The 118,531-nt window shown below is 41.4% G+C and overlaps 4 protein-coding genes across 8 annotated transcripts; all 4 read right to left on the bottom strand.

The window, feature by feature from the left end:
• Positions 1-963: 963 nt before the first annotated feature.
• On the bottom strand, positions 964-28,497 carry LOC118223333 (MORC family CW-type zinc finger protein 3-like). Of its 2 annotated transcripts, XR_004764426.1 has the most exons (19): positions 27,914-28,497; positions 23,831-23,903; positions 20,927-21,059; positions 19,626-19,852; positions 19,254-19,410; positions 17,756-17,885; positions 14,709-14,837; positions 13,095-13,214; positions 12,886-12,983; positions 12,465-12,572; positions 12,092-12,220; positions 11,572-11,640; positions 9,769-9,784; positions 8,921-9,065; positions 8,608-8,674; positions 6,431-7,868; positions 3,935-4,098; positions 2,378-3,523; positions 964-1,476 (listed from the first exon to the last, which is right to left on the bottom strand). XR_004764426.1 is itself a non-coding variant. In XM_035409716.1 (18 exons), the coding sequence occupies exons 1-18, from the start codon at positions 27,950-27,952 to the stop codon at positions 3,376-3,378; spliced, it is 3,390 nt and encodes a 1,129-aa protein (XP_035265607.1). In that variant the 5' UTR covers positions 27,953-28,497; the 3' UTR covers positions 964-3,375. The 2 variants fall into 2 exon arrangements, 1 of the variants encoding a protein (XP_035265607.1); XM_035409716.1 differs by having other exon boundaries at positions 964-3,523.
• Positions 28,498-29,008: 511 nt separating this feature from the next.
• On the bottom strand, positions 29,009-47,949 carry LOC118223335 (MORC family CW-type zinc finger protein 3-like). 4 transcript variants are annotated; one of them, XM_035409722.1, is made up of 18 exons: positions 47,708-47,949; positions 47,446-47,518; positions 45,400-45,532; positions 44,039-44,263; positions 42,869-43,006; positions 42,533-42,665; positions 42,052-42,180; positions 41,504-41,623; positions 39,132-39,229; positions 37,852-37,959; positions 37,234-37,362; positions 36,661-36,735; positions 33,537-33,582; positions 32,484-32,637; positions 31,808-31,874; positions 31,054-31,573; positions 30,220-30,365; positions 29,009-29,222 (listed from the first exon to the last, which is right to left on the bottom strand). In XM_035409722.1, the coding sequence occupies exons 1-18, from the start codon at positions 47,744-47,746 to the stop codon at positions 29,090-29,092; spliced, it is 2,466 nt and encodes an 821-aa protein (XP_035265613.1). In that variant the 5' UTR covers positions 47,747-47,949; the 3' UTR covers positions 29,009-29,089. The 4 variants fall into 4 exon arrangements, with proteins under 4 accessions (XP_035265613.1, XP_035265610.1, XP_035265611.1 ...); XM_035409719.1 differs by having other exon boundaries at positions 42,869-43,024; XM_035409720.1 differs by having other exon boundaries at positions 32,499-32,637; positions 42,869-43,024; positions 47,708-47,947.
• Positions 47,950-55,306: 7,357 nt separating this feature from the next.
• dop1b (DOP1 leucine zipper like protein B) lies at positions 55,307-106,334 on the bottom strand. The gene is made up of 38 exons (XM_035409715.1): positions 105,828-106,334; positions 99,403-99,578; positions 97,963-98,144; positions 96,376-96,546; positions 95,571-95,760; positions 95,344-95,442; positions 93,744-93,867; positions 93,190-93,299; positions 90,627-90,738; positions 89,864-89,984; positions 89,441-89,560; positions 88,750-88,861; positions 88,236-88,451; positions 87,237-87,574; positions 85,605-86,044; positions 84,163-84,434; positions 83,751-83,903; positions 83,379-83,479; positions 82,652-82,842; positions 79,741-81,313; positions 79,027-79,126; positions 78,385-78,576; positions 77,836-77,961; positions 77,412-77,546; positions 73,212-73,267; positions 72,791-72,895; positions 72,286-72,352; positions 70,845-70,992; positions 70,508-70,590; positions 69,134-69,243; positions 67,374-67,523; positions 66,831-66,892; positions 66,267-66,395; positions 64,215-64,351; positions 62,772-62,827; positions 62,115-62,267; positions 60,382-60,514; positions 55,307-57,055 (listed from the first exon to the last, which is right to left on the bottom strand). Exons 2-38 carry the CDS (start codon positions 99,538-99,540, stop codon positions 56,801-56,803), a joined length of 6,960 nt encoding a protein of 2,319 aa, XP_035265606.1. The 5' UTR covers positions 99,541-99,578; positions 105,828-106,334; the 3' UTR covers positions 55,307-56,800.
• A 5,609-nt stretch (positions 106,335-111,943) lies between these two features.
• cbr1 (carbonyl reductase 1) lies at positions 111,944-113,610 on the bottom strand. Its single transcript, XM_035407895.1, has 4 exons — positions 113,452-113,610; positions 112,909-113,196; positions 112,634-112,741; positions 111,944-112,528 (listed from the first exon to the last, which is right to left on the bottom strand). Exons 2-4 carry the CDS (start codon positions 113,192-113,194, stop codon positions 112,092-112,094), a joined length of 831 nt encoding a protein of 276 aa, XP_035263786.1. The 5' UTR covers positions 113,195-113,196; positions 113,452-113,610; the 3' UTR covers positions 111,944-112,091.
• Positions 113,611-118,531: the final 4,921 nt, after the last annotated feature.

The raw sequence follows: 118,531 nt of genomic DNA on the forward strand, positions 1-118,531 counted from the left end.
GGGACCAAATTTATAACTCCCTAGAAAGGAGAAGAATTCCCCCTTGGGAATCTGATGAAGGACCAATCAAAACCTTTTTTATTGACACATTTAAGTGCTTGGCAGGTCTAGTGTGACTTTTTTTGTATTCACCAGTAACTGTTTAAAAACTGAAGTTTTAAACCTGTAAATGAGCTTTCTGTAGTCAAATGATTGAACTGAAATTAGCAGGCTTTAGTCAATGATTGAGCTGAAATGAGCATGCTGTAATAAAATAATTAAGCTGAAATGGCTTATCAGTACCTGTACTAACACCTCCACTCCAGTCGTAAATGTATTGGGTGCACACAACAGGACAGGTAATATTTTTTAACTTGGTAGCTGAATACAACTGTAAAGCGATCACACTGACGGTAGAAGGTAGAAGGCAGAGCAGTATTTTGGTACATAAACACCAGGGGCACTGCATGCTCATTCCAATGGCAATACTCACGGTTCCATGTGGGCGTATTTTGCAAGCTCTCTTCCCTGCATAATGTACACACATACATAGGCCATACACAGATATTATGAATACTTCTACAGATCTCATAAGTGGTTAGACAAAGCAGTTAATTCTGTAACAGGTAACAAGTAGATACCATCATACCCCAGTAAAGTGTCAGAAATCCAGCAGCAGACTTTGATAAGACAAACACGCAGTGAGCATTTAGGGGATGAGCTGTGCTGTTAAAACACTGGAATAAGCACTAGACCATGCTAGTGCTGACTGTGGCCAGTAGCTCCACAGGGCGATGCCCAGTTGATGGGAGGGTTAAGTTGGTTAGGGGTTCATGTTTCATCGCTATCGAGTGACCCCCACTGTTGACTGGGTGCCTGAAGACTGCAGGGTAAAGCCGCATATGAATGGTCTTCCTCTGACTCCACTTTAAAAGAGCTTAGCTGTAGTCTGTGGTGTGAAAATAAGTGGTGACACAACATGTATTTGGAGGAGAACCACAGTAGTCTTTACTCTCCTGTTTTGGCAGTTGGGACAGAGCATGAATGAGTGCGGTTGCAGACAGTAGGGCATAACAAATCATGGTGGGAACTGTACATGCTCAGCCTCACGTAGGGTACCAAAATAAAAATCTTTTGAATAAAAATTTAAAAAATAAAAAGCAAAAAAATAAATAAATTAAAATAGACATACAGAACAACAACAGAATAAGCACAAACAGCATCAAACTGTGCAGTTCCTTCTGTAATTGAGTTTTGAATTGTGAAGTTTCCTACAGAATGTGATGTCACCACCGGAAGCTTTGATAAAATAATGATTAATTCCCTTGGCTTGGGACCTTGGTCTAGCTCAGTGGATTAACTGTATTGCTCCTTGTTCCACCATTGACACATTTTTTTTGCCCATAACACTTAACACAACACGTGTAAGTGTGTGGGAAGGTTTTGGCATTGACAAGGTTGTTCAAGATATCATATATCCTTATATATACAGTATAACTATTGTGGCGCCCCGATCCCTTATCGGTGCTCCCCACGAGACCACCAGGACGGCCGAGCCCATCGACACCGGCGGCCGCTGGGAAAAGTGGTGAGTGGGCGGTACCTAGCAAACCCCTGTCTAGAGACATTCAGGACCCTGGACAGCCCCCGGCAGACCAACTGAGGCGACAACCGGCAGCACCATGGACAGGGCTGCAGCAGAGGGAAGGTAGGCGGAATTTTCCACTCTACCACACACCTGAAGCTGCTTGCTGGATTGGCTGCCGGCGCCCACCTGAAGCTGCTTGCACTAACGAGCAGGCAGGCTTTTATAGACCAGCACAACCCAAGGAAAGAGAGAGTTGCTGGGGCTTCCGTCGCAGCTACGCCGGACGACTCTCCACCCCGGGAAGAGACTGTAAGCGGCCGTGGGCCAATTCTCTTAACTAAGGAGTACTTGTGATAACCTGTGGTAAAGTGTAAAGGATACAAAGTAATCGTGATTCCTGGAGACCGTGTGGCAGGGGGCAACGACAGGAACAGCGCAGAACTTGAGTGGGAGAAGAGTGGAGTGCTACCACATTGGGAGGGAGGCCTTCTCCCCCACACCCTTGGGACCGGAGGATCACCAGCCGGCGGCCGGAGCAAGGAACCGGACCCGGATCGGACTGACCACGCCCTGTCCCCCCCTTAACCCACTTCTTTTTCGTTTCTCTCCAGAAGAGCGGGTGAAGACCTGGAGCGGAGCACTGATACCCCAACCGGGAAGACTTTTTAGTTGTTTTTGGCTCCCCCTACCCCTACCCCCACTCATTGCAATTATTAAAGACCTTTTTTGTTAACCACTACCTCTGTCTCACCGTGCTGGTTCTTCTGGGCATCCGTCACTCAACCCCCCGTTGGCTGAGAGAGTTCACACTATATATTTGACATGGACAGAATGTTAGCATATTAACTAGTATACATGGCTGACAGGTATTATACAACCCTTGAAAGAACTGATTTTACACAAGTCTTAAAACTACCTGCAGAAGATTTTAATGCTACTTTGCACCACAATATCAACTATAACAAAATATATCTTTCAGAAATTGAGGCATAAGAGGCTGCTGGGTGGCTCATTCAGTTAAGGCACCACTACGCGTAGTCCATGGATGAGCCCCAAGGACTCTGACCGAATCAGGACCATGCCAGTGTCGAGTCTGTCAACTGTAGCTGGCAGCTCCATAGGGAAACATAAAAACTGCCAATTGCATCATCCAGGTTCTTCCAGTCAGGGGCCTTAGTTTCATTGCTATCTAGTGACCCCTGCTGGTCAATCAGGTGTCCACAACCTGCACGTCAAAGCCGCATATGAAAGGTGGTCTTCCGGCTTCCCTCTACGCACTCTTAGCTGTAGTCTGTGATGTGAAAAGAAGCAGCTGGTGACACCGCATGTTTCAACATGTGTCTACGCTCTCCCAAATCTGCAGTGGGGATCATGCATGAACGTGGCTGCGGTAGCAGATGACTGGACATTACAAATTAGGGTGGGAATTAGACATGTTCAGTCCAACGTTGGGTGCCAAATTTAAAAAAAGAAAAGAAAAGGAGGCATAACTGAGGAATGTTTTCAGTTAAGCAACGTGATTTGCAAGATAAAAGATAAAATTTAGAAATAATTGTTATACTAAACAGTTAAAGCTGGAGATTACATGCTCTTGCACAATTATAAAAGACACAGTACAATACAATAAACAAAGAATACAGGATGTATGAAAATAAAGTTACATATTTAACGTTGTAAAGAAAGGCACTTAACAAAAATTAATCAAAATGTTTAAAGATGCGATGTAGGTGGTCACTCCTGGCCAGCTCCCTGTGGTGGTAAGGATCCGGAGTGATAGAGACCTCTCCAAAAAATGTGGGTTGGCACATCTATGTGGCTTCAGAATAAGTGACACCATCTATGTACTGTTCCAGGATCTCTTCGATGACACCACTTTCATAGTTTACCTGTTCCAGGTCCAGCTCTGGTATGAGGATCACCAGGAGACGGCTCACACTGAGTCGCAGGTTCTTCAGCCTTTCCACCGGACAAAGAACACGTATGAGAAAATATACCTGCTATCCAGACTCAAAGTGAACCTCGGTTTCCCAGACTGGGAATACACCTGCAACTCCAGACTGAAGCCCTAGCATATGAAACTACAGTATATTCACAACCAGCTGCTCAAAATATCTTGTTTTTCTGCTGAGTTTGTTCTGAAGAACACCTGATGCACATAAAAATCTAACAGCCATGCTTTGTGCTAAAGTAATATATCACAGACCATGGCAGGTCAGCTGAGAAATGTGAACCTTTTCTCAAAGATCAACATTTATGAATAAAAAAAAGTCAGTTTCAAAAAATCTTTGAAGAGAAGCATTAGCTAAGAACAAAAAAAACAAAAAAGCTTTTGCTCTTGTGCTGTGTGCATTAATGCCAGTCTCTTACCTCTCAGCCCCTGTTGATCCAGGCCTGCTGGGACTGTTCCCAGTCTTTTCTGCACAGCTGGGGCTGAGGGCCCTGCTCCCAGCCTCCCTCAGATCATCCAGCTCTTTCTTCAGCTGCTCGCACTGAGAAAAGACAGCTCCTCTCTCTGCCTCCAAACTCTCCAGCTGAGGAGGAAAGGTTTATTGTCAGGAGGGTGCGGCTATAGGCAGGAGGGAGGGGAAATCATTAGGAGGGTGGGGTTATAGGCAGGAGGGAGGGGTTATTGTGAGGAAGGTGGGGTTATAGGCAGGAAGGCAGGGTTAGAAGAAATAAGGTAGAGACAGAGAAAATTAGAAGCCAGACCCTGACCCTGGAAGATATGTAGACAGCTGTACATACATTATGAATATCTTCACGCAAATCATGCTTTCCCCATGAAATGTAGCTCAAGAGGTCTAATCAAGATGGTATTTGGAAATGTTGAGCCTTAAATTAAAATAAAAAATAGGTACCGCAACTTCAGAACTACATAAATTACACTGGGCAATGGTGTATAAATTTAATTTAACCAGGGAAACTCACTTGGGATTAAAAACCATTGGCAAGAGACACAATTTTTGTTGCTTTGGCTCTGTACTCCAGCAGATTTGAAATAAAACAATGAGTATCAGGTTAAAGTGCAGGCTGTAAGCTTTAAAGCTGCAGTAGGCAACTTTATCAAATTACGTAGTGTTGTAGTAACTTCCTGTCACACTATTGTAATTCTATAATATGCTGCTAAGTCAAACAGTTATGTGGCGGAGCATGTGTTGGGCAACCTTAGACCTGATACAGGACCCGTCAGGAGCCTGATTGTGTGGACAACACCAGATACTGTCTACAGCTAGCAAGCAGGTTTCTAATCGGTTCTAGCTAACGTGATCGGTCCAACAGGTAATGTTAGCTTATCTAGCTAGCCCAGGTAAACTACCTAACCTACCACACAGATAACACAAGCATTTGTGGTGGCTAAATACATTGAACGTAACTCACTTAATCGGGAGGCAAGCAGACAGTCAGGGTAAATTAATGTTTACATTTTGACCTACCGGTCCAGCATTAATAATCCGACCTCTGCTTCCATCTTCCACCCGCTCCCAAAGCACTCGCCACCTTCCTAATTGTGCGCCGATGTTTGTTCTATTTACCGAGCAAGCTTGAGCCGAATCTATTTTCTTATTCTTCTTTGCATTACATAGCACCGGATGAAGCTCTTTCTCTCTTAACACATCTAGCAAGGTACCGTTATGTGAACACGCAAGGTCAATCTCATTGACTGGTTCACGTTGAAAACCACCTTGTTTTGTAAACAATTTTTTTTTGTTTTTGAATGCAGAATTTGAGGGTATAAACACAGTGTATGGTGTTGGATTTCTCTCACAGCAGCTTCTTGTGATTGATACTAATTAAGCATGACCACTCCCCAATATCTTTCTTAAAAAGTTACCTACTGCAGCTTTAATTTGAGGGTATGTAGATCTGCATAGGGTTATCCGCATAGGAATTACAGCCCTTTTTGTACGCAGTTCCCCCATTTTAAGAAAGCAAAAGTAATTTTACAAATTACCATAATCTAAAAAAAGTAATCATATTTAGTACTTGGTGGAAAATCCTTAGCTTTCAATGACTGCCTCAAGTCTGTGACCCATAGAATCATCAGACGCTGGGTATCTTCGCTGGTGATGCTCTACCAGGCCTGTACTACAGCTATCTTCAGTTCCTGTTTGTTTCTGGGATGTTTCGCCTTCACTCTTCAGCATGTGAAACAGCATGTGAAAACTCCTTGGTTGCTTAAGCAGTATGTTTGTGGTCATTGTCCTACTGTAAGGTGAATTGCTGTCCAAAGGGTTTTGAGGCATTTGTTGGATCTAAGCAGACAACATATTTCTGTTCGCTTCAGAATTCATCCTGCTGTTTCCATCAGCAGTTACATCATCAATGAAGACAAGTGAGCCAGTTCTAGCGGCAGCCATACATGCCCAAGCCATAACACTACCTGCTCCATGTTTCACAGATGAGGTGGTGTTGGATCATGAGAATCAACTCTAGATCAGCAACTCTTTTGTTAGCTTTCTAGTGCATTAAGTAATAATACAAAGACACATCTGGCCAAGAAACAGATAAGCAGCTAAGTGTCCAATTATTTGTTCTCCTGTATAAAAGGGCTGTAATTCTTACACGGATCCCTTGATATGGATGTAAATATCCTCAAATTAAAGCTGATGGTCTGCACTTTACCCTCATATTCCAGCACATTGCTTTATTTCAAATCATATGTGCTGGAGCATAGAGCCAAAACGACAAAAACTGTGTCACTGTCCCAATACTTTTGCCATTTAACTGTAGCATCACATGAAAAATTACTCATGAAAAATAACATACAGTACTAATCAAATTTTAGAAAACCCTAATAAAACAGACACAAGTGACAGAATTGACCACGTTGCAATGGTGGTCACTGGGATACTGGACACTCACCTTGCTCTTCAGTTGGTCCCTCTCCTTATTGCAGCAGTCCAGATCTGTAAGGATGGAGTCTATCTGCAGGGCCAGGTCATCTTCTCCCCCGAAGGCCTGGTCACATGGCTCCTGCTTCACGCTGCTTGTCCTCATTTTCTGAAGCTCCTGCATCAGCTCGTCTACCTGCGCCATGTACTGGTCCTTCTCTTGTTTTGCAGTCTCCATCTGGTCTCTGTACCGGTCTCTCTCCTGATTGGCTGTCACCATTTGGTCCCTGTACCGGTCTCTCTCCTGATTGGCTGTCTCCATCTGGTTTCTGTACCGGTCTCTCTCCTGATTGGCTGTCACCATTTGGTCCCTGTACTGGTCTCTCTCCTGATTGGCTGTCTCCATCTGGTCTCTGTACTGGTCTCTCTCCTGATTGGCTGTCACCATTTGGTCCATGTACTGGTCTCTCTCCTGATTGGCTGTCACCATCTGTTCCCTGTACTGGTCTCTCTCTTTATTGGCTGTCTCCACCTGGTCCCTGTACTGGTCTCTCTCCTGATTGGCTGTCACCATCTGCTCCCTGTACTGGTCTCTCTCTTTATTGGCTGTCTCCACCTGGTCCCTGTACTGGTCTCTCTCCTGAATGGCTGTCACCATCTGCTCCTTGTACTGGTCTCTCTCTTTATTGGCCGTCTCCACCTGGTCCCTGTACTGGTCTCTCTTATGATTGGCTGTCACCATCTGCTCCCTGTACTGGTCTCTCTCTTTATTGGCTGTCTCCACCTGGTCCCTGTACTGGTCTCTCCCCTGATTGGCTGTCACCATCTGCTCCTTGTATTGGTCTCTCTCTTTATTGGCTGTCTCCACCTGGTCCCTGTACTGGTCTCTCTCCTGATTGGCTGTCACCATCTGCTCCTTGTACTGGTCTCTCTCCTTACTGGCTATCACCCACTGCTCCAACAGCCCGTCCTGCTGCATATCCAGGAGGGGGTGCATTCCCCCGCTGGAATCCATGAGCTCCCTGGCCTCTCTCTCCAGGAGCTGCATCTGCTCTGAACTCTTGGGCACATCCTCTCTCAAGCTCCATGTCCTCTCCTCCTCTTCCTCCTCCTTCACCTTGGCCACTCCTTCAGTTTGGGTCTCGACAGACACCTGCTGACGCACCGCTGATGGAGCGAAGGCGGCTGTTGCTGTGGTGTTGCTTTCCATGGACTCCTCTGCGAGGGCTCCATCACTGAGTTGTAGGTTGATGCCCCCTCCGCTGGCCCTGAGCTTTGTCTTCATCATAGCAAGATCACACGGTGCAACTGGCGCTCCGGATTCCTCCACAAGTAGGACGGCATCTGGGGTGGCCTGTGTCACCAGTGGGAGCAACTCCGTGCCAGCTGCTGATGATATGCCGTGACCTTGCACCCTTGCCCTTTTTACCGGCTCACTCTCTGGGGTCAACGACAGCAGCCTTTTGCTCCTAAAGGGAGAAAGTGATTTAATATGTCCACCAACATTTGCAAAGGCTGTATTTTCTTCTAAAATTCCTTTACTTATTCAGCAGAAGGAAGGCACTCAATACTCAAGACATCAGATGCCATATTTTTTGTAGCAAGCTGTCCAATACAACATCATTAACATAAGCCTTTATATTTACAGAAAAGTGTGTCGTATTGATGTTTTGCAGGTACAACCATAATAAAAAATGCTCGCAAGAAAATGCTGTTCCCCTGCTCATGAAATAACATGGGAGGATAAATATCGACAGACCTAGAGTTACACTCCCTTATCTGTCTGTTTTCTGCCTAATCATTGTGTTGGACCCAACCCCACTGTTCATTAAAAACAGTTACACAACTGAATTTGTGCATGTCCGTCAGTCCAGCATCTACCGTAGACCACAAAAAGATTTATATCCTGACAAAATCAAAATTCTTTCCTCAACAGAATACTTTTGATCAGTCTGTTGGCATGCAGTAAAATGAAAGTTTATCACCAATAAAAAGAGAATTATTCCATGATTTTGGATAGATTGCGACCCATAGTCCCACATGGTGACACATAATTGGCAGTTCTGGAAGATTCTCCAAATCTTTTCTTCACTGAACCGCCATGTTTGAGGAAACAAAGCAGAAAAACCATTCCTCCCAGAGAAAACCTACATAACCTACCAAAATACATATACAGTATTTTACAGTGCAACCCAGTTCAAGCTCTACCTTGGGTGTGTGGGTGTGGACCACGTGGAAGAGCTGCGAGGTGTGCTTTGTGCAGAGGGCCTGCGGCCTGAAAACAGAAGAGAGAAGACTAAATGTTGTGCTGCTCTATGTTTTGATCATGTTGTACTGCTCTACCATTAGTTTTTCATTTTCCTGTATTTTGCTGCTCTAACTTTGACTGTTGTGCTTCTCTACCATTTTCCTGGGTTTTGCTGCTCAACTGCTTGTAGAATCTTCAGCACTACCTGCACACTCAGCACTTTTCCAGCTCCCAGCCCTGCTCACAGGTTTGTCATCCAGTGGCTGCTCTTACCAGAACTATTGAGAGGAGTGGAGGTGGGAGGGGTGAAGTGGGTCACATTGCCTCCTGATGTTGTACCACTGTGATACCGGCTTGTACCACTGCGTGTTGAGGGTGTAGTCGAAGTGCTCGGTGATGGTACGGCATCTTCTGCATTCTGTGGAGTGTTAGTCATACCGAAGACAGTGTTATTACTCAACTTGTGACTTGCTAATTTTTTATCAAATTTGCAGTAAAATTAAAATCCCTTCATACACAATTTGTCTTAAGTCCCCTAATAAGGGATACTAACACTGTGGTAACACCTGGGTCCAAAAGGCATTATGCTAACATTTATAGATGACGGGACTATGGAACATAAATCTTGAGGGGAGTTTGGGAGAGGTCGCAATCTCATAATATGTTTTCATGCAACCACTGCTTCTGCAAATGCACAGAGCTTAAAGCTCAGAGTCTACAAAAATCTGAACTTGGCAAACTTATTTAGCATAGTTTCCCAAATCAATACAACAGCAACAGATAAATACTTTATACTACCTACAACCCTAGCCAAATGTGTAGCACATTTCTCTGGCCATTTTGCTGCTAGAAAATCTTCACGTGGCTCTTTCGCAACTCGGCCTCAAGGGGGCGGGACCAGCCCATCAAGGCACATGTCAGATTGCTTTTCCTACAGAAAATTCAGCCAAGCAGCACCATCTGCATGTAGTTCCCTCAGAAGAACAGAGCCTGTATGTTTAACTATAGCGTTTATTGTGCTCCCTCACATCCATGCACACACACACACACACACACACACACACACACACTCAAACAGGGACATAAACACACGCACAGACACACACACACGTATAACTCACCTGCCGTTTCTTCTTCCTGCAAGAAACAGGAAATAGGTTTCAAATGTAATTTTTTTTTAATCATGAAACTATAGAAGCTCATCCAAATTCTCTCTGAAGCTATTAAACATGCAGTGTGGCTGATGCATACAGACGAAATAAGTGCTGGGTGAGTATGGGCTATGATGTCACTAGCCATTTTCGATTGGGAGTTGCAGTGGCAGAATATGATTGGCTGTGTTCAACTGGGAGAGGACAGGGCTTACAGCAGGCAGGGTTTCTTGTGTTACTGCTTTATTAGTGTCTCTTAGCAACTCAGATTCCTGTGTGCTCCCTGGTAACACACTTTGTTGGGTATACGCTACATAGGTACTGCATTACGTGGGTTTGGTATTGCCAATTAATAGAGCTGAAACGTTTCTGCCCATTTTTTTAGCGGCCCCGGTTCCGGAAGTAAATTTCCCATTCATGTGTCCATAGACATTTCAGAAAAACGCTAGATAATATAGCTTTCAGCCATGAACCGAACCATCCAGCTACGAGATGAATCATGACATTATAAAAATAATTCAGAGCCAAAACAATCCTTGAAAAACAAAAAAAAAGGCAAAAGTACAAGGCTGTGTACTTTTTTAAAGAGGGAATGAACTACACCATCCCATAAAGCATTGCGATTGTTGTAATCGTATCCCTTTCCCCTCACTTTCAATCGGTTTCAACCACATTTATGATAGGTTAACTACATTTTTCTCTTTAGTGATTTCTTGTTCTTATCATTACATCATAGTTTTTTATATTATATCATTCTATACTGTAGTTCCTGACCTTTTTATCGTTTGTGAGCAAAGCTACACTGTAGTTTCGTTTAAACTAAAGCAACGCTTTAGTCATGGTTAGCATAGGACTTTAACAGGGAATTTGTGATTAAAACACGATTTCTTAAAAACGAAGTTGAAATGGGTCCGTTTTATGGCATATGACATCTTTCCACAATCTTGTAGCTCATGGTAAGTCTATCTTCTACGGTTAATATATAATGTATGACAAATCAAATTCTCTATGGCAAATATGAATGGTATTTCTACTTCCAGAACCAGACGTTTCAGCTCTGTTGTCAATTAAGCCAGATTGTACTAAAAAGAGCAACAACACCTTAAATAACATGTGTGGTATTAAGCACAGCCTTTTTGGAAGGTACCCAGGTGTCACAAATGAGCGTATATTTCACAAACGGATTGTCCAATACAATATATGACCACTCACACTTGAAAGGGACATCGCTACACGTAAACCAATGGTAAGGTTGCATATTTATTCCATGTTTAGTCCCAGATACTGACAATAGAATGACATGGTATACGTTTAGAAAAATTAGTCTTTATTTTGTTATTCAGTGAGCAGTGCTTTCACTGCTATATTGGCATATCTTAGTGCTATTGTTTGGTTTATCCAGTTGCTATGAGAGAATACAAATTTTTAGTGGTGAAAGAAATTTTTCATGAATGCCCAGATAGACACTATTGTCCAGTGTGTCATGGGCGGGGAGTGTAGTTTCAGATGAGACTGCAGGGAAGGAGTGCTTATTAAATGAACGATCGGTGTGACAATGGAGCTCCAAAACTCTGTATTCAACATAGATGTCTTGTAACGTCTACTAATTAAACTAGAACATACAGTTTCTGTTTCCAACTCATAGTTTGGTTGGAGGAGCAATGAATGTTTGAGTTGAGCAATCTAGGCATGCCAGTGTGCAGACCACTAGGGGGCCTGCGCGAAGGGGTTAAGAGTGAGTCGACACGTAAAGAGACAAGGAAATGTCCTCACTGTTTATAGGTCTTTTGGTATGGTTGCTCATCCTCAGAGTCCTCCAGCTCTTCCTCTGCTTGGCAGGTCCTGCATAGACATACACGTTAATACAGGAATGTACAAACCAACAGCTCTTAGAAGAACCCATTAACTAACAGGAAGCCCATAAAAACTGAAGTAATTCTGGTAGTGGGAAAAGAGTGAGGCTGGAACTACAAAGAGTGAAGTTGTAATTAACTGTTAATCATGCTCTTGTTTGAACCAATGAAACCATTTTGCTTTCCATAACAAAATAATTGGTCCAAATCAGAGACTCACTGATAGCATATGGCTGGTTTGGTTTGGTTTCACAAAGTCTTCTACTATTACTAACTTCTAAGGCTTTAAATAAAAACACAAAAGACAAGCTGGGTTAGTGGTGAAAATAAGGACATGGGTTTGATTTCTGGCAGGGAGGCACCTGTATTGTTTCATTAAACAGCCCCAACAAGGACAGAAGGGGAGGCACTACATATAATCAGAGGAGACCGGAAATCACCTGTACTGGGGGTCTGGGTTCAAGTAGCAGAACCACTTGTCAGGCAGCTTGCTGGCATCTATTCCATCTGGCAGCTTCCTCCATCTCTGGCATATGTCACACTGGGCCCAGTTCTGATCCGGAGATTTCCTAGAACCAAACAAGTACACTTGCCTATATACAGTATGTGACCTACATGTTTACGGGGCTTAAAAAGGGGCATGTGCAATCAGTTGGTGGCAAGTTTGAATCTTGTGTTGGCCATTTCTGTTATAACACTGTACAGTCCCCCCAACCCCAAACCCTGAAACTTAAGTAAATGTGCAGAACTGGAAAGTTCAATGTGTGTCAGTTTCTTCAGTATCATGTACAATACAAAATGCAGAACACTCACTCCATGTCCTCTATTGCCAAGTTGCAGCTGGGATCCTTTTTCTGTTTTAAATGGTGCATTTGGTTCCAATATTCCTCCAGCTTCTCCCCCAGGTTATGTTTCACTTTCCTGGAATGACCACAGAGAACTGATGTATAACTGTATGTAATACAAAAAGGGGGACACTGGAAAAACAGGTATGCGTTAGGGGTGCAAGTTGTACTGGATGTTTGCATTGGGTCATCAGGAGTACGGGGTGAAAATCTAAAAAGACAAGCAAGACAAGGCTGCTGTAAGAATCGCCCAGAGTCTGGAATGTTCTGGGAGATACTTCAGACCAAGGGGCAATTTTCAGGGAGAAATGAACATTGTTACTCTGGCTTGAGCATTTCACTCTGGACAAGACCATTAAAATGTGATCAAATCAGGGCTGTTTAATTACCTGTACTCCTCTGTGTCATCAAAATCCTGTTTGTTGTGTGTTGGATTGAGGAAGTTGCACTCTATAATGCCGATTATTCCCACACCCTTTGGGATGGCCTTTGTGGAAACAGAGGAATTCACCAACAAATAAAAAAAGGATCCACTGCACTAACCATGTGTAGTTTTTCCATCAACCCTCTAATTAAATTCAGCAAAACATTTTCTCACCTTGCGCTGGCAGCCAACTCGCTCGTACGCTCGTATCAGTCGGTTTTTGTTGTATATCATTATGCCGTAATGCCCACTGTCTTTGGTGCCGTACCCAAAAGTTATGGGGATAGGCCTCCTCTGAAGAAGTAGTTCAGGGCAACAACATCAAATGACATTTTGGTGGCCATTTAAGTATTTTCTGTACTTATCTGCACATGAAACTTTTGTAAGAGGGCCACTCTCATGCACGCACATCCACAAAACATCAGACATATTAAACAAATTCATTGTGTTGGCAGTTCTGTGGCATTGTTAATGTGGCTGCTATTTAAATGCAACCAAAGTCTGACCACAAGCCCCATTCTGGCACCACGTCACCACCAAAAATATCATCACAATAACTGCAACCAAAAAGAATATAATATTACAGCCAATACCAAAATCTGAAGTCCCATCTATTCTACATTACATTTATTTGGCAGATGCTTTTATCCAAAGCGATGTACAAAAAGTGCATTTCATGGTTATGGACAACTACAAAACACAGGTTCAATAAGATACAATACTTATTTTGTACAGCTATTTCTAGCCAAGAACACAGTTTAGTTCACACAGTGAACACTATTCTGACCTAAACTCTGCAAAGCCAACTAGGCAGAAGAACAAGCTACAGTATTAGGACAAATACAAATTACAAAAAGGGCTGGGATGGGGGAACATGTTCTTTTAAGCACATGATGTCATGAAAGGGGGGGGGGGTGGATTTAGAATGAAATATACAGTGTGGTGGTAGTTAGTCCAGGTATAGTCTGAAGAGATGAGTCTTCTAAAATGAATGTGAAGTTATAGGCTATGTTCAGAAATGAAGTGGGTGATTGCTGACTGCAATGCTGCACAGTGGAGTAGCATTAACAGAAGTTGCTTTGCAGGACTGTTCAGGGAATAGGGACAACATATGATTAGAAGTATTACACTGTGTTACTGTATGGTTCTCATGAAACTAAAAATGCAATAACAGATTATCAGTCCTATCTAGTTTTATTCATATTTGCACAGTTAGGTGTAATACCACCTTGCAAATTCACATCAGAACAGTAACAAAAATATGAGCTCTGCTGCCAACCAACAGAGGGCATTCTAATTTAAAGCAGAGGTCCTACAGTACTGTGCATTAACCTGGTTAAAACTGTATAGGCCTACAAAACTTTTGGGTTGCATTTGGTTGTAGTTTATTGTATTAATTAGCTAATGTTGCAGGACAATGTTGCCGTGAATTTGTCTTGGAGCCCTAAAAAGTGGTATCATACAAACGATTTCAACAGCCTACATCTGAAACCAACTCTGTAACATTGTAAGGGACAACACTGATGATTTTTACTTGAATGGTGGACCATACTTACAAGCTGCTTGGGATGTCAACAAGCTGATCATTGACCCACCAATGACTAACAAGACTAACATTTAGCCAACACTTTCATTTTCACTGGATAACTGTATATGGTGTCACAGCATGCAAAACTTGCCTAAGTTTTCCTGAATCCACCCTAGTCGCACAGTTAAATCACATGTGCACATCCAGTGCAAAGCAGAAATTGAGCCCACTGGGCAGTCTGTATGGCAAAAGAAGGATACCAGAAATTTTGGCGTGTATCGGTCCTTGAGGGTGTGGGCCAGACTCTTGGAGACCAGCTGAGTCCGCACCTTCCGTCCCCTGATGATGATCTGCATTCGGGGCTTCAGGTACAGAATGCTGCAGTACGCCTGAATCCACGCCCAGAGGAGGGAAGAAGAATTAATACCGAGGGTAAAAAGTCACAAAAAGCAATAGAGGGAGATATTCTATGTAATCACAGCAAGTCTGTCACTGGCTTTGGCACTGCCAGTAGAACTCCTTGGGTTAAGGAGAAAAATCCACCCTTGTCTTTTAATAGGAAGCAATCCAGTCAGGACAGGGTTTCCCCCAACCGTTTGGGGGCTCTAAACAAAATAATATTCTTTGTGTGTAAAATCACAGATTGGAGGGGAGGGGGTTGTGATTGCGGACCAGGGTACTGGTCCATATAGAACGGGGTGGCCCAGATGAAAATTGGTGAAAAAAAAGAAAACAGATCAATAGGGGCCACTCTATCGATTGCACGAAACAGCTGTGGGTCAGAAAAATATTTCACACCTGTTCCAATTACAAGAGGATCTAAAGCAAAATTTAGTTTCCCAACTGTGTCTGCTCTGTATTCCCTTATCGCTTTTTGCTCAAGGCTGGTAGGAGTTAAGGATCGGCCCTGACGTGTTATGGCATGTTAGCTGGCATGTTACCCAACACTATTATTTAGCCAGCCACTATCAGACAGGAAATAACAAGCAATGTTAACTAGGACTGAATACATCATCGTATATAACCTGTGAAATAAATGTAATAATAATAATAATATGGATACAAACACTTTAACCCTTCAAACTACAGCCCTTTGTTCTTTCAATAAGGACTCTTGCCAGGGAAGCTTGGCTGAAGCAAAAGACTCCGGAACACCCTGGGATAATCTCGACAAGGGTGGAATCTTGCCCGATCAATCATCAGGGTGGAAACTGAGTAACTGCCGATACGATGCTGCTGCAGCTTCATCAGAGCACTTTGTCATTTGACCTTTGTCAGGTGACAGGCAGAGAACACAATGAATTTCAGACCAAGCCCATATTAAAACAAGTTTCATGTATTCATGTCAATGAAGCTTCATGAGTCTGTCAGGAATAGGCTAAAAGAACAGGTTTATGTGCTGGGGAACATCTATAGGCCGGAATGAAAGGTGCATATACTGAGGAGTAGTAGTAGTAATGAGAATTGAGTATCGAGGGTGAGTCAGAAGTAGGGCTGGGCCGGTTACTTCATAATCATGAGATTGACGGTCATCGACGGTCATTGACACACAAGCAAAAAATCCGTCATAATCGCAATTTGTTAATGTTTTTCTAAAATGTACACTTTTTCATAATGTTGTAGCCAACATAATCTACCTTTCCTATATATATATATATACATACATAAACAATTTAATGTATGCTTAAAAACCACATGATCCCTCTAAAACAAAGCCTACAATACTTCTCCCTGCAACAGTCTTTAAATCGCGGGCTGTCTCTGAAGTGCGCTGTCTTTGAAGTTTACCATGCTCCTCCGCTAATCTGGGAGGGGGTCGGGCAACATTGCAAAGCAAGCATTGTTTTAATCTCCCTTTTGCAGTAGACTATGTTGTAATAATAATAATAATAATAATAATAATATTATTACTGTTGTAATTACGTTAATATAGGCGAATAACATTGCTTAATATAGTCTTATCAATAAAGATTGCACGTGGTTTGACTAAACCGAAGTTCTTACATTTCTGACAGTTGCAGCAATTTACAGCGCTCTGATTGATGGAATGAAATCACCTCTTCCAGTGAATGCACGTGACCTGTCACTCACAATTTCGCTGACAAGAATAGAGACTTGAGGTAAAATCAAGATGGAACTTGTTGGCAAAACCAACGTTACGTCGCCAATTTGGACCCATTTTGGATTTAAACCGAATGAAGATGGAGAACCAGACAATTCAAATAAACTAATTTGCCGAATTTGCAATACAACAATACCGTAAAACAATCTAGCACAACATCTGAGAAACCACCCCAGAACGCACCACCCAAGCGAATCTGCTCAACTTGGACTTACATCCGAAGCTGCTACACCATCTACATCTGGCCAGGGGCAGCTGAGTGTGGCCCAAGCATTTTGCCCGAGGGGTGAAATATAAGCGGGACAATGACAAATGGAAAGCTCTGACCGACAGCGGTAACCAACTTAATTCAACCATTGCAGTCGGAAAGACAGGCAATGCCGGTCTGTTTCATTTCGTTTTAACATAGCCTACTTTGTTTAGCACTGTAAAAATAAACATTTTACTTATTTGATTTATTCCAAAACGTTTGGAAATGTTAAATCCTTGTTCTGTTTAAAGAAATAAGTGTTAATAAAGGGTTCATTCTATTCTACTTATGCTGCCTTTTTGTAAACGAAAAGACCGTCGGTTTGACCAAAATAACTGTTTGACTGTTTGAAAAGCACAAAATATTTTCATCTCTCCTAGCTAACAGGAAATGTCGATCCGTTTAATTTAGTTTAATCTATTAACACTGTCACTACTTAAATATGCTATAGGCCTATTGTTTCATTTCCTATTTAATATCTAAGAATGTTTAGACAATTTAATTTGTTTAAACGAATGTTTAGCACTGTAAAAATAAATATTTTATTTGTTTAAAAAGTTTTAAATATTAAATTAAATATTTGTTGTTGTGTTATGTTGTTAATTATATTCAACTCATGACGCTTATGCCAATCGATTCGATTACCTGGGTGACGATAATCGACAAATTCCATGACCGTCAGAACCCTAGTCTTCTGACTGCTAAGTAGCTTGCGTCAGCAAATGTATTGGATAAAACTGGTCCTGCCAGTGTTGAGAACCAAAAAACTGTCTCAAGTCATTTCATTCAGTTCACACATCTCCAGCTCTTTCCCATGAAGAAACACACATAAAAATTTATTTGAGAAATCATGTACTTAAAATAAGAGAATTCTCAGCTCCATGCAACAGAGCAGTGTGAAACCTGCACATGTGCGTCCCCCCCGTGATACTCACTTGCAGGGAGTACCTGCTCTCTGGTTCTGTGTTCTTGCTGGGATTGTTAACATCACCCGAGTCCATACATGGGATCCGAATGTCGTACCGATCCGTTTTGAAATCAAACTCCGTCTGCCCATCTTTGGAGCTAAGACACATACAAGAAAGTAAAAAAAAAGTGTGAACAACACATACTAGCTACACTTGGGCAATGTAATGTTCTTGACTGAATTAAATACAGTATACACAAGAAAATTAATAAACTGCAAATAATAATGCAGTGTTATTCTATGTAATGGTTATCATTTGTGAAAAATTGAGTTTCTCTCTGTTATATTTTAAAAATTATATCTAAAGAAAAATTGTTTCGTGAAATTTTTCAGTTACCAGAGTGGCCGGTAACTCTGAAATCAACAAGCCACATTGCCTAATGAGCCAAAAAAAAAAAAATTTCAAGCCCTGATCCCAAGACAAACTATGACACTTTCATACACTTCTCACTAGCATTCACACCAGTCAGCAGTGCACTAATGAAATACTAAAAGCCCCAAAAAAATTAAAATGTCCTAATCCTAATGAGATTTGTGGGGCCTGTAGTGCGGCTTAATCTCAAGACATATACGAGTCCCCCCTGTGTGGCTGGTGGTCCAGTCCCTCACTATGGCACCTTCTGAGCAGTTATCCCTTCTCTATCTGTTACCCTCTCTGCTTTCTCCCTGTCTGAATAAAGCCAAAAATAAAAAAGGAGGGCAGATCATTTGGTCTCCTTTAAAAAACAAAAAATTTGAATTCCACATGTGAATACCTATTATGACGATGGAAGGGTTAATGTAAATCATATGGTGTGATTAATTCATGTCATTGCAGTAACAAACTGTCAGCTCATACAGACTTGGCACTGTGTAAACTTTCACCAGACAATGGGCTACACACTCTACACTCAGTGGCACAGTTACTGTTGGTGTTTTGCACAGTGGTAACCAACCCTGTTCTTGAAGATCTAGCATCCTTTAAGTTCTCATTTTGAGTCTAAATTGGCACACCTGCCTCTACTAAATAGCAGATCAACAAGATAGTGGTTGAATGTGTTTTTGTAAAATGAAAAATGGTAGATCTCCAGGAACAGGGTCGGTTACCACTTGCTGTAGTGTGTGTTCTAATAGATATCTAATTTACCTCTAAATTAGTTTAACTACCACTACATCCTAGAAGCATTTGACAACAGCAGGATATGTAGTAAGAGCAATAGATCACTGGAGTTTGGGCCTGAAGATCAAACACTCTGTTACCCAAAGCCATTTTTACACTGTCCAGAAATAAACATGTTTTTAGTCACATATTTACTCATAAGCATGATGGCTGGTTTTAATGAGCAAAAGACTATGTGGTGTTTTTAATAAAATTTCAATATTTATTAATTAACATTTCAATATTAATTAATACTTTTTTTGTATGTATTATGATATAATTCTTCCATTCTTTTAAATTTTTAGAATGTTTAATCATCAGGTCTCACCTGCGCAGATTCCATATGATGATCCTGGTTCCCGTGGAGACCGTGGGGGGCATGGTATTGATGGCCTGCAGCTCCTGGAGTAGCTCCTTCTCTGTTTTAAACAGGGAGTGTTTCAAAATGGCTTCCAGGCTGTCTTCATGGCCAGGCTCAACACTGAGTGAGGTCAGTTGTCAAGGAGAATGGAATCAGACTGCAACTCTCAGACACCTACATTTTTACCTTTACAAAACCAGACAGGTTAACTGGGAACTCAACATGCATTTGCAGTGATGACCTGATCAATCTAAGTACAAAGGGGATGCCAGGAAGCCGTTTTACCAGAAAGCCTCTTAAACCATTTCTGTTACTGTTTTCAATGCTGGCAAAGGATATTCTTGTCTTCTCCATCTTGTTTGATAGTGACAATTGGCACCACAATATTCTCAGCCCGAATGGCTGCCAGGTACGTCTGGGACAGGAGGCCCACGCTCATCATGTCCTTGGTTTTGGAAAAGACGACGACGTCCTTCCCTAGACGCATGGAGCCTGACTTGAACCCGTTTCCATAGAGACCCACAGGGGCATGACCCCGAATTGTCTTCTTGTCACTGTAGCCGAAACTGAGCGGAGATAAAGAGGGATAATGGGATCAGGTTAGTGGCATGGGTACAGGGCACTGAACAAGTTTTCCCTGACTCTCTCCAAAGAATTAAGGTGTGCTTCGGATATATCAGCAATGCCAGTCACAACAAACTGTCACACATACAAAGAGGCATGTGTCTCTCTAGTTCACTCTAGTGTGAACTAAACAAGCAACATTCCCAGATAAAGCACACAAAATTACATTCTTGCATAAAATCTTTTGGGCACAATTTCTTTATTAAATACTTTAACTGAATCTGTCCTCTCGACAATACCTGCACAAATGAGACTTTGTACAAGATATTGGAGCTGCAATGCATGATTTTGTGAGAGAAATTATAAAAGTTATTTTAGGAGCGGAAGAAACAGTGCAGTGTCACTGTCCTCGCTTGACATGGCTTAGTCTATTGTAAGAACAATATTATAAAATCGGCATCAGGAATTGCTTGCGTACTATAAAATACTTCTTCCTGGTAGACATCTGTGTCAGGCTCTTCCAGCTTTATGTTGCTTTTTTCCCAATGTAGCAAGCTGGCTAGAGCCACATATCAGTGGAAATATACAGTAGTTAGCTATTTAACTTGGCGAACAGAATTCATTTTGTTGCATTTTATTGAAAACAACTCGGCATATAAGTGTGGATTTTAAGCTGATGCATCCACTGTTTATATAATGCTAACTATTTAAGATAATATAACTGAGCTAAAGATGTCAGGATTTAAATCCCTGCCAATACTATTATTCAATGAAATATCTGGCTGTGTTAAACACAAACTAATGCAACGTAAATATTTGTCCTGCATTTCTTCAGAGGGTAGACATCCTGCCTTGCCTCCTGTATCCGGAACAGTCATGTCTTGTGTGAACAGATTCAATACAGAATTTTTCTAAAAAGGAGACCTGTGCATGAACAGGGAAAAACACTACCAATCCCGGATAACTGAATCTAGAAATACTGTGGGTTCAATGTGTGAAAGGGGCTATACAGTGGGAGACATATTCCTCTTGTGTTGCTGCAACTTCCTTTGATTACCCTGTTGGCTGTTACTGACCTCAACATCTTGAACATTTTGTTATAGTCCAGCCCAGTCCCATCATCCATGATTATCAGACATTCCTTGTCCTTTATTCGAGTCGAGTCGATCCATAGATGCTTGGCATTGACGTCCGGGTCGTAGGCATTGTCTAAGAACACAGTGATGGGCAATTAGCCTATAAAAAGTTTTTTAAGATTATAAAATGGGCGATGACCCAGACTTGAATCACAACAAAATAATTATCCTACTCCCATTACTTTTAGCCAATCACCTTTCAGTGTCTGACATTTGTGTTGTTGATTGTTCATAATATTTACACTGCCATTGGTAGGATCACAAAATTCAAAGAGAAAGCACTTCATTTTAATGAAAAGTTGGAAATGAGATGTCACACCCTACCTAGCTTGCTAACAGAAATGACTCCTAGAGTTTTTTTTAAATATCATTAGCCTTTGTTCATTTCTATCAGTTTTATCAGAATGCCAAAACATTTTTAGCTTATTTCATCCAGCTCCGGTTACAAGTGTCATAATTAAATTATGAATGGCATACATTTATTATTTATTGTCTTATTATTTTGAGTTGGAGTAGTCTATTATGGCAAAAATAGTTATTTTTATCAGAACGCAAGTGAATTAGTGTAAAACGCAGATTTTTAATTGTTCTGCATAATAAAGACACTGCATTGCAGGGGCTAGCACGACCACTGCAAATCTTTCTGAACCTTCATTACAGCTTTCAGTTTTATACCCCATATATATTTGCATTTAAACTTACTGTGTATACTGAGATAAACTGAAAACATGCAATCTGTTACTGTTACTTATAGACTGCTATTGACAGTCTGAGCATGTAAGCGCACTTTCATGGCTTGTTTTGTATGCACGCATTTGACCGCACCCATGCTGTGGCCCTGCAGCCCAGCAGGGTGACGCATAATTGCCTCTAGCATCACCCAGGAGTGAATTGCACTGCATTAGAAGGGACAGCTGGCATTACAGACTTTAGACTTTAGAGGTTGTGATGAGCAAGAACATGATTGAGCACACCAAATTGGGGTGAAAGGCAGGAAAAAGCAGTAAAAATAAAATGTATGTACAATAATGTAAATCTGTGGTGAATCCTTTTTTTCTTTTTGCTTGTTTTGTCTTTCCAAAGAAAAACAGGAAAGCAGGTAAAAAAAATAACTTAAAAAATTAGCCTCATCTCCTAACCGCCTATGGCTGCATTCATGTGAAACCAGAAGGGCCTCAATCTACATAAAAGTACATGTCCCCTTTCCAATCTCCAACTCCCATGATGAGTGCCTTAATCAACCGCATATTCGAATTCATAAGGTTACATGTCCTTCCCAGCATACTGTTGCACCTGTTCACTATACTATAACTGAGGTTATATCATTTATTTGGCTGCTAAAAGACTAATAAAAGCTGAACAGATTCTAATAATTTCTAACAAAATATGCAGAGGTTTTAAATAACAGGCACTTCAGTTGAATTTGAACTCTGAGTACCCCTTTTGTTGTTTGCTGACCCCCCCCACCACAAACGACCACTCCCACCCCCTGCACTCTGCCCCACTGCCCCTGTGAATGGTGCAAGGTGATGACATCATCTAAAGCAGGTGGTGAGTTTGAACTTTTGCTGACACCTTTGTGCGTCATTTCTCTAGTTATAAAATAGGGGTCTTTATTTGTCTTACTTCATAAATAAAATGTTTTACCTTTCAGCATCATTGAACTACCTATCCTTGGTCATTGCCAAATGTCATATTGTGCCATTATAAACTGTTTTTGCCTTTTCAGTGCATCTAACGTACATGGTTTACATATACGTTGAACCGGGATGTGCACCTCCTGGGCATACTGACAGGTTCACTTGCCGGAAGTGCAGCGGCTCTGAGATAGACATTCGAGTCAGTGTCCAGATAGATCATAGTTTTATTTCATATAAATAATAGAGGGATCATAGTCCAGGATAGTTTCACTAACCAGATAAAGTAACCTTAGATAGGGCTCCCTGGGATCAATGTTAGATTGGATACCTGGACAAACATATTGTCCAGGTTAAAGTCGCTTCGTCATGGCACAGAAACATTTGGCATGGCTACAGGTCACAGAGCACATGGCCTGTCATTCCTCTGTAGAATTTGAAAGTAAAAACATAGAATTTACTGATTTCCTCGTAATAGCAAGGCCACCAGGACCCGAGGCAATCAAGCAGCCCACAAAAATGACACTCCCATCACTGTGCATAATGATAGGTATGGTGTTATAATGGCGGATGAAAATGCAATGACAATGTGAATAAGACACCACTTCAAAATGATTGCTTTTGCCGAAAAATACACCCTTTTTTGATATGCTAGTCCAGAAAATATTCTTCCAGTGGACTACTGAAATAATTTTGAATGGACATGTGAGTCGAAACTTGATAGTTTTGGCCATAATAAGAGGTGTGTTATTCACATTGTCATTGCATTGTCATCCACAATAATAACACCACACCTATCATTATGCATGGTGATGGGAGTGTCATTTTTGGGGGCTGCTTGATTGCCTCTGGTCCTGGTATCCCTGTCATTATGCACCTACTTATGCACACAAGATTATTTCATGTTTAATTATTGTATTTAGTAAATAATCAAATATATTCAAACTATTTGTGTTTTCCTTTAATCGTGTCATGCTTTATCATAAAATGTATCTTGGATGAAGATATAACAAAGATTAATGTGTGAAATATTTGAAAAATAGACTATTCCAAAGTGATTCACACAGCCTACTTTCTAGCGCCACTGTACATATTGTAATCCACTGGTCTGTGTTATTTTTTTATTTATTTTTATGATTCGTCTTTTTTTGCCAAGTTAAATCTTTGCTCTGGAGAAAAATAAATTCAAAAGGACAGAACCACTTACCAATGAGCTCAGCAAAGGCCCCAAAAGCCCAGGTGTGGCTGGTACAATTTGTATGTAAATATTTGGGGTTCATCTGAAAAAAAGAAGAAAGAATTCTGATGGTAAAATAAAAACTGTACATAGATACATCGAATACTTAATTATCCCCATGGGGTCATTTCCCTAGCAGCATACAACAATCACATTTACAAACAGACATGTACACCAAGAAACATGCAATCATTCGCACTGCAGAAAGGCTGGGGGAAATTAATAAATACAGATAAAAATTAAACATTGAATCTTCCAAACCTATCCAGACATATGTTTGACCCATTAATGTCCTGTATGCTTGTACACACAGGGCCAAATTACTTTAAATAAGATAGGAAACATTGGGTAGCATTGCTATGGAATTGAGCTTGTTCAATTTGTGAGAGCTAAGATAGCCAATATTGTTTCTTGTAACTTGGCCTCATTTTGATATCAATACTTTTAACAGCGGCAAATATTTTGCAAATTTGAATTAATGACATATAGACAGCTGCTTTGTATTTGTGAGTAACCTGGCATTTCTGTATGTTGAAAATGGGTTTTTCTTCAGATATCATTTCTTTTTGTACTGTGTTGGTTATGAGTGAGTGATAGGCCTAATAGTAATTAATACAAATGTAAGCTATAAGAGAGACATGCATACACATAAATACATGCAAACATTTACGTTCTAGCTGAAAGAAACATATAGAAATGAATTCAGTAATTTTTCCTTTACCATGAATGACAAATAAATGGTATTTGTCATACTTTTAAATGGAAGTGTTTTTCATGGGGTATTGTGTACACGACAGACCTACTAATTGTGTGTCAGTAGAGGATCTATAGTACTAGTTAATATTAATTTAGAAATGTGCAGTTGCAGGGTAGCTACAGCAGCCTAGTTAAAAAGTAATTCATAGTAGAAACGGCCCAGCAGCCAATTTGAAAATAGATATACCTGCCGAGAAGAAGTCATTATCTTGCGTCGGTTTCCATATGACTGGTAACATTACGTACTGGACCGAATTGCAACCTACATTTTGGCGCTTAATTTAGGAGCCGACTGTACTAACGTTACACCTTCGATCTGTCCAGTTGTTAGCAAGCTAGCAACCGTTAAATTCAATCAAAATGCTGAAAGCAAAACTAACTAAAGTGTGGGTGTATGTTACCCAGAAGCATTCAAACAACAGGCTGTGCCTTTGCAATAAAAAAGCCATTCTTTAATACTGTCGTTTTCTCGTTCATGTAAAGAAGATATACAACCATTTCAGGTTTGAAGAGTGATGTTTTAGCAGAGGTACCTGAGATTTAAACTCCAGCTAAGCACACTGCAACTGACCCAGACTGTTTCTGACCATATTGAGTTTTGTTTATTTGGATTAAGCAGCCGGCATCTAGTATTGTGTCGTTCGCGAACTAATCTTTTGGGTGAACGAACTGAACTGAATCACTTCCTGAAACGATCCGTTCATTTCTCAGTCAGTTCAGTTGAGCTCTCAGTCAGTTGCGAGCGAACGTGATTCATTCACAGGGATACACTGAACATGTTCTGTGATTTGTTCACTGAACGTACACAGTGAACGTGAGCCCTGAGTGATAGACAGTCGCTGAGTCACTCAAGCCCGCCCCTTCCCTCCCTCTCATGTCTTGAAGTCTCGAAATAGGAAGTAGTACCAGATATTTTATTTAATAATTAGGCTGGGTGACACAAAAAAATATGTGCTGTACATAATTGGGTAGGACTTTGTTATAGCAGCTTTCATTTTGCAAACGGTATCTTTATCCAACTAAATTCTCAGCTCACTGGCTTATCCTTAAGGAACGATGGTTCTCAGTTCACTAGTTAGCGAGCTGAACTGAACGTTCAGCCATGTTTTCGTTCAGTGAGCGGGACTATGCAGTCGGAGCTCCGAACGATCTTTTGAACAAATCTTTTTAATGAACTGATTTTAATGATTCAGTACACAGAAAAGAACTGCTTTGCCCATCACTACTGGCATCAGGCAGCTCTAAAGTCTGAGGTGCTGTTTGATGTCCTTGACCAATCAGGGTAGACTTCTGTCCCGATGACACAGACATAATTCCTCCCAATTGGAGCACAAGACCATAAAACTGTGGGTCTGCAACGTTAATTACATAGAGAGCTAGGTCAGGATAAATTACCAGAACTAAGGATCAAATGTCAGTCAGTGGCAAAATAAGATGTCCAATATGAAACATGACAGAAAAAAATGTCACCTCGGAATATCAATAGGGAATTATGAAATGACAACAAAATTTGTGATCATGGCATTACATTAATTTAGCAGATGATCTGATTTAAAATATGAGGAAACAAGTGCATCCCCATGATTAGAGTATACACCTTGTATAGAGAGTGCAGTAACATGTAAAGTGACACTGCTACAATAGGCTACACACTGATGACTTCACTTTCCCCCAAAGATAAATTGTGAGTCTTTAAATTTAAGACTTTGATCCAAAATGGGTTCGGTTCATGAGCATTCAGAAATGATACATATTATACTTTGTATGAGAACTACTCCTTAGTTGAACGTTTCATCCTAAAGACAGCCTATTCAGCAGAACACAGTCCCCTTCACTGCACTGGGGAAGTGGCTGACTGTGTGGTCTACAGGGGAGACTGCATTGCTCAGACATCACATCTCCTGTATTGCCCATTACTTAACAGACTTAGTCCATCTTCCGGTTCAGTCATCTGGCTGGACAAGCCCTATATGGACGGTAAAGCCAAACAGTCTCATTCCTCTCACTAGCCTACGTCATTGATGCCTGCTCAGTAGTAATGACTAACATGTGCATTCAAACCACTAATTGACTGAATGTAGAAATGGGGTCTCTTAGGCACTATAGTGACAACCGAAGTTACCCTCCTCCATTTGCTGAGCTAAAAATGACAGTCGGATAATGCTGTGGAGTCTGGGGACAGCTAAGCTGTCGTCCGCAAACTGAAAAACTGAATTTAATTTCACGTATTTCTAAGGTCATCCTGTATGAGAATGTACGCCAAGAATACCCGCGCGGATGCGGGCAATAGCTATTTTTATCCGAATTGAGCAGCCCCTGATTTGAATGCAACCAAAGCAGGTGCAGTTCAGCTTCGATTATACCAATTTGTATGAGAATTAATCTTTTTCATTGACTTCAGGCGTAATAGGAAACCAAATAGTACATAAGCATACAGTAGGCTGCATCAAAAATGAACTGTGCAATATTCGCGTGAAACGAAAGTGAAACCACGTAGCTGGGAGCGAGCATTCAGGAATTATTTAAATGCGTCCGTCGGTAAACTAAACTCTTCCATTTGGCTAATGGAATTAAATATACGAAAACCCAGGTCCCAAAGCTAACCACCTCTGTTTTAACAGACTTTGGTCACAGCAGGGCTCGAAATTAACTTTACTCGGTAGCACTGGTGCTCCCAACTTCAAAAAGTTAGGAGCACCCACCAAAATGTAAGGAGCACCAACAATATATGCAATAGATTTTTTATGGATAAAAAACGGCAATATAACAGTAAAGGTTTACAAGCAACAGTTAAACTGTCACGCTTGTATTAAATCAAATGCCAGTAAACTGCATCGGAGAAATTAGCCGTTTCAACCGGGTCGCTACACAAAACACTACGTTAACGTTTCTAAAAAAATGCCGTAATCGTTCGCTTCAATTTTTCAGCTTTCGATAACGCTAATAAATTGAACCTAAACTTTTGTCTTCAGGTAACATTAGTTAACGCGTTAGCTCTCTGTGTCGCGTGACAGTGGAGTGCAGCAAAAGGGAGTGATTTAAGGCTAATATTAATTTAAAAAAAAGGTCATCCCAGAACAATTATTTGCACTCGCACAAACGCTCCCAATTATATTTCGAGGTCGCACAGGTGAAATTTCGGGAGCATATGCGACCAGAATGGTCACAATTTCGAGCCCTGGGTCACAGGGTTGTCACAGGATGAAGGTGGGTCGACAGAAGGGCTCGCTAACCTGTCCCCACTGCATGTGATCCGATACAACACATAGATAGAACACGACATTCTGTTCCACTTACCGCGCTCAGGGGTATATTTCCAGCAGATTTCCGTGCCATTTTCACTTAGGTGGGAGAGAAAGCAGCCCAGTAACGATCAAACTACAATACACAAAACTTATTCTCGCCAACTGCCCAGCCGTTTCGGTAGGCTACGTCAATGTTTGTTTCGACCGATGGTTTTGACAACAACCCTGAAGTTGGCTCTCGATGCAGCTCCTGATTCTAGATTTCCGGTCCACCTTTGATAGCATTACGCGATTTTCATGGCGTCAATTTAATGCCTAAAATCAGCGCGAGAAGATATTCACTGCGCGAGTAAAAAAAAGCAGCCACGCGCGCAGATATTCCCTGCCCGAGCACAGCCACTTTCACGCGCGCAAATTTCAACACCGCGAGTAAAACAGTGATCCGCGCGCGAGCTAGTTCTGCTCGCTCGCAACAAAAAAAAAAATCGCTCGCGCTGATTATTGGTATTGAATCGACGCCATAGATTTGATGCTTCCACGGTCGTCCATGCGCTTTTTCAGAGGCTACGACTCGAAAAGTGTCATGTATTTTTTTCTCCCGAAAGCGGTCAAGCCAGCCGCCACTTCGGAAATCAGTCAAGCCAGCCGTCACGCGATTTCCTTCTGCGCGTACACTTGCGTTATTACGGTAATGAACTGAACAATCCGTCGACAAAACGCGTTTTTTTTCGTCGTTTTCATTTACTTTACTGTCGAGTCGACTAATAATATTGCGGTTTGATTCAGAAAATGAAATGAAAAAATACACTAATTATCGTTCTAAACGCCAAATCAATTTCACTGGCTCACCAAGGAGGAGAATTCTCTGTGGAATTTGAATACAGCCTTGACGTCTCTTATACAGAAACAAGGTGTTCTACTCAGAATACTATTAAAAGATTGGAAACTGTGTGTTTCCAATCACTAATTCCACTTCTGACACATTCTAGAGGACCCCAGGTAGTCTCACCGGCTTCCCACCCGTGAATACTGCCCGTTGAGTTCATTGTTGGGAATAATGTGATAAAATCAGGTATAAATTGAAATAAAAATATTCTGCAAAATACTGAATATTGAAACTGAATACAGATGTTAACCACACAAACCATTTTAACTCAAAGGCAAGTTTATTAAACTGTACAGAATAAATGTAGGACAGAAAAAGGTGTGAAGAGTTCTATAAATTCAGCTATGTGACCTCGTACAGGACCTGCTCCAGGATTTTGTCGATGATGTTGCTGTTATAGTCAACCTGGTCCAAGTTCAGCGCGGGCACAAAGGTCACTAGGAGGCGGCCCACACTCTGGCGCAGGCTCCTCAGCCTGAGACAGAGCAAGGTTAAAGGTTAAAGGTTAAAAGATCATCTACTGTACAATCCTGAGTAGTGCCAGCAAAACTTTGTTGTGACACCATACTGAAGCGAATGTACAAATTGCCTTGTCCGTGAAACTATGGTTCATGACGATTCATTATACTGCCACGTGAAGCCTGATTTATACTTCATCACATGACCCTTGTGATAGGTGTTGTACTGCGAAATTGACATATTTTCAACTGAAAAAAGTACATTTTTCTGTCGTGCACCTCTCAAATTTTATTTATTCTATAGTGAAATGTGACCGGACAGATCACCAAAATTCGTTGTTTGCTCCACTTTATTATTATGGTGTGGACCAGTGTTCATAAATATGGAGAGAACAGAGGAGAAACAATCAGAATAAATATCATCTGTGTGATGTAGGGATAGATGTGGTTAATTAAGTCACTGAACTGGTAGAAATGCTTGTCCTTCATACAGCATGTAATACATCAGTTTAACTAGAACATATGTGCCTTGTTTTCCCCAGCTTTTTTTTCTGATCACATCGTGCTTTAAAAAAAATGTCTTCCTCCTCCTATTTCTCAATAATTTCACCAGGTGCCGCCATGTTTTCACAAATGTAAACATCAGCAGTTTGGCATCTCATTACCATAGAGACAACAGAACCCTCCCCGCTGGCCTTCTCTGAAAAAAAAAATTGTGCAATTTTGGTCATACGACACTTGTTAAAAATGTTGTGCGATAAAGTACAAATTAGGCCGAAGACACTTTACCAGCTTCATGTATAGCATGTAACTTTAGTGTGAGCCACAGGGTTAGTCATTGAGGAATAAGAAAGGATTCCTCATCCAGGTGTAGAACCTGGAAACAGCACAACCTTGGATACAGAGGAATGTGCCTGTGTTGTGGTATGGAGCGCTATGAAATGGATGGGATGTGTGTAGCGGAGGTTGCCCCTGACAGGTTCAGTACTTATGCATGAAGGTGTCCTTGCTCACCTGTAGTCTTCACCTGGACTGGGGCTGAAGGCCCTGCTCCCTGCCTCCCTCAGATCCTCCAGCTCTCTCTTAAGGTCCTCCAGCTCTGTCTTCAGCTGCTCACACTGAGAAGAAAGAGCTCCTCTCTCAACCTCCACATTCTCCAGCTGAGCTCAGCCAGCAGGAGGAAGGTGTTATAGTCAGAAGGGTGGGGGTTATCGTCAAGAGGATGGGGTTATAGACAGGAGGAAGGGGTTATAGATAAGAGGGAGGAGTTATAGTAAAGAGGATAGGGGTTATAGTCAGGACAGCAGTGAGAGACATGTGTGGGGGAGAGTAGGGTTAGAGGGGACAAAAGACACAAGAGAGTCAGCTGTGTGACCAGGAGATAAATTCAGACAATTCATAAACTTCAGCCATTTAAGTCACTCCTATGAAGGCCAGAAAGACACAGTTCAAAACTGTGGCCATTTAACTTTTATGATGACTAGCTTTCTGGTGGTGGACTGAAGGAATGTTTTACTAACAAATACGCATGCCTACATTTCCCTGAATTTGCATCAAGTAAAATGACGTAATCACTGCAACACTGACACACCAACCTTTTACCTTTATTTTTATCATTTATTTGCTTAGGGAATGCTCTTATCCTGAGCAACTTATTTTTTTATTCTTACAAACTATCGATTAATATAATTGTATATTTACTGAAGCATATCACATTAAATAACTTATAAAAAGTAAAGTATAGCAGCAGTGTCCCCATCTAAAATGGGGCTTGAGCCTGCAACCTCTAAGATTACAAGCTGAGTTCTGCAAGCCCTGGAGAACACAGCTACTTTGGGCCAAACTCACCCTGTGGCTGAGCTCAGTTCTCTCTCCCCTGATGGACTCCAGGGCGGCGCACTTGGTTTTCAGCTCCTCCACTTCCTTCTGAAGCTCCCGAACCTGCTCCCTGCACAGGTCGCGCTCCTGAGAGGCTGCCTGCATCAGCTCCACCAGGCGGTCCTGCTGCTCCTGCTGTGCCTCCAGCTGAACCCACTGTTCCTTCTTCTCCTCCCCCCCTTCCACCTCCATTATGGTCACTGTGGCCTTCGCTCTCTCCATCTGTCTTTCAGACCGCTCCAGCGCAACCCGCCTGCGTTTCCAATTCTGCCCTGGCCAGGTAATCATGCCCCCCTCTACCTCTAACTCTCCTGCCCTCACTCCTGCCCCCTCCCTCTTCCTCTCCGCCCTCCTCACTGTGAGCCTGCGGCCTGTCTGGCCTCTGGTGGAAGTGAGCTGCTTGGGTAGTGGTGGAGATGAAGAGGTTGTCAAGGCGAAGGTCTCCATTGGCATCACCATGGGAACTTGGTTGGCCAGTTTTTGTTTCACCCTGCAAGAGGAGTGGGGGCATGGAAGCATTCAAACACAGCAAATGCATATCATGTCATTTATCATAATATAAAAAGTTACGAAAAGGATATTTGGTTACTTTGGTCAGGCTCAGATCAGGAGCACAGGGAACATCAGTGCCTTTTTCAATGATCTATGGTCTACAGTAGTAATCTTTCATATAATTACCATGAAGTGCAAGTATGTTAGCCACACACTCAAGAAGCTTTTTTACCTGGCGAGGGCAGAGGAAAAGGAGCTGGCATTGACAATCGGCATCTTGTTTGTAGGAAGGCGACAACCTGCAGAACACAGGAAGTCATAAAGCCGATTTAGTTAGAGGAATTCAGCACACTCAGTCAAACAAACTGTGCTTGTTAAGACTGCTGTCTGACTGCTGTCCAAGCTTCTCCATGCTGCTTACACCTGCACTGTGCTGACCTGCCCTGCCCACACAGTACCTGCCCTGCTCATACCTGCACTGCTCTCACCTGCTCTAGTAATACCTGCCCTTCTCATACCTGTGCTGCTCTCACCTGCTCTACTCATACCTGTGCTGGTTTCACCTGCTCTACTCATACCTGTGCTGGTTTCACCTGCTCTACTCATACCTGCCCTGTTCTCACCTGCTCTACTCATACCTGCCCTGTTCTCACCTGCTCTACTCATACCTGTGCTGGTTTCGCCTGCTCTACTCATACCTGTGCTGGTTTCACCTGCTCTCCTCATACCTGCCATGCTCATACCTGTACTGTTCTCCCCTGCTCTGCTCTCGACTGCTCTACTCATACCTGCCCTGTTCTCACCTGCTCTACTCATACCTACCCTGTTCTCACCTGCTCGACTCATACCTGCCCTGTTCTCATCTGCCCTTCTCATACCTACGATGCTTAAACCTGCGCTGCTCTCACCAGTGCTGTTCTTACTTGCACGCCCCAGAGGAATGGGGTCGATAAGGCTACAGCCAAGAGGACCAGGGTCAGGGGAGCCAGAGCTATCCAGAGCAGTACTGCATTGAGAGGGACCTACTGCTGCAGGCTTCATAGCAACCGTGTCCAGAAAGATCTGGAAAGAAATAATGATCTTTTAGAAATTGCCCAGACGTCAGGAAAGCAGACACCTTTTCACTCTAGACAATACCTACATATAACACATGTATATAATGATGTACTTAAAGACTGAACTTATTGTACATCACTTTGGATAAAAGTAATGTAAAATTCTATAAAATAACCAATACTGTTGATAGGAATGTGTATTGCAATACACAGAAGTGAAGTATGAGGTCCATTCCGTTGCTAGGACTATTCTAGATGGGACAAGCACCTAATTGAAACCCCGCATGCAGAATGTTATTGCAATGTATTAAAAATACAAAGACAAATATCAACAATTGCATGCAGGACAGAATTGGGTTGATTTCCATTGGTAATGTCTAACAAAGAGTGTAAAGATTTGGGATTTTAAAGAACCTAAAACCAAGTACCCAGGACAACTGTTTGGCAACTGTTTTTGCATGCCGTTTTCGCACGAGGGTAATTTATTCTTAACCACCTCACACTGTGTTCATCCCCTCATTCACTGATGTGTCATATGTCATAGGGTTAGACTGACCCAACAAAGGAAGAAGATGGAAAAGATTAAAGCACTACTGTAAATTTCTAGAAGAAAGGAACCATGGTTCCAATGTTTTTCCATTAATTCATAGCTATTTTCCCTGTTTTTTCTTTTTTAAATAGAGTGCATATTTATGTGACAGACATCAGAATTTTTAAAGAAGAGGTTAAGATTATTATAGCTAATAATAATAATAATCACCATTACAAACAACAACAAATGCAACATTATTTTAAAAGGTGTATATTTATAGAGCAGTGAGTTCCCATTGAGCCCAACCACACAGGCATACAGGCAATGCAAGAGTGTAACTTTCAGGGAAGTTATGCCATATAGACACGTCCTACCTGTCCTCCATCATTTGCATCAATCTGAGTTTTACTAGTCTTCCTCCTGTGCCACAAAACACATCAACATATAGCACAGCTCATTAACCACATCTGTGCTGTGAATGGACAAAAGAACACAAGAGCCAGTAGAAATGGGAGAATGAGGTTTCAAGGAACCAATACAGTGTAACGCTACCATATCCTGTATTATCAGTGAGTCACTGAATTGAATCAGAAATTATGGTTTGCTGTGCAGGACAAAACCTATTGATTGGTTCAAAAGTCAGTGACAATGCATTGTAGCTCCACCAGGGGCGGAGACAGGGGTGGGCAGGGTTGGGCATTGCTCACCCTAGTCTCCATCTTGACCAACAAATCAGAGAATGAAAATTGCAAACAGCAGGCACAAGTAATTCATTACTTGGGGTCCTGCACAGGTTCTTTACAGTCAAATGCATATGGCGCAAGATATATTGATAATTTAATATGCAACTAGTATATGGCATTTGCTTTATAAGCCCTTAGTTCAACATATCAGAATGGTTTATAAAAACAAAAGTGGATCTCAGAAAAAAAATGGATGTATGGATGGCTTAAAAAAAAAAAAGTTGCCGACTCAAACACGACAAAACGTCTGACCACTATTAGCCTTCATTAGGAATATGTAAATAACTGTCCCTGCTCAACTGCCGTCATTCACACATTGCCGTATCCCAAGTTGGGACAAATGGAGCATCGCGTAGTTCTGGCAGGCCACAAGAGTCAAGCGCTCCGGCTGAATCAGCTGATGGCTCAGCTGAGTGATGTTCGCCTATCACAGTACATTCACTAACAGGGCGGTCTACTTAAACAGCCTCCCTCTACTCATTCGGCTGCTCCTCCTGCATGCAAGCGCTGCACGTTGCTTCGTAAATCCCCTCCACCACCCCAGCTCCATCCCCATGCGTCAAGAATTTGCATTTCTCCATTCCTATGTGTTAAGAATTTGTATTGCTCCATCCCTATGTGTTAAGAAATTGCATTGCTCCATCCCTATGTGTTAAGAACTTGCTTTGCTGCTGGATCTGTTCTGTGTGTACCCCTCTAGGGGGGTTTGGCTGCTGGCCTCCCGGCCTTATCCACGCGGGCTGCGTGGTTGGAGGGAGAGCTCCAGAACAGAGCCATACCGCCAAACATAACTGTATTGCCTTTATTGTCAATAAAGTTCTACTTTGATGACAGTGGTCCTGACAGAATGCTTATTGTGGCACACTATCTGGAAATGTCTACCTTCAGATGAGGTGTGTAGGCTACTTTGCCTGTCACAGTCACAACAGGGGAGTGGTCATTTTCCAAATTAAAATGAATCAAGGACTACCTGAGAAGCAACAGAGCAGGAGAGACTGAATAGACTGGCTATATTAACAATAGCATCAGAGCTCAGAAGCTCAACTCCAAGAAGATTCTGACAATTGTTCACAACACATGGCTGGTTGGATGCCCTTTAAATGAGTGAGTAGATAAAAGTTCCTTTCAAAGTGTTTTTGATTTGATTTGCATGGGCAAAGCTGCCTTGATCGTGAAGTTTCATTTCAGGACAACTGTTAATCACATACAATGTTTCTTAAAGTGAAAGCATCAGATAATTTTCAAGCTCCAAAACTGTAAGTAGGGCGGATGAAAATGTGTTTAGTTATATCAGCTCTGAAACAAGCTGCTGTTTCCCTGTGATATAAAAAATTCTTACCATGCGTAAGCAATGGGTTGTATGGTTTTTGTTATGATCCCCCACATTAAAGAATTTTTCGTCTTGGTGTTATATATTGGGGCGATATTGATTGTGCATTCCCCTCTGCAGCTTTAGCGAGTTTGAAGGGTGTGAAGGTGGTAATGGGTGGATTTCATTATAATGTGATTAGATTTTTAGCTAATCAATAGTGCAGTATTTGGCTGCAGTAATACTTGATACCTAGCTAGGTGGCTAGCGAACTCCTAGGCCAGTGATCAAGTTGGGATTCTGTAAATGCATAGCATAGCCAATGCACTGTATTCATACCCTGCTAGCCTACTACAATGTGAACAGTGGCTGTGCCAAACCATGCCTCTTTTTTGGATGTTTGTTCTGATGTGTTGTGTAGGCCTTGGCTATCTATAGGCCTAGGTGTTTGGGATGTGTGTTTTGATGACCATCTGTTTACCTTGACCTCCCTCTAGAGTCCCATATTGATGACATATTTTTGTAGGCCAACCCAGAAGCTTCTTCCACCATGGGTTCCCTCAGTTGATTTGTTTTTTTTTCCATAGGGATTTTGATTCCTGTAGAAAATAATGTCTGTGATTAGCATAAGCTTAGGAGAGATTCATGCTTTGTTCTACCACAAATTACACCCAATAATATCTCAATGTGAATTTTGAAGTTGTTATGTACTTTAAAAAGTTGCTAAGAAGTTTCTGTATTGAAACTACAACGGTTGTCGAGTGTAGGAGGGCTAGTATGGAAACTTGAGTGGTAGTTAGAGGAATACGACCGTTGTTGTGGTTTCAATAACACCTTGTTAGCAACTTATCATTTTAAAGCACATAACAGCTTCGAAATTCAGGGCTGAATATTGATACTAATGGCTGCAATTTATGTTATGGAAAAAACATGTAACTCTTGTAAGCTCATGTTAACCAAAGACCTTATTTTCTGCAGGAATCAAAATAAAAAAGTGAATAAATTGTAAATATGCAGAGAACCCATGGCTCAATTCACTTCTGGGTTTTAAGACTACAAACTGTGGCACTCTACACCCTAACTTGTACAACCCAACAGTGTCTACTATAAATAATGTTCTCCTCCCTGCTGCTCTGCAATTGCTACCACCCCCTCCAACCTGTTTTTTTCTTAGCTATTCTAAGAATATTATTGAAGACATTTGCATAAATTGAAAATGTGTTCCAGTTAAAGATTAATTTATTCTCTCCATGTCAAACTCACTACCTCTTAGAAATACGCCATTGGTCTTGATTTTTTGGCTGTCAGCTCACAACAATGCTGAAACTGAAATTGATGTGTGAACTGTTCTGTCGATGCATTTTAGAACGACCCCTGAGCTCCACTCATTATGAAATTAATGATACCGCATTATCCCATTACTAAAAACAAAGTGAAACATCTTACTGTCGTTTGTAGGGTTTTGGGTATGACCGCTGATCCTCATCTGAATCTTCAGGCTCTTCCTCCGCTTGGCAGCTCCTGGAACAACACGTTATACATTTTTTTTTTCTAACACCATATCTCCAGCTCTGTTGGCATTAAATGTACCTTTAAGTTTCTTTGGCTAAAAGTATCTACTGAATGCCTACATTGTAAATAGTAAAAAGGTCAGAACAAGAGGAAGAGCCAAGAATTTTACTCCAACTGAGCCAAGTTAAGGGAAAAATAATTTAATTAGTGTTGGCACCATTCATGTCTAGTGAGGTGAAGAGGTGCCGACAGGAGTCTTGACACACTGAAATGTCTTCTTACACTGAGTCGAGTCAATCAGTGGATAAGGGAAGACATCTAAATCTCCTGCCAAAAAAACACCCCTCACCCTACAGTTAGACTGACTGACTCCATGATCAAAGGTAAGGATGTGGACCTTTCCGCCTCGGATCAGCATGCAACATGTAGTGTGAACAAACTGCCACCCCTACCCCCACATTGGTCTCACCCCAAAATATCTGACATTCTGCCCCTCATGAGTGTCACCTGAACTGGGGGTCTGGGTTCATCTGGCAGAACCACTTCTTGGGCAGCAGGCCACAGTCGATGCCATCTGGAAGCCTTCTCCACTTCAGGCAGTTGTCACACTGGACCCAGCTTTGATCCGGAAATTTTCTTCAAAGAGTTCAAAGAGCAAAGGCATGGTCAAACAGAGGCTCATACCATACACCCAAGAGCAGAAACATGGTCAAGCACAGCTGTACACTGAAAAACATTAGGAAGGATCTCAGCAACCAGTTATTAATGTAAGAAACAAAATTGCCAGACACAGATTCACAGTATGGTCTCACACTAACTATTCAACATTTCTGTATTTATTAGTTTTTAGTTTCAATTGCTTTTAAATATTAATCATGGTTTTATATTTCTGTTTAGTGACCACCGTATTACTGTAAGCACCATAGATAAAGCCTTTTTTAAAAATTATTTTAAGACTGTTCCCACATGTACTGGAAAACCTGGACTTTTCTGATAGATTTGGAAGTCATGGAAAATGAGAGAATTGCAAAAATGTCCTGGAAAACAATTAGCCAGCCAACAAAATATTTTTAGAGCAACCACAACCTTTAAAGCTAACAAAGGTTATTATTCTGGAACACTCACACAGCATCCTCTATGGGTGTACTGCACTTGGGGTCCTCTTTCTTGCGCTTGTATCGAATTTCATTCCAGTACTCCTCCAGCTTAACACCTAGATTATACATGGTCTTCCTGCAGACAAGTATCATACAGGATATGTCAAGGTTTCACAATCAAGGTTTAATATATAGAACTTCTTTTTTGTGTTATTGTAGGTAGAAATAAAAGTAATTTTTTCCCTTTGATATGTTATTCAATAAATGCACATATATTAACTGAATTCTTCTCTACCTAGAGTTTTTTTTTTAAACCCCAGGAGGCCTAATATTTTTGCGCTGCATGTATGTGTATGTGTGTGTGTGTGTATATATATATATATATATACACACACACATATACACACAGTCACCGGCCACTTCATTAGGTACACCTGTTCAACTGCAAATTGCACTCGTTAATGCAAATATCTAATCAGCCAATCACATGGCAGCAACTCAATGCATTTAGGCATATAGACATAGTCAAGACAATCTGCTGAAGTTCAAACCAAGCATCAGAATGGGGAAGAAAGGTGATTTAAGTGACTTTGAAAGTGGCATGGCTGTTGGTCCCAGACGGGCTGGTTTGAGAAACTGCTGATCTACTGAGATTTTCACGCACAACCATCTCTAGGGTTTACAGAGAATGGTCCGAAAAAGATAAAATATCCAGTGAGCGACAGTTTTCTGGGCGAAAATGCCTTGTTGATGGCAGAGGTCAGAGGAGAAAGGCCCAATTGGTTCAAGCTGATAGAAAGGCAACAGTAACTTAAATAACCACTCGTTACAACCGAGGTATGCAGAACAGCATCTCTGAACGCACACGTCAAACCTTGAAGCAGATGGGCTACAGCAGCAGAAGACCACACCGGGTGCCACTCCTGTCACCTAATGAAGTGGCCGGTGAGTGCATATATATATATATACACACACACACACACACATACACACACATAAACACACATATACACACATATACACACATACACACACTGTATGGCACTCTTATGGATTTGAACGACAGGATGTATTGCTTTATTTAAAATATTCTAATAAGTAATGGTGTGGAATTTGGGGTTTGAGGTTTTTAAAACTTAATATACAAGAAATTTTAGACAGATTTTTTATTCAAATGGAAAATATAATGGAAAGTATCTCAAAGTATGAAAAACCAAAAAATTAAATGACATCAAAAATATATTTAAAAATGTTATTTATTTTCAGACATAACAAACATAGTGTTATAGAGTATAACTGGAGTATAACCTGTATTTATCGGTGTTGTCAAAATCCTGCTTGTTGTGTGTTGGCTGGAGGAAATCGCATTCAATGACACCAATAACTCCCACTCCTCTGCTGTCGGCCTGCTCAGACATTTAAGGAAGGAGTTATTTGCTGCATTATTTCTTGCAATTAAACTTTAAAATGAAATGTGGAAGAGGAAATGTATTAGAACCTTTGAGACAGAGAAAAAGTTCAGTAATGTCCAACTACACAGAACAAGTAATTTGGCTCAGGCAAGGCAGTAAGTCAGACACCAACTAACATAACAACCAAGTCGATCTCGAGCCTGATCAGGAATAATAAACAGGATTAGGTCAAGGTATGTCAATTCCTTGCTGACAAACCAAATCAAAGCAACTGTATTTACTTAAATGTCTGTTTCACTTTTCAATTTTAATTTTAAAGACATTGTCGCTAAGATGCTTCAGAGGAAACAGAAATGAAAATTGGACAAAAACCAAGCCTGAACCATAAGCAAACACTAAACAGGTTTGGCTTTCACAGTTCATCAAATTAGTCAGAATCAGGTTAACAACCATTTCAAAAATGTCTTGACACAAAGCTGAATAATATGTATGGTGAGGCAAAAGTCAGTACATCGCTTTACCCTTGTACATACAGTACTGTGCACCTGTACTGAGACCACCCTTTCTTTAATTTACTTTCCAGTGAAAACAGTCAGTAAGTGCAAGTTATTTTTCAGTGTCAGGTAATAATGCAGTGAACATATATTTAAAACAAATGTACAATATCAAATCTTTCAGCATTTAGTGTCCACCCTTTGCCCTTATTACAGCTTCCCTTTATTTGGGAGACTTGTTTTGAGTAATTTTTATTTTTTTAAGAAATCTGCAGTTATTTTTCCAGGCTTATTATACACACTTCCTCAGTTCAGTATTAGAAGTTGGTTGCATTTTCTGCTTCTCTCAAATGTAATCCCAAACACATTCAATGATGCAAAGGTCGGGACTCTGGGAAGGCCAGTCCATTGTTCTGAGAACTCCAGCTTGATGTTCTTAGCAGTGTGCATGGGGTCATTATCTTGCTGTAGAATGCTCACAATCAAACATTGCAGAGGGTATTGTACGATACTGTATGTTAAGATTTGATTGTATTTATCAGAAGTCATAATGCCCTCAATCAAAATCAAATCATAAACTCCAGATGTTGTTAGACAACCCCAAACCTCCACTGATTCTCCAGTGTGTGTGACTGACAGTTGTAGACATGGTTTTGAGTCTTTCATTACTTCAGCAGAATACAAAATGCATTCTCTTACTTCCAAAAATGTCAAATTGGTCCATAAAACCTTATTCCACTTCTCATCCAGCTGCATGTACTAGTTTTTTTTAGTTTTTTTTATTTATTTTTAATTTTCTTCTTTTGTTGATTTACTTTTCTCAGAAATGGTTTGACAGCTGCAGGTCCTTTAAGACCCATGGTGCTGAGTTGTCCTCACAGTGAAAGGAATGACAGAAACACCTGTTGATTTCTTCAGTTCTGAAGCAAGAGTGGAGCTTGATTTTTCCCCCCCATAGTTAAAATCTTTAAGTACTGTCTTTGTGATGGTTATAGTATCAGTGGACTACCAGTTCTTGCATGGTTATTAGGAGCCCCGTTTTCTCAGTATCTTGCAATAATCTTTTGAAATCCAGTTTTGGAAACTGGAAATGTTTGGAAATTTACTTTCCTCTTATTTATGAAGTTGAAATATTGTATATCTAATCTAATAAGAAATATCCCCTTTACCCATTTTTGATGCACATGACAAAGATATCTGCAAAGCAGCTAAAGTGCGTTTGGGAAGTAGTTTGTCTTAAGAGTCACTTTTGAAGGCAGAGGGCTCTAGCATGATGTCACTGACACTTTTGGTAACAACTTTTATTTGGAGGACACAGCTGTTTTTTTTATTGGAAGGATGGAAGACTTAGTCATAGGGTACATTAAAGACAGAGTTATTGACTAATTCTGACTATTTCTGATATTTGATATATGTAGTGGTGGAGGCTTTTTCTGTAATCTTCTGTTAAATATGGTTTCTTGCATTATCATCTGACACTGAAAAAAATAATATTTTTAAAATTAATTTGAATGGCTGATTTGACTGAAAATTGAATAAACTTAAGGGTGGTCTCAGATATTTGTACAGAACTGTAGGTATAAAAACCTACCTAACAATGCATGCAATAATATTTCACACAGCTAAAATCAGCAGCTTATCCTGGGTTACATATAAGTTCTGCTCGTATTACTGAAAACGTGGATGTACTCTATAGCCACCCCATCACAAATTTGAAACTAAACACACAGGAAGGTTCATTTGAAAAGCAAGGATGACTTCAAACTGTTCTCACCTTGCGCTGGCAGCCCACGCGCTCATACGCTTTGATCAGCCGGTTTCTGTGGTACATCATGATTCCGTACTGCTCCTTGCTCATTGTGTTGTATCCAAAGGTTATGCGGACACGTTTACTCTCAGGCTTGTTCAGAAAACTCACAGAGAAGGGCAGACAGACAGAAATTCTGGAGGGGAGGTTTATGTTACAAAACCGGTCAGCATGCTTTTCCCCGTTTAACAAACATGCACTAGTATCTCATTGGTCCATTCTTTTTGCACACACTTTTGTGGCACATGCCATTTATTTAATCAATGCATACATACAATATTATTAGTCTGTTTCTTGAATATACATTTTTACAGACAAGGTCTAAAACAAAAATGACCTAAACCTATTTTCGCATTATCTTTACCATGCTGACCAAGAATGCCAATCATGCATAACAGGAAGCAAGTTCTGACTTTTTATGCATGCTAATGTGGACTATTCCACAGAAGCTACTTTTCATGTGCAGTGGAACCTATTCTCCATCCAGTCAACATTCACAGCAAAAAAAAGGATACAAGGAAGGCGGGTCTATAATTGTCATTAGCAATGTAGGCAAGACTCTTGGAGACCAGCTGGGTCCGCACCTTCCGTCCCCTGATGATGATCTGCATTCGGGGCTTCAGGTACAGAATGCTGCAGTACGCCTGAAAAACAGCAAACATATAGCAAAGCGAGAAACAGATACACTTTTTAGCAATACTTGTTTTGTATTTTATCATACAATATGCCTATATACTGCATATATGAAGATATTTTAACAATACAATCAATACACTTAAAAAACGTAAACATCGGGATGGCTAGAACACTACTGGTTTAGAGAAAATATCTTGTACACAAAATTACCATTTTGTCCTGTTATTTCTGGGCCAGGCTAGATCAAATTGAAAGGCTGCTCCCTGAAACCGCTCATAGAATCACTACACGGTTAATGAGACCCAACTGCCTCCAGCCTACCAGCCCAGTAAAACCAGCCCCACCCCACACAGTGTTCACCTGCAGGGAGTACTCGCTCTCAGGGACAGATTCTGTACTCCGGCCGAACTGTTTGACCTCACACACGTCCCTCCAGATACGGATGTCATACCTGTCCGTGGTGAAGTCAAACTCGGTTTTCCCGTTCGTTATTCTGTCAGACAAAAAGGCAGCCATTTTGCCTAAATAATTACATGACATTTACCACTTTACAGATACACACACACACGCACGCACGCACGCACGCACACACACACACATAAGTTTCATACACAAGCATGCACAAGCAAGCACACAAACACTGTTGATATATACCATATAGACCACACCAGAACATTTGTACATTAGAACTCACACCTCTGGAGGTTCCAGATAATTATCCGGGTGCCAGTGGAGCCAGTGGCGTTGATGATTCTGAGCTCAGCAAACAACTCCCTCTCTGTTTTAAAAAGGGAGTGTTTCAGGATGGCCTGCAGGCTAGTGGCACCCTCCATACTGGGTGAGGTCAACGGTCAAGGGCAGGGGTCAGCTGCTAAGATAAAAACCAAATGGTGGTGCTGTTGCCTATTGAAAAAGCACCAACTGTACTATTGGGCCTGTGGGAATGTTATGAAAATGTAAATTAACCCCAGTGACAATTGCAAGGCCATGTCAGTTATATTATTTATTGTTAAATATAACCAAGCATCTGTCATCTACCTTTTAGCAGAGCAATCTCAGGCAGTGGTCATATATATTTTCAAATCATTTTGAATTATTGTGTAGGAATGTTCCATGAGCCAATAGCTATTTTTAAAAGATATGTGATAAAAAAAGCTTTTATTTTGTTCATTTCCATTTGGCCCAAAGCAAGAGATAGGAACAAAAAATATACATTTTCGCAAAAGTGTATGTTAATAACAATCTATTCCTGTAGATGGTCATTAATCCATGTAGCAGCAGTGTGTCAGGTGTGCGGATTCTTTATGCAACTTTCAAAGTACCCCCTTTGAAAATCTGGAGGAGATCACCTACGGAGTTGAACAGGGATTCCCTGTCTCATCAGTGAGCTCATTAAACCAAGATAGGTCCATACCTTTTATAATGTGAAAATCTTTTGATTTCATCACCACCTTCCCTTCCACATCCTCAAATTTTCTAACAGAAACATCTTTCTCCACTAACAACCTTGACCATATATCATTTCAATACAGTGGGCCCCTCAGTCCTGCATACCTTTCTGGTGAAAACCGATTTTTAATTAATTAAGATTCAGCTACATCTTCCCACTGTCCTAGTAACCACTGATAAGATAAACAGTACCAGGCTGTGGACTGGCCTTGAAGGCAGGCACAGCTCCGGCCCTCACAAAACAATCAGACCATTACATCCTGCACTTTCCAAAGGCCCTCTGCACAGAGTGTAATGAATAAAACGGTATTAAAAACATATATCAATGTTGATTATGCCAACATATATCAATAATGATTATGCATAAATGTGTATAAGATAATGATTAAATCTGCATATTCCTCAACAGAAGGATACTGGCTTTGTCCGTGACGTCTGAAGGTGACGATGGGCACCACGATGTGCTGAGCCCGAATGGCCGCCAGGTATGTCTGGGACAGGAGCCCCACACTCATGGTGTCCCGGGTTTTGGAGAAGACAATGACATCCTTCCCCAGACGCATGGAGCCTGACTTGAACCCGTTTCCATAGAGACCCACTGGAACATGGCCTTTAGCAGAGCGCTTATCACTGAACCCAAAACTGAGACACAAAACTAGTTTAGCCTACAGCCGGCAACTATTTACAAATATTTACAGCTCATAAACTCAGTACTGAATACAGCATCATACTGTCTTGTTAGTCAATTTTTGAGTGAATCCCACTGTCACTATATACAGACTAAAGCCATTTAAATTTTTCATGGTTTTACATTTTCTGTCTTATTTCACAAGTTTGTTTTTAATGAATTGTTTATGTTCTCTGACTTTTACATGTGCCTCAATTTATGTGTATTGTTCCGTTATGTTTTGCTGTGACATTGTAAAGCACTGTAATGCGTGGTCAGGTAGGCACTCAACAACTAACACTTACATATATTGTACATTACATTATAGATCTCTAAAAACACACAATACTTCAGTCCTAAATTCTCCCTGCACTGTTCTTCATTGTTCTACCTTTGTATTTTGTTTCTTCCCCTTTCCCCAATCCTTATTCCATATTATCAGGCTGGAAACCGATATTCTAATGAAGTCTTACATAAAATATGGGAAGAATAAATTATCTTTGCACTCATTTATTACCCTGCTTTCCAATGCAGAGATATGTTTATTTAAAGCATCCAAGGACACAACAATGCAGTACTTCTGTAGCATCCAATTCCTCATAAACACTGCAATCCTTTGATGCCTTTTGTCATGTTATCCAGTTACTGCAGCTTGGTACTGCACATCACTGACCTCTATGGTCCTGTCCTTAAACAAATGTAACATGTTCAACAATTCTGTTAGCCTCCTCAAACAACAGAAGATAGGGTATGGCATTCAAACCAGTCTAGTGGCTCCAAAACTAAAATGCTATTTGTTTTCAGGGGAAAATAATTTCTATGAAATAAGCTTACAACCTTCCTGAGGCCCACTAGGGGGCACCTTGTGAACATTTTCCATTGATACACACATCAGTTGAATTAAATACAGCACCAGTTACATGCATTGCACGTGGAACCTTTTTAACATGTTCAAACACTAGGCTATATGCATATTTGACCATATAAAAGCAACATTTTAACAAAGGTACATCACATGGAAATGTTCATTAAGTGGGTCTTGGGAGTACCGGCTTTTGGGAAACTCTGGTTGACATGCAGCAGATTGACTGACTGAATGACTGTGACTGACCTTAGCATCTTATGCATTCTGTTTCTGGTCAACCCAGCCCCATTGTCCATGAAGGTGAGGCAATCCTGGTTGTTTATCACAGTCCAGTCGATCCAAAACTGCTTGGCCTGGACATCTGGGTCATAGGCATTGTCTGAAAGCATATTCCAATGGTTACAGGCTCCATTCAGAAGGCATGTGTATGCATGCATGTATTGTGCTGCACACACTGTTTATTTGTTTTTGTGCGTATGTATGTACACACTATGGCGTGGATTCAGTCAGTATTTGTTCTGAAGTCTGACTTAAGAAATCCATGAATTTCATATAACAGACAAATACTGAATCTGGGGGCCTATATCTTTAAGTGAGAAAGTTATATATCAACCTATGCCTCATTCACATTTCTTCTGTTGACAGAGTTCCTTGAAATATGACACTACGTTGCTACCCCAGCAGACAACAAATCTAAAAATAAAACATTTTATTCATGCAGTGCCTTTCAATCCCATTCTCAGAGTGCCTTCCGAAGAACATGATATGTGCACGGCATATCAGAAGAAAGCAAGCCAAGAACACCATCTTTCCCTAGACATAATTCATCTCTACAGAGACAATGGCTTATTTTATACTTTAAAATGTTGTCGTCTTATTCACATAAATCTGTATGTGAATAAATTTGGTAAGAAAACCCGTTTGTACATTTTCATATTATTTCCCCATCAGATTTATTGTTTAATCCAGGCATTCGTCTTGTCAAACAGCTAGTTTTTAGAATACAGCATATGAAAGAGAGGAACAGTATGGTTTTATACAGATGAACTGTTAGTTGTCATACAATATTAAATTGTTGCAGAGTGGCCAGCTTTGGTTGACTGATCATAAGGCATTTGAATGTTTCTCCTTCTCTCGCCTCTCCACACATACACCCTCTCCTTACACAATGAAACGTGCTGATGCCCTTGTTTGGTCTCCTTAAAAATAGAGGCTGAAAGCTGTTACTTGTGATAATAAAACTATGCTGCTTAGTCCTGCTTCTGCCAACTTGAATACATTTCACCAAAAACAATTCAGCAAATCAGTTTTTAGATAAGCCAGTCTGTGGCATAAAGGAACTCAACCCCCTTTAATTCTCACACTTGACATCACCCAAGGGTCTTGCTGAAGTATTTAGGACCGCTGTGGAATAGGTAGCTAGCAGAGAATAAGCATTTTCATTTTTTAGGGTGGTCCCTTAGTTGTGTGCTGGTTCAGTTATTGTTTCTACCTTGTTTTTTCATTTTTCCCAGCCGAACTGAAGTCAGAAGGCTAATTCTCTAACAAGGTATGCTGTTACTGATCTCTCTCTCTCTCTCTGCTATTGCTTTCTCTTTGGTAATTTCAATTGGATGTCTTTTTCCCCATGATTAATTATCAGTAGTGAGCCTAATTTCCTAAGTGTACCGTTTCTATTTTATTTCTAATGGCCAAAATTTCTTTGTCCATTTAATAAACATTTCATCTTAAATCTGCTATAAAGTTGGTTTTTGATTTGTTGGGTAAGTCTAAGTACTATTTAACCTATAAAATTAACATTTCAAATATTTTTGGAATTATTCAAAATGTGATATTTTAATATATGTACAGCATTTACAGATATTTAAATGTAAAAGTCTATACTTCCATGGCTTGTTCACGTGGAACACGTATGCACACACATTTAAGCTCTTGCTACTTACGTTCAGCACCACCGTCAAAATAACTTTCCAGTGCTCTATGTTCCAAATACTTGGAATCACCTCAAATTATTTACTGGCCAAGAAGGGACCTCGTTTGCATGCTTCTTTCTTTGCCAGGCCTCACTGGGAAAATATATCGTTAATATTACTCTGTATGACTTGGTAAAATGAAGGATAATTCCAAGTGAATAATTAATTATATCAAGCATTCTAAAGCACCCAGGTGACTAAGACTTACCTCATCTTCTGGAGCTATCGCAGTATCGTGGCGTACTTCATTTAATAATTACTTAATAGTTGATTAATCATTGAAACATAACAAGCATAGAACCTCTTACAGATGACTCACCGACAAGCTCTGCGATGGCACTGAAGGGCCAGGTGTGACTGGTGGAGTTTGTGTGCAGGAATTTAGGATTCAGCTGTGCAGGGGAGGAAAATCTATGTCAAATCGGTGAGGCGTGAAGTTAAACTTACAGCGAAACAGTGAAGGCGAAACTTTCGTTTTTAAATTCGGCCACAAAAAAACATCCTATGAAAAATGGGGATGTAACGGAATAAATTGTATTACCACAGCCATCCAAATATCCAGATTAAAGAATGTTACTCACTGCGCTCAAGGGAATTCCTCTCTCATGTAGTGTAGCCATTTCCTTCGACTAGGGACCGCTTTAAACAGTTCCGTAGACTGCTGAAGTGCACTAAGCGTTGCGCGTTCAAATTCCCTCAAACCACACCCACTAGCCGAAAAAAATAATAACTTGGGAACCAATGCTGGAGCATATACCGTTAAATGCAAAAGTATTTGGACAGTGTCATTATGAATTGTTTTGGCTCTGTACATTTGAAATAAAACCACAAATATCCGTTAAAGTGCAGAGTAGAGTCAGCTTTAGCTTGAAGGTTTTTATATCCATATCGGGTTGATCCGTGTAGGAATTACTTTTTATGCATAGACACCCCCACCCCCATTTTAGGTGACCAGAAGTAATGGGACCAACTGCTCGACGGTTTTTTGGCCAGCTGTAGCCTACGTCTTTGCATTATTAGTTAATGCAGAAGAAAGCTAACGAAAGGTCTAGAGTTGAATCTAGGTATGGAATTTTCATTTGGAATCATTTGCTGTTGTCAGTGCCAGTAAAGCACACCATCATGAGTAAGGCCACCAGTTTTCCTCCCCTTGTTTTCTCGTTGTACTTCCGTCCTCCGCCAACGAGAGGTAACGATCGTCTCTTTGTCATGCACCTCCTCGAACAATTATTCCATTTGCACCAGCTCAGTAATGTAAGTTGATAAAGTAATTGCCACTAATTAAGCACAGATGATTGACAGCAATGTTTGAAAGCAACACTCGTGTTAAATTCAGTATGATTACTTGCTGCCGCGCACATGCTGACGTATTTTTAAATGTTGTACAGGGGTATGATATATTTCGTGCGAAGCAGTGGGAAGCGCCTACGTTAGAAATGAGAGCAGTTATATAACATTTAACTTGCACAAAATGTTTTTTTTAATTATATGTGTATTTACATATATGCATGTATGTATATACACACACAGTTGAGGCCAAACGTTTACATACACCAAGGCTAAATACATTCAAACTAAATTTTTCACAACTCCACACATTTCATGTTATCATAAATTTCATGTTTAGTCAATTAGGGTATCTACTTTATTTACATTTAGGTCATTTTCAAAATACCTAAGAGATTTATTTCAGCTTTTATGTACTATATCAGATTTTCAGTGGGTAAAAAATTTACACTTTGTTAGTATTTGGTGGCATTGCTTTTTAATTGCTTAACATGAATAAAACGCTTGGGGTAGCCTTCCACAAGCTTCTGACAATAATGTGCCGGACTTTTTGCTCATTCCTCCTGACAGAACTGGTGTAACTCAGCCAGGTTTGTGGGCCTCCTTGCTCGGACACGCTTTTTCAGTTCAGTCCACAGATTTTCGATGGGATTCAGGTCAGGGCTTTGTGATGGCCACTCCAATACTTTGACTTTGTTGTCTTTAAGCCATTTTGTTACAACTTTGGAGGTATGCATAGGTTCATTGCCTATTGGAAGACCCAGTTGTGACCAAGTTTTAACTTTCTAGCTGATGTCGTGAGGTGTTGCTTCAGTATTTCTAGATAATCCTCCTTCCACATGATGCTATCTATTTTCTGAAGTGCACCAGTCCCTTTTCCTGAAAAACACACCCACAACATGATGCTGCCACTCCCATGCTTCATAGTTGGGTTGGTGTTCTTCGGATTGAAAGCCTCACCCTTTTTGCTCCATACATAGCGCTGATCATTATGGCCAAACAGTTCAATTTTAGTTTCATCTGACCAGAGAACACTCCTTCAAAAGGCTAGGTCTTTGTCCTGGTGATCACCTGCAAACTTCATTCTGGCTTTGTTATGCCGATCTTGGCATAGGGACTTCTTCCTTTCGCAACAGCCTTTCAGGCCATGATTTAGGATTCTCTTAATTGGTGGATGTAGATGCTTTTGTACCTGATGCCTCAAACTCCTTCACCAGTTCCTTTGTTCAGGTTCAGTTGAATCTTTCGGACCGAAGTTCGTTCAGCCCTGGGAGTTAATTTGTGCCTCCTTCCTGAACAGTGTCTGTGTGGTCCCAATATTTTTATATTTGCATACAATTGTTTTACAATACATTATTTTTAAGAGTGGGCTCAAAACCTTCCTCTTTTCTGTAGCCTTTGACTAATGCTTTTTCATATTTATTTTATACATTTTGAACTTTATTTTTTCTCTTTATTTTATAAATGTGTATATTCAAGTGTATGTTTGCTTTTATATTTATATTTTATACATGTATATACACGAACGTGCATTTTTTCTGTGTAAAGCACATTGGATTTCCTCGTGTATTAAATGTGCTATATAAATAAACGTGAACTTGATATAGTGAATTAAAGCTGAAATAAACCTGTCTCTATTCGATTCTTTTAAAATTACCTCCGATAAGATCAAAGTAGATGTCCTAATTGACTTGCCAAAAGAAATGTATGGTAACATGAAATGTGCAGAGTTGTGGAAAAACTGAGTTTGATTATCTTTAGCCTAGGTGTATGTAAACTTTTGGCCTCAACTTTAAAGTAATAATCTTGAAGATTTTCATTAAAACAAATGTCTGTTAAGTCACTATCTATCGCCGAATTAGGTAACACAATGGTGATTGAGCCTATTATTATATTAATTAATATTATTATTATTATTATAATAATAATTGATGACTAAAGAACTGGGTGTCTGTGGCGACATTCCCGGGAAAAAATCACAAGCGGCGCATAGTTAGTGATGCGTTTTCCATCACCCATCAGTGGTTGGTCCGCCTGAGAGGGTAGGCGGAACTAACGCAACAGGCTCGCTCTTCAACTCACTTGTGTGTGAGCGGCGTACTGTTTTTTCCGGTGTCTGCATGCGTTACAATAACAGAGAAAGGGGGGTTTGGGGGAGTTATGGAACCCTAAAAAGTTTTTGTGTAACATGAGAGATCATATTATTTGTTGATGTAGATTTAGTATTACATTTAATGACAACGTAACTTTACTAAATTACATAGCTATTTGCACAGCTAACGCTAGCTACCGGACCATGTCAAGAAAGACAACATTAGTTTAGACAACGTTGCGCACAGTATCCATCTCTCATATCAGGTAACGTTGTGTTAGCTAGCTAGCTAATGTAATTAACACAATCTAATGTCAGCTAACAATTAGAAAAAACGCTAGCTAACCCTAGCCGACCTCGCAAACCATCTCTCGAATGCAATGCTAGCTTGTTGCACAGTTGCATTGTAGCTAACTTAAGGCCAGTTCAGATGAATGATTCGCAACGAGACTGGATGCAACGTGCAAAATTCCAAGACGTCTGATTGTAAACGTTCTAAAACTGCACTTGGCGATTTGACAAGATCGGTCTTTTAAAACCTCAGGGCAGGCAACGGCTCTGCTACTAGCCAGTTCACACTGCTGCAATTTTCTCTGCAACATTCTCAAACCGTTTCGCCTCATTGCGATTCATTGATCTGAACTGGCCTTAACGTTACCGTTATTTACATTGCCATCGAGTTCATCAATATATTATAATGATCGGAATAAAGCCTGGGTATGTGGAGCAGAGCCGGGTCTGATTTCTGAAGACGTCACGAGAAAACGAAATAAAAGAATACGGCAGTATGGATTAGCATTGTTATTATTTTATCACGCTTCCTCATATGTTCCTTCAGCCTTTATGCCCTTTTTGATGAAGTCTCCTTTGTTTTTGTTTTATTCTTCTTGTTCTGATTGCTAATTTAACACCCAGCTCAGCTTTATTCTCGAACAGTTTAGCTAGCAAAACCAGAAACACCAGGGGTAACATTTTGCAAGGCAGTTGTTTCAAAAATACCGCACAACAATCATTCACGAAAAAGACTGCTTATTGTGCACGAGATACATAATTGCAGGAGCCACAGCGAATCCCGCGAATTCTTCTCTGCAGTGTAAATATGTTAATACCGGGCAAAAGGTGGATAAAGAACGTTTGCAGAAATTGATCATCACTAATTCTACCCCAGGTTTGCTACGGCATTTTAACCCGGCTCGGCAGTGTAAAGACACCTTGAGTTAGCCTAATGTTAGACAATGAATATGTACATAACGTTACTTTTATAACAACCGTTTTTTATTCAGTAAATAGTTAGTGTTATAGATGGCATGCCAACTGACTGACGACACACAGGCGACACTGGTTGGATCCGGTTGGATGGGAAGTGAGGTCCAAAAACACACCTGCAATTACCGCTTCTCGCCATTGGTACCGCCAAAGAGAACGAAACGGAAATCTTCGAGATTGTAACTTTAAATAACTCTGCAAAAATGGAAATTTACTTCTGCTTTTAACAACAGATGTGATAGTCGTAGGCAATAATTGTTAAGTGCAGCCAGTAGTGCAATCTCTATTTTCAGACAAAATATCCATGTGAGAAGGCTAGTAATACCAGGCAGACCTTTGCTTGAAACTGGAACTGCTTATAAAAATGTAAATTACACACTGACAAGCCTCAACAAATATTTGAAACATAGACATTCAAACTTAAAATCAAAAAGAGATACCATGATCTTTATGGCCTTCTGTGGCCATGCAGGGCCCCTCACCCCATTAATAGTTTTGTGTTCAATATCTCTTAAGTGATAGTAAGACTCTCCAGGAAAGGAGATACCATGACACCTCAGATTTGTATATATAGGCATCTCAGCTAGATGTGTCAGGGTTGAGTCAATCCCGACTATATACACTACCGGTCAAAAGTTTTCGAACACCTCAATTTTTCCAGTTTTATTGAAATTTAAGCAGCTCAAGACCAGTGAATGACCTGAAATGGTACTGTTGAGGAAAATCCAGATTTAACCATTATTTTATTCACATTTATGCATAAGCATTAATGATATATGTTCTTAATACCGTTTTATTCATTACACTCTGTGCAGAGGGCCTTTGGAAAATACAGGTTATGGTGGTCTGATTATTCTTTGAGGACCAGCAGCTGCGCCTGCCTTCAAGGCCAGTCTACAGCCTGGTACTGTTTACTTTATCAGTGGTCACTATGACAGTAGGAAGATGTAGCTGAATCTTAGCTGAGAAAAACATGTTTTTCGCCAGAAAGTTATTTAAGACACAGGGGCCCACTGTAGACGTGGAAGGGAAAGGTGGTGACGAAAGCAAAAGATAAGGTTTTCACATTATAAAAGCTATGGTCCTATCCTGGTTTGGAGAGGTCACTGTGACAAAAAGGGGAATCCCTGTCCAAATCTCTGGGTGGTAATCTCCTCCAGACTCTGGAAATAAACCGGTTAAGAAATTTTGAGAACTTCTTCCTTGATTTCTGTGTTAAGTTTCGAACCTGAAATGGAGGTGTTTCCCTTGACAGTACAAAGGTAAGTGGTAAACTGCCAGCCGATTTAAAAAAAATTTCAGGTTACCAAAAACTGAAAAATAATGTAAATATCAGAGTTATAAAAAAGGCCTTTTTCAGGGAACAAGTGATGGGTTAACAACGTACAGCTTTTCTGCAGCAATGGAAGTAAATTAAGCCTTGAAAGTGGATGCAAACAATTCCTACAGGTGTCCCAACTTTTGTTGATTACTCACAAACCCTCTGGCTGTATAAAATCAGTGTTGGAACAGACTGTATTACTACACCCTCTGGAGCATTATTTGGACAATTTTGCACTGCAGGAAGTGGTATATTGCTATCATAATAGCGAGAAAAAGGCAATTAACAAAGAAAGTCAGACAGACCGTTATAAGCCTTAGAAGTGTACTTTCCTTTTGAGAAATTGCAAGGCAAGCCACGGTGTCAGTGAGTACAGTTTCCTACACCATCGAAAGGCACTTGGAAACTGGAGGAAACTCTGACAGGAAGAGGTCCGGCAGACCCAAAGCCACAACAGAATCAGAAGACAAGTTTCTGAGAGTCAACAGCTTGTGTGATAGGCGGCGCACAGGACAACAGCTTCAAGCACAACTTAACAGTGGTCGAAGTAAGCAAGACTCAGTTTCAACTCTGAAGAGAAGATTTCAAGCTGCAGGTTTGACAGGTCGAGTGGCAGTACGAAAGTCATTGCTAAAATGGCTAAATAAGAAAAAGAGGCTTGCCTGGGCCATGAAGCACTGGCAGTGGACTACTGACGACTGGAAGAAGGTCTTATAGACCGATGAATCCAAATTTGAAATCTTCGTTTCATCACACAGGGTTTTTGTATGCTGTCGAGTAGGTGAAAGGATGGTTCCTCAGTGTGTGACACCAACTGTCAAACATGGAGGAGGAAGCGTGATGGTCTGGAGCTCTTTTACTGGATCCAGAGTTGGTGACTTGCACAGAGTGAATGGCACCTTGAACCAAATGGGCTACCACAGCATTTTGCAGCACCATGCAATACCCTTTAGATAATGCCTAGTTTGTCTGGGGTTCATCCTACAGCAAGATAATGACCCAGAACATACCTCCAGGCTATGTCAGAACTATCTTAGAAGAAAATAACAAGACAGTAGGCTTCAAATAATGGAATAGTCAGCAGTCTCCGGACTTAAACCCCATCAAGCTGGTTTGGGTTGAACTGGCCAGAAGGCAACCTACAAGTGCAACACATTTGTGGGAACTTTTGCAACAGTGTTGGGAAGATCTTTCTGAACAATATTTGATTTCCATTGCAGAACGAATGCCACGAGTGTGTTCAGCTGTTATATCTGCAAAAGGTGGCTACTTTGATGAGTCAAAAAATTTGAATAAATTGTGTTAAATAGAACGATTCCATGATTTCTTTTTTTTTTCTCCAATTGTTTATTTGTTCTATGCTTTAATTTCAGAGTACATTGAGACAACTGCATAAATTTCAATAAAAACTGGAAAAATCAAGGTGTTCTAAAACTTTTGACCGGTAGTGTATATTTGTAGATATTTTCTCTTTTCTTCACTATGCAAGGTGTGCTTCATGTTACCACATAGTTTGATGACCTGTCACTATGCTTGCCATTTCTGAAGGTGGGAAAGAATCCCAAGCAGTAGTCACAGATGCCAGGATAGCCTGGCAGACATCTGTGATGTTTCAGCCAGGATTTATTTTCATTGCTGAGCAGTATGGGCTTCACCAGTCCATGAGGCCTAAAGCTGCTATCAATTATGAGAGATTTATTTACCAGATGAGCAAGTCAACTTTAGTATTTACAGTTTACCATCATGTATTAACCTACAGACAATATAGCAGTAGCAGGATTTGTGAATGCAAAGTGCGCACGTCTTCAAATGTTTGTTTCCTTTCAAGTGGCTTTGATACTTTGAGCACAGTTGATTTGGAAATCCAGGGAAGGCTGTCATACACTGTTTTTGGGAATCTGGGGAAGACTTTTGTCTAACCATTTTGCCTGAAACATATCTTATGAAAATTATGTTGCACTGGTTTTGCTGTGTCCTACTTTTTATTTTGGTTCTGAATCATAAATGCAGTTATGAGCATTGGAGCTACCCCCACCCAAAAAAACAAAAAACAAAGATACAGTCAACATGGAGATGTACTGCCTTTTAAATAATAACCTTTAACTACATTAATTAATTCATTGTAAAGTCCTCCTTACAGCATTACACACTACTAGAATATGCAGTACTCCAGAATTTGGTCAGTTATTCCAATAAATTCACACTGAGACAGGGTATGATTCAAGTGCCATTTATTATTTTTTTCTTTACAGGTGACAGCTTTATTTACAGGGTTTATTTAATTGGTAATGATAATAGCAAGGTAATCATGTCATTTCATATAATTAATCTTATTTCTTAAAACACTGACATAATTTACACATTTATGTAAGGAATAAAAAAAAGACCCACTAAGACATGGACCACATATTCCCAACAAGACACAAGTTTGATTGACTGTTCCCGTGAATAAAAAAAAAAAAGCAGGTAAATGTGTAGTGTTTCTAGTCACATATAAGGCTTATTCTATATTGCACACTTAGCCAGTAATAAAACCACAGACACAGTTCGGGACTATTAATCATATTTCACACAAACAGGGTTTTCAGTCTTTAATCTTCCAAAACAAAGCTTGATATCCATCAATACGGAAATATAATTAAATACAGTAATTCCACCACCTCATTAGGTCACATACTGTAATTCTGACAGACCTTTATAGACTGTATAAAGAGGGTTTCATCTTTGTTTATTTAGCACTGTGGTGTACATTACCAGTGCAGTTTACCCCCACCCAACCAAAAACATAACCGCACTAATACTGGTACTGGTGACATCATAAGCACAGAGTATAACAACTAATCTATTTCACAGAAGAAAAACTGAATCTTGTCAATTCTAAATGTTGGGCCTATTCCCTCTGACACTTCAGGAGAACCCATGCCTACCAGAGTTAAGCAGAGTAAAAGGTGTAACAGCGAATGTACAGAAAATTTTACATTCATTAAATTGTACAATTCAAATAAACAAATAATTGTTTACCAATGACATGGAATGCAAAGATATTCTGTACTCCACATCTGACGGGAACATTCCACAAGCATTCCCAAGTTGATGTAACAGTTGAGGTACAAAAAATTAAAAAATCTGACGATGTGGGAAATATTTTGCCACCCAGTTTGAGTTTATAGTTTGACAGTACAGTACGTGACTAGGAATAAAACAGAATTACATAAAACACAGATAGATTACCAATAAACAAACAAGTCACAAGTTCTACAGGGGAAAAACAAAAATAATTATATCCAAACACAGGGATCCCAGGAATTCCAGAGTTCAGGGTTATGACTGGTAGAAAACAGAGAGGTTCTCCACAAATCATTAAGTAAGTTGGAAACAAACAATGGTACAATGCAGATAGAGAATGTTGGATACTACCTGCTAATAGCCACAAGGATCCTGGGAATATAGCTGGAAAGTATCCAACAATTACCACCAGCTTTGTTCTATTGGTTGTTACCCACAGACTAGACTCCATGACTGATGGGGGTTCTGTTTTCCTGCAGTAAGGTGATGTCATGACAGTCCTATCCCTATTTTATTTTTCCTAATGAAACTATCAGGGATAGCACAGTCCCTGACATTTCCTTTTCAACACAAGTGTCCTTCATCCAATGCCAAACCCACCATTTTGTCCAAATAAGTTAAAACATTCCAGTGTTCTGAGTTCTAGCTGTCCATACACTCCAGGAACTCACCCTCGATGACCTGCTCCAGCTTCCTTAGGACGACTTTGCTGTTTGCAGCAGGATATTCAGCCACAGGCAAGGGGTGGGGCTGGGGGTCAGTTCCAGGGCCCCTGAAAGAGCAGCCAAGCACCCGAAGGAAGGGCACCAGCTGGGTGATGGAGGAGATTGAGCGCAGAGTGAGGAGGGGGAACTCCAGGCGCTCTGGTTTCATTGCTTCGATCGCACCATTCTGCTCCTGGAATGAGAGAGAACATATTCTGGAATTCTGGGTAACACACACATATCATCACTAAGACTGGGTGCTTGTCATGGAAAATATTGGCTGAAGTCGCAGAGTAGTCACAGCAAAGTTGTTGAATATCACAGAAAAACTGCAGAAGTAATCAGTTTTAAAAAACGTTTATTTATTAAATTAATTAACAGATCTCATGCGCTATTGAAATAATAAGCACAACTGTAGCAACAATAACAACTGCTTGAAGTTTCAAAAAATGAACTACCAGTAACTGACTGCAAAGAACAAATAGCCTATAAGTAAAATATTGATAGGCTGTGGGTTCATTTAATATTTAATTGCAGAAAGAAAGAGCATGCTGTTTTGCCTGTAACTGAACAGAATGTCGTTAGAAATAGAGCATGCTCAAATTGCATAAGTAAAAACACTGTGACCTTGTGTCCATTTTTATTTCTTTAAAGTTTGTTTTGGTACAACATGTTGTACATTACTAGGTTTGGCCTTTGACCTATTTAGTCACTGAATGTTACTGGAATGCGGTAAGGAGCACTGGGCATCAACATTGCAGACGGGCCATCAAACATGTGATTGCATTTGGTATATACATTTGACAATGCATATACCAATAACACTAACACAACATGCTATGTTAAAGTTGACAGTTATCATCCAAAACTACTGAAAAAATCATGGAAAGCACAGAAAATGGAGGAAATCATGGCAAGAAAATGTGGAAAGTCACGAAACTGCCAAAAAAAACCATGACACTTGTGACTTCCTTGACAAACACCCAGCCGTAAGCATCACTGTCTTGTGGATATTTAATGAACACATTCACAAATAAAATATATTATCAAGATATTGCAGCAGTGGCATTTCATAATATATGAACAAACATGCAAAGTAATATGGCTTTCAGATTATGCAACATTACAGTGCTGAGAAATATTTGTAGTTGGCTTGCCAGAGCCAACAACTATTTTCTCTGTTCATGATTGTTATTCAACATTAGACTATGGACTCCTCAGTCATCCCATGACTTTAAAGCGAGATATAGACCTACAGAAATTGACTACCATAAATTTCCATATCTCTATTAAGTTGTTTGTACTTTGTTAATGTATGTATGACAATTAAGCAGGATAAATTCTCAGATTCAATTCATTTTTTATTCATTCATAATTCTATGCATGCAACCCTAGAAAGTGACCATTCTAAGAATTCTAATTTTGTGGGTATTAGAGTGGAAAAAACGTTTTTCTTACAAAAAGTTTATCAGAATAAACATAATCTGTCTTTATTCTGTGAAAACTTTTTTGTTCATCTTTATCAAGGGTACCAATAACCTTGGAGCCAACAGTTGGCCTACATGTGAATCAGTCACTCAGTATCACAGTTGACCAAACCAAAAACCTAAGTATTTTTCTTCTTTTTTCCTTATAGAGAAAGCATCCTGACATCTTAGTGGAGAACCTATGCTCACCAGAAACAACACAACTAAATCTGGACATATTTAATTGCTGGACTGCTCTGACCCTGTGACCAGCCAGTGACACTCATCAATTGGACCTTACAGACATCAGATCAGTATAATTGATTTACTGGATTATTTGCCACCTGACAGAAGCCCATGCCCCATCCATACTGTCCAGAGTTTGGTGTGAGATGCCCTTGAACAAGCTGGCTCACGAAAAATCATGATGACATAAGTTAAGAGGCTTACGTCGTTTTGCCACAATATCACAAAGGCAACAGAAATCCTTGAGGGTCAACTGAAGCTCCAGGCTACAAATGCAACAAGGTGGAATAGTGAGCAGAAGATGATGAGGTTAATTCTTCAGATCCCCCCACCACCACCCACAAGTATTTAACAGCATCAAGCCCCTGTTCCCTTCACAAGAAATTGAATCAAACTAATAAACAGCTTGGCGAGACACTGGAACCTTTTGAGGAAGGATTGATGCCAGGCTGAAAAAGAATAATTGGATTTATGTTATTCCATATGTCAGCGGTCTTGCATGACACCAAGCAAAATGGTCAAAACAATGAAATCTTCAATAGAAAAACAACAGACTAAACTTGAAGATATGGAGTGGTTTCAGCTGGCTGCCACCCAGGACCTAAGATTCAAACGTGACTGGTGCATGGATGGAGACAGACACAACATCAAGGAGATACTGACACACAAGGTCCTCTCTCTGTCCCTACCAAAATCATTAGCTGCAGAGCATCCCTCTGCACCATCAAGCTAGGGAGATACCAAGCAATCTCAAAGCTCCATCTCCAAAACATTTGTGAATTCTTTGCCGTGAATATTTTGTTTTAATACATTTTGCATTCACAAACGGCCGAGAAATTTGTAAATATTCTTGAAAAAATAAAGTATAAAAGCCTGTGCTGAAATTGGCTTGCTTTCCCCCTTGACTAAATGCTTGGTTTTCAGTGGGAGAGGTTAACTGAGTGTTAGTGTTGTAACAAAAACCTGGAGTCCGATTAAATCCTTTCTACAAGTAATATGTAAATGGTGCTCTTGCCACTTTAAACAGTATATGATATTCAGCATTGATAATAACATTACATGTAATCTCAGATGTGGTAAAAAAATAAAAATAAAAAAAACAAGAAATGGAATTTCACAGAATTTAATTCCAATTCAATTCTAATTGTTTCCTGTAAGTTTTTTTTTTCAAATTCCAATTCCAGTTCCAATACTTCAGTTGAATTGGAATTGATTAGTTCATTTGTGAATTGAGCGCAACACTGCTGGATAGTTAACTTTGATACCATTTATTTCATGTACATATCGCAGTAACTCTATTTTGAAAATAAAGATTGTTGTTATGATATATAAAAGAAAGTAAAAGCCTTTGACACTATAAGTTTTGAATGTGATACCCATTCATTTACATTAGTTACTGTAGCCCCAGAGATGTACGTTCTATTTGAGTTAAACTAGACGTGAATGACAGTAGCATGATGGACAGGTGGGGGACCCCACGATGATGTAGGGTCTTGGCTTCTCAGGGTGGTGGTGGCCAGTAGGGGCCTTGAAGCCAGAAGGGGCCACTTGCTTTTCTATGAACACTACAGTCGAACCTTGCCTTGTTCAGTCAAATAAAAATCAGACTAGGGTGGGGCCCACTGTGCATGCCCCCCCCCCCAACACACACACACACACAATGGGGGTTGCAGGGGTATGTGCTAGTGCTCATGTAGTTCTACACAAGTGTAACGGTAGCTAATAATACTGTAATGTGTAATGTTAGCAGTGAGTGGCACTGTATTTTAAGAGGGTCTATTTTGTGAGGTGTGATGCTCATTCTTACCCCAAACCTGTAACGCAGTCCCTCCATCACCCTAATGATATGGGGCCGGCATTCCAGCTCTCCTTCCATGATGCTGTTCCCTGGCCCACTGTAGCTGTCCACATCTACCTCAGGAACAAATGCCCAGCGATACCTGTGCACACACACACACACACACACACACAATGGATTACATTTTATTCATGTGGTAGATACCCTTGGTCTACGTGACTTTCAAGCACATAACATCAAGTGCAAAATCTAGCTGAAAGGGGCAATCAACAAGTTAAAGCAGCACTGGGCAAATGGTGCACAACTGCACAGTCTTAAGTATCATTTGCCAGGATGTAATTAATGGCACAAAACACCTGACTCTGTTGAATCTTGGAATGGATTGAATGAAGGCCAAGTAGTCAAAATTATGAAAAATACTTGCTTCACCTGATAGTGGCTCTATAAAGCACATCTATTTGTACTCAAAACTCAGCTTTTTGGACTTCAGACAAACTAGAAATACAGTACACGTTTCATCCAGCATGTGGTATTCAGACATTGTGCATTACATCTGTTTTACTCCTATTCACCACAAAATTTGAAGTGCGTTGTGGCCATCAGCATACTCCATAGGTTCAGAATCCTGTTTCCTGAGCATTGGCCCATCAGTCTCGAAGGAGTTCATTTTGGCCGTGGAATGCAATTATTTAAATGATGGAAAATACCATGGCAGGAATGTCTAAATCAAATTCAGCCTTCTTTACTGAATGTAAACACCACATTTTTAATTTAAGTTAAAGTTATGGCCAAAAATGCACAAAACATGGCTGAAGGTGGTGCTATAGAGCGTAAACAGTTGTACTTAAAATCCCTTGAGGCCATGAGTGAAATACATATGTGAAAGCTTCAGCTCATTTGCATGCAGCATTCAGTAATGCGTCACTTCCTGTTTACGTGCATTCGCCACAAACTCTGTGAGAGCAGTATGGTGAAACATTTTGTAAAAAAATATATTTTAATAACTTTTCATCACAATTGGTAAATTGTGAAAAATCTAATTTGGCAGAAATCATAAACAGAGCATTTGTTGGATTCTGAACGACTCAAGGAACGTGCCAAAGAAAGATCATGTCGCTTGGCCTTACAGTTCTTGAGATGCAGACCAAAACATGAAACACCACCAAATAGTACCACCATGTGGTCAAGGTGGATTGATTTTTGCAACTGAGTAGTGGGTGACATTTGCAAATTGTCAGCCAAATTTAGTAGTTCTACACCTTACTGTTTCTGAGATCTAGATACTTTTAGGCCAGAATAATAATAATAATAATAATAATAATAATAATAATAATAATAATACAGTTTTAGCAGCTATGCTGCTTGGTCCCCTAATAACCATGAAAACTAGTTCAGAGAAGATCATGTGAAAGACTAGAGTTAATCTGAACAGATTCACTATACAAGCACTGTAAGGCAAATGATATTAAAGTGCACATACACAACATTATGCCATTACTACAGATTATATAAAACAGAACAATAAATGACATGAATAATAAATAAATAATTGCTAAACATTTCACTGCAACTGTAGAATTTGAGTTTGAAGGCTACAGTGAACAGGACTGGCTTGTGGCATGGGATGCTCGGGGATAAAGAGGTGGGTTTTCGGCCCACGTTCGAAGGCCAAAAAGGGATTCTGCAGACCTGGTGGGTGGCTGTGTTCAACACTATGGCATAGCACTATGTTCAGCACTCACATCTGGAACAGGGGCATCCTGTCGGGCGGGAAGGACAGCGCCGTGTCCAGGAACTTGCAGGCCGACAAGTACATGTCCAGCTCGTTCTGAGTGAACACCACCAGCCCGTTCCTCTGCTGGCCTGCTCGTGCCCCGCCCCCCTTACTGAGGGTCCTAGGTAAAGAAGGAATGAGTGAGTGGGCGAGAGGCATTTAAGGCGTGGACTGCATAAAGGTGGGAGAGTAATTTCTTCAGAAAAGAACTTTCACGTGAAATAAATGATGCAAAATGACATGCTTGTGGAGAAAATAAAACTCCACATTGACTTCGGCCACCACAGCGTGCACACCCCTTTTGGCTGAACAGGCCGAGATGTTCACAAACCAATGTAAATGCAGAGATTGCCTGATTGAAGGGACAAACATACCATCTCATATTTTTTATATATAAGTGTATATATATATATATATATATGTGTGTGTGTGTGTGTATATATATATATATATTATTGCACTCAATAGCTGTTTTCACTGGAAAGTAAATAAAAGAAAGGGTGGCCTCTGACATTTAGACAGTACGACTATATATATTTGTAAAGAAATTAACATCTGGACTGACTGGGACAGTTACAGTACTAATAGAGGGATATTACAGTACTGGTAGGGATGGTAAACTCACTTTGGGACCTCTTTGTCTTCCAGCAAAACCTTTTCCAGTCGGACAAACACACGGATCTAATAATATACAAAGGAAACAAATATAATCATGCCACAATAAACCAATAAACAGTATGCAAACAATTTTGGCACCCTGTCAGTCAGTACGTAGTAACACTTCAGTTGGTAGTTCTATAACAGCTTCCAAACATTTCCTGTAGCCACCCAAGTCTTTCTATTCCAGGCTTTGGAATGATCCCCCCATTCTTTCTGGCAGAACTTTATGAGCTCAGAAATATTTGTAGGCTTCCTTGCATGCACTGCATGTTTGAGACCCCCTCACAGATTTTCAGTTATGGTCAAGATTGGGGATTGTGACAGTCATTCCAAAACCATTACCTTTCTTCCCAGTAAATCTCTCATGGTTGATTGAGGTATGCTTGGGGTCACTGGCCTACTGTGTAGCCAAATTTACACATTCTGGATGCAAATTGTTTTTGTATGGGATTCTGATATAGTGAATTAAAGCTGAAATAAATCTGTCTCTAATCGATTGTTTTAAAATGACCTCTGATGTGAACAAAGTAGATACTTTTTAAAAAAAAAGTGACTTGCAAAAAAAAAGTATGGAAACATGAAATGAGCAGAGTTGTGAAAAACTGAGTGGGAATCAGCTTTGGGAGTTATTTATAGCAATGGGCAAAGCAGTTCTTTTCAGTGCACTGAATCATTAGAATAAGTTAATTAAAAAGATTCGTTCAAAAGACTTGTTCACCGAATCGTTCAGTGCTTGACCAGAGCTCTGACTACGTAGTCCCACTCACTGAACTGAAACACGGCCGAACGTTCAGTTCAGTTCAGCTCACTAATTAGTGAACTGAGAACGGTCATTCATGAAGGATAAGCCAGTGAGCTAAGAATTTAGTTGGATAAAGATACCGTTTGCAAACTGAAAGCTGTTATAACAAAGCTATTATGTACAACACGTATATATTTTCGCAACACCTAATTATTAAATAAAATATTTGGTACTACTTCCTACTTCGAGACTTCGAGACATGAGAGGGAGAGAAGCGGGCTTGAGCGACTCAGCGACTGTCTATCACTCAGGGCTCACGTTCACTGTGCACGTTCAGTGAACGAATCACTGAACATGCACCGTTCAGTGTATCCCTGTGAACAAATCACGTTCGCTCACGACTGACTGAGAGCTCAACTGAACTGACTGAGAAATAAACGGATCATTTCAGGAAGTGATTCAGTTCAGTTTGTTCACCCGAAAGATTTGTTCTTTTGAACGAATCGCTCACGAACGACACACCACTAGTTATTTATTCTAATTGTTGCTTAGGTTGCAAGGGAGTTTCATGTGAGTTCCAAGGCATTGCCCTTGAAATGCCTCTCTATCTTTGTTATTATGATTTTGTATAAGCAGAAACAGAGAAAGCATATGGGATGGCCTCACCAGCTCTGTGACCATGATGGGCCACAGGGAGGTGAGGTGCTGGGGAGAGATCTTCAACAGGAGCACCCGAAATGTGAGAAACATCTGGGCCATCACTGAGGGCGTCTGTCCCATGCGCAGGTTTTCCGTCAGACGCTCTGAAGGGGAGGGGAGCGAAGGAATCAGTTAAACAGTATTAAATAAAAGACTTAAACAGGGACCCAATCAATATAGTTATGATGGACGCCATCATGCTCGTTAAACCCAGCTTAAAATTTTGAATTTTTTCATTTTTTTTGTGCACAAATATGAAATACTGTGACCCAAGTCATCTGTTGACCTTTCAAGAAGACAATGGTGCTTTCAGTTATTAAGAAATTAGCTAAGCAAAGGGGAAAGAAGATGCATGAAGGAGCTGATATTCTCTACAGGCAAGAGACAGCTAAGGGAGACCTATAAGTGATCAATGAGAATAGTGGAGTCTATTTTCTCCCCAGAAGTCCTTTAAAAAACGTCTACACTGGCCAGATTTTTCAACCAGAAGCAGTAAAAAAAATCCTGCGATGATACTTCTATCAAATAGTGAGTGATCAACACAATGCATGGTTTTGGAACAGACTGATAAATCAAACCGGTACAAGTATAGGGAACAAGACAAGCTATCCTTCCGTTAAAGAGGGCAGACAGTTCTGTTTGTTAGAGAAGCATAAACACTTCACAGAGCCAAAGAAGAGGTAGCAAGGTCAAACAAAAGAAAGGGGAGATAAGGAGGACAGAAAAATAAAATAAGAACAAAAAGCCATTGATGTTCAACACATAACGCTGATGGGGTACTATATCTGCTTAGACGGTGTCCAATTTCATTTCTAGGCCTGGTTCTATGAATTCAGGATGGTGCAGACAAGCATGCACTCTCTGCAGTCCACTAGCTGAGCAATGCAGGCATTGCATCAGTGGATCTGACTACATTTCATGTACAGCTGATGCAGGAAGACTACAGGTGCGCAACTGACCAGAGAAAGTGCTAGTGTGCAGTCTTGCCAACTGACTGCCTCTCATCCTGAGTGAAGTCATGATCAATCATGTCCTTATGAATCTGCACTGGCTCTGGAGACCAGCACATGGAGCACAACCACTCACTGCAACAGGATCTCATCAGGGCAAAGACCCTGCAGCTCCCTTTCATTCCATTTAATTCATCTTTCTTTCTTTATTTCTTTCTGGTCTTGTTTAGTGTGTATGATGTGAAAGTGAGTTAGAATATCACCCTGGAAGAAGGCAAAATGTACAATAACAATATATCACACACTGTTGCATGCTTGGCATGAACAACTGGTTGTTATCTCTGTCTGCACTTGCTTTCCTGCTCCAGGAATAGTATTTGTCACCTGTCCTTCCAGCATGGGTTAAAATGTCAGTACTGGTCACATGACACACTGCCCTTGTCCTTTTGAATTGGGTGACCAGTTGGCAGAGCTTGTGTGGGGCGTATGATTTGTGTAGATTAAGACATGATAAGTATGGTATCATTGAAACAACCAGTTATGCAATATTGAAATCTGGTGAGATGCATTAGGGAATGAGTTCCATGAGCTTAATGGCATACATAAACAGTTCCGCTGTATAAATAAAAAGGTAAATGATAATAAAAAAGTTCACTAAGTTTCAAAAATATGCAAATTAAGTTATTTTGATAATATGTTATAGTCTAACTTTCTAAACTTATAGTCAAAACTTTATTCTAAGTTAAAAAATAAAAAATAGAAAGCATGTGACCGACTGTGGGAGTGGAGAGCAATGCTTTACCCTTAGTACTGCCTATAGCCAGGGGTGCCATATGGGGGGGGGGGGAGTTTAGATGATTCCAAAGGCCCTGCTTGACAGTGGCCCTCAAAAAATATTAGAACCTAGGCTTTTTCTGGGTTGGTGGGGCCCAAAGTGAGATTTTTTCATGGGGCCCAAAATCCCTTGTGGCACCCCTACCTACCTACCTACCTACCTACTTACCTACCTACCTACATCAGTATAAGTGGATAAGCGCAAGTCAGAGGTGGTACTGTGACAGGCCTTCACCTTGAATAAGCGGCAGGTAGAGGTGATATTGGTCCAGCTCTCCGCTGAACATGGCGAAGGCCTGGCGCTTCAGCAGCATGGCCTTCTGCTCGCAGTTTGGGGACACCTTCAACGCGCTGCTCTGCATGCCTGACAGAAGCACACAGACAGAGAGATTTCAGGCTTCTCCCATGAAGCATTATCTACACATATCATATACACAATAAGCATTTTGCTTTTTCAAAGCATATCATACTGTATGGATCTCAAAGGCAATTATTGAATTGGGAACTGAACTCAAGCAACAGCACCAGAGGTTTATTAGATTCTATTTTATTAAATCCGTTTTTATGAATTCTTCTTCATTTACTTAATGGGGCCTAAACAATAAATTGAACCTATACTGTATACAATTAATGCCAGTAATGCCATTTTAATTGGCACACTTTGAATGAAAATAATGCTACATACATAAATGAATAAAGAGTACTACTATTGCGGCTGGTTCCACTACTACTACTACTACTAATAATAATAATAATAATAATAATAATAATATAATAATAATAATGATAGACCACTCACTCATCAGGTCCTTAAACATGGTTTTCTCGTGGGTCAGCAGGTGGTCGATGATGGAGCGCCAGCTGAAAGCGGAGGAAGGAGAATATGGTGAGAGACAGCCCTTCAGAGTGCAGTGGGGAGAAAAGCATTCCGTAAGAGTGCTGGTTTGATGACAGAAAAGAGGTGGAACCTTCCGGAATAAAGCCTCAGGGGAATCTGCCCTGCTGCACACCTGAGCACTGCAACAGACCTACTGGCACACAGGGTCTCCTAAACTTGGGGGAACCAGCAACATTACATAATAACAATTATATTAATTGATTATATCAATAAATTTACTAAAATGGTACTGATAATAACAGAAATAAAGTAATACTAATAACAACAGACCTAGTATGTATAATTTAGCAATTTATTGGAATTTAATCTATAATACATGTGATGGTAATATCATTACGAGAATTAGTAATTACAATGAATTATTACTTCCATTATTCATAGAAATAATAAATAAATAAATAAATAAATAGGGCAGTGAGAAGACCTTCCCCCTGCAGGTCTTACTGAGTAGCGCAGGCTGGGTCCATGTGAAAGAACAGCGGGTCCACGTAGAGGTCAAAGGCCTCCTTCTTCCAGGCTCGCTTGGTGTAGGCGTATCCACTGAGGCTGCTCAGGAGCTGCGCCCCAGCACAGAAGCTGGGCGTGTTGTAGGCGCTGTACACCCCAAAAACACAGGACAGCATTTTGGACTCATAACAAGAAAATAAATGCAAATGCAATGATAATAGGTATAGAGTAAAAATATTAAATGGCCACGATAGACAATACATATACACAGGGGCCACTTTATTAGGTACACCTATCTAGTACAGGGTAGGACCCTATTTTGCCTCCAGAACAGCCTGAATTCTTTGTGGCATTGGATTCTACAAGGTTCCGGAAACATTCCTTATATATTCTTGTCCAAGATAACCTGACAGCATCATGCAATTCCTGCAGGTTTTCTGGCTACACTTTCATGTTGCGAATCTCCCATTCCACCTCATTCCAAAAGATTGATATCTGGTGATTGATATCATTGATGTCAACTGTAGCCACTGTCATGTTTGTGGAAACAGCTTGTGATGATGTGTGCTTTGTGAGATGGTGAATTATCCTGCTGGAACGGTTCTTTTGAAAAAGGGTAGACTGGTGTTATAGAGGGATGCACACGATCAGCAACAATGCTGAGGTATACTGTGGCATTCAAATGATGCTCAATTGGTATTGTAAACCCAAGGAAATGTCAAAGGGCTAGGTCAGAGTGGCCTAAAGACACAGCAGGAACTGGGAGGGGGTGTAAACGTGTGTGTGCATGCGTGAGTGTTTGCTTACACCTACGAGCACTATGAGTCTGGGTCAGGCCATATCTCAAAAATATCTCTAAATCCTTTATATTTACTGTTACTATAATGCTCACCAGGAGAGGGTTAAAAAGTGTTAGGGTTAGGGTATTGGAGATTATAACAATAATATATAAAAGTGAAAGAAATTAGTATTCCTGATATCCTCCCCTGATTATTAAATATGCAAAGGCCAGGAGAAGAGGGTGTGTCCCTCCCCCTGTTTCAACGACATAAAAGGTGGGCCTGTTGGTACGATACGTAGTAAAATGATTGGTTAATAGGCAAAATCAGAACATGTTCAGGCAAGTGGAATGCTTTCAAAATTCCACAGAGAACCTTTTATTTTCCAGTACAATTTTTTTTTTTTGGGGGGGGACTTAACAAGTTTCCTCTACTCTATAGAGAGTAGCTAGTCAAGCTTATAGCTTGATGTATGGTTGACTGTATACAGTCATTCTGCCAGGCTGAATATGCTTGAGTCAACAATGGCTGGACATATCCCTAATGTGAGACGTGATCTGGAAATCAAGGACCACGATCGAAATAAGTCCAGGACTTTTTCATATTATCCATGACAATTTCTTCACATGCAGGTTTTTTGTTTCATGTGTTTTAATTTTGTCAAATAAACTAAACTAATATGATAAACAGTTGGCTTGCTAGCAATTTACGACAAAATGTTTGTTTCATCGATTCAGACCATTGGCGCACATTAATTTAGAGCCATTAGAACCATTTAGAATCAAGTTTTTGCCGGTACTACTTCATACCCAGGTGTTTATGGGAAAATAATTCACACTTCCCAGCCAATAAGAATTGAGTATTCAGCCAAGGCATTGTATAAGACAAAAATAAAGACAAAAAGCAGGACAGGAATCAGGATGGGCTGGGTGTGTGTGTTTGTATTGTAAGAAGGGCCTGTCTGGTCTCTGTGGTTACCTGTGGTTTTTCAGGTATGGAAAGACGTAGTACATGAGGCGGGAGATAAGTGGAACAGCTTTCTCCTTCTCATCGCTGCGGTACACCATGTCCAGCAGAGGAGCCAGCACCTGTGGCAGAGCAGGAACCTTTCAGCATTTACATACTGTGCACATTTGTGCCCACGCACACACACACACACACACACACACGCATATACATGCAATGGCACCTCAGCACACACAGACACACATGAACACGCATATTTACACAAACTCACACACAAACACACAACTGCCCCATTATTTCAACACAGCAACATCACATTGTTGCTTACATTCACGTCACTCTTTGCATAGAAATGTCTTCATCAAAGACACTCTTGTTATGCATATATTTCACAAACCATTCTTTTTATTTTTAGTTTCTAAGCAGGGCTTTTCTTTGAAGAAGCATTGCTTAAAGGAATACTATGCAGGACTTTTAAGCCTGTGTTTACAATCTGCTCCATCTTCAACCCCCCCCCCCACTCAGCCCCGAGTGCCTGACTGAGTCACGCGAAACCATTAAAAACTAGCGGTAAATTTCTCCCCTCAATTACACAGGCCATACGTTACATATTTTGGCTGGGGCCACAAATTGGACATGTACAAATAATTTGAAAACTGGACATTCCGATCAAAAACCGGACATCTGGCAACCCTAGCAGGATAGCTAGACGTAACGTTACTTACAGATCCAACAGAAAACAAGCCAACTCCATGTTGCTTTTCATCTCCTTGGCAAACTTTAGCTGATGGGCCATTGCAGTGGCCAGCTAGCTGGCAACAAACACTCCGTAATCTAATTCCAAACCACAGGCTTTGTTGCCACACCCACCCGTCCCCACACAAAAAACAGCACCATGCCCAGAAACATCCCAAACACATTTTAGAATAACAAACACAGGTAAAGGTGCAAGATTATGGCAAAAGAAAATAAAGATAGAGATTGCCAGTGAATCATAGATAAGCCTTAGCGTGGTTATTTTATAAAATTTTCATGGTAAAAATCCTGCATAGTGTTCCTTTAAGCAAATAAGCCTTCCAATGCAAACCCAACAGGAACACATAATCAACAAATTTGAAGCACCCCACGCCACCACTTCACTGTTCCATTTGTGTCATTCTACTGTGACTGAGCAGGACATTAGGCATCACGGGTAAGCCTGCTTGGGTACCTGTGCCACAAAAATAAACATTCACTTCTTTATAAAAATGGCTCCAAATATACTCCTATTGGACCGACACTTTGGATCAGCCAATAGGAATACACTCTAGTTAGGTAGAAGCAGAAGGAAGACATGAAGCAACCAACTGGTAACAGTGTGAACAGAGCCCGTGGAGCTGTTCCTACCTCAGCCAACAGGGTGAGAGCCTGAACACTATAGACAGATGGGGCGGAAGATGAGACCATGGCGCTGGCCTGAGCATCCGCGTCTACAAAGGAGGAGACAAAATGACATCACACGTGCTACAATATTGAATATCTGTCTTATTTATGGGATTAGCACCTGTCCTTATCCAGAAGCTGTATATATTTCACAGAGAAAATTCAGTTAAAGGTGCAACAGCAGTGCCTCTGCCTGGAATTTAACCCTATAACCACTGAGGTTCCACCCCAGTTCCTGAACCCTAATGTGGTGTTAAACTCACAATTGGCAGGTTGTGTAAATTGCGGCTTTCATAGTTACCGCAAAGGTCGGCGTCCTCCGGGTCGTCCTGCTCCAGACAAACTTGTGGCTGATGCTTGACCTCCAGGCTGCGGCTGAGCCAGCTGGTCTGCTCCAGGGAGGAGCCTGCCACTCCACCCACCATCTCCAGCACCCGCTGGGTCACCTCCTGTAGCCAGCCACAGAGACAACCACCCAATGACAAAATGATTTTTCCCTATGACTAAAATGGCGACTTGCATTGCCCCTTTTCTACTCTATCAATCGCACAAAGGTATTTGTACTAACCATCTTTTAGTGTGTGTATTTGATACATATCAATCATTCATTATTGCTCACATAAATACTTGATTAATATGCATGCACTTGCACTGAACTTCAAGCCATCTTGGTTATATCACTGTATTCCTAAGACTGATGATGTTCTCCACTTCAGTAAGGCACTCTGTATAAGAGCACTTGCGGCGTGAATGCAATAACTAACAGGAAATTTTGTGTGCCAAAAAAAGGATTTATTGTCACTCTGATGTGCATCTCTCTAAATCAGCTCTGCTCCTTGCAGGGTTGGTGGATTCCATACATTCCTTCACACACAGGCACAGTAACAGGAGAGACATAATCTATCAACAAGCTATCACTCTACCTCATATTTACAGACATCTATATGAATACTAACACACACCCATATACAGATCATTAAACACTATTAATGCACTGTAGTTGTTTGCTAGTTCGTTTTCATTGTATTTATTGGGTTTTTTTGCAGGTCTATGAAAATGCTTTCTTCCCTCTCCCCAGTTTCATCCCTTTCCATCATATATCAAGGGGCCCCTGTGTGCTGTGGTTGTTTTCGTGCCATATGTTCCACCCCTCTGGAAACAGGGAGAGGAGGGAGTATGAGTGGACGGAGATAACACAACCAACAGGCTGGTGGAGAGGACAATGATTTACCCAACAAGATGCTTTAAATAGGTCAACATCAAGTATTTTGCATATTTGTCCAGCAACCGAACTTAATGAATTTTGGTCCAACCAGAATTAAAATATTAAATTGATGCTATCCTGACTTATCAAGAGTAACAGAACTTAAATATTATCAGTTTAGAGACTTCCTATAATACCCTTTTGTTTCTTGTGATATTTTTGAGATGATTAGCATTCTGAGGGCAACTTTGAAACTTTACCGTGCTGTCTTTGCCTGAATTTGTATTAAAGTTGGTTGAAAAGTGCATTCCCGTCTCTGTCAAATTATTTCTCCATCTGCCGTCATCCTCTCCCCTGGTTCCTCCCAAATTCTGCTAGTGCTAAACAAAATCAGGTGGCTGAGGATGGAATACATAATGAAGGTGTGCCACCTACCACGACCCTGAACATGGCTCCTTGTGTAATACTCCTAGATGCTTAAAAATGGAATTGGAATGTTGCATCCCACAATGCACCTTTCTCATACTGTTAATCCTACCTGAATGTCTTTTGTGTCTCTCTTGTTGTCCAGATTGGGAACTCTGTTTACAAAATCATTGAGAATCCTGATGGAGAAACCAAAGTCAACTCTCAGAAAAGGTAGTTTTTCAAAAATACCAAAAAGGATGACAAAAGGAAAGGCACCATTGTTTTCACTCAATTCTGAACTATTTTAATAATCAATAAAGTGGTACAGATGATGAAAGTCTATTAGAAGAAACAGACAGACAGTAATAATCGATTAAGCACTACATATTTATACTCCCCCCAGAATAAGGCCTGGACAGAAAGCTTTAATTCATAATGCACTATGTGCACTGTTCCACTGCAGAGCAGGGTAAGGTCAGGCAATAGTAGTTTAAAATTTACAATGGATTTTGATCTCCTTCAGAATTTTCTAGCCGGAAGTATAACCAAACAGAACTAGTAGAGCATGCACTGCGCACTGTGCACCGTTTATACTCTCGAATAGGCAGTATTGACAGACAGCACAAATCACTCACCCTAGCAGCAGGAAGTGTCCAGGTGGGGCCAGGTTCAGCTGTACCGATTCCTTCAGTAAATTCAGAATGGGAGTGATGTTCTCCTGGAGGCTCTGTACAGCCAGGCTGGGAAAGAGGGCACAAACCACGACAAACCACACACTTATGAAAACTGTACAATTGCGCACAGCTTTATGTGCCATTATGCTGTTAACCAAACATTCACTTGTACTACACAGTATATACTGTAAACTTTGTTGATCCTTTTCTGCAGTTACCAATACTTTTATTAACCCATTTGCACTTCTGTACTTTATTCCGTCAGATTCTGGGTAAGGTGCTCTGCAATGAAAAACCACCAAATTACACCAAGAGCACCTTACCCAGTGCTTGTAGGCTGTAGGTATTAGAAAATGCATTACTGCGGACAGCGGTATCTTACCCTTGGATGAAGGCATAGCTGAACTGGAGCATGGGAATGTCAACAAGCGTGGATTTCTGAAAGGGAGTGGGTGTTAAAGCAGGTTAACAGAGGAAAATCACCCCAATCCACACTTATGGTACTACTGACTGATACACTATATGACCAAAAGTACCTGGACACCCCTTGGTCAGGGTCTGTTTTTCATAGTTTGGGCTGGGCCCGTTTGTTCTAGTGAATGCAATACTTACTGCTACAGCATTCAATCACATTCTAGATGATTCTGTCAGGGTTCATACACTTTTTCACCAATGATTTTCAATGACTTTTCCATGACTTCTCCACAACCTTTAACTGAATTTCCATGACCAAAACAAATGACTTTATCTCAGCGGGACGATTTAAAATTATTTATTGTAACACTAAGTAAAATTAGGTCTGCATCTGAAACATATGGTGCCTCTCTAAAACAAATAAACACCAGACAGACACACTTAGATACGTTCTTTCATATTTTAATTCGAATAGTTTAACATTTTAGTCAATGTCTCAAACAGGGCTCGAAATTGCGACCATTTTGGTCGCATATGCTCCCGAAATTTAATCTGTGCGACTTCGAAATATAATTGGGAGCATTTGTGCGAGTGCAAATAATTGTTCTGGTGCAACCTTTTTTTTTTTCTTTTTTCAGTCGAACGTCTCTTCCTCTGTACATTCGCTAGTTAGTACACAGTATGTGCCTTGTGAGCTGACGGTGACCCTTCTAATCAATCGTGAGCTTGACATTCTTACCTTTAATGCTGATTTTAAATTGGTTAATATTAGCCTTCAATCACTCCCTTTTACAGCACTCCACTGTCACGCGACACAGAGAGCTAATGCGTTTACTTATGTTACCTGAAGACAAAAGTTTATGTTCAATTTTTTAGCGTTATCGAAAGCTGAAAAGTTGAAGCGAACGATTGCGGCATTTTTTTTTAAACATTAACGTAGTGTTTTGTGTAGCGACCCGGTTGAAACAGCTAATTTCTCCGATGCAGTTTACTGGCGGTTGATTTAATTAGCGGTATTAATGTGACGAGAAGCGCTTTGTCGTTTGAATGCATAACACGCAATTCCTTTAAGAGTCGACACATTTTAGGCGTGACAGTTTAACTGTTACTTGTAAACCGTACTGTTATATTGTCGTTTTTTATCAATTAAAAATCTATTGCATATATTGTTGGTGCTCCTTACATTTTGGTGGGTGCTCCTAACTTTTTGAAATTGGGAGCACCAGTGCTACCAAGTAAAAAAGTTAATTTCGAGCCCTGATATATTATTGAAGCTGCACTTCCCTGGCATATTGTTGGCACAGTAGGGCACGAGTCAGTAGGGCCTACGTTTACTAACTGCTACATTAGCAGAAGCGTGCCTGTTGGGCGTGCCTGTGAACAGACTGAGCCAGACCGAATTAACTTCTCACACCACCAAAATACCGCGAAGGTTACGTGCCAATTTACGTTTTATTACTATACATACTATTTTTATGATTGATTAATTATCAATTGTATTTGATGCAACTTTAGCTATATTTCCATTACTTTTCCAAAACATTTCAAAAAATATTATTTTCCATAACTTTTCCAGGGCCTGGAAATTGCATTTTAAATTTCAATGACTTTTCCAGGTTTTTCATGACCGCACGAACCCTGTTCTGTGCCTCCCCAACAGTTTGGGGAAGGCCCATTCCTATTTCAACATGACAATGTCCTCGGGCACACACTGAGTCTATGAAGAAAGGGTTTTGTAACGGTGTGGATGAACTTGACTGGCCTGCACAGAGGCTGGACCTCAACCCCAACTGCGAGTCAGGCCTAATCGCCAAATCAGTGCCCAATTTCACTAATGCCCTTCAGGATATGTGATACATCACACATGAAACTAATAAGCAAACCGCTTACAGAGCATCAGTCTCTTCCAATTCAAATAATGTCTTTAAATAGCATCACATTTCCAGCATTGGCCAGGATGGTTTTTAAATAGGGCTGAATGAGAGATTTATTAGCAACCAAAGTAACTGATGCTACTTGCGTTACTTGCTTGTTTGTTTCATATGTAATGTAGCCCATATACATGAATAATTTGTGTGCGTGTGAGTGTGGGCGTATGTGTCTTATGTGTGTAAGTGCGTGTGTGCATATGTATGCATGTGGATGTCAATGTAGATAATGATTGTTGAGGCCTGCCAGTTTTTAAATTTAAATTTTTAGGAGGCAGTTTCAGTTTCAAATCGAGGTCAGTGTGCTACAAATGGCCTTGTCTCATGGATAATATTTTGTCTGCAATTGGAGATTTGCACTACTGGTTGGACTTAGCAATTATTGCCTAAAACCATCACCTTTGTTGTTAAAAGCAGATGTAAATCTCCAATTTTACAGAGGCATTCAATAGCTGAGCTGAATTACCATCTATCATACAGTATTCATGTTTGGCCTCATTAGAAAGAGACTAAAACGATGAATTGATAATAATATCATGGTGCTTAGCCCTGTTTCCAACAATATAAAGCCACTTTAATAAGTACATTTGTCAGCTTGTAGACAAGCCTGTTCTTGTCTGCCCAGTTAAGGCCTCACCTAAACAGGCCAAAAATAATCTTCTGATCATGCATGGGCCAGAAAAGGCATGTGGGGTATCAGAGTCTTGCATCTGAGTCTGGTGTTTTGGTGTTTGGTCTTGCGTGAGGTCCAACATTCTTGGTCTTGCAGCTGATCTGCTATTTTTACATGTCATCTCTGGCTTTATTTTTTGTACCAGTTGAGTGTCGTGATTTTGTTATTTTGTTGCCAAGGGCTTTTAGAGATACAACTTTTTTGAATTCTTACAACTTTTGAATTTGGACCGTCTGCATTTCTGTGGCTTCCATGGAGTTCAATCTAGAATGGTTCCTGGAAGACCCTATAATCAAAATGCCGGACAGCTGCCAGAAAGCTGACCTTGTGGTGAGCATGGACTATTTTAAAATCAATGTGGTCCACTCAGATACAATAAGGGCCATTAAAGCTAAGGCAATGGAGGGGTTGCTCGTACAGCAAATACTGTTTGTGGATGCTGACCCTTATTAAGGCCAAGAGCCCCAAAACTACAGTCAGTTTAAACAACTAGAGCTGGAAATGAAACGCTAAGAGATGAGAGAGAAGGAGTTGGAGGTAAAGGTACGCCGAATGGAGTCAGAGGTGGAAGCTATGCAGGCTGTAGCAGCGGGCAATCGCCTGAATTTGATGTCAGCAAGAACATTCTCTTGGTTCCCCTCTTTCGTGAAACTGCGGTGAATAAATATTTCTCCATGTTCAAACTGGTTGCCATCATGCTTTTCCTAGGGGCGACATAGCTCAGGAGGTAAGAGCGGTTGTCTGGCAGTCAAAGTGTTGCCGGTTCGATCCCCCACCCTGGGCGTGTCAAAGTGTCCCTGAGCAAGACACCTAACCCCTAATTGCTCCCAACGAGCTGATTGGTACCTTGCATGGCAGCCTTTCACCGTTGGTGTGTGAGTGTGTGTGTGAATGGGTGAATGAGAGGCATCAATTGTAAAGCGCTTTGGATAAAATCGCAATATTAAAAAAAATGCAGTCTAGGGATGCCTGGCCGCTGTTTCTGCAGTGCATAATGGTGGGTAAAGTAAAAAGGATGATGCTCTCTAGGGTCATATGCCATTCCTCATAGTGTCATTGAACGACGAGCCTGGTTATCAAAAAGATACCGAGACACCAGCGCTGCAATGTTTCATTTTGGACAATATTTTGCCCTGAGGTTCAAATTTGCCCCCCTTGTCAAATGCCCTGACAAACTCAAGCAGAAATTGCAACGTTTGATCATGATTTATCATCCCTTCTACTGCTGAAGACGAGGATAAATCCACGCTTGCGATTGAGGACAATAAGACAAAGTGTCGAGGGGTTTGAGAGGTTGTCTCTGGCATGGGAGCAGCTTACTGGGCAGAAGAAAGACCCAGACATTAACAATTTAAATCCAATAAATCTATTTTTCATGTTGGATAAAAGGGGAGTTTAACTGTTGAAACATTAAATGAAGGTGTTAGCTGTTAAAACTGCTGGATCCGGAAATTGTCATTTTAAACAGATTCTTACTTCTCCAACAGTGCGTACGTTTGCGTGTGCTGAGATGTGATTGTGTGTGTGTGTTTCCAGCATGTGTATCGATGTGAGTAGGGGTGTGTACCTGGTCTCCTTTTATCTGGTGTGGTTTTTTCACCACCTCTTTGACGAGCTGCAGGATGGAGTCAGTGCGCAGCGAGGTCAGAGACTTTACCAGCTCCACAATTGTCAGATGGGACTCGCTGGCCACTGGCAAGATCTACACACACAATAAATAGAGACCCCAACCACCAGTAAGCTGTTACATACTACAGTGACACCAGCTACACAGCCACACATTTCCCTCTAGTTTTACCTTTTCAAGTTATATCTGTGCTCAGTCCACTAGCTACAGGTGAAGTTTAAGTCTGAAGGTATTGTGATCACAGGTGACTAATTCTCTGTCTCTGTATATCAGTCTGATCATCATGATGCCTTCTGACTTATGCCTTCAGACTTTCACTAAAGTGAGTTCTACACCAGTCATTTCATAGTCAGGCTTCTCACACCTTGTTCTTGCTGTGACTCCTCCTACTTTTTCGGTTGTTCCAGACAGCCCCCACCGATGCCATGACCTGCACCCCAAACTGCACTGTGAGTGGGTTCAGGAAGTCCAGAATCTTCTGTCTCAAGATCTGCAACAAAATTTTTTATTTTTTTAGCACTTCCCTAACAGTTGGCATTAATAGGATTGGTCATAATCTCTGAAAATTCAAAATTTCCTCCAGTAACAGAAATGTTAGATGTCCTATATTAAAGACAAAAACACAGGTATACATGCATATACAAGACCATCCAGATTCATACCATTGATGAAAAAGAATAAGTAAATCTTAGGCAACAATGTAAAATCCATGTGTCATCCATCACCATAAGGAAAAACAAAGAACTCTCAAGAGAAGCAACACATTTAAAACTTTTTCAAATAAATGTAAAGTTTGAGAAAAATACAAATATGCACATACACTCCATGTTTCTCTCTCTCTCTTGCTCTGTATGCATTCCTCCCTCTCTCTCCCCCATCTCTCTCCTTCCCTCCCTTCTGAAACCGCAGTCACCTTGCTGCTCCTGAAGTAGACAGAGGAGGTGTTTCTGCCACCACCAGGGGTGGAGTCTGAGGTCTTCTTCTGTGTCTCCTCCCTCCGGACCACACCCCACAGCAGCGCCATGGTGTTGACTGCACGTGGCAGCTCCTCGATGATCGCATTGCGTGCATTACGGATGTCTGCTGGGTCAGGAGCCATGGGAGACTGAGGAGGGATGAGAGAATAGAGACAGAAATGGAGGGACAGGGAGAGGGGAAGGAGGAAGCAGGCCGGAGGGAGGGAGAGAGAGAGAGAAAGTGAGAGCGAGAGAGAGACTTTTGCTGCAGTGTTTATGGCCCTCAGTGAGCAGCTTGTCACCGGTGATGCTTTGAGAAAACTGTTGGATTTTTGACTGGTTTGTCTCAGTATTCAAATTAGAAAATAACTTAAATTGATTATTTTCTCAACCTGTTGTCCTGTTTTGCCTGTGTGCCCCATTTGCTCTTTTCATGTATATACACAACATTCGGTCAATATATCCAGTTATTTCAGCTTTGACTAGTGTTGGAAGATGAATGTGGCACCACAGGCCTCAAGCTCTCATTGAATGGGGGCTTGGCCGGAATACAGGGATGATGCAATGGAATGCTGTGTGATGTCACATTCAGGTCTCACCTTCTTGTCCTCCAGGAGGCAGTAGTGGGCAATGGTGGTTAGCCCTTCCAGCAGGGTCAGAGGGTAATCTGGGGCGATGTTCTCTCTCTTTGGACTCCAGCTGCTCACAGGAGGAGAGCAAGCAAACATGTGAAGGCCTGCTCCTTACGTGCTCCTCACCTTTCTATTACAGCTCTCTGCTCCTACCCTGCCCTTCACTTGCTTATCACCCGCTCCTCAGAAGCTCCTAATATGTTCCTCTAGTGCTCCTCACCGTCCTATCACAAATCAGGCTTTATGTTAGAAACCATGCATGCGAACCCTCGTTGGAATCCAAAAAAAACAGAATCCAAAACAATAAAACTACAAAACAAAGTCAGGCCCAGGTTTGTCTAAATTTTCTGTGTACATAACTTTCTATCCTTGCCTGTTTCTCATCTAAATAAAATCAGCGTCTCCTGCTTATCGACATCACAGGTATTTTACGTGGGACCAGACATTCACAGATGAAAATCGTAAAAGAACAAACTCTCTGATTCAAGTGACGCAAATACCACAGTGTTCTAATGCAGCTGCTGCAGTAGTTACTATTTCAATCTATTTATCTCTATCCAAAGCTATTAAAGAGTGAGCGTGCATACTTCAATGAAAATCTTAAAAGTGTATGAATTTAAACTGTATGTTGTTTTTTGTAGCACTTGTGCAGGTAGAGATGGGCTAGGGTGGGGGGACTACCTGTGGGAAGCCTTGAGGGACTCATGGTCATACTGCCTGACCAGCTCATCCAGGTTCTTGCAGATCTGGGCGATGAAGGGGGCGACAGTGACGGCCAGCGAGCGGCCCAGGTAGGGGAGGGTGGCGGAAATAAGCGTCACCCAGGGCCCGTGCAGGGCGTAGCCGTACTGGGGCTGCAGGGCGCGGGCGGCAGCTGAGACGAACATGCCTTGCGAGGGGATGGGTTGGGCCTGCACATACTGCAGCGCGCGGATCGACTGCTGGAACTGCACAGCCGTCTGCCACTCCCTGGCAAGTGGGGAAGTCGCCGCGGCGACGGGGGCGGGCTCCGAGCCCCCGCCCGGCCACACCTGGTGCTCCAGCACGATGAGGACCTGCAGCAGCTTCAGCAGCTCCATCTGCAGCGGGTGCTCGCACCACACCGGGCCGCGCCCAAAATTGATCAGCTGCTCCTCCGACAGACCGCCCCGCCCCTCCGGAAACTCTTCCCCCTGGGGGTCGCCCTGCCGCTGGCTGACGTACATGGAGGCGGAGAGAGAAAGCAGGATGTACTGCTGCACCTTGCAGTCCGTCAACAGGCGGCGCACAAAATCCGCGTTCCGGCCCTCCCGAGAGGCCGTCAGGCCCACCAGCTGCCGCACCAGGCGGGTGAGCACCTCCACGCTCTTCACCTGCACATCGCGGTTCCCAGCCAGGTCGCGGGGCCCCAGACGCAGGTGGCAGGGGTAGTACGAGCGTAGGAACCGCAGGCACAGGCAGGTCAGCAGCTCCACCAGTAGGGAGTGGGGGCAGGGCGAAGGGGACTGGGTCTGCAGCCGGCCGTAGAAGCTGCGGCCCTCCAGCGCCTCCCGGTGGCGCTGCAGCAGGTTGCAGATGAGGTTGAGGTGGGCGGTGGAGCTGGTGTCCACGCCCGTGTCGCAAATGGCCTCCACAAAGGGTCGGCCGTTGGTCCGGAGCAGGGTCTCCAGCACGGAGAAGGCGTAGAGCACGCGCGTGGAGTCGTAGGGCTGCAGGTAGAGCAGCGCGTGGCGGAAGAGCGAGTCGATGGCCTCCCGCCGCTCCAGCTCCTGCTTGAGAAGGCGCGAGCGGGCCAGCGCCTCCAGCTCCGCCTCGTCCTCGTCGCTCGACAGCGACTCTGAGGCCTGCGTGCGCTCCGAGTCGCTGCGGCGGAGTCCGTTCGGGGCGTGGCCAGGGGCGGGGCCGTCACAGTCTGGTCGCTGCAGGTAGGGGGTGGAGCCTGAGCTGGAGTTCTCCGTGGAGAGTTGGGCGCCGCTGGTGTCCGCTGATTCGGTATGCTCGCTGTCCTCTGCCTGCTCCTCTCCCTGCTTCTCCTGTCTCCCCCCTTCCTCTTCTTCTTCAACCTCTTCCTCGGTGTTGTCACTCTCACTCCCACACTCCCCAGGGGGCCGCATTTCAGGAGCATGCTCCACCTCGGCCCAGAGGGCCTCACGGTCCACTATGGTCACACGACCCAGCAGCCCATCCTGTGATAGGCTGTCAGTTGCCATAGCGTCACCAGACTGCGCATTGCGAGAGGATGCTCGCTCCTTGCAGCTGAGAAGCTTCAGGTTACCTGAATAGAAATGACAGGAAGTAATTTAATAAATTACCTACATAATCTACATGATCCATATGGCCCTGTGCATCATGCTTCTGGCTGATTGCTGAAAACTACTATAACTCTTCAATAGTCTGAATGCAAAACAAAGGCTTTGTGTCAGGATTACTTATGTTTATGGCTTCTCACAGATCAATTAACCACACCCCCTCTTCTCAACTTTGATGCTATACGCTCCAAACATTCGGCCAAACAATCAAGTGAACACTATATTACTACATTATACGTGGCTATTACCATATGAAATTCACTTTTTTTTTATTTACATTCTTTGGCTAAGGTGATAAATAACTATGTTGTAAGTCATTGTTTTTTAATGTTTTCTATTAAAAAAAAGGCTGTAAATACACAGTTATCCCCTTAATATACTAACATGGTGAAATGATCAAAATTCCAAGCTGGCTGTTGATTTTGAGAAGTGCCTTCAGCTTTTTGGCCAATTTAGTGAGGCTTGAAAAGCTGAAAATATGCATAGCAAAGTTAAGGTTTCCAAATTGTTGTTGCATACAGGACATAATGACAGAAACCATTATGGTCAATTAGGCCTTAATAGACTATGCTTGGCCTAAATGTACTTAAACTACTTGATGGGCAACTACAAAAATATGACCAGAAAATGTATTTTGTAAGCCAGGTAGCAAGTGGCCTAAACATAAAAATCCTTGGTTAATACTAATATGGTGGCTAGAGAAGAACACATTGTAACTATAGATAAGAAGGCCATCAAGCTTATTTTATTAGCTGGCTATTGTTCCTATCATGCATTAAAGTCAAATAGCAAGAAAAATCTTTAATAGCTAACCAAAGAGCACAGCTTCCACCAGGTATTAGACCTAGTCTCTACCATGCACCCTAACAGATGCATTTACTGGTGTTAGCCATTATATAAAATAAGCATACCCATCTACATTCTTCTCGGCAGAAAATGTTAGTTGAAACACACTGTGACCTTTGCTTGTGTGCATAAGCATTAGTTATTTATCTTTTCATGTCATTACAAGTTATGATTATGAGTCATTACCCTGTTTGCTTATGATTATAAGTCATTATTCTGCTTGTTCCAACTATGTGTGAACTAGCTCCAATAAATTAATATTTGTTAGCAATTGGGTAGGGTTAATACAACTTTCTGAACTGACTGAATTGAGGGGGAACTGACCCCAGCCCTGGTTAGAACATATGATTTTATGGAATCTATGGTCAACCCACGATCAGGTTGTGATTGAAGGAGTATTTGAAGGTCATCTACCTGCAGTCAGGTTGCATTAGACAGAGCAGCTAATGGTCACTCACCCATGGTCAGGTTCTGTTTGACAAAGCAGATGGAGGAGCGCTGGGTTCTTGGTTGGAGCAGCAGGAGTAGAACCGGTTCCAGGATTCGGACCACATCGTTGAGGGACAGGGCCCGAACCAGCCAGCTCTGTCCCGCTGCATTGATCGACCCATCCTGACTGTTGAGGCTGTCCAGAACCATAAACAGAGACCTAACAGACACATGAGCAGAACCCCAAACAGAAAACTTAGCAAAGGACTGGCAGAGTACAGAGTTCAGTTTATTACACCCCATTCACAAAGCAATGACCTGGGTAAAAGCCGTGTTTGCCGTTGGTGTGAATGGGTGAGCCTGTGTTCAACATGATTGCCGACTACAAGCAGTTGCATTAATCTTTCATTAAATGAATAAAGAAAACAAATCCTATAAATTCTAGGATTGCCTGACCAATCACCAGATTGTCCACACCGTCTGCCATGTTGAATCTCCAGTGTAGACAAACTTTGAAATGTCTGCTTTTAATAGAGTTAACTGTCTGGAATGAAATTTGTGGACCCGGGTCTTGCGTGAATGGTGAGGACCCAGTAATTACCTGTGACCGTAGTGGGGTGTGAATGGCTCAAATGTGGGTTGAACCCATATCCAATATTCAATATCCCATGTCAACCCCAGGTTTTGTGTGAAAGGGGAATTAGAAGGCAGCTGTGACAGATTACAAGAGTCAGTGTTGTCCCTAGGCATGGTCACCTGTCAAAGGAACGATTCAGCGACATGGTCCGACTGGTCTGGATCTCTCGGGTCAGGTGCCACAGAACTGAGAACCGGTGAAGAGCTTCTAGTCGTACCGCCTGAAACATCATATTTTTTGTAAAGCATGCTTGCAACCTGTGACAGTTCTTTCATGTTGGGGATGCATCACAGCTTTCACACAGAGGGTAAAATTAATCAATCAAGCGGGTTATACAGAAAGCAGTGTGTGTGTGAATGTGTGAGTGTGTGTGTGTGTGTTAGCGTGTTTTATTATATGCTTCATTACAAGTTCCTCTGCATAAGAGCAACCTCTGTGAATGTAATGTAAGATGTGGTGTGAGTGTGAGTGCTGAGTTCAGGACCCTGTACCTTGTCTTTGTGCAGTAACGCCAGGCAGATGATGTCCTCGCAGATGGAGGCGGAAGGTGCCAGGCAGTGCAAGCGGTAAAAGAGCTCCACGCAGGAGATATGGTGTTCCCTCCGCTCCGTATCCAGCTGCTCCCACAGCACCTGTGCCACACGCTGGAGGGGAAGGGGGGGCATTATACTCACATTTAATATCAATACCTCCACAATCATGCTTCACAGCATTCACAACAATGCAATGATCAGTCTAGTACAAGGCTAAATCACAAAATAATGCCGTTATTTGCTGTTAATAACATTGTTTTGTACTCATACTACAGTAAAATTAAGAACTGTTTTTCGTTAATAATTGCTCCCATCAAAAACCTTATGAGTTCTAGTACTGTGGAAAGACCTGCAAAGAGCTGCACTGTACCTGGTAGAAATCTGTCCCATCCTCGATGGCCTTCAGAACCCCAGGGCAAACAGGGGGCACAGTGACCATCTGCAGCTGCCCACAGAAGGGGTTGGTATCCGAGCTCTTGTATCTGCGGTTCTTGTCCTCTATGACCATGGCCAGCGACTGGGAGTGGTTAATCAACTCCAGCAGAGAGGAAATGGCCACATGCTGGATGTAGCAGTCCTTTGACAAGCAGCACAGCACCATCAAGGAACTCAGCCACAGAGGGAAGGCATCTTCACCACTGCCTGCATAAAAAAACCATTCTGATGTCACAAACAAAACAGCGTAGAATCTGTATCTTCTTCTATATATTTTCCCACTGTCAATTGCTCTGAATAAGAACAGCTGCCAAGAGCCAATAAATAACTTGTCACTTTATGAATAATCTTCCAAAACCTATGAAATACTTTAATGAAAGTTCAGCATTTAATGCCGCCCCCCCTCCCCCTCCCCCCTCCCCCTCCCCCTCCCCGTTTTCGGTTAAGCATTTGGAAAGTATGATGGGCTACTGACCTCCAAGCCAACTGAAACCCTCTGTTATGTGGGCAATGCTAGTGCCAATTCTGTGTTATCCTGTGGAGCTGCAGTCTACAGTTAGCACTGGCATTGTCTGGAATCAAAACCAGACCATGGGGCTCATCCATACACTAGAACAGTGCCTTGACAGGATGAGCCACCAAGCAGCCCTAAATCTAGCATGTTTCCCTGTCACTAGTCTCAGCTTCAACCTGTGTTCTGGGAGACATTTCGCTCAGAGTGAACTACCAAGTTTTATAACATCTGCTGATGGCTTCTGTTGTCTCTAAGATTTAATACATAAAAAGTCACTGCTATGGAAACAGAAATTACATTTGTTAAGTAAGTCTTTACTTACTGAGAAGTCTTTACTCAATAACTTTCCCACAATTTCTCCCACGGCGCGCAGGACTGCCGTCGTGGGCTATGCGTGGCAAATTGTGGTCACTCACTCACTCACTCACGGACGACCTGAGAGGGACTTTTTGTAGGACGCATGTGCAGGTGGTGCTTTGTTTAGTAGGACGCATACGCAGGTGGTACGGCACAAGATTTTTAAGCACAGCTTTATCGCCTAATGTTACTTTACCTAACCCTAACATGTTAGAGTTTCGCCTACTTTAGTTAACCTAGTTAGCGCATACGGATGCTATCCTGCACGCATGAGTAGGAGCTAAGGACACACAACTACAACCACCGATACAGATGTATGGACACATGAAGGACAACAAATGACGCTACAGAGGTAAGGACATGCCATTGCTAGCTAGCTATATAGTAGTACAGGTGCGCCGTGGGTCTGGACCGTTTCGTGCTTGTTCTTTGAAAACTTGCCCTTCACACCTTGTCTGGTGTCACAATTTTGATCTGAAGAGGGCCTGACAGCGTGCCAGACTCACCTGCATTGTGGAACATGGCGCTGTACAGCGCTTCCACCTCGTCCTCAGACAGGTACACAGGGAAGGTGGTGCACTCCAGCAGCAGGTGACAGGCTGCGGTGAAGGTCTGCCGGCACGCCTCCGAAATCTCCCCCCGGTCCCGGGGGATGTACCCCGCCCCCCAGTCAAGCCTCGCACGGCCCGCACACTTCCTCTTCTCTCCTGGGGAGAAGGAGATATCAGCCAGCTCTTGCTGAAGCTCTTGCTGCTGCTGCTGCTGGTGCTGGTGCTTTGGTCTGCCATGGTTGAAGAGCTCGGTCAGCTTCTCTTTGAATTGCGGCACTGAGATCTGGGCCAGCTGAGATCTGCCCGTGGGGACCGTGGGGGGGGCCTCCTGCTCCCCTATTTCCTGCTCCTCATCTTCCTGCTTCTTCTCCTTCTCCACTAACCGCAGCAGGTACCTGAAGAGCACAGAGCCAGGAACTAAAGTTCAGGCCAGGAGCCACATCACTGCAATCATCTATCACACTACTGCACGATAAACAATATCTAGTTCCTATTTATAAAAACAATATTTTAATTCCTGTTTTTCTTAAGTGTTTGTCATAGCCTGTATTTGATGTAGTCCTTTATTAGCTGCGATCGAAGCTCTATAGCTCTGTTAGGCAGTCAGTTGATCTGTCGGTTGGTCCACAAAAGTGTCCCACCCTGTAGCGGCCACAGTTTTCGCCCCAGGAGGCTGAAATTAGGCATGGTAGTTGGTGATGGCCGAAGGTAGAGCTGAGTAACTTTCAGGTCGATTGACCAAGAGGGGGCGTGGCGATGGGCATGGCCTATCAAAAAAGGAGTATAACTCCCGAATGGATGGAGGGTGTGTGCGCCTATGCATGCACACATAGATGCATGTGCGTGTGCAGTCGCAGCTATTGCGGATTCGCACTTGTTTTATCATTAGTTTTATTGCTACTTTGTTATTTTATTTTGAATGTACACTACATGGCCAAAAGTATATGGACACCTGACATCCAACATCTCACACATTTGAATCTGTCGACCGGTGGGGTGGGGGTGGGGGGTCACATTGTAAAATCCGTCTTACATTACATTGTTATGAAATATTGCGTTGTCATTCTGTTTTAAATTAGTACCGCTAGTTTTGCAATAGGGCATGAATGACGCATGGGGGCCCCCTGGTGGCCACAGGGGCCCTAAGCAGCCACTTAGTTCGCTTATGCCTCGGGCCGGCCCTGCTGTAAAGGACATTAGAGTGATATAACAGGAGCGGATAAGGATAGGGAGACACACTGCTCTTTCAAGGCATGTAATAATAACAATAACTTTGCTCTATTGATCTTGCCTGGTGTAATTGATCCTGCCAATATGATCACAAGGCGGGGTTTGCACTTTTTGAGAGTATTTAATTGGTTCCAATACACCAAACAAGATCAGTAAAGGCAGAAAAGTATTTGAATCCAAAACAAGTATTTGACCCAGGTCTGATACACACATCCAAATGCTGGGCAAGAGAGGAACAATAAAAGGGAAATAATACCCCAATAGTCCAATGCTACCAGAATTTTTTAGCTGTACCACAGAGAAAACAATCCAACGCGTAGCCCAGGAGAGATAGCAGCTGGGGTCATCTTTCCTTACCTGGTGATGAGAGCAGCCAGGATGTCCTGCACTATGTGGGTCACGCCCTCCATGCTGCCCCCCTTCCTCCACACACCGTCCTTCTCCGGGAACAAGCACTGCCCCGCTCTCTCCCTCCCCTGGAGGAGGTGCTGCTCTGAGGGTGAGGCGCTGAGGCCCAGTCCGCTGTCCTCAGAGCGCAGCGGTGGGAGGGCTGCATCCCCAGGCCCCGCCCTCTGCTCCTCCTCTCCGTTCAGCGCCACCATTTCCTGCGCCTCCTCCTCTTCCACTCCATCAGCGCCATCAACCTGCCCATCGTCCTCATCCACCTCCTTCTCCACCTGCCCCTCCTTCTCAACCTGCAATCAAGTAAAAATGGTATGACCCGAGACAATGGCATGGCACAGGGTCAAGGAGTATGTGCCACTGCCCGATAAGGTCAATGCCCTGACTTTGAGGAAATATACACTTCACTGTACATGATTATAATAGACAAAACAGACCCAAGTGAACAACATTTTAATCCATACTGCTCATCAAAACACATGTAAAAGGGCTCTGAACACTCTGCTGTGAGTGACTGCATGTGTATGTTTGTATATAGGTTGTAATTGGCTGAATTATAAGATGTATAAAAATATAGATGATACAAGACTGCCCAGAATCTATGTTGGCGTGGTAACTGCCACTGCACCCACCCCTTTTTTTTAAATAAATAAATAAATGAAATAATTTAATAAACGTGTTTTGTGTTTACTCAGTTTATGCTTTTTTTTTTCGTTTGTACTATCTAATATTAGTTTCTTGAGTTGGGGTTGGTCTTGTGAAAATAATAGCCAGCAGACCCAGTGGCTTCCCAGGGCTGTTAGAATGAGCATGATGTAGAATTCCAGTCGGCAGGTACTATGTGGCATAATGAGCATGCCATGATCATTACCAACTCATCTTCGGCTGTGCATGAGTCTATGTCCTACCCTAAATCCATCCCACCTCTCTACCCTAGGGTATGCTCTCTCTGACCTGGGCAGGGTCTCCGTATTCATCCCGGGTCTGTAGCTCCGCCTCCATGTCCATGTATGCCACGGGCATCTGGATCTTACTGAGCACCTTAAAGCAAGCACGCAGGCCCTGGGTCAGCTCCGATAAGCTCAGTAGAGTCATGTTACTCTGGAGGGCATGGAGCATGCTGCCCAGCATCTGTGGCAGGTACTGCGTTTGAATCTCAGAGTACAGCTCCTAAAGAACAAAGAGAGAGACAGAACATCCAGCCAATGAGAATACAGAAAAGGGGGGGAAGGGATTTTTTTCAAGTACATGACCCATTATCATTCTGTTACACTTACAGTAAATGTTCAGATCTATGATCTGAACTCCAGTCCCTATCACATATCTATTTTGAGGTACATTGCCTTTGTCTGTCAGAAAACCATACACAGTGCTATGCTGTGGTGAAAAAAAGGTGCTGCATACTTCTGATAATAACATAGGGGTCGCATACACAGTTAGCAGCTGGGATATGTGTGATCTCTCTTACCAGGGGGACAACGTCCAGCAGAAATAAGATGAGACTGGACAGCTCAGAGACAGAGGGTGGGACACTGCTGTCCATCAGCATGATGGTCGCTGAGTCACCTGACGCCTGTGCACTAGTGAGAGAGAAAAAACACCTTCAACAGGTGAGACTCATTACTGCAACTCCAACGGCACAGTACTAGTACCACTCATTTATGTGGCTGACCACAAATGGGTACAGCTAACTGGAGGAGACTGTCATGGTCATTTACATTAGGTGTATCTTCTAATAGAATTTACACTTAGCATAAACAGACAAAAAATTTTAAATTTTAATTTTTTTTAAATGGGCCACCCTGCTGATAAACTGACTGCAAATGTATGCATACAACAGTAATTTTAACATCAAAGCATTTTTAGAAAAATAACCTTAGTGTTCAATAAATTGTGAATTGACAACTTTAAAGGTATGAGAGGGGAGGGTGTGCAAAACCAGATACAACGCGGTTAGGGGCCTGGGCTAGCAAACAAAAGTTTTAAGGTTCACTTCCTGGATTGTGCAATGGCACTGCACCAATGAGAAAAGCTACTGCCTAACCTGAAGTGCTTCAGTAAATATTTGTCATTATCAATGGATAAGACTGGAAACCTGTAATGTGTAGGTGTGTGTATGTGTGTTATGAACAGTGCTTAGCCAATGACAGCAGTCTTACCTGAGGGAGGCCTGGAAGCACTTGCTCATGTAGTCCCACAGGTACTCTGTGCTCATGGAGCTGATCAGCATGTTCACTGTCTTGATGATCTCAGAGGCATTCTTGTTCTCTTTGATTTTACTGCAAAGGGAACACTAAGGTTAAACATACACAGGCAGTCTCATTCACCAAATTCTGTTTCCTCGAATGTCCCCGACAGTGATGTGTGCATTCCATGTGCATTTTAAAGCATAGACAATGATTATAGTTTTACTTCCTGGTGTTTAATCATTTTTAAGCCAGATCCACAGATCAGTGGCTTCACCATATTTAAATCAATCCAGTTTCCCACACCATTCTAACATTGGTACAATATGTGTCCTGAACGTGTTTTGGGCCTTTGCTAAAGTGATCATGGTCCGTTTCACACAGTGATCTCCTCACCTGGTCATCTGGTTTCCTGTGAAGCTGGAGTTGAGATCAGCATCCTCCCCCAACATCTCCCTGCAGTACCGGTAGAAAGCCCTGACCACCTCCAGCATCAGCTCACCTGTGATCTGAGGACCTACACACACACACACACACACACACATTTACAAACACAAACACACAAACATACACACGTGCACGCACACACAAACAAACGACTAGGCTGACATATAGTGACATTTTCCATGTACAAACAATAATCATATGCATAAACAATAGATGTATTCTATTCAAAAGTTGGGGTGGCAATGTAGCATAATGGTTAGAGAACTGGGAATAAAATTCCAAGGTTGTAGGTTCAACTCCCAGGTATGCCACTGCAGTTGTACCCTTGAGCAAGAAACCTAACTGGAAGTGCTTCAAGTAAATGTGCAGCCGTACAACAAGATTATATGTAAAAGAACAGGAGCTGCGTAAATAAATCTGGGTAAGAGCATCTTCTAAATGCCAAAAATGTATGTCTTCTTCTAATATGCACAGCTATCATTTATATTTATGGTGGGAGGTATACACCATTTAGTTACAAAAATGGATGCTGCATTTTCATGCATATGGCTAATGGGTATTTGGAATCTGTTATTTGGTATCAGTGCATTACCTATCTGTGAGTTTGTGTCCCAGCGCATTATCTATTTGTATGTGTGCCAGTGCATTACCTATCAGTAATAACGTGTTCCAGTGCATTACCCATCAGTGATAACTTGTTCCAGTGCATTACCTATCTCTGGCTTGTCCAGTAGGCTGAGGATGATGCGGAATGGTCGGAGATAGGCCACGATACTCTCTGTGTCAGTCTCTTCACCCCTCTGCTGCAGGATGCTAATCAGTGCCTGGTGATAAACAACACTGCTGAAATACAGATATCTGCTATACAATACACACCACAGCTATAATATACAACATTCCTACAATACACAATACTGATGCAATCCACCACAGCCATAATACACAACATTCCTACAATACTGATTCAATCCACCACAGCTACAATACACAACATTCCTACAATACCCCACAGCTACAATGTACAATATTGATACAATCCAGCACAGGTATAATACCCCTTTGAGACATAGTGGGACAAAACACCTATTTGAATTATTGTTTATAAAAGGGAACCAATGCATTTAATAAAAATGTTCCCCTAAATTTAGACAATGGGAAAAGAAGTAGCACCTAGGAAGTGATGCAATACTTGTAGTTCCTCTGAAGTTGGGTCCACATATTTACTGAGGAAGTGCTTCCCATGTGATCCAGGTTGGTTTTTAAAAATATTTAAATATTTAGTTTTTATGAAGAATTAGAATTATAATCAGCCAATTTTATTAGGCAAAAAACAGGTGGTTTCTCGCAGTGATCATGGCACATCTATGGCACCATTTTGAAGGTTCCTTTTTTCAAGCAAAATGAGAGATTTGGCAGTATATTTGATACATTAGGTTGTTATTTTAGCTTCATGCATTCTAGTTCTACACCTATTTGCAGGACATCATGGCCATAAAAAAATTTGGTGTTGAGGTGCTAGCGAGACTACTTGTAGAAGACATTGCATCAGATGGTTCCTGGTGTTGCAAGGATGAGAGTGAGAGCAGTACTAAAGATCAGGAAAATAATGAGGGAGACCAGGAAACTGCTGAAGGTCAAGGCAATGGTGGAGATCAGGGCAGTGATGAGAAAGCAGTATTTAAAAAATCAGAGAAGGAATGGCAGTGGGAGAGAGATTCTGTTACCATTCTTGTCCCAGAATGTCTTGAAATTTCAGGTTAATTTGCCACTGATGACTTGGAGAGTCCAGTGGACATTTTCATGTGTTTGTTAACACTCTCATGCCAGAGAGTGGATACCCAGACCATGACAAGCTATACAAGATCCAACCTCTCATATCAAAACTGAGAGAAAATGATCACAAACACTACAGTCCAACAAAGTAGCAAGCTGTGGATGAAACAATGGTGAAATTCAGAGGAAGATGTTCCTTCAAGCAATATCTCCCATTGAAGCCTGTGAAGAGAGGTTACAAAATCTGGACAAGCACAAACATGGCTGTGTATGTGTCTGACTTCCAGATCTACAGTGGGAAGAATGATGGTAGATCAGCACAATACTTGGGAGATAAAGTGGTGATGTACTCTTCATTGGAAGGGGAGCATTAGGTATACTTTGACAACTATTTCACTTCTGTGCCTTTACTGCATACCATGACGGAGAGAAATCTCGACTGCTGTGGGACAGTGAGAGTGAGGTCCAACAGAAAGCATCTGCCAGCTTTGAAGACTGAGAGGAAGCTTCACAGGGGATAATCGGACTTTGCTGTGAGCTCAGATGGAATTAATTGTGTTAGATGGAAAGATAAGTGTGACAAGAAATGAGAAAGATGCAACTTAAATTCTAATTCCCTGCCCAAAAGCGATTGTTCACTACAAAAAATATATGAGCTGTGTTGACAAAGCAGATGTGCTGAAGACTCTATATGCCATTGACCAGAAGAGCAGAATGTTGTTGGACAGGCTTCTCTGGCATTTCATTGCTGTCACTGTTGTGAATGTGCACATCTTGTTCAAGCAGCAATTCCCAAATGACAGAATGTGACTGAAGGGCTTCTGTTGCTCTGTGGTGACCAGCTTGACTCACAACAAAAGGCCAGAAGATGAGTTTCAATGAAGAAAAGAGACTGTCTAGTAAGAGAAGAACAGGCTAGACACAGGTCAGGCACTACACACCTTACATAAAAACACAAATCTGATGCAGTTCATCTTCCACTACAAAGCAACTCAAGACAGAACCGCATCGCACAAAATGGATGTGTGTTGAGTCCAATGTAGGGTTGTGTTTAAATAATTAATTGTTTAGAAAATTAATTGATGAATTGGCAAAATAATTGTTTAGAAAATGAACGGATTAAATAATTGTTTGGAAAATGAATTAACAACTTGATAAAATAATTGTTTGCTGGTACATGCTGGATGATCCTGTCAGCACCCCTTAATGTGTGGTGGTCGCTGGGAGAAATCACAAACTGATTTTTGACCCTGACCCAATTTTATCTTAGTTTGATGACTCATTTATGTCAATAAATGACTACGACTCATTTATGTCAGTAAAGTTAAAGCGCTGCAAAAATTCCCGTGCCCGTGTCTCAAAAGGATACATAACACTACTATAAAACACTACATCTGCAATACATCATACTGACACAGTACAAGCCACTACAATATACAACACTGCTATACAATACACACTGCACAGACCACATATACAAAACACACCACATGCTGACTGACCTGTACCAGCAGCTGTCTGGAGTATTTGTGAAAGTAGAAGGCCGTGTGCTCCTCCAGCGTGCGAGACAGTTGGGGGTCTGGTGCCTGCATGTTGCCTTTAATATCCATGCCTGAAACACAGAGGCAGTTAAACAGACAAATACAAACTCACAAACACATCACTGGCACCGCAATACATATGCAATTACTAGATCCACAGAAACAGTATATTGGACAGCAAAAAATGTACAATGAAAGTGCTTGTGTGTCTTTGGCAGACGATGTTTATTCAGTCTTGGTCTTGGATCAGCCAATCAGCCTCTGTTTATTTTTCTTTTGATCTTACACCACAGTGGGCACAAATCTACCAGTTACTCTCTTATGTGGATCAATACTGATTACTGGAGTCAGAGTAGCCAATAGGAATGAAACTATCACTCCTCAATAGAGATGCACGATATGGAAATTCTGGGGCTGGGGATATAACAATGCAAGAAATGCAAAGTGCAACCAAGTTTCCACATTTATGAAAACAGTAGATGAGCCTAGATGAGTAGGTGAGGTGAGCTCTGTACCCAGAAGCCAGGCGTACAGCCTTCTGTTCAGCGACATGTCTCTTCTCAGTAGAGTGAGGGAGGCTGCAGACACAATGGTGACCACGTCATCCCGGGTCATAGGAATGCAGGCCTCTGTTGGATCCTGAGGAGAACAGCAAGATAAGATGGGTTTACCAGGAGAAAGGGTGTGTGGGCACACAAAATCTCTCCAGCCTCGGTGACCGCTGGTTGTCCAACAAACTCCAGAACATTGGCACCTCACACAGAATGAGTGTCAGATAGAAAAGATTGCAGGAGAATTAAGTTGTGTGCTGCTGAAACTAGCATGAAGAAGCAATGTTTCAGTGAGGATCAGGAATGCATGCGTGATTGTGTCCTGAAATCTACTCAACAGGAAATCACACTTTGAGAAATGAACAGCCAAAATGGAAGAACTAGGAAACCAGCCACCTGGCCCACAGCACTGGGCCATCCAATATGTCCAAAATAAAGCCAATACACCCCCCAAAAGAGGCCACATCAAGGTGGCACTGTCCCAACAAGATTCAACAGGGTGTAGATGCAGAAGAAAATGACTAATGAGAAGAAGGAAAGGTCATAAACGGTGACAATCTCTTTTTTAGAAGTCAAATCTTATTTTTATCCCAATTCGGGAAGCCCAGTTTGTGGTATTCATGCTCATCACTGCAGCCTCCTTTCTCAATTTGGGAGAGTGCAGACAATCACAGCCTCTCCTCAGATATCAGATGCTGATCATTTTCACTCATCAGTCCACCAGTTAAGTTTGCACAGACACTGAGTCACTGGAGCACAATAAGACACTGATGTTCCCAAGGGCAGGACATTGCTCATTATGTGCTTCCCTGCTGCCAAAGTCAGCACTGACAAGGTCCAGGCTCAATACCAAACTTTAGGGCCCATCCACACCTTGGAACAGTGCCCTAACAGGATGAGCCATCCAGCAACCTCCAGATGATTTCTTATTACATTTCAGAGTGAATTACTAATCAAAAAGGTATATCCAGGGAAACGTACATGACTGACATTTAGACAATCATACACTCCACATACAGATCTAGTTATTTTATCTAGTTATCTGAAGAGACTCAAGTTAAATTCATCACTGAAGAGTAGAGAGCAGAGCTCCACATGGAACCTGCAACCTGGGTTCAACACTTTAACCAGCACACAACAATGCCTACCTACAGATTTTTTTTTTAATGGAGGGGATTGTTTATGAGAGATTCAATTAGGGAAGGGACAGATCACACAGCCACAAAACAAGCGACTATTATGGGATGTAGGGAGACCACGGTGGGCATTTTGTGAATAGCATTCAATGGAGAGCGAACTTGAATCACACAAAGATAAGGTCATTGTATGATTATGTTCTTTGTTATAAAGCATAATAACATAATATAACATTCTATCCACCTCACGGCAAATCGTATTTTGTAAGAAAAAACATAACTAAGCATACACATAGTTTCCTGCCCATGCTTTGTGTGTACCTATTTCAACTCAAATGCAAACCTTTGGGGTCTTTCACCTGCAGGGTTAAGTGCTTCTCTATTGGGAAGTCTGGGTGTGCAAAAAGTGTGTGTTAAGGAGGGCTCACCAGACAGCTATAGAAGGGGAAAAAGTTCAGAAGGATTTCCAGCATGTTCCGCTGCACCAGCACGTTAGAGTCCTGCAGTGACAGGCACACCGACTTCATCTGCAACAGAGATACACGCGGTTACACCGGACATGCTCGCGGTCACGCGCTTGCTTTAATGTGATCATGTGTGCTCAAAGTTACACAGTCATATGGTCTCTCTCTCTTATACACACACACACACTCACCACCAGCCGATGGTCAGAGCCCAACATATATCTTTGTTGGAGGGCAGAGCTGGTACTGTCAAAGTGTGTGACGATGAAGAGGGAGGCGGGGAGACGAACCAGGGGGCTGATCAGCACACTGCCCCACAGGGCCCCATAAAACACTTGCTGACCCACCAACAGGGACAGCTTCACCAGCAGGGCATCCGTCCTGCACCAGACAAAAAATTTAAATCATATTACATAGATTGGATTTGGAAATATTACAATCATATTCATTACCTGCAGTAGGAAAATGTTACAATTATATTACAGTACCTGAACCCGGGACATATTACAATTATATTGCATTATCTGCACCGGAGTCACATAACAGTCATATGAAATTACTTAACTATGTCATTTTTACTATGCTGTATTTACTTTGTAGTGATGTAGAACTTTGCATTTAGTGTGCAATTTTGTACAGTTTTAGAGCTGTGTTTTCACTTTGTAGTGATTTAGAGCTGTGTGTTCACCGTGTAGTGTTTTAGAGCTGTGTGTTCACTGTGTAGTGTTTTAGAGCTGTGTGTTCACTGTGTAGTGTTTTAGAGCAGTTTGTTCACTGTGTACTGTTTTAGAGCAGTTTGTTCACTGTGTAGTGTTTTAGAGCTGTGTGTTCACTGTGTAGTGTTTTAGAGTTGTGTGTTCACTGTGTAGTGTTTCAGAGCAGTGTGTTCACTGTGTAGTGATTGAGAGATGTTTGTTCACTGTGTAGTGTTTTAGAGCTGTGTGTTCTTTGTGTAGTGTTTTAGAGCTGTGTATTTTGCTCCGGGTCTCTCTGTACCTGTCATAGACCTCCAGGCCCTCCTCGAGGCCAGGAAGCAGGCCCGTGGTGAATGCCTGCAGGCTGGGCAGCAGGGCACGCTGCAGGGGCAGGAAGTAGCGCTCATACAGCGTCAGCAATGCCGGCTTCACGGACATTGCAGCATAACTCAGCAGGGGAAAGAGCCCAGAGCTGCAGGTAGGATGGGAGTCACATTACTAAGACCACACATAGGACAAAGAGAACGCACTACACAACATCACATACTGGAGAGACCATACTACACAACATCACACACTGGAAAGAACACACTACACAACATCAAACACTGAAGAGACCACACTACACAACATCACACGCAGGAGGGACCACACTACACATCATCACAGGCAGGAGAGGCCACACCACACAACATCACACACCGGACAAACTACACTACACAAAATCACATGCATGAGAGACCATACTACATAACATCACACACTGGACAAACCACACTACACAACATCACATACAGGAGAGAACACACTACAAAACATCACACACAGGAGAGACCACACTACAAAACATCACACACAGGAGAAACCACACTACACAATAGCACACACTAGACAAACCACACTACACAACATCACAAACTGGACAAACCACACTACACAATAACACACATTGCAGAGAACACATGACAAAACATCACACACTTGCAACGCACTGTATACAGTAAAGCTGCAACATGAATAAATATATCCAACCATTTCAGACTTAACGTGAATGACATTTAACCAGCAGTACTTCAGTAAACACCTGCTGCCTGAAATGTAAATAACACTTGCAGTGCATAGTGGGTTGAGTTGTTCTGAGTCTTACTGGAAGTGACCCCACCTTGTGCGAAATATTCTTACTGGAAGCAGTTGAGTGTGTTAAATGGAATCCTCCAAGCACTTTCAACCCTCTATACCCACCACCCACTAGTAAGACCCAGAGTGGCTCCAACTGCCACACACTGGAGTGCTATATAAACCTCAAGCTGGTAAATGGCTCTAGATAAAGGGTAAATAACAAATACACTACCACAATCAATCAGGTGAGACAATACTGTGCTGGGCCTAAGCTTAGCTCTCAACCACAAATCCTTCGAACAGACAGGAACAGGACTAGTGAAACATGCAGTGCTGGATGTGAGTGGAGCTGCAGTCAGAGTAACACATTAACATGGAAATGCTGAGAGAGCGTCCTGTCGTTTACAGCCAAATGCGGAGCTCAAACAGGCTAAAGGCCCAGGCAAGAGAGGCATAGCAGTGGTAGCCTCAACCTCAGACTCTCCATCTCTACTGCATGTAGAAAGGGTAGGTACAGTCTGAAATAAAAATCCTGAAATCTGAAAAAAGCTTATTTTAGTCGGTGTTGATCCTCTGAACGACCACCAGAACCGTTTCTGGTTGGAACTGCTAACCTCTTCCCATAGTACTGTATGGTTAACCTCATCAGGCTCATAGCACTGTAAGGTCCACTTCAGGCCCATAATACTGTAAAATTATCAGTCTGACAGGTGATTAATTGTGTACAGTGATTCTCAGAAACCCCGACATGGTACATCCAGGTAAGTACCTGTATATGAAGAGATCCTTGGCAAGCCATTTGGTGCCGATGATCTTGAAGATGACCTCATAGGTCTCCAGAGCCTTAAGGTGCACACCGCTGGGCAGAGCGGGGTGGAGGCATTGCGCAAGACGCTTGCAGATGATCAGCCTCTTCGGCAGGAGGGAGTACTTCAGATTACTCTGCAGGGCCTGAGAGAGAGAAGCAGGGTGAGAGGAAGTGACATGGAGGAGGAGGAATAGAAATAAGACTTAGACATTTTTGTGTTGTCTTTATTCTACATTATCAACTTAAAGATGAATTAATTAAAATGTTAATGGGACCATTCAGACTATTTCACCAACAATCTTGGACAAACCAACATACCACACAAATGGCATGTACAAAACATTAAACTTACAAACTGCACACATCATTCACCATTCATTTTATACTACAGAGAGAGAGCAGCTACAATAAGAGAGGAAGTGAAAGCAAGGGTTCGTAGAAGACGGAATTAGAGATATTTATTACAGACACTCTTTATATCAGCAGATGCCTGAGAGACAACTGGTAGCAGCACTTAAACTGAGCCCATGGTGACTACTCCTGTTGTTCACCGTCTGACTTCTGCTTAATCTTTCTTTGGTCACGGGTTTAGCATTAACACTATATGGCAGGTGAGAGAGCTTTGCATGCTGAAGTCACAGTCCAGTTTAGGATTAGTAGAAGTGAGAATTAGGTCTCTAGCAAAGTTCCCCATCCACTTCTCCCCACTGACTAACCACGAGACTATCAGGACAGTACATTTTCATGCACACAATATACCAGATAATGGTATTTATCCTGCTTACAGTCAAATTTCAATGCTGCTGAATCCATCATGAAATATGGTAGCTAGTGATACTCCTGCACACATGGTCATTGGATGATCCAGATAAGGACATAAAGGACAATTTTAATACAACATTGAGCACAGCTTTCCCAAATATACTGCCGCTATGGAAGCTGGAGGTCAGACAGCTGCTTAGTGCTCTTACAGCCAGAAGGTCTCAGCAACCTCTAAGCTGCCTGCTCTACTCCACTGACCGCAGTTGTCTCACCAAGCGTCTCAGAGGGAACTTCTTAGTGTGGTGGCAGATAGTGAAATGGGAAGTGTCCTCACATCAGTACAGTACAACAAAAGAAGCTCCAGAAAAAACATTCAGTGCAAAGTTCAGGTTCTCGTTCCGGCCTAGAATGTTATTAACTTCCTGTTACTTTGTATAGTATTTTGAATAGTATGACAATATGGAGGACAGGAAAATAGGAAAATCTGCAAGAGAATAGTCCAGGATCATGAGAAACCCTCCCCCACACCAAAAAACACACAAGCTCGCCCACACACATATGTGTGTCTACACGTGTGCTCACATAGGCACGCACACACCACGTGCACACACACACACACACACACACACAGATATGCACCTTGTTCAGCTTGCCCAGAGAGGAGATGAGGTCGGCCCATTCGCTGGAGGACTCAAAGTTTCGGAGAGCTTTCTCGATGACGGCCGAGTAGCTCCGGTATCGGTAGTCATTCAGCAGCTCCTGTTCCTCTGGGTCCATGGTGGCTCACTGCAGTCCCAGCATGCTCAATGTTAGCTCTTGGAGTGCAAACAAGACAAAGGCCATTTAGTCAAGACCCTCAGCTCTACTTTCCTCCTTAATCTATTCATTGGGCAGCACAGTACTGCAGTGGTTAGCACTGTTGACACACAAGAAGGAGGCTCCGGGTTTGAGTCCCGGCCAAATCATCTCTGCATGGAGTTTGCATGTTCTCCCTGTGTTTGTGTGGGTTTTTGCCGGATACTCAGGTTTTCTGCCAGTAGGTATGCTCCTGCCATTGCCCTTGACCAAGGCACTGACCTCAGCACTGGAGTTGGCTCCCGGGCACTGCACTATGGGTGCCCACTACTCCTAAGTAACCAGGATGGGTCAGAGGACAAATTACCTGACAGGGATCAATAAAGTGCATCATCTTATCTAAACCCCCCTCCACCTGTCTGTATAACTCTACCCAGTACCCACAATCTTAAACGCTTCTCAGTTTTTGCTTTTTCTAGACCAATCAATACTGAAGCTCTCTAATGTATTTTACACATCCAATGAACTCTTCTGAAAGTCTTCACTTCTCCACACATTTGTTCTAAAACTCCTTTATCTGTGTTTTAACCTCAGTTAAAATGTAGTCATTTAGCAGATGCTTTTCACCAGTGTATTTCTCATGGAAAGCAAACTCCATAATTTGCTAGAGATAGAGGTAACAGTTATGATCAGATAAGTATTACTGTCAAGGCACCAAATGCTACTGAATTTCTTTTTTTAGAGGCTTTTACACTTCCACATTCTAAATATCATACCATTCAAAATCTCTCTGCACCTCCACACAATGCTCTCAAATTATTTTACAGTATCTTAATTCCACAACTCCACCAGGAAGCTCCTCTCATTTTCACATGCGCGTATCTCAAAGATTGGGAAGTTATGAGCTACGTCAGAGAGCAGAGTGCATGATTTGCTCTTATATTAAGTTTAAGCTCTGCTGCCTCACTAACACTCTCCTCACATTCCATGTTCCAGCAGGTGAAGGACATGGAGCTGCAAGGGTTCCAGCAGGTCAGTCATGAATGAGGAGCCCTGTTGCTGAGCTGGTCACTGGTCAGTGTTGGGACAAACAATGGGGAAGAGAGGCAAGGGAACACACACACACAATGACTTCTTTCACCAGTGTGTCCCTGACCTTTCTGTTGACTGGACAGCACTACTAAGACTGTCAGATTGCAATCCATTGAAAAACAAGCTGGTATTCAGGACACAAAATGCAAACATGATCCTTGTTTTTCCAAAGCTATCCATGTCTCTTAGAAATGTACAAACGCGTCACGTATACACAACTGAAGATTTTTTTTCAGCAAAATTCCCACACCCCGGAAAAAGAAAAACTAAATTTCACCATTAACATTCCCATAACAGGAAACTGACAACTTAACAGCTTTAATAGCAAATGTGTAGGACAGGAAACAACAAAAGAGCCTGAGGAGCACAGGAGGAAATATGATAAAGCAGATGAAACGCTACATAGAGATCAGTCAATACTGTAGCATTAGCATGACAGCCCTCAGCCTGCCATCCTAAATGTAAAAGCAAAGGCGTTGGTCAGGCCTGCCCTCCTATATGTGAAAGCAAACATAGGCTTTGGTCAGGACCGCGCTTCATGTGGAAAAGTTGTTGCCCTGGAGGTATTACAGGGTATAATGTACCAGCCTATATGAGGACAGGGATGCCTGCTCAGCACAGCTGGTGGGCAAAGGGAGAGTGAAAGGCATGATTCTCTCTTGGGTAATCACACACACACACACACACAGCACATACATGTACACATACACTCACACACATGAATGACTAACACATATGCAGCACATACACATACATATGCACATGCATGCATGTGCACACACACACACAAAAACACACACAACAAAATACAATATAATATAACTCAAATTATGTTAATGGAATCACAGACAGAATGCTTCAGTTCTTCAGCTTCTGTGTTGTACCCCATGCAGAAATTTCACTATTTCCACTTTGTTATACCTCACACATATTGGTTAATGAATAATATTAATGTGCATATAAATGCAATCCTTTATAATACAAATTTACACACATACAAATGTATCATATTTGGGCTACAGCAAGACGTGTGCATGACACTATTAACTGGTAACAAAATGCCCATCGGAACGTCCTGTGTTTTGGCTTTGAGCCCACGCCAGACATAAACCCATCTGTCAGCACAGTCCCCCGACCCCACCGACTCTCGCTGCTCCTGCAGCACGAGCGGGAGCGAACAAGCCAGTCTGAGCAGCACAGCGGCTTGCTTTCCATTGCAAATCAGCAGGGCTCCGTCGAAAGACACCAGCACCCCATGCACGCATACACACGAACATACACATCCAAGTGCACACGCACACACAAACGTGCACACTCGTGTTTACAAGCAGAGCAGGGCCCGTAATGGGTTGGCTGGTGCGGGAGAGCAAAACAAACAGACCGTAGCAGAGAATCTTTGGAGGCATCACCTCACATGGTGTTCGGTGCAGACAAAGCCAGCGGAAAATGGGAACCAGTCACAGCTGCAACCAAAAACCAGCAAAGATAGAGTAACTACCTTTTTTGATAAACAAATGCCATTGGGATATTGTGGTCAGAAAACCTGTGGTGGGACCACAACAGTGCTGGTTTGAATTCCAGTGTGCAGGGTTCCCTGAATGGGCCATACAAACTCTGAGTATGTAGTCTAAAACACAGGCTTTCTAAATGACCTGGACAATTGCTCTCATTTGCCTCAGAAAAAGCATGCAGCCAGGTAAATGTATGTTTATTTTAATTAGCTGCAAGTTGCTGTGCTTAAAAGTGTTTTCAAAGAAAATCAATAATGGAACGTAATGGTACTGCTGGATGTGGACTAATTTGAAAACTACTCATTAGCAACCTTACAGTGATCTTACATTTCCATAGAACTGAGAAAGTATAACTTGGGATAGTCTTTTTCACATTAATTTAGTCCCCAACCATGATCTCAATAGCTCTGAGCAACATGCAAGGGCATTCCACCAAAAATCTGCATACAGAACTGAACCACGTTTGAATCCTTCCTCTACTCTCAGAAAAGGTTAGAAGAAATCTGGACTTGACCTGAAAATCAGCAGCAGAGCTTAATGAAACTGGATATTGTTTCTGACAATCAGCATCCTCGCTGCTGCTCAGCTCCAGGGTCAGAGGTCAAGCTGGGTGGGAGATTATGTGAGTGCTTGCCTGCCACAGTCAGAAGCAACCATGCCACTGAACTCCTTGTGTCTTAATTCCCAGAAATGCAATTAGAAGTAGGTTTACCATACACAATCCCAAAACAACAGCCCATCCATAAAGTAAGAACTTAATGTATTTTGGGCTGATGCACAGCACTACTGATATTGTATTGCAAAAGGTAATAGAAAATGAATTATTTATTCATGGGAACAGTAAGATATGCACACCACATCATAGTGAGAGCACAAAGAACACATCCTCTTTTGTGTGCTATTTTTGCAATGCAAGTGAATGCAGTCATTCAAATTAACATGACAAAACCAACTAAACCCACAGACACCACATAGATTTACAGATACTGTCTCTAGAATACAACTACCAGCAGTTTTTAAAAAATTAAACAAAAAATGGTTGGGAAAATAGTTATTAATTTATTTGTTCGACCAGCTACCAATCCTGTCTGTTGACATCTATTCTGGTAACTAATTACACAGGGTGTTGAAAAGTGAAACTTGCAGCTGCTGTGGGACAGGAGAATGGTATGTCAGTACCTGAGATGTAACTGCTACAGTATGCTTTAGCCTTTTGTTTGACCTGCATGATATAAAAGACCGCACTGTAGATAAGGGCTGCACCTAAGACTGTGTACTTACTGGGTGGGAAGTCTTAGCTCTGTCCATAACTTCAATTGCCAGACAACCTGATGTGGCAAAGTATATTTCAGGAAGACATAATGCTGGAGTTTGGCAGGGGGGTTGAGAAGTACTGAGGAAGTGAGATGTAAAAAAGCAGGTGTTCCATGAGAACACATTGATTATTTTTTGTGCAGGAGACTAGGCTTAGGCCTAAGTCTGGGAGACGCACTTTGGTGAGACTTAAACAGTCTGCATTCCTTCTGCTATGAGAAGTCTTTTTTACTGACTGGTGTGAAATACAGGGGTTGTAATTGAATGAAAATACACTGCGGGTGCTTCCACAACCAAGCTCAGCACAAAGTTAAGCAAAGCCAGCATCTTTCTCTTTTTGAAAAAATAATGCTTCATAGACGCTTGTCCTGGCAACTGAAAATAATGTTGCAGCACAACTTTCACTAAAGAAATACAGTGAGCTGTCAAAGGCAGACCAAAGAATTCGCAGTATTTGTGTGCACAGTCATTTCATCTCAGATCTCAGGGCATTATGTAATCTCATCATTGATGTTAAACCCCAAGACATATGCCCGCAGACATGTGCACACAGACACACACACATCTAATCAGGTTTATTTGCAGCACGTTGTGTGCTATCAGCAAAGATTAAGCCCACCGACATCATCTGGCTCAGGGCTTCCAGAGCTTTAACACAACACTCATCTTGGTATGACGTCATCGTCTCCGCCTCTAAAGTTGTTCTATCACTCTGTCACTCAAGGTCTCTTCACTGATCAAAATATTCAAACTACAGTTTAACACAAAAGTAAACCTGAAACTACACTCGAGACTGGGAGCCCAATAACCCCCTCCCCCATTCGCAAGACCACTGCCATGACTACAGTAGAAGGAACTACACTGGAACATGACAGTGTGGATTTTACAGTTTAGTACACAGCTGAGGAAATTGATTTTATTCAGCAGATTGCTGATTATATATGGTTGGGCGTTGCGTCTTATATTTGCCATGCACATATTCGTACCGCATGCACAGAAAACTATGCATCTATGGCCTGGCCAAGCTAAGCTATAGATGCATATATATATATATATATACTTTAACGTTGTATTACATATTCATCGGTGTTACCCCCCTTGGGTGAGCGGTCCAGTGGTCGTATGGGCCACTATGGCAAGCCATTTTAGCTTTAATTAAACACAAATTCAATTCTAACTAGTTAGAATGCAAATTTTTGATAGCAGAAATTCAGTTGTAACTAATTATAATGTGCATTTCTGATATCAGAAATTAGATTTTAACTATTTAAAATGCATATTATTGATATCGTAAATTAAATTTTAACTAGTTAAAATGCCAATTTCTGATATCTGATATCATAAAATCAATTATTGATATCAACAATATAATTTCAACTAGTTAAAATACCAATTTCTGATATCATGCATTCAATTTTTTTGATATCAATAATTACATTTAAATTCTTGATATCAAAAATTGTATTTATGACATCAAGTATTGGTATTTGACCTAGTTAAAATTTTATTTCAGTTATCAACAATTTCCATTTGAACTAGTTAAAATTGAATTCATGATATCAGATATTGGTATTTTAACTAGTTGAAATTATATTGTTGATATCAATAATTGATTTTATGATATCAGAAATTGGAATTTTAACTAGGTCAAATTCCAACTCCCATTGAACTTTTAAAATCTCACTAATTAAAATAGAATTTCCGATATCAAGAATTGGCATTTTAACTAGTTAAAACTGAATTACTGATATCAATAATATGCATTTTAACTAGTTAAAATCGAATTTATGATATTAGAAATACACATAGTTACAACTGAATTTCTGATATCCAGAATTTGCATTCTAACTAGTTATAATTGAATTTGTGATATCCTCCAGAAATGAATTAAAGCTAGAACGGCTTGCCATAGGGCCACCGACTAGCTCAAAATTATGGTGCGTTTGTTACGCGCTACCATTCGATTTAAAAACCTCATCACTTGTTGATGCCAGTTTCCGTTCAGAGCTGAAAATGATCGTGATTAATAATGACGTAAAATTATATCTATCCGTTGAGTAGGCTATCTGGATTAGGCAACATACGTATAGCCTATTAAAATACTACAAAATGCTACAAGACATCAGTATGCACCCGGGAAGCGGTATGGTTATTTTATACATTGTGTTCACAATATACTGTGTTTGCACTCACGGTGAAACCATTTACATAAACGCTGTTTATTTACGTGTCGATTAAAAATTCCAATAATTAAGCCGAAGCGTCTATTGTCGTGCGGCTGTGTCTCACTTGGGGGAAAGATCTTGGAAGAACACGAAACAGGCGACGAAATGGGATAAGCAAATGACTCACCTACTGCAACACGAGCTGTTTTGGTGCGATCTTTTCTTTCCACTGACAATCAACTGTTTTTGACGAATTGACCAGTTCACAAAATGAAAATCTGTACCAGTGCCATATAAAAATTAAACTAAGAGAGATCTTTTACCGCTAGTGATGGTGTAAACGTGGGGCGTGCAAAAACTAAAAATAAATAACGTGACCGAGTTATATACATCCCTTTTCTGCTGTCGGATGAGCTGCTTGATGGCTGGAATTCTGAACTCAGCTGATTCCGCACTGCAAATACTTCCTGGTGAGAGAGGCGCGGACGAGGCAATGGGTGGGGAGATGAATGATTGGGAGGTGGTCGAGAAGTTGCCGTTTGTAATTTTCTTTGAATGGGATGTCTCCATCCATTCACATTCATTGCGACGTACGCAGGTTCAAGCGTAATAGCGGGGTTAAAACACGACCCCCGTCCCTTCTGCACTGCGCTGTTTCATAAACGTGGCAAAAAAGCCAAGTGGCTATGTCTGCGTTGTTCTACCCGTGTGTTGGTACGTTCCAGGATCTGCGCTGTTTACAAACCTCTCACTTGCCTGTCACATATGTAAGCCAGCCTCCCCTCCCTCTGCTGCAAGAAGATAGATCCTGGTATGGGCCTATTATTAAAAACATGATACGTTATATGAGTTGGCAGTTTTACTGTACTGCATGCGGTATTCTCTATCGTTGGTGGAGGCTTTCAAAGAAGGAACGATAATGAAATAATGGTAGCTCTGGAGTGTAACGTGTAGGCTATGTATATGCCCAATTAGGACGAAGTCGAAGTGATTTGAAACAACGTATGTACCCGACTCCGTTAGTGATATTCAGTACAACTGCATTTCATAGTTTCCGTAATTTGTACATTTTTCATTATGGACAGGATGATTAGTGTTGTGTGACATATTGCATGTTTATTTTGAGGATCGTAGAATCTGGAAAAGGAAAATTCAAACAAACCCAGGGGGAAAGGTGGATCAGATTATTCGACCTGAGTTTACCAATACAAACCAGCCTCCTCCATTTATTTCACTTATGTGTGTAGACATCACCAACCTATTCCTCCTCATAATTGCTGGTAAATAACTTTAATTAAGAAAGAAATGAAGAATAAATATAAGAAAGACATAAAAGCCACATATTAGACATTTCAATTTTTTATAGTTTCACTTTAGATACAATTTGGGGAAAACATATAGAAGACAAATTTGAAAAAGTACATAATTATTATCATTATTCCAAAATGTAACCTTATACATACCTCCAATGTTACTGTATGTTATAACTCCAACCACACACAAGCACGCACAAGCCCTTGGCCACAAATGTGACATATTTGTAAAAGATTAAATCCAGAAAAATTAAATGCTTTCTGTTACATAATATTGGGGTCAATGTGTTTGAATGCACTGGTAGGCATGCAACTTCAATCACACCATTTCATACAAGGCAGCCATATATGACAAAATTGATTCATCTTATTTTTGTAGATGGGTGGACTATTAGCCTTCACAGCACTTGATCGTAGGGGCTCCCTTGAGGCAGTGAGCTCAAACTTACAGTGCCTTGCAAAGACATTCAGACCCTTGTACAGTTTTCATATTTTAATTTAGAAACTAATATTTGTTGTTAATACAATATACTCCACACATGTGCAAATTACGTGAAAAGAGATACTTAAAATTTAATAAAAGCACAGATTAAAAGGCAATGATAAGGAGAAAGGTGTAAAAAATATCCAAATGTCTGGACATCCCGGTGGGCACTGTTGCCTCAATAATTAGAGTGGAAGTCACATCTTACCACCTGACCAAGCATATGCCATCTCTATGGTGACTGAGCAAAAGTGAAACTGGTGAAGGAAGCCAAAAGTGAGGCCAACAATTACCAGAGCAGAGTTCAATGGGTGACAATGAAGAAAATGTGTATCACTTTCCAAAATCATGAGCACTACACAAACCTGTGCATTAATTCAGGTGGCAAGAAAGTAGACATTATTTTAAAAACCCATCTCAAAGCTGCCTTGAGTTTAAAAAAACAAAAAAAAACATTGGATGGACGTGGGAAAAGCTGTGCCTTCTGATGGCACTAAAATCAAGGTTTTTGGTAAAAATGCAATGTATTAAGTCTGGATCAAATCTAACGTTGCACATGTTCCACTTAATTCCATTCCAACAGTGCAGCATGTTGGAGGCAGAATCATAAATATGTGGATGTGCAAGCTTATCTTTGCCAGGGACTTGAATTGGAATCAGTCTGAAAATTTGAACTTTGCACTACACAAGCAATGTCCCAGAGACTTGGGAGAGCTGGAGCAAATATGCCAAGAAAAATCTCCCCCTTCAATTGTAATAGTTTATGTATTTTCATCATAAGTTGAGAGCAATATGAGCTTTTTTGCATGTGATATAGGAGAACCTTATTTCTTGAGCAACCTAAAGAATCTCTCATTTTTCTCATTGTAACATATTTCAAGCACATTGGTTGTAAATGAAGTCTCTCCCTTTCATTAAAAAAATCTTTTTATTCCCGTGTCTTTTTGCCTGTAACAAGCATTAACACAGTCGTAACAACGACACTATTAATAACATAGTTAAGGATCAAAATGTGTTAATGGAGTCCCTCTTCCTAAACAGTTAACCCAATTATAATCGGGTCAATGACAAATAAGGTTTTCAGCATGAAAAAAAATAAACATACACTAAAATGCATTTAAAACCTATTTTTAAGTTCACGTGAATGTTCTTTATATAATCACAATTGTTTCATTATATACCAAATAGCTAAAATGCATTTTTATGCTAGATGGATGTGTTTACTCTCCTAAAAAGGTCAGTTGGTGTAACCATGCCTATTTTTATGTTAATACATTTTATATGCATTTCCAACCACTGTAATCAGCAAACTATCTGAGTTTGGAAAGGCTTAAATACATGTAACTTAATTTTTATTTATTATAATTTTTTTTAGGTATGGTACATTTTTAGCCATTCACTAAGTAATGCTATTTTGTCTGATCGTCAACAATAATTTCCTGTGGGGAGAGACAAACTTGTCACAAAACTTGCAAAAGCTATTTGTATCCCTTGTAAACAAGCTTTTTTTAATGTTTTGATGTAGCATTGCAATAGCATTGTGAATTAATAAATATAAAACTTAAAACATTGGTTACCCCACATGACTGTGACGGTTACCCCAACTGATATTATAGTTAAATCCAGATATCATGGCCTGATATTTATTTAGAATTGAATCACATGTGTTCTGCTGGTAATGTAAGAATAATATAGTAAGAACACTTAGACATTTCTGAACTTAAATCTTCTGCAGTGGCATACTGGCAGGCAGATTTAGAAGGCATGCATACATAACACAACCAAGTCTAATGTCTAAACACTACCGATAATTTAAAAATCAATAGCCATTGTTCCATGAAGGATATTCAAGCAATCATGACAATCAGAATAAAATATTTAATTATAGATTTTTTATATAAAACACAACCAATACTGCATTCAACATTCAACCAATACTTTTTTTTGGCATCTGACAGCTGGCTTATTGGCTGACCAACAATCTTCCCCTCCGTCTTCTGTCTTTGGTAACTATAAAGAAAACCAGCTGATTATTCCACAGACAGAGGTCAGAGTACGACAAATCTACAAAAAACAAAACGTAAGTGGGCAAGGCCCCAGGAGGTTGAGCGCCAATCAGTGTGAAAAGTTAATCAGTTCTTCCTTGCCCCATGACAAACCTTTCCTGAAAGTTTGTGGTGTTACGAAAATCCACTCGGAAGTTATGCACCTTTTTGTGATGTGCCACGCCCACTGCCACGCCCCCTTTTGGCCAATCGTGATGACAAGTTAATCAGCTCTTCCCTGCCCCATGACCAAGCTTTCCACGACGTTATCTGATTCAGTTCGGAAGTTATGTGCCTTTTTGTGATAGGCCACGCCCCCTTGCGGTACCTCCTCTTACAAAGGTATAATGGATAGTATATGAATTGTGACTTTTTTTCTTTCCTTAATAAAATAAACCATGAACACATTACCTTGCTCTTCTTTTTGTAAGGTACTCCTCTCTTGATTTGGGATCACTGTTAATGCGAGCCCTATGCTGTGCTACCTTCTCTTTACTTGACAAAGGCATCTGTAAAAATGCATAAATTTGCATTAAAATAGATTTATTTAATATATGCTTTATATAAAGTAAATACAATTTAATTAACATTATAAAAAACATCAAATATTATGTCTTTGGTCAGCTGGTGTAACCTGTTGTCAATGTTGTGTAACTGGAAATTATGGTTACACCAATTGGTGTTTTATGGTTACACCAACTAATTTCCCATCCTTAAAATTTAACAGGCATGTTTTAGGCCACCTATATTAACTGATGACCTTGCCATCAAGTCTATACTATCACGGTTTACTATAAATATAACATTTCAAAACAATATTTTATTTTCAGTTTTCCAGGGGTCATACCATTTGACACATAAATGTTTCCCCCATCAAACCAGTACTCAAAAAGGTCTAATTATTCAATATTTATGAGAGACTTACTAACCTTTCTGCATGTCAAATGAGTCCTTGGGGGTCTTCTTTGTGATGTCAAACGCCGTCACATGGGTTCCTCAATGTCACATGATTTAAAATGGCTTCTTTATATAGGTTACACCAACTGATATTGGGTGAAATCCATTTTTGGGACAAAAGTGTTTTAAGTAATGGAATAATTTGAAAATATAACTACAGTACCTCATCTTTTTATATCATTTTTATATCATAACCCATATGAAATTAAGCCAAAATATTTAATAGTTCATAGTTTTCCTGTAGTTTTAAATATTTTTATAGCATTTTTGTTTTTTGAATTTAGGTTTGGACAGGTTACACCGACTGACATTTAGCACTTAAAAATGCCAACATCAATAGATGGGTGTTTCTGCAACTATGGTCACTTTTGACTCTCCCAAATTAAAAAATCAACCTCTATGAATTTTAATTTTAACCATCAGAGTCTGAGGTATTGCAGTAAAGACTGGGTCAAACTGATTTTCATGTTTCAAAAATAGTAAGGCCTAAAGCTGATGTGGCATGAACATTAATACTAATACTCTAACACAAACCCATGACACCAACAGCATCTCACCACAACAATACAAGTCCAAATATTTCTCATTTCAGCCTGAGGAGTAAACTCATTGCAACGTTGAGGGTTTTGGTAAACATACAGGTAACTAATTAAAACGAGAGCAGAGTTCCTTAATATTTGCAATGTAATATACAAGTCACATTGTCTCTACCGCGACACCTAAAACTGCTGCGGTAAAGACGTGTTGCGGAAATGACATTTTTGCTAATATTGCAGATAAATGGCAGCTAGCAAGGTCTGCTATGTTAGCTTTGACTTTTACCATCTAATATACATGAATTCAACAGTAATATTAATTTATTTTTAAAATGCAGTTCAAAATACACAATTACTAAGCTGTATGATAAGGACACACAATAAATACTTCAGAAGAAAAGATGATCTTTACCTTGTTTTTCTTGATCTTGAGGGTCACCTAGTGTGGGTGGCCCAACTGTCATCCATGTGCTCACTTGCTAACTTCTGTTTCCATAGAAACCAGATTTGTTTGGCTTTAAAAAAAACTTTTATATGGCATTTGTTCAGTGTCACGGTAAGGACTCAGAAGTGTGGGACAGGCGCATTTAGATGAAAATCATATAAATGATCAGTAAACAAAAAAAATCATTTTAATATGGTGTAAAGTCATATTTGTAAGAAACAATTTCATTTGAAATGTCATATTGTAATTTAATTAGCTCATTTTACATCTCAACATTGAGACCAAAGTTGTGTGACATGAACAAAAGTGGTCTTTGCACCCATCTAATGGTCATAAATTTGATTAAATCACATTTAGTAATTATTTTTATGTCAAGATGTGTAATAACACTGTGTATATATTTATCAAGCATCATATGAGAAATTTTAACAGATATCCAAAATTTCACTGCTGGGACTTGCCCGTAGTTGTCCGTAGTTGCAGAAACACCCATGTGTTATTAAATAGAGGAGATAGAGAAGAGTCATTTCATATAATATCAGCATACATTTATTGTTTATTAATGAAAATATTTTGATTTGTACACAAAAAACACATTACGTCACTGAGCCAATCATTAAATTGTAATAAACAGTATTAGATTATCACTTCACTTTGTGAAGGTCATATGCTCACCACACCTGCACCTGCTTCTCAGACACAAACTGTCCCTGTGGCTCTGTCGCACCAACTGGCAGCAAGGCCAGGTAGACAGGAGTGACAGCGCCCTCATCAGGGGATTTGGCGGCATTGGGACCTGCCATGTCGGTTCTCACCCAGCCTGGGCAGCAGGCATTAAGGAGGATCTGGTCCCCGGCCCTCTCCTCCCTAAGCCTGCGGGCCTGGATCCTGGACAGCACCGTAACGCCAATTTTGGACACCCCATAGGCCGTGTTTGGCCAGCCTTTATGGGTGTGTTCACCTTTCTGGGCCTCCTGCACAAACTTCTCCATCAGCATCACCAGCTCTTCCTCTGTGATGTCATTGCTGCGGAACCTTGCCTGGAGTTCTGGGCTGCAACTCTTCAGAGCAATGGAGCTCATTCCACTCGAAACATTAACTACTCTCCCTGCACACAGAGACACACCCATACTCATTAGACCCAGTCACAAGATCACAACTTATAATTTGTCACCAGAAACTCTAATAATGGTTGCCTGTCTGCACACTTTACCTCCTGGTTTTATGATAGGGAGGAACTCGTTGCACAAATCTCTGGTGTCAAGGAAGTTTGTTCTCAGAGTGACCTCAGCTTGGATTCCAAAAGGTGTGGAATCATTAACTGGGGGAGGATAGAATGCTGCTATATTAGTCAGGCATAAACACAGCTATAAAATGTCTTACAAACAAATGAAATAAACTAGCAGCGTCGCGTCTGGAGTTTTAGAATACCAAACCCGTTAACTAGGTTGCAGCCTGCACAATGCCAATGGAGTGCATCATTTGTACCTTTGAACGCAATACCGGCGTTGTTAACGAGTACATCGAGGCCGCCGTATTTCTCCTTGAAGAAATCTCGGGCATGGCGCACGCTCGCCGGATCGGAGATATCGAGCTGATGAAAGAATGGGTTTAAGCCTTCAGTTTTCAGGTTCTCTACTGCCGCAGTACCCCGGTCAACATCCCGGGCACTGAGGTATACATCGCCGGGAAACTCCTTACATAATGCGCGCACCACTGCAAAGCCAATGCCTTTGTTGGAACCAGTGACAAGTGCAACTTTATTTGTTGACATATCTGTGGAAAAAAGAACACAATATGTTTTCAGAGCCAAATAACCTAGTTTTTATGTTATAATCGAATGAGGATCAGTATGATCTGTTATGTAGCACCCGGTCGGGCACACCTACTAACAATCTGGCCAAGTTACATATTTTGAGTGAAACTAACATTAAGTACTGGCCGCTAACATTATAGCGTCAGTGCACAGAAAACGAATATGAACATGAAATTAAAATTTTAATCCTCATTGATAGCAAGTTAGCTTCTTACCTGTAGATATCCTTTTCTGTAAACTGAAGGAACTAGTTCAACAACAACGTCGACACTGTCACAACCTAATAATATTTCATTTCAAACTGTGTCGTCAATAAAAAAAATCAACTTATATAGCGAAGCACCCGGAAGTAAGCCTGTACTGCGCATGTGTGCCGCGTGTGCACAAAATTTGGGGCTCCTCACAGAAGTCAAGGAGGGATATCAGACATTTGAAGGGAAAATACGGGGGCATGAGGAAACTGAATTTACTATTCTCACGTTTCTTCTTAAATATGTTTCTTTTTTCGATAAATTTGAGTAAATAAATTTCACTGCTTACAATGGCATGCTTACTTTGTTGCAAAAATTGGACATGATTGAAATCAATTAAATATTCCCCTTCACGCTGTATTCCTAGTTTTTTTAACAGAGAAGGGACTGGGAGAAAGTGCTATTCAACGAATAAATATGCCTTAATAGCTTACAACTACACAGTTCAACATAGCTCAGGGATAGACCACTTGACTTTCCATAGGAAATGTCTGTAAGAAAATGCAGAAAGACCTGAGAAAAATAGAATTATTTAAAAGTGGTATCTGACTATGGGATCATTTTTTTAAATTAAATGAGTGAGTTAATTTTTCTAAATTAAATGAGTGAGTATGCCTTTATAATAAACATAAAATACTCATTTTCACAACAACATTATTATATTTAATTATTTTTTTATTTAATACTAACAGATTTTGTATCAAAATGGCTTTTCCAAGACTACTTGTATTTCATAATGTCCAAATATAATTTTCAAGCTCCCTCCTTGTTTCATTTCAGAGTAACACCTCATTTCACAATGACAATCACAATTTTATTTCATAATTATTTTTATTTCATGTTGTAGTGGCACAAGTGGGGCTAAACTTGTTCAGTGATGGGCTAATCCTTTTCTATTGATTACTTTGCCTGGATCTGACAGTAACTTTCTGAGTTCCATTCCAGTCACTCAGTATGTGCCGGTGAAGGTACTTCCCAGGGCATGACAAGTTTCTCTGCCATATTAAATCCACAGGGATTTGATTCTTCATCAAATGCCTTTCAGAACATAACTCATTGGCTATACTTGCAAATTTGATTTCAATTAGTAACTAATCACCTAGTTTTACCTATAATATCTCTATTAAGCCATTAGGCTAAGGGGTAACACATTCACTGGTATCATGTATACTGTTGACATGAGGTGACATCAACAATTAAAACAGTGCATTCATTTCCAGGTATTGAAAGATCCTCCATCTAGTGCTGGGATAGAGAAGGGAAAGGCCACAGCTGCAACCTGGCCATGGTTCGAAGCAGTAGATGATTCTTTGGCAAGGAGGTCTTAACATGGAGCCTTGGTCAGGCTCTTGAAATGGTGTGATAATTCTGATTGGCTGGCAAGTACAGAGGTAGCCCCCATCTCCAAATAATAAAAATAACCAGGTGGAGGGTATAGAGCTCTTGTGTAGATGGTGCTTTTTCTTTATATCCTGGCATGATGAACTGAGCCAAGATGTCCAATAAACACACTCAGGAACATCCGCCTGTAGTCAGATACAGCATGGAGGATGATGGAGTAATATAGCTTTCTGTTGGAGCAGCAGGGCCCATCAGCTGGTCCTGGGCTCTTAATTCTGATATGACATGCATCAATGGCACCAGCTGACCCCTGAAAGGTATCATGGTTTCCCAGGTGGGAAAACCCATCCCCAGCAGCCTTCATCTCTTCCTCTGTTGGAAATGTAATCAGCTGAGCCTTATGATGCCACGGTGCCTCCATGATGGTTCTGATGGACCCGAAAACTTTGGTTTTTGGGATACTGAAGACTCAGCAGACAACACTGTATGAAGGCCCATGTACCAGCCAGAACTGAAACATGAGGATTTTTATAGCCTGTCCCCAACCATGGTCACTGTCTTCATGGAGAAGTCTTATTAAAGTATTTAGTGTTCCTTTTTGAGCTAAAAGTTTCTCGTGGTGTCCTGCTCAACATGAAAGTAAGTCTCAAGACCAGGAACAGTCTGGTTCAGGATGGTATAACACCTAAGACTTTGTATGCCACCACAACAAGAGATTGAGCATGTTATTGTGCTGTACTCTTTAGCTGGAAATAAAAATAAAGGCCAGTGGCATAGGTTTGATATTTATGATTTGAAATCTGGGCGACCGCAAGCTAATAGAGTCTGCTGGTTTTTGTTTTAACCTTAATATCAGCAACCATTTCACACCCAAGAAACCAGGTGAAGCGAGTTAACTGCATAATCCACTGGTTTAATTGATCAATTAAGTGCCGAGAAACAACAAATGGGGAACACCCCATGATTCTCAGGAGGGGCGAGTTGGGCCCTAATTCAGGCCGATTATCCTGCTGTGTATGCCAAGCAAAAGGTACAGATACTCAAATCTGGCCGTCTAATCGAGCTAAATTTCTGATCATTCCGTGACATTAATTGATCAATTAACTATCGGGGAGAGAAAAAAAACCAGCAGTACTATGGACCCCGAGTATTTCTGTGATAAGGGTTTGGGCCAACGCTGCCTGAACGCTGCCTGCCCAAGTTGGCACTATGCATTTTGGCAGGCAGCATTCTCCTGGCATTTGCCAAACCCAGATTAGTCCATCAGAGTGCCAGATAGTGAAGCGTGAGTCATTACACCAGAGAACGCATTTCCACTGCTCCAGAGTCCAATGGCAGCGTACTGTACACATCTCCAGCCAATGCTCGGCATTGCACATTGCACATGGTGCTTTTAGGCTTCTGTGCAGCTACTCGGCAACCCACTTCATTAAGCTCCTGTCAAACAGGTCTTGTGCTGACGTTGCTCCCAGAGGCAGTTTGGAACTTGGTAGTAAGTGTTGCAACCAAGGACAGATAATTTTTACGCGCTATGCACTTCAGCACTCGGTGAACCTGTTCTGTGAGCTTGTGTGGCCTACCACTTCGCGGCAGAGTTGTTGTTACTCCTCGACAGTTCCACTTCACAATAACAGCACTTATAGTGGACCGCGACAGCTCTAGTAGGGCAGAAATTTGACAAACTGACTTGTTAGAAAGGTAGCATACCTTGGCAATACCACGTTGAAAGTCTCAGAGCTCTTCAGTATGATCCATTCTATTGCCAATGTTTGTCTATGGAGATTGCATGGCTGTATGCTTGATTTTATGTGCCTGTTAGCAATGGGTGTGGCTGAAGTAGCTGAGCCCACTAATTAGAAGGGGTGTCCACATACTTTTGGCCATGTAGTGTAATATGCAGTTGTAGCAGCTTGCTAAGACAGCTAAGTATAAAGCTACGCTGAAGTCGTGTACTGTCATTTATAATATTGATAGCTATTGGATGTATTTACTGTACATTCTTTAGTCACATTACAGTATATGCCATATGAACACTACCATCAACATATTTACATTAATATTTTACATTTGAAATAGGTTTTTGGGTTTTATATAGTAATTTAGGCAATTATTTTGATGTAAAATGTTATGACAGAGATGATCTTCATTCCTGCTCCATCCTCTAACCTCCTTGACTTTTCCCTAGGGGACACTGTGGTGTCATCATCACCCACTGCCAAAAACCTTGGACTGGTGATGGACAACAGACTGTCCCTCTCCCAGAACATCGCGGCAGTGAGTCGAATGTGCAGGTTCTTCCTGTACAACATCCGGAGAATCCGTCCCTTCCTCACCACCTACGCAACCCAGCTCCTGGTTCAAGTGATGGTCCTGTCCCGCCTGGTCTACTGCAACTCGCTGCTAGCTGGTCTGCCAGCATCCGCCATCAGACCCCTGCAGCTCATCCAGAATGCTGCAGGTCGTCTGGTCTACAACCTCCCCAGACATTCCCATGTCACCCCCCTGCTCACTGACCTCCACTGGCTGCCTGTTATTGTTTGCTTAAAATGTTATACTTTGGTGCTTGCATACCAGGCAGCTAAGGGGTCAGCACGAGAATACATCCAGAGGATCATCAGACCCTACACACCAGCCAAACCTGTCCGTTCTGCCACCTCTGGACGCTTGGCACCTCCCCCTCTTCGTGTCTGTACTTCCCGTTCGCGTCTGCTGTCTGTCCTGGCCCCTCGCTGGTGGAATGACCTTCCCGTGGCGGTCAGAACAGCAGAGAATCTGACTACCTTCAAGCGCAGACTAAAGCCTCTCTTCAGGCTGCACCTCTCCCCACCCCTCCCTAGCCTCTAGTTTAGCTCAATGTACCTAGTTAGGCTAATGCGATCTCGTTAGTTTTGTATTTGACAGGTTTGTTTTGTTTGATTCTGATTAGGCAAATGTGATTTCAGTGCTAGTTTTGTACTTGGCAGGATTGTTTTGTTTATTTGCTGAACAGGTTACCCTACAGGGTTGGAGTCCTGATCTATGTGGTCACTTCTGGCACTACGATCTTTACTTCACTCTAGTGTGTTTTTCTGCACCTCTGCACTTCGAACTGTTGCACTTGTTGTACGTCGCTCTGGATAAGAGCGTCTGCTAAATGCCTGTAATGTAATGTAATAATGAAACACACACTCACACACACAAAAAACCCTAATTTGCACTATTTACTACAGTGAAGTTTCAAAAAAAAAAAAAAGAGTTTCAATATTGATTCATAATACACTGCCATACTCTATTCTATTTCCTTGGAGCACAAGTTATTTATAGTATCTGTGTCTGTCAATATTATAAAATGTCCACTGCAACCAAAATTCAGTTTTCTATTCCACTGTTGCATTTAGAATTGTACTGAGAATTCAGAATAATATCTATCAGAATCTAGCTGGTCAGATTCAGATATTTATCCTCTTCATTAAATCCTAAAAGTTTAATTCTGACACAAACCTAACCTTGGTTAGATGTATATTTAGTACATTCTGTATCATCCATGCCAAGAACTCATTGCAAGGTGACTCTGTTTTCAGTTTTTGGGTAGGAGCTGTTAGAAACAGTGGTGTTAGGTAAAAGTGGATGTTTGTCTGTTCAATATCTCCCTTCTTTTTTCCGGAGTCATCTCATAATTTTATGCATCAGTGTCCTCCAAAAGTATGGAAATGGTAGAGTGAAA

Source organism: Anguilla anguilla, chromosome 3, assembly GCF_013347855.1.
Source record: "Anguilla anguilla isolate fAngAng1 chromosome 3, fAngAng1.pri, whole genome shotgun sequence".
Taxonomy (NCBI): domain Eukaryota; kingdom Metazoa; phylum Chordata; class Actinopteri; order Anguilliformes; family Anguillidae; genus Anguilla; species Anguilla anguilla.

What these genes read in the sequence shown, in the direction of transcription:
- dop1b (XM_035409715.1), bottom strand. Translation starts at nt 99,540, where the DNA reads ATGGACCCAGAGGAACAGGAGCTGCTGAATGACTACCGATACCGGAGC. An exon ending in CTCTCACCCTGTTGGCTGAG is followed by an intron (nt 69,244 to 70,507) that starts GTAGGAACAGCT and finishes GCTCTGCCACAG; the next exon opens with GTGCTGGCTCCTCTGCTGGA. An exon ending in CCATCATGGTCACAGAGCTG is followed by an intron (nt 62,828 to 64,214) that starts GTGAGGCCATCC and finishes GTATATTATTAG; the next exon opens with ATCCGTGTGTTTGTCCGACT.
- LOC118223335 (XM_035409719.1), bottom strand. Translation starts at nt 47,746, where the DNA reads ATGGCTACACTACATGAGAGAGGAATTCCCTTGAGCGCA. An exon ending in GCGTGGGCTGCCAGCGCAAG is followed by an intron (nt 39,230 to 41,503) that starts GTGAGAACAGTT and finishes ATGTCTGAGCAG; the next exon opens with GCCGACAGCAGAGGAGTGGG. An exon ending in CCAAAACCCTACAAACGACA is followed by an intron (nt 33,583 to 36,660) that starts GTAAGATGTTTC and finishes TTTGTGGCACAG; the next exon opens with GAGGAAGACTAGTAAAACTC.
- cbr1 (XM_035407895.1), bottom strand. Translation starts at nt 113,194, where the DNA reads ATGTCAACAAATAAAGTTGCACTTGTCACTGGTTCCAACAAAGGCATT. An exon ending in CGCCGGTATTGCGTTCAAAG is followed by an intron (nt 112,742 to 112,908) that starts GTACAAATGATG and finishes ATCCTCCCCCAG; the next exon opens with TTAATGATTCCACACCTTTT. An exon ending in CCCTATCATAAAACCAGGAG is followed by an intron (nt 112,529 to 112,633) that starts GTAAAGTGTGCA and finishes CTCTGTGTGCAG; the next exon opens with GGAGAGTAGTTAATGTTTCG.
- LOC118223333 (XM_035409716.1), bottom strand. Translation starts at nt 27,952, where the DNA reads ATGGCACGGAAATCTGCTGGAAATATACCCCTGAGCGCG. An exon ending in ATCATATGGAATCTGCGCAG is followed by an intron (nt 17,886 to 19,253) that starts GTGAGACCTGAT and finishes TATGTGTCTTAG; the next exon opens with CTCCAAAGATGGGCAGACGG. An exon ending in CACTCCTCTCAATAGTTCTG is followed by an intron (nt 8,675 to 8,920) that starts GTAAGAGCAGCC and finishes TTCTGTTTTCAG; the next exon opens with GCCGCAGGCCCTCTGCACAA.